Genomic DNA, 117,577 nt, shown 5'->3' with positions numbered 1-117,577 from the left:
ATAGCTTTGTAATAGAGCTCGAAGTCTGGAATTGTGATGCCACCAACTTTGGTTTTCTTTTTCAATATTCTTTTGGCTATTCGGGGTCTTTTCTGGTCCCACACAAATTTTAGGATTATCTGTTCCAACTCTGTGAAAAATGTTGATGGTATTTTGATAGGGATTGCACTGAATGTCTAGGTTGCTCTGGGTAGCATAGACATGTTAACAATATTTGTTCTTCCAATCCATGAGCATGGAATGTTTTTCCATTTCTTTGTGTCTTCCTCAATTTCTTTCATAAGTGTTCTTAAGGTGAAGGCACCTCTTTGGTTAGGTATCTTGTGGTTTTTGGTGCAACTATAAATGGGATTGATTCCTTAATTTCTCCTTCTTCTGTCTCATTGTTAGTGTATAGAAATGCAACTGATTTCTGTCATTTCCTGCCACATTGCTGAATTCCTATGAGTTCTGGCAATTTTGGGGTAGAGTCTTTTGGGTTTTCCACATAAAGTAGGATGTCATCTGAAAAAATGCTCCACATCGCTTGGCATCAGGGAAATACAAATCAAAACCACAATGAGATACCACCTCACACCAATCAGAATGGCTAAAATTAGCAAGACAGGAAACAACAAATGTTGGCAAGGATGCGGAGAAAGGGAAACCTTCTTACACTGTTGGCGGGAATGCAAGCTGGTACAGCCACTCTGGGAAACAGTATGGAGGTGCCTCAAGAAGTTAAAATAGAATGACCCAGCAGTTGCACTATTGGGTATTTACCCTGAAGATACAAATATAGTGATCCGAAGGGGCACCTGCACCCCATTGTTCATAGCAGCAATGTCCACAATAGCCAAACTACGGAAAGAGCCAAGATGTCCATCGACAGATGAATGGATAAAGAAGAGGTGGTATATAGGGGCGCCTGGGTGGCTCAGTTGTTAAGCATCTGCCTTCGGCTCAGGTCGTGATCCAGAAGCCCTAGGATTGAGCCCCGCATCGGGCTCCCTGCTCTGCAGGAAGCCTGCTTCTCCCTCTTCTACTCCCCCTGCTTGTGTACCCTCTCTCGCTGTGTCTCTCTCGGTCAAATAAATAAATAAAATCTTAAAAAAAAAGAGGTGGTATATATATACAATGGAATATTACTCAGCCATCAGAAAGGGTGAATACTTACCATATACATCGACATGGATGGAACTGGAGGGTATCATGCTGAGTGAAATAAGTCAATCAGAGAAAGACAGTTATCATATGGTTTCACTTTATGTGGAACATAAGAAGCAGGGCAGAGGACCATAGGGGAAGGGAGGGAAAACAAAATGGGAAATCATCAGAGAGGGAGAAAAAACCATGAGAGACTCTTAACCATAGGAAACAAACTGAGGTTGCTGGGGGGCAGGGCATGGGTGTGGGGATGGGGTAATTGGGTGATGGGCATTAAGGAGGACATGTGATGTGATGAGCACTGGGTGTTATACGAAACTGATAAATTGTTGAATACTACATCTGAATCTAATGATGTACTATAAGTTGGCTAATTGAATTTAAATAAAAAAATAGAGCTAATATCTGTTCCAAATACATTCTATGAGGCCAGGATTACCCTGCTACCAAAACCAAAGACACACAAAAAAAGGAAACTATAGGCCAATATCCCTGATGAACACAGATGCAAAATTCCTCAACAAAATGTTAGCAAACTGCATTCAACAATACATTAAAAGGATCACTGGGGTCAAGTGAGATTTATCTCAGGGATGCAAGGATAGTTCAGTATGCTCAAATCAATCAATGTGACATACCACTTCAACAAAATGAAAGATAAAAATCATATGGTCATCTCAACAGATGCTGAAAAAGAATTTGATAAAATTCAACATCCATTCATGTCAAAAACTCAACAAAGTGGTTGGAGGGAACATACCTCAATATAATAAAGGTCATATATGAAAGATCCACAGCTAACATCATACTCAATGCTGAAAAACTGAGAGAGCTTTCCTCTAAGATCAGGAATAAGACAAGGATGTCCACTTTCACCTCTTTTATTCAACATAGTACTGGAAGTCCTAGTCATAGTAATCAGACTAGAAAGAAAGAAAAATAAGAGGCATCTATATTGGTAAAGAAGTTAAACTCACTATTTGCTGATAACATAGTACTATACGTAGAGAATCCTAAAAACTTCACCCAAAACTACTAGAAGTAATAAATGAATTCAGTAAAGTTCCAGGATACAAAGTTAATACCCAAAAATCTATAGCATTTCTATATGCTAACAACAAAGTAGCAGAAAGAGAAATTAAGAAAATAGTTCCCTTTACAACTGCACCAAAAAGAATAAAATAACCTGGGAATAAACTTAACCTAGGAGGTGAAAGACCTATATTCTGAAAACTATAAAACTTGCATGAAATTGAAGATGACACGAACAAATGGAAAGATATTCCATGCTTGTGGATTGGAAGAATTAATAGTTAAAATATACCTACTACTCAAAGCAATCTAGAGATTCAATGCATTCCCTATCAAAATACCAAGAACTATAACAAATAATCCTAAAATTTGTACAGAATCACAGAAGACCCCAAATAACCAAAGCCATCTTGAGAAAGATGAACAAAGGTAGAAGTATCACACTCCCAGATTTTAAGATATACTACAAAGTTGTAGTTATCAAAACAATATGGTACTGGCACAAAAAAAGACTTATGTATCAATGGAACAGAACAGAGAGCCCAGAAATAAATACATGCTTATGTGGCCAATTAATTTATAATAAATGAGGCAAGACTATACAATGGGGTAAAGACCATCTCTTCAATAATGGTATTGGGGAACACTGGACACCTACATGCAAGAATGAAAGTGGACCACTTTCTTACACCACACACAAAAATAAACTCAAAATGGATTAAAGACCTAAATGTGAGACCTGAAACTATAAAAGTCCTAGAAGAGAACACAGGCAGTAATCTCTCAGATATCAGATGTAGCAACATTTTTTCCAGATATGTCTCCTAAGGCAAGAGCAAAAATAAATTACTGGGACTGCATCAAAATAAAAAACTTTTGCACAGGGAAGGAAACCATCAACAAAATAAAAAGGCAACCTATTAAATGGGAGAAGATATTTTCAAATGATCTATCCAATAACAGGTCAATATTTAAAATATACAAAGAACTTATACAACTCAACACCAAAAAAAAATCTGATTAAAAACTGGGCAGTCAATTATCATATGGTTTCACTTATTTGTGGAACATGAGGAATAGCAGAGAGGACATTAGGAGAAGGAAGGGAAAAATGAAGGGGGGAAATCGGAGGGGGAGACGAACCATCAGAGACTATGGACTCCGAGAAACAAACTGAGGGTTTTAGAGGGGAGGGGCCTAGGGGGGATGGGTTAGCCCGGTGATGGGTATTCAGGAGGGCACGTACTGCATGGAGCACTGGGTGTTATACGAAAACAATGGATCGTGGATCACTACATCAAAAACTAATGATGTATGGTGACTAACATAAAATAATAAAACAAAATTTTAAAAAATGGGCAGAAGCCCTGAATAGACATTTTTCCAAAGAAGACATCCAGATGGCCCAACAGATACATGAAAAGATGCTCAACATCACTCATCATCAGGGAGATGCAAATCAAAACCACAATAAGGTATCACCTTATACCTGTCAGAATGGCTAAAATAAAAAGGATAAGAAATGACAAGTGCTGGCAAAGATGTTGAGAAAAAGGAACCCTTGTGCACTGTTGATGGAAATGCAAATTGGTGCAGCCACTGTGGAAAACAGTATGGAGGTTCCTCAAAAAATTAAAAGAGAAAAATGATATGATCCAACAATTCCACTACTGGGTATTTTCTCAAAGAAAATGAAAACACTGCTTTGAAATTTGTAGCATTATTTACAATAGCCATGATATGGAAGTAACCTAAGTGCCCATCGATAGATAAATGGGTAAGGAAGATGTGATATGTACACACACACACACACACACACACACACACACACACACACACATACACACACACACAGGAATATTATGTAGCCATACAAAAGGGTGAGATTGTGTCATTTGGGACAGCACAGATGGACCTAGAAGGTATTGTGCTAAGTGAAGTAAGTCAGTATGAGAAAGACAAATATGACTTCAATCATATGTGGAATCTAAAAAACAAATAAGTGAATAAACAAACAAAAAGCAGAACCAGACCTATAAATACAGATGGTTGCCAGAGGAGAGGGGGAAGGAGGGTTGGGCAAAAATAGGTGAAGGGGGGGTGCCTGGGCGGTTCAGTGGTTAAGTGTCTGCCTTCAGCTCAGGTCATGATCCCAGGGTCCTGGGATCGAGCCCCGCATCGGGCTCCTTGCTCAGCAGGGAACCTGCTTCTGCCTCTGCCCCTCTCCCCAGTTCATGCACTCTCTCTCTCTCATTCTCTCAAATAAACAAATAAAAAACCTTTAAAAAAATTGGTGAAGGGGAGTGGGAGATTCCCCTGGAATGTTATGGAATGAATAAGTTATGGGAATAAAAGGTATAACATGGGGAATATAGTCGATGCAATTGTAATAGCGCTCTATGGGGACAGATGGTCGCTACACTTGTGGTGAGCACAGCATAATGTATAAACTTGTCAAATCACTATGCTGCACACCTGCAACTCATGTAACATTGTCAACTATACTCAAATTTAAAACAATTTTAATTAAATAAAAAGTAAAATTTCTACAAATGATTTGGCACTTCAAAAAGTGGAGCCTAACTCTTTTTTGAGTTGCAGATTGACGTAACGAGTCACTCCTGATGAAGAGAATAAAGTGTAAGTGATGGCTTGTGACTTCCAAGCTTTGGTTGTAAGAGATCTTGCAGTTCCTGCCTTGTCTCACTCTCCTGGGTCTGAGAGAAGCCAGCGGCCATATTGTAAGCAGCCCTGAGGAAAGGTGGTGAGGAACTAAGACCTCTTGCCAATGGCCATGTCGGTGAACCACCTCAGACGTGGCACCTCCAGCCTCAGCCAAGCTCCAAACTCTACTTCAGCCCCAGCTGACATCTTGACTGCAACTCATGAGAGACCTAAGCCCAGCCATGTAGCTTGGCTGCTCCTAAATTCTTAACAGACAGTAACTTGTTTTAAGCCACCTATAGGGACTGGGGCAATTTGCTATGCATCGGTAGATAACTAATACAGCCCTTGAGCCTAATCATGTCTGGGGAACTTTGAGAACCTGACAACAGCAAACATACTACTTAGTGTCTCTTACGGCCATAGTTCTGCGCTAGCACGAGGTGGTGGTGGAGGTGTCACCTGAGAAAAATACTGCCCTTTTTTTTTGGATCCTAACCGCCAATTTGGAGAGACAGAAAGATACAGAATCAGCTTGAATAGTAACTACTGACTATTGACCCTCTGGCTTTAGCAACATTATCTCCTGACAGCGATACTTACAAAGTTACATAACCTAGATGCCAACTGAGGTCCCTTTACTTTCAGCCCTGGATAAGATGGCCAGAATCCTCCTTCTGCTTCCTCCTGAAGACAGTGTCCTCCCCAAGATTTCTGTGAATTGTGGGAGGTTAAAGGGCAAGGTTCACATTTTTATGGTCTCTCTCACTTATTTTCCCCTGTCATATTTCAGTTCATAGATGATCTCACTCTTGCATTTCTGACTTGGGTTATGCTACAATGCAAGGTAGAGAGAGTGCATTTAATGCACCTAGACAGTGCCTGGCACTCAGCAGGTGCTCAATATTTCCCAAAGTTCTGGGGAAGCAGATCGACACCGACAGCAAGTGCCACCTCTGTACTGTGACAAGCAAACATAGAACTCGATTCTTCCTTTGACTTCCTCAAAACCAAGTGGGTAGCATATCTTACTGAAGATCTTAGAAAGACAGAGAGGAGTTTACATTATAGAAACCCAAAACACTTTTAAACAGAATAGATATTCCTTTGTTTTATAAATCTTTTGTATCATCCACATCATAGAGTTTAGGAATCTCCCTCTTAACCGTCTCTGGTTTCCACATCTACTCCACATATCTGTTAATTTCTAATGCAGATCAGATTATCTCTCTTAGTCTCCTTCTTACTCATCAAGCTCTCAGGACCTACTTACATCTCAAAGGGCTTATCCAAGGTGGAGATTTCAATACTCCTCTTTCAGTAAGTGACAGAATAAGCAGAAAGTTTGAACAACACAGTTAAACTTAACACAGTTAATGTATAGAACAGTGCCCCAAAGCAACTTCAAATTACTCATTCTTTTCAAGTGCACATGGAATATTTACCCAAATTGATCATGTACTGGGCCAAAAAAACAAAATTCAACAAATGTCAAAGTATTGAATTAATACAGAATATATTCTCTGATGACAATGAAAGTAAGCTAGAAACAAAAAGATAATGAGAAATCCTTAAATATTGGAAAGAGAATAATAAATTTCTAAGTAACCCATGGGTCAAAGAAGAGCTCACAATGGAAAATATTTTGAACTAAATAGTAGTGAAAATATGGCATATCAAGAGATACAGGTAACTTAAATAGACCATTGACCCTCTATTGAGCCAAATGTTTTACCAAAATTATTTCCTATTAATGAGCATCATCCAATCCATACAGATAAAACTGTATCTGTCGCTATCTATATCCATGTACCTATCTATCTAACCTCTCATCTTCATCTATTGTTCTGTTCTCTGGAGAGCCCAGACTAATACAATATCAAAACTGAAAAGAATGTTAAATGAAAGTAAAATTATAGGCCAATCTCTATCATGGGCATGGATGCAAAATTCCTAATTTTGCAAAACCAAATCCAGCATTTTATAAAAAGATAATATGTTATAACTAAGTTAGGTTTATTCCAGGGAAGCAGTCTCAGTTTAACATTTGAAAGTCAACCAATATAATTCTCCACCTCCGCAATATATGCAAAGATATATCGAAGAAAGCATTTGATAGAACTTGATACCCATTCATTATTTTTTTAAAGATTTTATGTATTTGAGAAACAGAGAGTGCAAGCAGGGGGAGGAGCAGAGGGGGAGGGAGAAGGAGGGGAAAGAATCCCAAACAGACTCCACACTGAGCGTGGAGCCCCACATGGGGCTTGATCCCATGACCCTGGGATAATGATCTGAGATGAAGCCAAGAGTTGGACGCCCAACTGAGCCACCTAGGCATCCCCCATTCATTATGTTTTAGAAAACATCTTAGCAATCTGGGAATAAAAAGAAAACTTAATAAAGTAGATGTACAAAATCTTACAGTGAACATGACAACAGTGAACTACTGAAATTTTTTTTCTTGAGATCAGGCATGGCTTTTTTGATGAGATCAATGAATGCCTGCTATGACTACTTCAGTTGTACTAGAGGTCCTACCCAGTGCAATAGGGCTAGAGAAACAAAAGATATAAGAATTGGAAAAGAAAAAATAAAATTGTCATTATTTCAGACCACATGATTGCTTATGTAAGAAAATCCATCAGAATCTACAGATAAACTTTTAGAATTACTGGAAGCAGAAATCAAATGGAAAACACCCATGTTAGGAGAAACTGGAAATAAGTCAGCACTCAAAAGAACTGCAAGCCTGCTTCAAGTCATTCTAAGTCCTTGCTCCTTAAAGTATGGAACCATGGACCATCAGCACTGTACTAGGGTTCTCCAGAGAGACAGAACCAATAGGATGGAGATTGGATAGATAGCTAGATAGCTAGCTAGCTACAGATATATCCATCTATATAAATGGATTTATTATATGAAATCTGCTCATTCAATTACAGAGGCTGAGAAGTCCTATAATCTACTGTCTGCAAGCTAGAGACCCAGAGGAGCTGGTGGTATAATTCAGTCTGAGTCTGAAGGCCTGAACCAGGAAACCCAATGATATACATTCCAGTCTGGGTTTGAAGGCCTGAGAACCAGAAGTGCTGAAGGCAGGAGAAGATCTACGTCCTAGCTCAAGCAACTGGGCAGGAAGAAAGAAAGGGTGAATTCCCCCTTCCTCCACCTTTTGTTTTACTCAAGCCCTCACTAGACTGGATGATGTCAACCCATACTGAGGAGGCAAATATACTTTACTGAGTCCACAGATCTAAGTGTTAATCTCATCTAGACACACCCTTGTAGAAATACCCAGAAATGATGTTTAATCTGAGCATCCCATGGCCCGTCAAGTTGACACATAAAATTAACCATCACAAGTACTGACATCGCTGGGGGGGGGGGGCGGTGCTTGTTAAAAACATGGGAGTCTCAAGGTTTGCCCCAGTTCCACTGAATCAAAATTTGCACTTTAACAAGATCCACAAGTTATGTCAGTTTGAGAAGCCCTGATCTTGATGGACCAAAAAAATCTCAAGCCCTGAACTGAGGTTGAGATGATTCTGGATGGCTGATGCCCGTAGACACCTGGTAAAATAAGTAAATACAATACAATACAATAAAATGAATATAAATAATGAATAAATAATGAATAACATGAATATGAATAATCCTCTTAGGAGGGAGATAACAGATCTCAAATGATTTCTACAAATAATTTTCATACACAATGTCCACTACACAACCAAAGATGACTGAGCACAATAGGAGATAAGACACCATAAACCATGATCAGCAGAAACAATAGAAACAGACACACTGAGGCTTCAGTATGGATTTATCAGATATAGACTATAAAAAATTATGCTCACTGGGCTCAAGGACATAAAAGCCATGCTTGAACATTCTGACAGGGAATGAAAACTATAAAAAGTGACGTGGCAGTTTTGAAAAAAAGAAAAATTCTAGAATTCCCAAAAATACTATAACTAAAATTAAGAGTTCAGTGAAATGTTTTTTTAAAAAAAGATTTTATTTATGTATTTGAGAGAGAGAGAGTGTGCAGGGGGATGGGAAGAGGGAAAGGGAGAAAAAGAATTTCAAGCAGATTTGATACTGAGCAGGGAGCTCCATGCGGGGCTTGACCCTGAGATCATGACCTAAAATGAAACCAGGAGTCAGAAGTTTAACTGAGCCACCTAGGTGCCCTCAGTGAAATGTTTTAATACCAGAATAGAAAAATAGCAGAACTGGAAGACAGGTGAGAAGAAACTCAGATCCAGAGATGGAAGTCTCCCAGGAAATAGAGATAAGGGGAAAATTCAAATGCATAAGTTTTATTTTTGCAAAGACACTATCTTTTGTCTACATATAAAGAAAAAGATATTTAATAATCTCTTTACACCTTTACAGTAGTGTGCTTCAAAGTAGTGTGCTTTATGCAAGTCTAAGGATACACCTTTCATTAGTTTTAACAGAAAGTACACGGAGCATTGGTATTATGTAATCCCCCTTAACCTGATGGTTATTATGCTATCGCAAGTTTAGTAATTCAGAGTGCCTCGAACCATGTGGTATGGCACATGCTTGCGGTTGCTGAATCCTGAGGTAAAATAAAGGCCTTGTTGTTTGGGTGGGCTGAGGGTGTGGCTGACCACAATTTCTCTGACTGCTGGGCCCTCTGAGCAGACCCGCTGGCCTGCCTTGGAGTAGGAGGCTTAGGCCTGTGGTAGATTGGGGGAAGGGAGCTCAAGGGGACTGCTCTGGAGACTTTGAGAAGGTGGCTAAACTTAATAAGTTTAATAAGATTAATAAGCTGGCGACCCAGCAAAATACAACATGCTCTTTGCTCTCCTTATTTTTAGGGGTTCTGAGGAAATCTATGGATTAGAGGATGTCTGGGTGGCTCAGTTGGTTAAGCGACTGCCTTTGGCTCAGGTCATGATCCTGGGGTCTCAGGATCTAGTCCCGCATTGGGCTCCCTGCTCAGCAGGGAGTCTGCTTCTCCTTCTGACCCTCCCTCCTCTCTCATGTGCTCTCTCTCTCATTCTCTCTCAAATAAATAAAATCTTAAAAAAAAAATCTATGGATTAGAAATTAAATCAATTCTATGGAAATTTGGGGTTCCTGTTAATGATAACACCAGAGTTCATATTCTATAATTGGATACCGGATGACTGGGAGTCATTCCTAATGACTAATTAGGGGACCTAATTCCTCAATTTTTTTTTTAACAGAAAGTACACGGAGACCTAATTCCTCCTCAATTTTAGCTTACTTTGTAGAGAAGGAAAAGTGTAGAGATTCCTCATGTTTGCACTGCTTCCTGGCAGAGTAAGATACTATATAAACATTTTTTTTTTCCATAACAGAAACTTTCTAACAATATCCTTGTAAACATTTTCTAACATTTCTGGCAGTTTTCCATTTAGATTTATTTTTTCCCCTTAAAAAATTTAGCTAGCTAGCAATATGTTGAATCTGGCTTTTGTTTTCTTTCTTTTTTTCCAGATTCCTTTTAAATTTAAGATGAGAATTCACTTGTTTCTTGAGTATGCCTCTAGGGGAGCAGGTATTATGGACTGCGTATGCCCCAAAATCTGTACATTGAAATCCTCCCTAAGGTGATGGCATTAGGAGGTAGAGCCTTTGAGAGGAAATTAGGTCACAAGGGTGGAGCTGTCATGAATAGGATTAGCACCCTTGTAAAGAAGAGACTCAAGAGCTTTCTCTCTCTCTCTCTCTCTCTCTCTTTCTCTGCTCTTCACTATGTGATGATACAGGGAGGAGACAGCCATCTAACAAACCAGGAAAAGGGCTCTCACCAGATACTGGATCTGCTGGCCCCTTGATCTTGTACTTCCCCGTCTTCAGAACTGTGAGAAATATTTGTTGTTTAAGCCACCCAGTCTATGGGTCATTGGTTATAGCAGCCCAAATTGACTAGGAGAACAGGTCTGATAATCCAGTGACTCAACCTGCGGTGGGGGTGGTTGGTAAAGAGAGGAAGGGAGTCCAGTGGGGAAAAATGGAAACATCCCAATCTCTGTCCCTACTTTACAGTGGACACACTCATAATAGCTGATGTCTCCTCTGTTCTGGAGACCAGGCTCTCCTTTCTTCTCTCTTTGCTCTCCAACCAAATTTTCACTTAGTGGAATTTGGCAATTCAAGAGTGGTATTCTCTTGCCTCCCGTTTCTTATTTGCTTTTTTAATTCCAGTACACTTTTTAGATGATCAGATGGATTCTGGGAACAATGGAAAAGACAAAAAAAAAAAAAAAAAAGGAAAAGGAAAAGTGCTTATCTGCTGCGGAGTAGAAATTTATCTTACTTTAATACAATTGGGTCAGTAGCTGGTTTCATTCCTGTGCATTTGGGAAGCATCTGATTACTTTAGTTATAGCTTCCTATGAGCTAATAATTCCATCTCTTACTCTCTTTTTCTCACTCTCAGACTACCTAATCTCTATTACGGAGCTCTAGAAGAATTAATGCTTTGAGCTGCCCTCAGGATGTGAACAGCAAGTAGGAGCAGTAACATAGCTGTTACTTCAGAATAAAGACATTGAAGAAGACTCTAGAACAGGAAACAGTCAAACACTGGTAAATAACCAGATACGCTTAATAAGCTGTAATTCTTCCCTGTGCTCAGTTTTTAGGCAGAAGAGGCAAATCGTAAGAGAATATGCCCATTTCAGAATCCTGGAATTCACAGTCACAGGGCTGGAGGGGACTCCCGGGACCAGGTAAATCAGCTCTCATTCTTTATGGGAGAAAATGGAATTCAGAGGCACTAGGTGACTGATAGAAGGATACAGCTAGATAATAGAAAAGCCAGAAAAAGAATACAGTTTTCTTGACTCCCTGGCCCAGCATTCCATCTTCCTCATAATCCTGCCCCTTATTAAATTTGTTGGGGGAAAACGTTTCTAGGGAGTATCATGAAGATCCGATAGATAGTCCAAACCTCTATCCTATAAAGCTGATGTTCCAAATTGAGTTATGTCTGCCTGTCTTACACACGTCTCAAATACACAGATGGCGCCCTAGTCCTGGATTCACCACCCTGCTAGGGCAGAGCTGATCTCCCCACCCACTGCTTGCCTTTCCGCCCAGGCACTAATGCAGGGCCTACATCTCCGGGGCAGATTTCTTTCCCAGCCACCCCCTGTCCTCATTTGTCTCCTCCACTTTGTCAGACCCAGTGTCAGCAGCCCTGTGGAAGTTCTACTTCCTCCATCTCGTGAGGTTCCTTGACCAGAGGGAACCCATGTCCACTGACTGGCTAACTTTGTCACCAATGGATTACCTAGCCGGCTGGCTGTTAAGAGTTCATCCCACTTTCTCTTACTTTCCCTCTCTCTTCTGCCCCTCCAACATCACTCCTGCCTGAAGAAGGCAGGATTTTGCCTCTGCTGGAGGCTGGGGGATAGAGACTCAAGAGCCCTCTTGTGGCTAAGGACATTAGCTCCCTCTACCCATTGCTAGGCTCCTTCTTTGAGGTCAGGGTCTACCACTGCCCTTGCTTCTGTTCCAGTGACTTATTTGAAGGATCAGGCCAGTGCTCTTCAAACATTTTGATGTGTACAGCTGTATTATTTAAAATTTAAACACTGAGCAATGCAGTGTGTACTCTCAGTGTATCTATTTATAACTTACATATATGCACTCCTATAAATCCATATATCAAATATAAGTAAAGCTTAATTTACCTCCAATATTTTGGGGTAAAAAGAAATATACATAGAAGTTGTAATAGTTTCTCCTTGCACTTCCTCCCTCACCCGCCACTCCCCAGAAATGCTGAAGTAGGCAGTGGATGGAGACACAAATGGGGTATGTGGGCATTCAGTAACAGTAATAATTGCTGCCCCTTTTGGAGGACTTCCTGTGTGCCAGGCATGGTACAAGCCTTTCGTCAAAATGTTCCATGGAATTTTTGCAGGAGCACCATGTGGTTGGCATTACTGATTCTCATTTTATTGTTGAGGAAACGGAGGCTTACAGATGCTGAGCTCTGCTCGTGGTTGCCACTAGCAAGAGGCAGGGCAGAGTCCAAGCTTGGTCTCTCTGATTTGAACCATGTTGTAGTCTCTATACCCTGCTGCTTCAGGGATCAACAGCAGACAGCTGCCGAGTGCTTCCTGGGGATGGGCTCTGTGCTGAGCTCTGGACAGACCCAGGCAACAGGACACAGACGCCACCTTCCTAAAGCTGTTGCCCTCCTGGGTGGGCTCTGACATCCTGCACACTCCCTTAGATCTGACAGAAAAGGGTTTGATAAGGTGGAGCATATTTTATGAGGTTTAAAGAAATCACTACATGGAGTTGGCTGGGGGCATTTTTTTTAAACCTTAAAATATATAATTATGCAGCATTATAAAACATTTGTAATTCTATTGGCGTTGTGTCTTGGAATCTTATTATCATTTGTAGTGTTGTTTCAGGGGGAAAATGCATTTGAAGTTTCAAACACTCAACTTATGAAGTAACTTTTCACAATCTTTTCAAAGATCTTGGATTTCCTGAACAGCTTACTAAGGCAAGAAAGTTATTATGGCATTTTGGAAAGATTTTCAACAAGAAGCATTGATGGCATTTTCAGATACAGTACCATGTTTTTGAATATTCTGGCTAACTGATTTTATTATTTCAAAATACTCTAAGGTGAGTATAATCATAGAAGAAGAAAAGAAATCATTGTTCCAAATTCCTTTATGAAATAAATAACATGAAGCCTGATGGTATATTCTTTGCTTAGCTGGAGTTTGCATTAGTATACCTTACTTACAGAGCCTTGGACCTTATCAAAATAAATATCTAGACGTTGAATGTATTTCTCTTAATCTCCACTACTGTCACCCGATGGCAAGTGACTGCATCCTTAAGTAGTAATGGCAAATGTCACCAAAATTAATCCTTAGTAAATGCCTGTGTTCAGAGACTGTACTTGTTCTTTTATCAACTATTGACAAAACATGTTGCTTTGCAGTCTACAAGTCCTTTTCCATCTACAATCTCTTTTTGAGTCTCACAATCGTCTAATGTGGATTACCTATTATTATATAATAAACTATGTCTCATGATTTTGCAGGTTAGAAATTTGGGCAGAATTTGGCTGGGTAATCGTTCTATGTGGCACTGACTGGGGTCACTTGCTGGCATGTGGATGGTGGCTGGGCTGGACTGGGGAGTCCAAGTTGGTTTTACCATGTGACTGTGTCCTGATGAGGACAGCCGGAAGGCTAGATTTAGCTGAGCCCCTTAGCTGTGTTCTCTATGTTGTTGGGTAGCTGGACTTTATATATGGTGGCTCAGGGCTCCCAAAGTAAGTACTCCAGGAGATAGAACATGAAAGCTCCCAGAAGAGTAAGGCCTAGGCTCAGAAATTAAACAATGTTACTTCTGGCGCATCCTATTCACTATTCCAAGATGGTGAACCAGGACTCTACCTCTCAATTGGAGAGGTGTCAAAAAGTGTGTGGCCATCTTTAACCTGCCACAGCTAGATTTCAGGAGGCCTTATTTGCATTCTCTAGCTGAGGAAAACAATACTCGGGCTAATTCAGTTGACCTGCCCAGAATAGCACATTTAGTAACTGCTGATTCTAAGACTGGCATACATATATTGCAGGACACATCACTGGACTCAAGTAAATATTTTCTGAGGGGCATAATATGCAAACACTGCTTCTTTTTTTGCTCCTCCTCTTTTAAAAGTCATCAGACATGTCCAGGGTATCCGAGGCCCAGATGGGCCTTCTGTGTCTGCTTCTGATGGCACATGTCCCAGGTGCCTCTCTTCTCCCATTTGACCTTTTCCTTTCTGAGGCAGGAATGAGGTGAGGGGCAAGGGGTAAAGGTGGAAGACCTTCTGTGGGAACTGGATAATTGCTCTGTAAGAACTGGATATTGTAGTTGTGCCAGATGATGCCCTTAGTGTACGCTGCTGGATTAACATTACTCTAAGTTCTGAGCCAGCAAGGGCTTAACCCGTGGAAGAAGCGCCATTTATTTGAGATTAATGGGGGTGGAAAACTAGGGAGGAAATAAATAGCTGGGGCAAGAAATGTGCATGAGCCATTTTGTTGATCCATATGCATGAGGCCTTTGGAATCTGGTTTGAAATCGAGACTTTATTCCACAAAAGCCAGAGCATGGGTCACAGCAGTCTTCCTGTACAGTACAAATGGCTTTTTGCAAAGCACCTCTCAGTCCATGACATTTGCTCTATTGCTCAGATTTGGTCACAGGAAACTCTGGGGTTATCTCTGGGAGAAGGCACTTTGTCTTTACTAATAAGTTACGCTTCCACTTGCCTTTATGTTGAAATTTCAAAAGATGCTTCTTTTCTCATCCACTGAAGCAATGGCTTTTTTTTTCGTTTTTCTTTTATAGTACAGCCTATTGCTATAATTTATAATATTTATAATATATCTTAACCATATCATACATTATTTTATTTATAATATAATTGTATTGCTACAATAGCCTCTTGCTACTATAGCCCATTGCTATAATAACCTTTAGATTTAAATTTATGCACCAAGGTTTTGCAAATACCTTGTCTCTTCTCTTTCAAAGTGCTGGGACTGGTTTTATTTACAGCATATAAGCCTGCCTCATTTTTCACCCAAACAGCAAAAGCACTGAAGAAATCTACAAGACCACCCTGGAAATCTACATCATATGTGAGTAGGGAAAAAATCCCCTTCGGAGTGCTTCTGAAAGTAACCATGCTGCACAGCACATCACTTATGCAGAGCCAGGACTTCAAAGCGACAGCAAAATTAAAGTTCAATCAAAGCGTCATTCACTCAGAACATTTTTGCTTTGTGGATATCAAGTACCACATGTACTTGCAGTGGCTAGAATTTCCATAAAAGGAACAACAGGGGTGCTAGATTGTATTACCTGAAAGTGATGGTAGCTGTTATCACAAAGGGGAAAAAAATTAAGGCAGAGGAAAGATGATAGGAGTAGAGTGTGCTGAAAATGAAAGGCAGGGTGCTTGAGCACAACGGGGGGATGTTAGTGGGACCAAGAGCTGTGCCCATCTGATGTGTCCCTTTATTATCTCCTTTATTCGCAACGTTTGAGGTTTGGGAAATTTCTGTGATTTCTGAAGTGCTACCTAGCCTTCCTCTCTGACAAGGAAAGCCAGTGTGGCTCAGTTCAATGCACTGGTATCCAAAATGGGATCTTCCACTCCTGGAGCTGCATACGACAATTATCTGGTGGAAGGAAAAATATTAATTAGATTTGCTATTTTATTCCATCATATTTTAGTGCTTCAAATGTCTGCCTTGGGGTTATGCTGATGGCAAAGCTGTTGAAAGCCAGGTCCGTCAGAGGCTGCATCGACATCCCCTGGGAACCTGTTAAAAGTACAAATTCTTGGGTCCCATCTCAAACCTACAGGATGTCTGGTGCTCTGGGGATGGGGCCTGATGAGCTGTGCCGGAATAAGCTCAGCGGGTGATGCTGGTACCCTCTAAGGTGTGAAGAGCAAACTGGTTTCTAATGTATAGATTTATAAATAAATACATAGGGGAGACACACTCAGATGCTTTTCCTGCTGGGATGTGCAAACACAAATGTTTGAAGATGCTCTGTGGTGGAAATGTGTTCATTCAAGAACCACAAAGATCCTTGTCGCTTTTCTTCTACTTTGCTAATTGACCCTGAGTCAAGGAGGGTCAGTTAGCCTCTTTTACTTCCTGGGTGAGCTTAAGCAGGTTCCTTAATTACTCCGGAGAATGAGAATAAAGGGAGATGTCACTCTCCCGCGGGACTGTTATGAGCATTACTTGAGCTTGTGTACACCAGAAGCACGTGGTGAGCCCTGAGCATAGAACAGAGGCTCACTTCCTCTTTCCCCGTATAGCTGTGGACCCCACAGCACAGCAGGTTACGCTCTTCTGCCTCCTAGGGTAGATCTCTCCGTCCCCAGCCCATCAGTGTATGTGTGGAAGCCAAAAAAATCTCTTACATCTACAGACTACAGCCTGGTATATTACACTTTGGGAAGCCTGCACAATAAAGACGGGGGGAGAAGGCAGCAAATGAGTTTATTTGACATATTGACCTTCCAAGAGTTGCTTATAATCTTCCGTTGAATTTCAAGCCACAAAGAATAGCAGTGTTGGTGATGCAGAGGTAGATGGTAGCAGTTCAACGTCACACTGTTGTGAGGGACACTTGGTAAAACCACATCACTGATGATCATGATAGAGCCGGTAGCCTGTGCCTCCAGCTGCACCAGCAGCAGCCCAGCAGCCAGACGCAGCTGAATGTGTCCACGGCAGCCTGGGAAAAGTGCTGGCCAACGCTTTTCCCTAGGACACCTGGAAGTACTCCCAACCTCCAGTGTCCATAGGAATCACCTGGAGAGCTTGTGCCATTGGTACATTTCTGGGCCTCACCCCCAGAGATTTTTAGTCTACGGTATGGAGTGGGCCTAGGACCCTGTATTGTGAACAAGCTTCCCAGGTGCTAACACTGCAAGTGGTTCATGCAAAAGAGAATTTATATGCCCTGAATCACACATGTTTTCAAGCTGATAAGCACTTTTCGAGCTCATTTGGTGTAAGACTTCTTAACCTTTTTCCCTTCGTAAGAACCAACATGATTGCCATTAAGATAAATGCATGACGCTTTCTTACTAATATATTCACACCGGACAGAACCACAAACGTTGGTAAGGACTAACTATTAGCAGCAGTAATTCCCTGCAGACCGAGGCACTGAAAAGACTGTGTTTTACTCAATTCCCTACTGTTGAATTAAACACTGCCTCAAAAAGAAAACTCATCAAAATATAAGGAAGCGAGAATAGGTGTTAATATAGGGATGACCTTGAATCCACTCATGGTTCTAAAATAATTCATTAGGAATCCTGAGTACTTACTTAGTAACAAATACAAATCACCACTGAGGCACACCACCTTGGCAGAGCCTGTGGTTGTCCCCTGATGTTTCTTTTCCTCTGGCCTCTGTAAGAACCTTCAAATTTTAGCTGGGCACATGGACACCCAGAAAAAAAAGACTACATTTCCCAGCCTCTCTTGCAGCTACAATGATCATTGTAGGGGTTAGAGACAAGTTCTTGGGGACAGGATATAAAAGGAAGTGGTGTGTGAGGCTTCAGACAAGGTCCTGAAAGGGGGTCATGGCCTTTCCTCCCTTCTATGGCTGAAATGTGGAGATGAAAGCTAAAGCAGCCATCTTGGATGATGTTGCAGAAAGTATATGTTGGGGATGGCAAGGGAAAGAACCAAGTAGGAGAAGCCTGGGTCCCTGAAGATGCTGGGGCTGTCATGAGATCCTTGGGCTGTCTATTTACATGTAGAGAGTTTTACTTCTATCTTACTTAAACCATTGTTATTTCTGGCTTTTTGTCATATGTTGTGACTCCAAGGTTGACAGCCCCTAATCTGGCCAACCCTCTTGGTTTTCAGATGAGGACAAGAAGCCTGGAGAAGTGAGTGGCTCAGCTAAAATTACAGAGCTAGTGAGGCACAGACCTGGGAATGAAATCTAGGTCTCTTGGGTTCTGGATCAATGCCCTTTTTTTACCACCCCAGGCTTTCTCAAAGTCACTGTTAGAAGCCATGCCTAGAATTGAGATCAGAGTTCGGCTATTGAACCGAGATGAGTGACTAAACACATGTGCCTACCTATCTCTTGTCCAAAGTCTTGCTGTAAAGTCAGAGAAAACATTTTTAAAAGGGTAAGTCCAGAGTAGTGTGGGAATACAAGAGATGGTACTATTAGCAGATCAAAGATTTGAGCGTTCCTGGAAGGAAAGCAGAGGAGTCCACCTTCTGTCTCAATCTGCTCAGGCTGCTATAACAAAATACCATAGACCGGTGGCTTCGAGCAACAGATATTTATTTCTCACAATTCTGGAGGTTTGGAAGTCCAAGATCAAAGTACAGGCAAATTTGGTTCCTGGTGAGAGCCCTCTCCCTAGCTTATAGACAGCTGCCTTCTCACTATGTTCTCACATGGTGGAGAAACAAGCTCTGGTGTCTCTTTCTCTTTTGTAAGGACACTAATCCCATCATGGGGGCTCCATCCTCATGACCTCCTCTAAACCTAATTATTTTCCAAAAGCCCTATCTCCAAATGCATTGTGGGTTAGGGCCTCAGCATATGAATTTTAGAGGGACATAAACATTCAGTCCCTAACAATTCCCCATGCTAGAACTAAACTCAGGGAGATTTGAAAAAATGTTATATCCATAAAACAAGGGGAGAAAACCCTTCGCTAATGGGTTATTAAATAGCACATAGCTGACAACTGAATTATTGAGTTGGAAGATGAACCCAAGAGGTTGGGTTAGAACTCAAAATGAAAATAGCTAAAGAGGGAAAAGAGTTAAGACGCATGGTGGATAGATCTAGAAGTTTATGCATTTGTGTAGAAGTGAATAATGAAGAGACTAGAGGGGAAGAAATAAAGAAATAGTAGAAGAAGAAAAATTTCCAGGGCTGAAAGAAGAGGAATCTTCTGACTGCACATATCCTCTAAATCCTGAATAGGATGAAGGAGACTAAATCCACATCAAGAGACACCCTGGCAACATTTCAGAAATCACAGTCCTTGTTGCTACAGGATCTAGACACACTTCAAATTGCTTAAGACTGTGGGATTGTTACTGCTTCAGTAACCTAACTCCTGAAATAACTCTCCTATACTCTGTTCTCAAGGTGTATAGAACAAGCAGCCAATGGATGTGTCTTGATTGAAGTGCCTCAAGAGGAAAATGCCCAGAAACACTATAAATTTAGATTCTAGGGAGAGTATCACATAAAACAGAATGCAAAATAACAGTAAGGGAGATAAACAATTATTCATAGAAGAAAATAACAATTTTATATCTGTGCCTGCTGTTGAAATCCTACAAAAAGAACACCAAGGAAACCTGCTGCTTATAAAGCTGAGTTTATTGAAAATTGCTGAGCAAGGGAAAACATGACCTGACAGTCTCGGTAGGGTCTCCAAAGAGGGAAGTTAGGGAAGGATACTTATAGAGTGTGTAGGACTGGAGTTAGGTCAGAATTGACAGAATTTGTAAATTTGGCAGGTTGCTGGAACGTCCGTGGTCTTTGGAACACATAAATCCATGTGATGTTACTGTGACTATAGTCTTATCTTGAAATATATGGATCTGAATGAGCTAGTGTTAAAATGATTTGAGTTTAGATAGTTTATATTGCATAGTATGGTTTGGTACTTCTGAAAATCAAAGTACAGGTTTTTTGATTTTTTGTTTATATGTTTGTTGTTGCAAATTGTGGTTACCATTCCTTTCCTCACCTTAGTATCTAGGCTACTGCCTGGATGGGCACTCAATGTTGAATGAATTAGTAAATTAACTATTAGAGAAGAATCCAGAACAAAGGTAAAGGTCTTAAATGTCTACGTGCAAAAGCATATGGCAATGCTTAATAAAAATGCAGATTCCTGGGGCTACCCCCCAGATAATTTGATTCAGTAGGTCTGGATTTTGGGTGAGGTGATTCTGATGCAATTGGTCTACAGCTTTCACTTTTGAGAAACTAGTGTAGTGGCACGGGGACAGACAAAGTGGGCTTGAGATGTTAACAAGTACAAGGAAGTAAGACCTACAGGTACCTCTGAGACTTGGTCAGATAGGATGGATAAGTGAACTAAGGTAATCAAGAGCTATGTCCCCCTCAAAACAAGCCAGCCGATAGAAAAGGGAGCAGAATGAATCTGTGCAGCTATAAGAACACGCCTACCTACCAATCCACGCATCTCCATGTGATACACAGTGGCAAGCGTTTAGCTGAGTATTAAGGGGAAATCAAAGTAGATTACTGGGGGAAAAAAAAAAAAGAAATGGTATTGCTATGGTAGAGCATTTTAGATTACAGTGTCTTAACAGATATGTTACTAGGTTATTTCTTATTAATAATAAAAGGCCTAAATTTGAATGTGTTATTATGGTTTTTTATTGAGGTAAATTAAGATCAAATTAACCGTTTTAGAGTGAACAACTCAGCGGCAGTTGGTACATTCACAATGTTGTGCAACCACCACCTCCCTCTAATTCCAAAACATTTTCATCATCCCACAGTTAAAACTCTTTCCCATTAAGCAGTTACTTGCCCCTGTCTCCTACCCCCAGCTCCTGGCAACTGCTGATCTACTCTGTCTCTATAGACTTACCTATTCTGGATGTTTCACATAAAATGGAATCATACAATATGTGACCTTTTGTGTATGGCTTCTTTCATGTAGCACATGTCTCCCAAGTTTCCAAGGTTCATCCACGTTGTAGCACGTATCAGTACTTCATTCCTATTATTAGCTATTAATATTCATTCCTATTATTAGTTATAAGCTAATAATACTCCATTGTATGCATATGCCACAGTTTATTCATCCATCCATGAACATTTGGGTTATTTCCACCTTTTGGCTATAATAAATAGTGCTGCTATTCATGTGCATGTATTTGTTTGAGTAGCTCTTTTCAGTTGTTTTGGGTATATATACCTAAGAGCAGATTTGCTGGGTCATATGGTGATTCTGTTTACCTTTTGAGGAACTGCCAAACTATTTTTCCCAGTGCCTGAAACATTTTACATCCCCACCAGAAATGGACAAGTGTTCCTGTTTCTCCACATCCTTGCCAACACTTAGTATTTTTGTGGGGTTTTTTAAATTTTTAAATTATAGCTATTTTAGTGGGTGTAAAGTGCTATCTCATTGTGACTTTTATTTGCCTAATGACTACTTTTTTTGTTTGTTGGTTGGTTATTTGTATATCTTCTTTGGAGAAATGTCTAGTCAAGTCCTTTGCCCATTTTAAAATTTGGTTGTCTTTTTTTTTTTTTTTTTTGCCTTACTGTTCATTCTGTCAACAGTATTTATTGTGAACCTAGTGAATGTGGTACATTTGGGTACAATGCAGAGTTACAAACCCAGTAGAAAATATGTCCTTTTCTCCCCTTAGGTCTCAATGGTATCAGTTAAAAAAAAAATCTGAATATAGTTGACATGGTTGTCTTTTTGTTATTGAGTTGTAAAAGCTCCTTATATATTCGGGATCCCAGGCCTTTATCGGACATATGATTTGAAAATACTTTCTCCCATTCTGCAGGTTGTCCTATGTTTTTAAAAAAATAAATTGAATAGATCCAAAATTATCTTTATACTAACATTAGTTTCACTCCCTTTCATTCTGATATACTTTCTTGAGTGGAAGACTTAGTTAGGACTGTGTACCTATATGCAAACCTATGGTCTATGTTACCTCGCTCCTAATCTTAATGTCTGTGGGAACAAATTGCTCATGGGAACATATTTTTCAGGAGTATCAAGGCAGAAGAAAGATTGAGAATCACTTTCCTAGGCCAGGTGTCCAGGTTCAAGAACAGGATGATGTATTCCTGTTTCCTATGTACCAAAAACTGGTATAAGGTATAAAACAATATTAGGAAGGACACCAACTAACCTAACATATATAGAAAGTCTCACAGCCACACTGACTTTGCTGTTCATACATATGATTGGGATTTTCCTGCCTCAGGGCTTTTGCACTTGCTGTTTCCGCTGCCTCGAGCACTCTTTCTCCAAATATCCACATGGCTTATACCTTCATCTCCTTTAGGTCTCTGCTCATATGTAACCTTCTTTGTAAAGCCTTCAACAATACTCTAGTTACAACTGCAGCCCCCACCCACCCTCTGAAACACCCTATCCCCCGTTCTGCTTTATAATTTGCTTTAGCAACACTGAAAATATCATATATTTATTTATATATTTGTTTGTTTTCCTTATCTCCCAATAGACATAAGCTCCACGAGGGCATGGACTTTTGTTTAACATTGAGATATAATTCACATACCACACAATTTATCTACTTAAAGTATACAGTTTAATGGATTTTTTAATAATCAGATTTGTCTAACCATCATCACAATTTTAGAATATTTTCATTCCCTCCTCCCCCCAAAATACATTCCCATTAGCAGTCACTCTCCTTCTTGCCACCCCCCATAGGCAATAATTAATTGACTTTTTGTCTCTATAAAGTTGCCTATTCTAGACATTCCATATAATTGGAATCGTACAATGTATGGTCTTTTGTAACTGGCTTCTTTTGCTTAGCATGTTTTCCAAGGTCAATGTTGTAGCATCTATCAGTATGTCATTCCTTTTCGTTGCTAAGTAATATAAAAATAGATATACACATTTTATCTATCCATTCATCAGTTAATGGATGTGAATAATGCTGCTATCAACATTTGTGTATAATTTTTTTGTGTGTATATGTTTTCATATCTCTTGGGTATACAGCTAGGAGAGGAATTACTGGGTCTGGGTCATATTAACAACTCTATGTTTAACCTTTAAAGAACTGCCAAACTATTTTCCAAACAGCTGTACAGTTTTACATTCTTACTGGCAATGTATGAGGGTTCCAATTTCTTCAACACTTGTTCTCCAACACTTTTGCTGAGACTTGTTATTATCTGCCTTTTCCATTATATTCACCCTACTAGATGTTAAGTGTCTTTCATTGAGGTTTTGATCTGCATTTCCCTAATAGCTAAGATATTGAGCAACTTTTCATGTTCTTCTTGGACATTTGTATATCTTCCTTGGAGAAATGTTTAACAGATCTTTTGCCCATTTTTTGATTGGGTTATGTATCTCTTTTTTTTGTTTGTTTGTTTTTATTTAAATTCCAGTTAGTTAACATACAGTGTAATATTAGTTTCAGGTGTACAATATAGTGATTCAACAATTCCATACATCACCCAGTGCTCCTCACAAGTGCACTCCTTAATCCCCATCACCTAGTTCACCCTTCCCTCCACCCACCTCCCCTCTGCTAACCATCAGTTTGTTCACTATAGCTAAGAATCTGTTTCTTGGTTTGCCTCCCTCTTTCTTTTCCCTTTGCTCATTTGTTTCTTAAATTCCCCATATGAGTGAAATCATATGGTATTTGTCTTTCTCTGACTTATTTCAGTTAGCATAATACTCTCTAGCTCCACCCATGTTGTTACAAATGGCAAGATTTCATTCTTTTTGTGGTTGAGTAATATTCCATTATATATATATATATATATACCACATCTCCTTTCTCCATTCATCAGTGGATGGACACTTCAGCTGTTTCCATAATTTGGATATTGTAGGTAATGCTGCTTTGAATTAGTATTTTTGTATTCTTTGGCTAAATACCTAGGAATGCAATTGCTGGATAATAGTAGTTCACATCTAGAAAGAAATTGCTACAGCTGATGTCAAAGAGGTTTCTGCCTCTGTTCTCTAGGCTTTTTATGGTTTCCTGTCTCACATGTAGGTCTTTAATCTATTTTGAATTCATTTTTGTGTTTGGTGAAAGTAAGTGGTCTAGCTTCATTCTTTTGCATGTTGCTATCCAGTTTTCCCAACACTATTCGTTGAAGAGGTTGTCTTTTTTCCCATTGGACATTCTTTCCTGCTTTGTTGACGATTAGTTGACCATAGAGTTGTGCGTTCATTTCTGGGCTCTCTATTCTGTCCCATTGATCTACGTGTCTGTTTCTGTGCCAGTACCATACTGTTTGGTCACTACAGCTCTGTAATATAACCTAAAGCCTGGAAATGTGATGCCTCCAGCTTTGCTTTTCTTTTTCAAGGTTGCTTTGGCTATTGGGCATCTCTTGTGGTCCCATACAAACTTTAAGATTGTTTGTTCTAGCTCTGTGAAAAATACTGTTGGTATTTTGATAAGGAGTGCATTAAATGTGTAGACTGCTTTGGATAATATAGACTTTTTTTAAAGATTTTATTTATTTATTTGACAGAGAGACACAGCGAGAGAGGGAACACAAGCAGGGGGAGTGGGAGAGGGAGAAGGAGGCTTCCCGCGGAGCAGGGAGCCGGATGCGGGGCTTGATCCCAGGACCCTGGGACCATGACCTGAGCCAAAGGCAGATGCTTAACGACTGAGCCACCCAGGCGCCCCGGAGAGTATAGACATTTTAACAATAATTGTTCTTCCAATCCATGAGCATGGAATGTTTTTCCACTTCTTTGTCATCTTCAATTTCTTTCATCAATGTTTTATAGTTTTCCGAGTACAGGTACCTTTTTAAAGGTGTGAGAGTTCTTTATGTTGTTTAGATACAAGTCCCTTACTAGATAAATGATTTGCAAATATTTTCTTCCATTCTGTGGATTGTCTTTTTACTTTCATGATGGTGTCCTTAGTAGGAAAAAGTGTTTAGTTTTGATAAAGTCCAATTTATCTGTATTTTTCTTTTGTTGCTTGTGCTGTTGGTGTCATATCTAAGAAAGCATGGTCTAATCCAAAGTCACAAAGATTTATGCCTATGTTTTCTTATAAGAGTTCTATAGTTTTGGGGCACCAAAACTGGGTGGCTCAGTTGGTTAAGCATCTGCCTTTGGCTCAGGTCATGGTCCTGGGGTCCTGGTCTCAAGCCCCACCCCAGGCTCCCTCTCAGTGAGGAGCCTTCTTCTCCCTCTCCCCGGCCCCTGCTCATGCTCTCTCTTGCTATCTCTCTCTCTCAAATAAATAAAATATTTTAAAAAAAAGAGTTCTGTAGTTTTATCTCTTACATTTAGGTCCATGATTCATTTTGAGTTCATTACTATATATGATGTGAGGGAGCAGTACAAGTTTATCCTTTTGCCTGTGGACATCCAGTTGTCTCATACCATTGTTGAAAAGATTATCCTTTTTCCATTGAATTGTCTTGGTACCCTTACTGAAGATTACTTAAACATAAATGTTCATAATTTTAATTTATACACTCTCAATTCTATTCTATTGATCTGTCTATCATTATGCCAGTACCACACCGTCCTGACTACTGTAGCTTTGTGTTAGGTTTTGAAATTGGGAAGTGAGTCATCCAACCTTATTCGTATTTTCAAGATTGTTTTGGCTATTTGGGGTTCCTTGAATTGCCAAAGATGAATTTTTATCTGTTTTGTTAATTGTAGCATCCCCAGAGTTTAGCACAGTGCTTGATACACAGTAAATGCTAAACAGGTACTATTTGAACAAATAAATAAATTCTCATAAAATTACAACAATAATGATTACAAAGTAGACATCTCTAAAAAATACCCTGCTTAGCATTCCTTCCCTCCATTCTTTGGGAAAGAACACTCATACTGTCTTGGAAAACTGCCGCTTACTAACTTCACGTTGTTCTTTCGGGGCTTCATACCATAGTATCCCAATACCCCCTTGCCCCAGAAGACAGTATATGATTCAGAGCTGGCCAATTCCATTCAGTCTCCTGCCATACTGATAGGCTTTGACGATCATGTGAGTCAGGCCCTGACAATTAGAGTTCTCTCCTGAGATCACACGTTTTAAGGAGTGACCCCCCCCTCAACTGTAAGAGAGTGCATCCTGCCAAATTGGGAAACATGCAAAACAACAAACAAAACCACCACCATAATAAAGACAGGTCAAAACAGATGGGAGTGGCAACAAGACAGAGTTAGGGAGAGCATCCTGCTGAGTTCTAGTTTCTGAATACAGTGGACCCTGAAGCTATACTATCTCAGTTGAGCTTAACGGGGTTCTCAGCTGCACAAAATGCAACTACTCTGGTTAACTTATGCAGACAAGGAATTCAGTGGGAGAGCATTGGGACGCTCACAGAATGCATGGGAAGTTTGAAAAACCTAGCTGAAGCAAGAGCCAAGTAGGGTAGAGCATGATCCAGATCCTGCCACAGAAGTTGTGTGCTTAGGATGCCAGAGCCTTCCTGTTTGTGCTAGACTCTGCTACCCCTGAACTCTTTGTTCTGCCCCTGGACTCAACCTTGCTGCAGTCAAGAAACTATCTCTAATTCATCTTTGTACCTCTGCACCATTCTCTCTCTCTCTCTCTTTTTTTCCCCAAGTAGGCTCCACACTGGGCATGGAGCCCAACACAGGGCTTAAATTCACAACCCTGAGATCAAGACCTGAACTGAGATCAAGAGTTGAATGCTTCACCAACTGAGCCTCCCAGGCGCCCCTGCACCATTCTCTGAAGAGGTAAAGTCTTGGGCAGGAGCATTTTCTTATGTGGCCCTGGGTCAGCCACCAGGGCCCCCCTTCTCAATGCCAGGACCAGCATTCAATAAATAAATTTGCTTCTATTATTACATTTGCTTTGCCTTTTTTTGATTATAGGAGCCAAAAAATCCCCCCTCTCCCTTTTTGGCCTAAGCTACATTGGCTGAATTTCTGTCATTTACAACAAAAGAAATCTGATTCAAGGAAGCAAAAATAATAGTAACAGCCACAATGATTTATGGTATTTTAGCAGGTCCTGAGATAAATGCTTTACAACCTGTATTAGTTTCCGATGGCTGCTGTAACAAAATGCCATAAATGTAGTGGTTTAAAACACACATATTTAGGGACGCCTGGGTGGCTCAGTCAGTTAAGTGTCTACCTTCGGCTCCGGTCATGATCCAGGGTCCAGGGATCGAGCCCCGCATCGGGCTCCCCACTCAGCAGGAAGTCTGCTTCTCCCTCTGTCCTCCCTGCCCCCCAACCCCCCATGCGCTCTCTTTCTCACTCAAATAAATAAATAAAATCTTTAAAAAAAACACACATATTTATTGCAGTTCTTGAATCAGAAGTACAAATGAATCTCATGAGGCTATAAAGTCAAGGTGTTGTTAGGGCTGTGTTCCTTCTGGAAGGAATTAATTTCCTTGCCTTTTCTAGCTTCTAGAAGATGCCAGCATTCCTTGGCCCTTGCCAGTAACTTCTTCACTCGGACCCCATCACATGTCCTTCTCTGACGCTGACCCTCCTGTCTCCCTCTTTCGCTTATAAGGACCCTTGTGATTACACAGGGCCCACTGGGAGAATCCAGGATAATCTCTCCATCTCAAAATTCTTAGTCATATCTACCAAGTCCCTTTTGCCGTGTTAAGGAACACATTCACAAGTTCCACAGATTAGGGCATGGACATGTTTGGGGCACCACTGTTCTGTCTACCACACATGTATCATCCGTTGAGTCCTCACAACACTCCTGTGAGGAAAGTGGTGCTATTGTGCTCATTTTAAAAATAAAGAACTCTTGCACAGAGAGTTCGGACAATGTGTCCTGTGTTCAGCAGAAGAGGCCATGTTCAAGCCTCGGCTGCTTTTCCAAAATCTGGTGTGTTACTCTTTTGCAACCCTACCACCTGGCTCTTTGATAGACTTGCTGGTTTGGGAGTCTTGGTGAAGAAAATACAGATAGGATCTGATGGATGCATCATCTTTGTGTTTCCCTTCTAAACTGATGAATTGTGAAAAGAATGGCAGAGTCTCTTGAAACCCTTGGATCTTGAGATACACGTGAAGAAAAGCAACCTAATTCTATGAATCCTATTTCCAAACACTGGCTTATTCAGCAGCCTCCATAGGACAGCCTGCATCTCAAGCCAGTAGAGCTTGACTTATTAAAAGGGGACATGAGTCCCAAAAAACCCTCAAATACCAGCTTCTCTAACAAAACTAAGAGCAACAGTGGCATGAGATATAGTATGAAGCTGAAATACTTCAGGTCCTGGAGTTAGAGGGGAAGGATATACCCAAAAGAGTGATGGTCCTTAATTTGGGAATAATATAAAGATCAATGAAGAAAGTAGACTGTTTTCGGCTGACAAAACCACAGAGGACCTCAAGTAGCCTGACACCCCTAGACTGGGCCTTAGTAGATATTAAGCACAGGGTGAAAACCATCTTTTTTTTTTTTTTTTTTTAAAGATTTCATTTATTTATTTGACAGAGAGAGAGAGCACAGGTAGGCAGAGCAGCAGGCAGAGGGAGAGAGAGAAGCAGACTCCCCGCCAAGCAGGGAGCCCGATGTGGGGCTCGATCCCAGGACCCTGGGATCATGACCCAAGCCGAAGGCAGCCACTTAACCGACCGAGCCACCCAGGCACTCCGGGTGAAAACCATCTTTAATATTCAGCTCTAGACTTTCAGATCTGGAAAACGCTTTACCTTAAAGGTAGCCCACTAGCACTCAGCATGCAGTGAGAGAATAAAAGCTGCTGACTTTTCCTTATGAAATCATTCCCGGGGTGCCTGGGTGGCTCAGACGGTTAAGCTTCTGCCTTCGGCTCAGGTCATGATCCCAGGGTCCTGGGATCGAGTCCCGCATCGGGCTCCCTGCTCAGTGGGGAGAGCCTGCTTCTCCCTCTGCCTCTCTCTCTCTATCTCTTATGAATAAATAAATAAAATCTTAAAAAAACAAAAAAGAAATCAGTCCCATCAGCTCTCCACAGCCAAATTCTAAACAAACCAGAGCCATTTATTAACATAAGCATAAGCTGGAGTCTGCATATGCTCAGCGCCAGTAGAAACCATGGGTGAACTGGTAGAGATGAGAGACGTACAGAAAAGCTACTCTGTACTCCAATATTCACACCTCATCCAGGCCCAGTGGACAAAATGACTGCTGGTAGAGAGTTAATCAAGTCTTGATTCATGGAATGTTTACTGAGTTCCCGTTACATGCTGGAGACAATACTAGATCATCAAAGACAGAGTTCCGGCTCTGAAGGTGAGGTGGCCTGACAGAGTAGAGGTTTCTTGCATGGAGGGATGGGGCCCGGCAGAGGGAGGAGGCCCCATGGACTTGCGAGGAAGGAGAGCTGGGCCAGCTTTGCTCTGTGAGCCAGGACTCTCCAGTTGCAAGTGACAGAAACTAATTTTGAACTACAAATAGGAAATGTAATGTCATGAGAGCAATCCTCTGGGAAGGCAGATCAGCCAAGCCTGAGAAGTGCCTGGAACTAGGGACTAGATAGCCATCATGACAAGGCCACTGCATGGGCTCTTTCTGGTGTCTGAAAAGCTCTTCCTTCCTACTCAGTTTATTACTACTCATTATTCATGTGTCTCCAGTCACCTCCTCAGGGGAGCCTCCCCTCTTTCCACTCATTTCCCTGACTGAATCACACCCAGGGTCCCGGCTGGTTGATTTGAGACTATGGGGCAAATTAGAAAAAGATGACCCTTTTGGGTGGACAGTGCCAGTGTGTGAAGAACAAGGTGCCCCTTCCTCTGAGCAGACACAGCTTCACATCAAGCCCATGGATCGGTGAGCAGACTGTAAGTGGTACTCCAGCCCCTCTGTCCCCTTGGCTGTGCTCCTTTGCGCAGTGCGTAAACTGTACAAAGTAGCTGAGTTAGCTCCCCTGTTGTATGCTCTCAAAAACTGTGTACCTTTTCTCCTTACTACTTGTCAAAATAGCAATTTTACTTTGCTTGCATGATTATTTAAGGATTGCCACCTCTGCAAGCTCACAAGCCCCACGAGGGCAGCAATTGGGTCTGTTTTTGCTCAACGTGTTATTCCTAGAGCCCAGCAGTGTCTGGCACATGGAAGGCCCTTGATAATGGTTATTTCATGAATAGATCAATGAGCAAGCAAGAGATCACGTGCTCACTGGGAGTGGGAGGCACCCTGATTGGCTATCAAAACTCCATCTGATGAATGGTGGGGTGAGCAGTTCCCCCCAAAGAAGCAGGGCCCTTCCTAGCAAAAGAGAGGAAGGCCAGGCAGGAAAATGTCCAAGCGGCCCAACCCAGCCATTGACTTGCCATGGGCCTTGTCTGACCAGACTCTTCTGTGTCTTTGTCTCCTCACAGGTGAGATGAGGGAATGTGCCCAGCTCACCCCTCAGACTGTCCTGCCCAAACATTCTATTCCCTTTTGTTCTGGTTCTGTTCTCTCCTGCCAAGTTCCGGTCTAGCGCTGCAGGTGTTAAGTGGAAAAAAGACATGACTGTGGGCAACCTCAGTCAAGGAAGGGCTTAATGGAGGTGAGCCCGAAGCTGAGTCGCAAGGGGTGGGGAGGAGCCATCATGGAGACGGGGAGGAGGACAGACTTAAGGGTGGGAGGCTGGCTGGGGGACGTACGTTGTTGGTGTGGAGCCCTGTGTTTGTTAGGAGTCTTTTATTTCAAGTGTAAATATCTTTGCAAGGGGTACTATGTTGACACATGTATATTTCCCCTGGATCAGCTTATCGGAGAACAGCAAGCCAGTCATGCACAAGGAGCTGAGGGAATGAGACATTGGACGGGTAAGTTCTGATCATCAAAACCGGTCCCAGGTACAAGCATCTCTGGGGTGCGTGAAGCAGGCTGATGGTGCGGGGATCTATACTCTGCGTGCGTGCTGTGGGGAGCCGGGTGTCGTTTTGCTCCCATAGTGGCAGTGACTCAGAGGCTGGGGAGAAAGAAGTGTCTCCATTTTCTAACCCAAAAATGGCAAGAGGAATTGAGAATTTCACCCTTCCTGCGACCACTGAGTACCACAACCTCTCAGCACCAGTCTGGTCTCCTTCCGATTCTCAGGCAATCCCTCTGTCTTTCCTCCGGGATATTGTTTAAACTCGTTTCAATCTTGCTCTTATTAGGGAGCAGAGAGGTTTGCCTTCACTCACTGGGGATGAACCTTGTCCTGAAAATAGCATGGGTCTGTCCAGGAGGGCCGGCCACCAGGCACCACGACTGGAGCCCTGGGATCCTGGAAGGGGAGCTGGAAAAGGGGGAGGAGGGGGCAAGTGGCAGAGTTTTGACCCACATGCAATGGCAACCCTTTAAAGCTGAATTGCCTGTAACAATACTCTGCTACTTTGAGCCCCATGGAGCCCAATATGGGGCTTGAACCCACGACCCTGAGATCAAGACCTGACCTGAGATCAAAAGACGGATGCTTAACCAACTGAGCCACCCAGGCACCCCTGAGCACTACTCTTACATACGCCAACAGGTAGTTCTGTTGCCAGATCCCCAAATCGTTTCAACAAGGAAGAGAATAAAGTTCCATACCCTGGAGTTGGGGAAACTGTGTTTCATGTTGCCACAAATGATGGGCAGAGTGAACACGGGACCTTTGCCCTGTCCCCCTAGAGTTATGTTAGGTGTGACTGCCTACAGGTGCAAGAAAAATAGGTATATAGTCTCCATAATAAAGGATTTGGAATGTGTGTTGGGGGGGTGCAGAGGGTGGGCAAATAGCCCTTTGTACAATGCCAAACAAAGAAGTGATATAGCAAAGTGATGAAAAAAATACAGATCTGAAGCCAGGTTGCCTGGGTTTATTTAATTCTCCCAGTTTTGCCATTTACTAGCTGTGTGACTTTGGGGAAGTTACTTTCTCTGTGCCTCAGTCACCTCACCTGTAAAATGAGTTTAACTAAAGTTTCTATCTCTTGGGATTGTTGAGAGGATTAAATGAGTCGATACGAACACTAGAATGGTGCCTGGTGCCAAGTGAGTGGTACTTAAGTGTCTGCCAATACAGTATTTATATCCCCTAGTCTATTATCTGTGAATTGGAAATGTTTCCCAAAGCTACAGTTATATAAAATTTGAATGGAGGTTTAGAACAGATGAAGGTTGTAGTGAGAGAGCTTTGAAGCCAGAAGAAGTGACTGTGAGGCAGAGGGATGAAGAATGAAATGAAAGCAGTTGCAGGGGCTCAAGGTCAGACTTGCCCAGTAAACTGACCAGACCATGGGGGCGGGGCAGAGCAGCGGGGCAGCCTGAGCCCAGTGGGAGCTGATCAGGGCCTGGGGTCAGGGGTGAGAGGATGAAACGATCAGATGAGAGGGAAGGCAAAGGGTGACTGTGGGCAGGGGAGGACCCAGAGTCTGGGTGTGGGTGGCTGCAGAAAAAGCAGCTTTGACTGCAACCCAGTTTGGAACCGGAGGTGAGCGAAATTTGGAAACAGAAGCTTATTTTTGGCCTCTCCTCTCCAAAGAGCACTGCTTCGCTCTTGCTCTTTGTCCGATAGTCCAATACCTCCATACTGCCTTGAAAATGCTGCCCCCCAGAGCCAAGCCTTCCCTCCTCTCTACTGCTCCACCGCCTGGAACCGCTCACCTCACCCACCAGTTCCCATTATTTGAGCACAGGGGCAGACGACAGTCAGACTGGGGAGGAGGGTGTGGAACTCCTCTCTCACCAACAAATTACCGAGAGCCACTGACTAGTCCCTCAATGTCTGCATTTTAAAAGGGAAGTACTTGTAAACGCAAATGAATGTCTCATCTAGGAATTCTTAATATAGGGGCTGATGGGGTGGACATAGGTAGATTTCAGGCCTTTGACAGGGAGTCATCATTTTCAATGTTTCTTAAACGGGTCCTGTGACTCCCAAAATGTTAAGGGTATTTGCTTTAACCTACTTTGGTGAAGGAAGTATAACAAACTAAAGTGTAAGCATTCAGGTTAGTTGGAAGGCAATACTTTTCCAATTGGGTAAATCAGTGATTTGTGTGTGTGTGTGTGTGTGTGTGTGTGTGTGTGTGTGTGTGTGTGTGTGCGCGCGCGCGCCTGCACGCATGTATGTGCACGCCTCCAAATTCTTTCCTTTTTCTATTTTGGAACCATAGATATTTTTCTGAACTACTTGGATTCATTACTTTCTTCCCACAACATGGCTTCTGTGGTGACTTCAACTGGGGGGGTTCAGGTGTGTCAGGAGGCTTGTGGTAGCCGAGGCAGACGGAACCAGGTTGTAGGAGCTGGAATCTGCTTAGTCACCGGCTTCTGGCATCCTACATCCCCTTCCTTTCTAGAACAGGAAGTTCTTACTTCCATGACATGTTATCACCAAGGAAGTGAGCATATATTTTCCTCAGCTCCTGTTCTCCTCCTCCCTCCCCCACTTCCTACTGCTGCCTGCCGGCTCCATCCACTCTCCCAGAATGCTTCACTTTGCCATAATGAGATGCTCGGTTGTGCAGCCACCCGACGTCTGGAGATGGATGGGGCCTCCGGTATGCCCTGAGAGGGATGTTAAACAGACATTGTATTCCTGGAAGCAGGCTAGAAAAGGCGAGGAGAAATGAAGAGCCTGACCGCACGCAGACGCCACTGTACAAGGAAAATGGTTATTCTTTCTGCCCATACCCTGCTAGCTGGAGTAACTGAAGCAATGGTGTATTTATGAAAGTCACTCTACACGTCATGCATTGTTTAGATTCGATTGGAAAATTATACCTTCTGAGATCGAATTTAATGCCACATCATTAGGACTTGATTAGCTCCATGCGAATAAGGTGAAATTCAGAAAAGAACATGTGGTAATGAACACAGTTTTATTCAAATACTTTGTTAAATCCCTAGGCAGGTGTGATTTCCAAAAAATAAAAGGCCCTGGGTAAAAAAAAAAAAGAAAAGAAAAGTGCCAGTTTAAGTATGCTGGAGAAAAAGATTAGCACACACACAAAAAAGAAAGAAATTGAAATTGAAATTGAAACACTGATATCAAATCCCAGCAGAATTGGAAAATTCTTAGCTTTTCTGAGAGATCCCTAAAATGGCAGCTTCATAAAGAAGGAAACCCGGATTTTCTAGATAACTTAAAAACACAGACTCATTTTTACTTGAAATAGCCCCAAGCATAAAAATTAGCCAACTGTACTTCACAAGATTGCATGAAGTTCACAAGGAAATATGTGAAAGCATCACATAATTGGTGCTCGTGCATTTATTCCTGCTTCTCTCTCCCACTTTTATAAATGCTTGTACATATTTTATCATATTTATCCCTTGAAGATATTATTCCCATGTTTGTAGATGGAGGAATGAAGGCCCAGACAAGTTTAATGCCTGCTTAAGTAGGAGGGTCTGCATCTTATTCCAGGCTGGCCCAAGGGTAATACCTGAAGACACTTTGCCTCTGGTATAGTAGATTAAAAATCTGTGGCACTCAGGGAAGGGTAATATTACTTCAAAGGACAAGAAAGAGAAATTAGTCGCTATGGGAACACAATATGTGCTTCTATTTATGTAGAATCCCCTGTAGTTTACTACAATCTGTTTAATTGTTTAAGAATTTCTTATGTACATCTGAACTTCCAGTAGTAATCAATTTCCATTAAGCTAGTTTTCAGAGAGTTTGAATGACACAGCGTTGATACTGGGTACTCATTTTTTTTCTTTATTGTGTAAAGTCTCACATTTCAGTTTCAAACTATGCTAATTTCACATTGGTGGCATGTCTTGGTGAAGAATGCTTTTGTCCCTAACTCACTGTTCACTGTAAACTCTAGAAAGGAGAAAGGAAGCCAAGTTAATAAGACATAGTGACTGTGGAGTCAGGGACCAGCTTAGAGGAAAAGAAGGATTTGTGATGACAAGCTGGCTGTGAGGGGGAAGGGTTGATTCAAGAATATGATGAGTACTGCAGCTAATAGGTATGGAGCCAGGTATTTTTATGTGCTTTACTGATACTTACTCATTCACTTATTTCTCACAACGTACCTAGAAGGTAGTTCCTATTATTTTCACTATTTTGCAGATGAGGAAACCAAGACACACAGAGATGTGAAATAATTTGTCTTCGGTGATGGATTGACTTCTTAAACCAATGGGTTTTTAATCCAAGCCATCTGGATTAAGCCTATGTTCTGCTTCAGAAAAAAAAGTCAAAAGTGCTGCCATGGCTAAAAATGCCCAGTGTAGAGTTGGTTCCAGAAAGTTCCATCTCTTATGGTCTCTCTCTCTCTTTTTTTTTTTTTTTTGTGGGAGTTACATTATTGCCCCAACAGAGGTTGATGAAAAAAAAAAAAAGGAAGACCTTTTAATGTACATTATAAACGCACATGACAGGATATCAATTCTACAAAGTAACCTGGAGTGATTAGAAAGAGGTCACTTTCTTGTGTGTCATTTTCAGTGTTCTAACCTCTAGCATAAGAGGGGCAGGGGAAAAGGAAGCGGATGAAAGAAAAAGTGTAGTGAACAAGATATATGGCAAACGATGCCATCTTTTCAGCTTTTTAATCATAACCAGTTTGAGGAGAGACTGTCCCTGTTGGTGAGAATGGAGGAAAATGTCTACTTCTGCGCTTTTTCCATTAACCTAGTAATTGGGGCATGACTATGTACAGGTATTGAAAAACAAAACCTACATTTTTATTACCTATGAGCATTTGGTAAGTGGCTATTGCAAAACTGTTCTATGTATATATGTGAAAAGCACCATAAGTTAAGGTGGCATTCTTATGAAATTCAAAGCTTAAGAGCTGAAACTGTTTCCCAGTAGCACAGGCCTCAATAGTTAAAAGGTTCATTCCAGAAGGCTGAAGAGGCTGCCTCCACCCACTGATCTATCAGAGTAGGGAACGCATTATATTCAGCAGAGCCTCATTAGATACTCTAGATAAATAATCTCATTAATAATATACTATGAAGTCAATAGTTGCTATTGAAATAAGGTCAAAAAGGATAAAATAGATAAGGATGGAGTAACCTGGAAATCATCTTTCAGACTTGTATTTTTCATAATATATATCTACCAAGGCAGCCTGAGTGTCTACATACTCAATTCTAGAAAGAGGCCAGGTTTCACCATCTTTTAAAAACAGATTCACCTCCATATATCATTGTATCCTTCTGAGTAAACCTCTCAGGTATGGAGGGCGTACATTAACCTGATTAAGAAGAGAGGGAACATTATAACACAGGGAGTTTGACCACGTAGGGACACGATTCCTTATTAGCTAGGTGGCAAGATACTGAACGGTTTCAACCTCAGTTAACTTACCTGTAAATTGGGGATAATATTAGTACCCTCCTTGGAGTGTTGTGAGGTTAAGTGGAATACTTTAACAAGCAAAGCACTGTAAGAGTAACGCCTACCACATGGGAAGCAACAACAAAAAGTCGTCATTTGGATTAGCAAACTGTCAGTTGGTTATGAGTTTGAAGAAATAAACTATCCTGACCTCTACTGATATATTTACTTTTTTTGGTTTGTTTGTTTCCATGTAATCCCATCTAGCCTGTCTTTTGATAACTAGAGGAGTTCTACATACTCTTTCACTGCAATCTGAGGCTGAATTAATTCCTCCCTGACATGAGTTCTTTCCGATTCTCTTCCAATTTTATCAGGGGCATATTTATCTATTTGTCTAAGCAGGCCCAAGTTTATTTCAGTCTTAGGACTATGCCATTCTCCACTCTGTAGCCCCATCCCCAACACCTGCAGAAAAGCACGCTATGGTGGGATGTGTGGAATTTGGGGAAAAGTTTTACTCTACCAACACAGTCCCAAGACACTAATTTCCCCCCCAAGGATCTGAATATAAAGGCACAGAAGTGTAACATTATTACCTCAGTAAACATCCCCACGGAGATCAAGTTATTTGGAGATGGTACCATTTAGAAAAAAGTTAAATGTTCTATTACATATTGAAAAAATTTCCTGTTGAATTTCATAAAAAAGAAGGCAGTGTTCCAGCTATGAAGTACAGAATTTGTATTAGATGGCTGTAACAACTCTCAAATGGCAAGGAAGAGTACTTTCCCCATCTTTGGAGTTTGAAGCTTTGATACTGGTACAGGAGGAAAGACCTGGTCTAGGAGTTGAAAAACCTGAGTGTAGTTATGGCTGTGTTATTACTAGTTGAGTAACTTGGATTAGACATTTAACTCCATTGGACCTCAACTCTCATATTCTTAAAATGAGGAAGTTGGATTTTCCCAAGGCTTCTCCCAGATCTAAAATTTCACATTATAGTCAACATTCAGTTCACTTTAAGGAACAATTAAGGAGTGCCTATTATTTGAAAGCACTGTACTAGATGCTAGGGACATAAAGATAAATACAAGAAAATTCCTGCCCTCAAAGGTTTATAGTCTTGTGGATTATTAAAATGATGGGGTGATATCTGCAGAATGTTATATATATAAAATATTATGATTTGTGTAAGTTCTATGTAATTTATTACTTCCTAGATAATGATAGGCTGAAAACGTAGACGGGATAAAGAATGCAGGAGCTGCTCTTCAGTTTCGAGTAAGGAGGGACTTTCTTAGAATTAGATCCGCCCAACAAGGAATGGCCTATTTCAGAGTCCAGAGGTACTTACCCATCTCTGTGAGGCCCAGCTGACAGACCTGTCAGGTTAAAGGTCACCAATATGGACGAGAATCTTGAAACCTAAAGTGGATAAATTCAGGTCAATTCTGAGATTCTATGATTAGGCGAAGTGATTCATAAATATTTGAATGATAGAAACACGATAGATATAAAATTATAAGGAAGTAATTTACCCATGAGACATTAGGGATTAAGAGGGATGGAGTATACTACAACAGGAGTGGTGTAAGAGGAACTGGTTTGATCCTGTTCTTTCAAAATATACTGGTTTTGGCGTGACATTTATCCCCTGACTTGAAACGTAAATTTCAGAACCCTGAAACTCAAAAGCCTTGGCTGAAGAAATCTAAAACCAAATGACCAATGTTTTGTGACCAATTGTTTGTGGTGTAATCCTGTTCCTTGAGGGGGTGTGTAATGCTCTTCGCTGTAGGTTGGGGTAGGGCCTTGGAATACAGGTAAGTGGTGTAGGTGTCCTGTGATTGGGGTAGGAGGGGGCTATCCTCCCTAAATATCTCAAAATATTATTCTGCTACGTTATGGTTAAGTGTGATGAGTTGGTTGGAAAGCGTTGAAAAAAGTGGCTGCAACTCGTGAAAATGGTGCGAATTCCTGCCTTAGGAAACTCAAGGTCCTAAGAATTCACTTAAATTAACACCCTCTTTTTCAAGTAACAGCCAAATGAGGCCCTCTTAGCGTCAGGGCCCTAATTTCCTGTATCCTGTGTGGGGCGTATGTGTGTATGACGGACAATGCCTGTAGCACTCGAAGCCTTTAGGACAGCCCACTTTTGACCAAGGGGATAGAAGTGTGGTGATTCTGAAAGAGATGAACGTTTCGAAAACGGAGAGAGGATGTAATTGTTGTACAAGAAATGGGAATTTGTTCCTCACCCGAGGGTTTGCTGGAAACGAGGACACGGCGATTCTTTATCCAGTTTCCTGTAGTAGGGAACACCTAGCAAGAGAAGTCCCAGTCCAAGTTCGGCGCGGACTGGGCTCCTGCTGAGAGCCGCTCTGAGGCATGCGAGACAAGTGGGAGACCCAAGTAGGGGGGGACTCCCCTACTCCTTGTAGTGGGACACAACTGCCCCAACGGTGCTTTCCCTTCTCGGCTCTTCGCGGAACACCACGCGTGCTTTGTTTCAGAAGCCGACCCATCTTTCTCGGTTGGTCTGCAGCTCCACCAATCCCGCCCGCGACGGGGCGGGGCTTCAGGGTCAAGGTGGACCAATTCCCCAGCCTCGCCCCTACACGCGCTCTCGGACCCCCGGGGATGAGTGACAGCAGCTGGGTCCAACCTGCTGCTCTGGACCGTGGCCTCCGCCAGGGGCGTTACGGGGACGAGGCGCCGGGCCAATCGCATTGGACTTCGGGGGGCGGGGCCTCTTTGCCAGCTCCAGACCGGCGCCCTCCGCACTCCTTTTGTCAAATGAGAGACGCGGAGGGGCGGTCCCTCAAACCGAGGTTCAGCCAATGGTTGGAGCCGAGGTGGGCGGGCCGGGTGTGCTGGCTGCTGGTCCTCAGCTCCGAGCCGAGGTGCGGCGAGCCGGTGGGGGGACCGCGAGGCGAGCGCGGGAGCCTGGGCGGCGAGTGGGGTGTGAGCTGCCCGAAAATGCACTCGGATGCCGCCGCTGTCAGTGAGTAACAGAGCGAGCGGGCCGGGGCCGGGCGGTTGCCAACACTCTCCACTCAGTTCCCGCAGTCCCCGCCCCCCGCCTCCTGTCCCGAAACGCGCCGGGAGCCCCTGCCCGGGAGCCACCCCTTCCCCTCCCGGGGCCGGGGCGGGCGGTGACGCTGCGGGTGGCGCGGGGGCGGGCGTGGGGGGGGGGAAGGGGCTGGCCTGCCGGGGGAGGGCGGAGGTGAGGGGGGTGGGGACTGGCTCCTTTTCAGTGTTGGGGGCAGGGGGGGCGGGACGTGCGATGAAGGGCTGGGACCGGAGTGCCTGGGGTGAATGGAGGTGGAGGCGGCGGCGGGCGCTAGCGGGCAGGGCCGGGGGTGGCACCGGCGCGGGCAGAAAGAGAGGGAGCGAGCGAGCGGGGCGCAGGGGTGAGGATTTCCTAGGGGCTGAGCGGTGCGGGCGGCTCCGTGAGAAAGGCGGGTGAGTGCGAGGGGAGCGCGGGGGCGGGGACAATGGGAAGAAGGGCTGGATGGCGGGGGTGGGGGGGGAACAATGCGGTGGGGGAATGGGGGTAGCGGCCGAGTGGGGCAGGAGGGCGGGCACGGAGATGAGGGCTGATGTAACGGGAGAGCGAGGTGGTGGGAGGGATTGGGGTGTGATGGGATAGTTGGGGAGTCCGGCGGGCGGGAGAGGCATAGGAAGGGTGGTGGGGTAACTGGGAGTGGTGAGAGGGGGCAGACGTTGGGGTAATAGGATTGAGCAGGTGTTGGGAAGAGAGGGTAATTGGGAGTGAGGAGGAGAAGGAGGGGAGGGTTTGGGGTGACAGGATGGGGGCAGGGGTAGAGGAGGTGCGGTGGGGGTGTAGAGCTAGTTGGGAGGAAAGGGGGGGTTGGGAGGGGCCAGGGCAGGGGGAGGACTGTCAAGTCCAGATTCGGTCCGCGCGGGGCTCGGCGGGGGGGAAGGTGTCAGACTATGTTTTCTGGGAGGTGTTCTCTCCCCACGATCAAGACAGGGTCCGTGGAAGGGGGAGACCTGAGCTTCGGGGTGCGGGGAGTGGAGGGGGCGGGGCTGAGGTGGAGGGGGCGGGGAGGTGCCCTGAGGTTGGCGCTGGCCGCGGTTCCCCCAGAGCGGCGGGAAGCGAGGTCAGCGCTGGCGCGGGCTCCGGCTGCGGGACTGGGAGGCGGGGCCGGGGTGCGGGCTGCGGGTTTTCCGCGGCGGGATCCGGAGGGGTCGGGCCCTGGAGACCGGGTGGGGGGTTTTGCGCAGGGGAGGTGTTGGGGTCCCAGGCAGTCCGTGGGATTGGCAGTCTGTGACGCAGTTGTCTAATTTCTGGTCGTCAGGTGTGGACGCTGGTGCCTAGGGACCCGCTTCCCTGCAGGGAGGGCCGGGCCAGAGGCCCCGCATAAGCGCTCGCGGGGCGCGACCTCTGCCAAGCTTGCGGGAAGGACGCTTTAGGGGTTTCCTTTAGGGTCTGGCTCCAGTGGCCGGGTGTGAAGGGGAAAGGCGGTCGCGCGGAATTCTGGGACTTGTAGTCCGCGCCGCGCGGGGCCGCGGTTGGGTTGGGTGCACGTGGGTAACTGTGGAAACGAGTCCCAGAATGCAGCGCGCCCCTCCGAGCCTCCCGGCTCTGCTAACTCGTGCTTTATTCCCAGCGGACCATAGCGTGCTCTTGGGAGCCTCTCTCGTCCCCTGGGACTGGAGCGATTCACTGGACCTTCTCCCTGTGTCAGCGGGAGGGGGAGAACCAAGCCAAACGCAGTCCTTTCACACTTGGGTTCTTGATTCCTGAGTTGATTACTTCCCCGTGCATTTGGTGGCCTTATTTGTAGAGTAAATGCTTAGTCTTTTACCATCTAGCACGTAGGCTTGGAGAAACATTCAAGATGCAGCACAGTCTAAAGCAGAATTTAGGATACTGTATTTATTGTGGCATCCAGTGTATGTAAACAGTAGGTTAAAAGATTTCGTCTTAGGTAAATCTGGGAATGTAGTGGAGACCCATGTAACCCTTGTGAAGATAACATGGATTATGTGTTTGTATTTCCTGGGCTGTTTGAACTGCCCAAAGATAGGACTTTTTGAAAGATGGTCTTGAAATGAATTGAATGATGGAGGTGGCTTAATGGAATTTAGGGTGGAACTGTGCCCATTCATAAAGCCAGCATGAAGATGAGCAAAGGGAATATAGGATGTTTTCAGTTTTCAAGGGAACGTGGGAAGCAAATGAGGCTAGCAGAACGTAAACTCAGTGGAGGACCTTAAGAGGTTTTTGTTTTTAGCTGGGGCTGTAATTCTTTGCTCTTTGCCTCTTTTATATTAGAGACCATCCTCTCAGTCTGTAGATGCCCCAAACACCATATCCTTTGTCAGTTCCCATTACCATTTATATACTGAATTTGTACATTGCAGAATCTGTTGTGTAGAGGGCTATAAGATTAGCTCAGAGATAACACTATTTTTATATGATACATAAGGTATTATGAAACTATTGGTCGCATAGTCACTGGAAGAATGTTATAATGACCCTAATGATAAAATTTTACCAAAAAGTCATAAAATTTGGAAACCTTTTAGTATAGTTACAAATATACTGAACTTGATTAAATGATTAGTGATTAAATTGTGGCCGAAAAATTGAGCGATGTATGGTTTTTTCAGGAAAAGATTTCTGTCCATCTTATGTTTTACTTAATCTTATTGATGAAATATTCAGGAAGCCCTTTGTGATATGTAAATATGTAATATGGACATGTTTTTAAAAATATGCACTTAATGCTGGAATTTGTTCATATAAAACGTAAAGTGTCCAAGGTTGAAAACAAGAGTTATAATTGTCTTCAAGATAGTGTTTTAAAGAAAATATTAGGCCAGTAATTTCTTTCCCTTTTTATTTTTGTTACATCCCAAAGGGTAGGTACCTTTTACATGCACACAGTCCCCCTCTCCTCCAGCCCCTTTAGAAACCCTAGGTTTCTAAACATGATCAGCTTCTACTTTATGCTGTGGATTTTAGGGTCCTCTTTGATTTTTGCCTTTGGGGACATCCCTTATTTTCATGTGAGCTTAGCTATGCATTTAAACATGTTTCTTATACTTTACCCAGAATTTTTTCTCTGTTTTATATTGGGAAGGATTTTTAGGTTATCTTGTTTATAACATTGCCAGAAAAGAAAGTCTCCCTCATTTTCTCCATCTTAGAGGACTTCTATACATTTACTGTTTCCTTCCTTTGTTCCTGCCTCCAAGCAGTGCCCCTCTCAGTACTTGATCATGCTTTTTCAAATAATTATTTATCATTACATTCCTTTCTGTTTTTATCTGTAGCTGCTCCCAGCAGCTCTTATAGCTTACTGCTTTTTTCCTGACTAATAATACATGTTTGCATTTTCTCATCTCAAGAATAATCTTGTTAACTCGGCAGAATAAAAGTCAGTCTGTCAGAAACTGACCTCATGATTTGACTGTGTTGTATCCATTATTGGCAAGTAACAATACACAACTAAAAATGGCATAAATAATAGAGTTTATATATTGTCCAGTAGCAAGAAGTGTAGAGAATAGATGGTTGTAAGGGTGGTACGGTGTCTGAATGATGTGCTTGAAGACTTTAGGCTCTTTCCATCCTTTTATTCCTCTATTTTTAGTATTTGGCTTATGGAAAGCCTCAGGCTCATTGCTTCGTGTTGGCAATGTGGTTGCTGTGGCCCCAGACATCATGCCTGTGTGAGACAGGGAAGGAAGGAAGGATATTTTCTTACAACTCCCTCTTAGCAGAGAGAGGAGTCTTCTGGAAGGTCACCTTGGAGACTTCCCCTTCAGTTTCATTGGGTAGAACTGATTTCTTGGCACTGCTACTTGTAAGGAAGGTTGAAAAAGTGGAAGTCTGGCATTTTTCAGCTGCTTTTGTGAGATGTGGCCTTTGCTAGGGTAGAGGAGCAGTGAGGAGAATGCTCTGGGTTGGCAGCCTACAGGTTATATCCCTGAGCCAGCTACTTTGTCCAGCTATCTCTGGCTTGGTCTCAATCTTTTCTTAATCTGTTGATTTATTTTCTGCCTCATTTAAAAATAATTAAAGGTGACTTACTAAGTACAGATAAAAGCCTGTGAAGAGAAGGAAAATAGGGTCGCCGGGGTGGCTCAGTCGGTTAAGCGTCCAACTTGATTTTGGCTCAGGTCATGATCTTGGGGTCATGAGATCAAGCCCAGGGTCAGGCTCCACACTCAGTGTGGAGTCTACTTGGGATTCTCTCTCTCCCTCTCCTCTCTCCCTCTCTAATAAATAAATTTTAAAAAGAGAAGGAAAATAAAGTTTAGATTCACAGGCTGCACGTAAATGCTTGCCGTATGTTAGAAATAGGCCAAATATTTGGCTCTGAGCTTCCTAGTGGTCAAAACAAGACTAATTTTACTCATTTAGTGAATGAAGCCGCAGTTCATTTAATAACCCAAGGTGGAAGCTAAGACATTTCTCATCCTCTCTTTCCCTGGCTGGTGGTAAGAGCGGGACTGCATTTCCTCCCGTGCCTTACTACCTCTTGCCATCGCCCTAGGGCTCACCCATCTTTCTCACGTTGTTGTTGTTGTTGTTGTTGTTGTTGTTGTTGTTGTTAATCCACAGTAATCCTTTTGCTAGTCTCAGCCTCCTCTCATTTTGTCCTCTTCATCACTAGTTAAATCATCTTTGTCCTTAGGATTGCCCTACACAAAACCTCGAGGGCTCCTGTTTGCTTAATGAAATCGACTCCTCAGAACCTGGGGTTGAATCAGCCTTATGCATGGAAGCTCAGAACCCGCCCCCCCCCCCCCCAACTGCAGCTTCCTTGGGAAAACACTTTTAATGAGGCATTTTCAATTTAGGAAGGTAGGCTTGTAGTTTTTGAAACTAATATACTGAGTACAACACTACTATATGAAAAGGACTCTCCTACTTCTGGGGAACTGTTCTTTACTGGGTTCCTGTTCCCTCTCAGGCAGAGTCACCCTTTTCCTCCATTGAATCTTCGAAGTAGGGTTTACTTCTGTTCTCAGTTCTATCTAATATAACAATAGCTGCTCGTTTCCTTATTTGTCCCCTCCCCAATTAGATTATTATCCCCTTGAGATCTGGGACTGTTTAGTATCCATTTTATCATCCAGGATGGCGCTTTGTCTAGGTCTCCAAATATGTATTGAATTGCACTTAAATGGTCAACTGTTAAATAGTGAATTATCTGGAAAATTGTAATTCTTCCTCCTGCTATTTAGCATGCTTCTGAGTCGTTTTTCATTATCTTCGGATTTTTCTTCGGGGAATACAAACTTTCACTTATTCATTCTGTCTTTTTTGACAAAGTCAGCCATAAGCAAACCAATTTAAATAATATTTCTTTTTAAATATGTGCAGATACCAGTTTTGAAGAATGTGGCATAGAGAAATTCTGAAGGAGAAAGTAAAATGCTGGTGATGTACTAAGGGGCCAGGAGTCTGTATGAAAATCCGTGCTTCCATTTCAGATCTGGTGTGTAAGTCTTGTAGAGATAAGGCAAAGCAGGACTTGACAGGTCTGATATTATCCCTCTTTTTGTTTTATGACCAGATTCCGGTCCTTAGAGTTTATTTCATGTTAACTGTACATTGAGATTACTGGAAGGCTTTCTTCATTTAGAAAATGTACTTTGCTAGTTGGAGGTGAATTTTCTGATTATCTGAGATTGATACGGATATCTTTCTGTAGTTGGTCATCTTGAATTAGTGTTAATAGCTTTTCATAGCTTGTTCTTTTTTCTTATTCTGAGATTCAGGTTAGGAGAAGTACCTCTTGAGAATTATTCTTCTAAGCAGAACATACGTTTAAAAAATATGCTTTAAGTAGAAAAAGATACTGAAATGCATTTTAAATAGAATCATGTATTTTAGCGATCATTGCATTACCATTTCGGATCTAAGGACTTTTTTTTCCTCTTGTGTTCTTTATTCTAGCAAACAAAGTATTTGTTACTCCAGATTTGAATTATTATTTTTTTTTAATTAGAAAACACTTTTAATGAGGCATTTTCAATTTAGGAATGTAGGCTTGTAGTTTTTGAAACTAACATACTGAGTACAACACTACTACATGAAAAGGACTCCTACCCTCCCCAAATAGCATTACTCTGGATATGATTCCTTTTAGTTTCCTCTTTGAGGATTTTTTTTCTTGTAAATATTTTTTTGAAAGCCTTTTATTACTTGCCTGTATCACTAGTATTCCCAGAGATGGCGTGTCATCCATTTGTGTTTATGATGGGAATCGTTAGTCTTCAAGGGCCCTGGCTCTTTCTCTGATTGGAACATTCCTACCTTTGCCGGCCAAGCTGCTCAGACACGCCCACCCGAGTGTGAATCTGAGGCTGGAGGCAAGTGTTGGAAAGAAGCTGTGAGTGCCTGGAGGCCATTTGGAGAGAATGGGCAGTTGGGGCAGGACAGTGGGGGGCAGCTGCAGGCTGTGGTCCCAGGGGCCAGGCCAGTTCTGGCTGTGTCTGTGTGCTCTGCTGTGTGCCCTTAAGTTGTGTGACTTGGTTTTCTGGATTTCCTAGACGTTCTATGAATTATCCAGTGGCCCTTTAGAAAAAGAAATCACTATCCTGTTATATTAGCTAGTTGGTTTCTGATGTTCAAAACTAAGAATTCTGACAAATTCAACATCCATACCTGTCACTGGTCAGTACGTGGCAGAGGCCCTTGTGGAGAAGACCAGTGATGTGCCCTTCTACCCTGACTGGACTCTGTTCAGGGTCCTAGAGTTCTGGTCTGAGGTTACCCAAAGGACGGAAGAAGCACACAGTCAATGTCCATTGTGGGTGCTCCTTTTGCCAGTGGCCAGGCAGGCTCTGAGCCACACATCAGCCACCCTGCTGGATCTCATTATACAGAGCTCTTCACTGTCTTTTTCTAATCACCTCTTTGCCCTTAAAAAAAAAGAGAGAGAGAGAGACAGGTGTGATGCTCAGGAGCTAATGCCTAGCTTCTAGTGTGTCTTTTTGGATCTAATTTGGGAGTGTTAGCATGGAAATATTCTTTGTGCCTTTTTTGGGTAGAATATTTAGTTAAAATTACTGATAGTCTTTATTGCTTTTTAGTATTTATTGAGTATCATACACATAAGATTATCCCTGTTTTAAGTGTCAGCTTGATGATAAATTTTGATAAATATCTATACTGGTATAACCACTACTAAAATTAAGCTATAGAACACTGTCATGACCCCCAAAAGTTCCCGTGTGCCCCCTTGCAGTCTGTACTTCTCCACCTCCTACCACAATTTTTGGCTTTTAATATATGTCATCGTAAGCCACCTCCATGTTAGTTGATGATCTGTCATTTTGCTGTTCATGGGGATATTACAGTACTAAGAGGTGTGATAAATCTCCTCCTCTTTTTCCTGAACTATTAAGTACAAAGAAAAACTATCGGTGCTGTATAAATTATAAATCTGATAATGCTTTACCATATGGAACTGTCTAGAGTGAAATGACTTGTTCTTTTGAAGTTTCCCAGTGGATGGCTGTTCTTTATGGCCCAAAGACATAGACTGCTATGATTTCCTCCAGGGATATGATGATGTTTTTTATTTGTTTATTTTTTTTTATTTTTTTAAAAATTTTTTGATGATGTCTTTTAATTGTTGTCTGGGTCAGGTTGGGAGACAGATAATAGTTAAGTATGGGCCCAGGAGTCAGATTGCCTAGATTCAGATCCTTGCTCTGTTATGTCTTAGCTGTGTGACCGTGGGTAAGTCACTCATCAGCTCCTCTGCGTGCACTCCAGAGTCCTCACGCATAAGACATACCTACTGCAGAGTATGGAGTTGTTCAGTCAACGGTGTTTATTGAGCATCCTCCAGGTACCAGGCCCTGTTCTTCATCTCTTGTGAAGTTCTCAGTCTAGCATAGGGGAGAGAGCCTATACGCAGGTAAATCATATAGTGTGTCGGATGGTTGTAAGTTCTGTAAAGAATAAAGCAAGGGGTGGGGTACACAGGTGTGGAGCAAGGAGGGGAGAGGAGTGAAGGATGTAGTTTTTATTTTTTATTTTTTTAAGATTTTTATTTATTTGACAGAGAGAGACACAGCGGGAGAGGGAACACAAGCAGGGGGAGTGGGAGAGGGGGAAGCAGGCCTCCTGCAGAGCAGGGAACCCGATGTGGGGCTCGATCCATCACCATCCGAGCCAAAGGCAGACGCTTAAGTACTGAGCCACCCAGGCGCCCCGATGTTGTAGTTTCAATAGCAGGGTCAGGTTTTAAGTTAAGACCTGATGGGAGTGAGGGGCATTCCAGGCAGCGGGAAGATGATGCAGCGGTTCTGAGGGGGAGCAGGCCTGTGATAGGAGTCCCAAAGAGGCTGGTGTGCTTGGAGTGGAGTGGGGAGCTGGGCAGAGAGAAAGAAGTAGGAGGCAAGATCAGAGCGATCCCAAGGACTGAATGAGGAAAAAAACACAGAAGTGCTTGGCTCTCTTCTGTTTTTGTTGCTGATGATTGCTGTGTAATGACTCTGTCCTCATTAGGCTTTAAAAGGAGACCCTTGAGAGGAAGAGAGGTTATCAGAAAGAACCAAATGAGGCCTTCCCTCACTTAGTCATTCACCAAACGTGCGAGGGTTTCTTGTTGCCAGGCATTGCTGTAACCCACGTGACTGGGGGGGGGGGTTGGTTCCCTGTGTCTAAAGAGCTTCCAGTGGGTTTAGTGGTGCAGACAGAGAAGTAATGGACAGCTGAAGTATGCACGATGGCAGCTAGGTTAGTTGGATGCCCAGAGTGCTTTGGAAATGCATGGGAAGTCATAAAAATTAGACTTCATGGAAGGGTTAGCATTTATCATGTGGGTTTCGCTTTTGAAGTTTTCCCCTGTGAAGAACAAGATTTGTGTGTGCCTGGGGGGTGAGGTGGGAGGGTGCTTTGCCAGAGGAGGGGACAGCATGGGTGAAAGTACTGAGAACTGGGGCGGTAGAAAGGGGGTTTGGTAGGCCAGAGTGAAGGGGGATAAGGTGGAGGGTGGGCAGGAGTCCTGTGGTGAAGGGCTGACCAGAGGGACCAGGGAGAGTTTATGAGTAGGAAGGAAAGGAGAGGAGGAAAGCAAGAAGTCAGGAAAGGTGCCGCGCAGGGAGTGAGGAGGAACAAGGGGGGGAGGGGCTGACACGTGTTTGGTGATTATTCTTGGGCTGTTCCAGCTGCTTTGGCTGCATTAATGCATTCAGCCCTCATAACAACCCTCTGAAGCAGGCTGTGTACTGTTATTATCCCCATTTTACAGATGAAGAAGTTGAGGTGTGGAAAGGTTAAGGAATCTTCTCGAGGTCACACAGCTTCTAAGTGGTGAATTGAGATTCTAACTTGGGCATTCTGACTCCAGGGTCTAGGTGCCCCACCACTGCCACTGGAAATAATACTCAACATTCTGTTTCTGCCTTTGGTTTAATCCTTATGGCAGCCCTGCAGGTATGATGGAGTTCCCTCTTTTGTCTTCGGCCTATGAATGATGATGGCAGAGCCAGCTGATCAGATCATCTCCATGTTGCTTTTGGTTCTTTTGTTCTTGGAATGGGCCCCAACAGCATCAGGATGTAGGAGGAATTCCTTCTTCCCCATCCTTCCTCTCCCCTCGTTTTTGCCATCTTCCTCTCAATGACAGTAGGCATTTAAAAACCGATTCTAATTGGGGACCTGATCATGGCAAAGAAAAGTATTGCACATACCTTTTCTTAACTCACTAATGACAGTCATTTTAGTTTTCTTAGGTCTTAATTTTAAACAGACTTGTGTTAATTACTTCTTAAATACACTTTTTATATTATTTTTAAATATAGGAGATAACCTGACAACATTTCAGAAAAGCTAGAAAACGTAAAACTTACCTTTTAGGGGTGCCTGGGTGGCACAGTTGGTTAAGCGTCTGGCTCTTGGTTTTGGCTCCAGTGGTGATCTCAGGATTCTGAGATCGAACCCCGCATTGAGCTCTGTGCTCAGCAGGAGTCTGCTTAAGATTTTCTTTCCCTCTCCCTCTGCCACTCTCCCCAGTTGGCGTGCTCTCTCTCTCTCAAATAAATAAATTAATCTTAACAACCCCCCCCAACAAACCCCTTACCTTTTAGTAGCGCTACTGACATGTTTTTGTGTAACATCTTTGAAATTATTCTTTTTTTTCTGTAGAGATTAAGTCTTTTTTCCCTTTAATATCCCTTTCTACAAATGCCATTCCCCAAAATTAGACCACAGATTACTTGTTCTTAATTAAATAGGAAGTTGGAAAGGATAGTTGTACATTCAAGTCCAGGCAACTGTCTGTCGATGTCATACTTTTAAAGACCTGTCACCTTGTCATCCCTTCTACCTTGTCTTTACTTCTTGATCTTCTAGGTTCAGGGTGTCTTAGTCTCTTCTGTGTTCTAATAATAACAGGGAGGAAAGCAATGAACCTTTTGGGCGTATAGTATGGGCCTACACTGTGCTAAGTGCTTGGTAGGCACCGTCGTTTCATCTTCGCAGTAGCCTTGGGAAGGGGGGCCCATTAGTCCAACTGTACAGATGAGGACACCGAGGCACAGTGAGGCTGGGTAACAGGCAGGGTCACTCAGCTAGACTGTCACAGAGCTGAGACTAACTCAGGTCTTTCTGATGCCAGAGCATCAGAACTCTTGTAACATTAGTGAGATTAAAGGACGATTTTCACTCTGAACTATCGAGTGGATCTGTGTTCTTCAGTGGGTGAGGCGGGGCAAAGGGAGTGAATCTAGGGCCCCTTGTAGCTTGGCACACTTGGAGTGCAGCCACACGGGGTGTCCTGAAGTGGCCGACTCCTTTGAGATGGCACCAGTAGGCAAAGGCCGGGGAGTGGATGACGGTGCTAGGTGACACGCCGCCTCTCTGGGACGGATGGCTTCTCCTCGCAGCCTCTTTTATGGGTCCTGTGAGAGTCAGAAGGAGAAAGCCAGCAGCGGTATGCGTGGACTGCTTTAATTTGGGATCTTGTGTTCAGTGAAAACGCTGAGTCACCTACGATGACCTGCTTCCCACTGCTTATCGAGGTTCCCCTTCCCGGGCTTCACCTTTTGGCTTTTGTGCCTTGTAAGTGGCGAATATTTATTGATCAGGAGAATGATGTTAATATCTTCCCACTGCTACTTTGTTTCCTCTCATTTTCACCTGGCTTTTCAGTTTTATAATCTTTTCCCTGGATCTTGATCTTTTTTTTTTTTTCACGTGCTGTTGGGGTACCAGTGAATGAGTTAGATTCTGGTCTGTTGTGTGCTGAGCTTGTTTCATTAGTGGATTGACTGCCAGCAGGTTGGGGACTGAGTGTCTAGCCCCGAGAGTGGGGCTAGAACTCCCTTCTCTGGCTGCATATTAGAATCATCTGGGCTACTGAGAAATCAGTGACCCCACTCCCATCTGGATGGCGACCCTGGCCTATTTTTTCAAGCTTCCCAGGTGACTCTGATGTGCAGCTGCTGGATTAGTTTTAAGAGGCTTAATTAGCAGGGTTTGGTTTGGACTGTGGGGAAGAGGGCGCTGGGCAGATAGCAGATCATTCCTGCTCATTCTGTGGCATCCCAGCCAGCACCCAGGTAGTGCTTACCTCGTGCCAGGTACTATTCTAAGCCCATCACATCATTGACTCCTTCAGTCCTTGCAGTATCCCTATGAGGCAGGCGCTGTTACCCATTTTATAAAGAAATTCCTATTTCTAGCACAGAAGGGGCATGTCGTATGAAGCTGACCCACAAACCTAGCACACAAACTTAGAGAAATAAAATAAATCTAAAGCTCGTGGGGGGTGGAGGTGCTGCTTTTGATAGGGAGTCAGGAGAGACCTCTCTGATGAGGTGACATTTGAATAGATAGTGAAGTCAGCTGCTAGGCTTTGTGAACACCAGAAGTCATTGACGCAGAGAGCATACTAAATGCAAAGGCCCTGAGGTAGGAGTTCACGTGAGTCTTCAAGGACGAGAGTGACTGGAATGGAGTGAGCAAGGATAATGGAATGAGATGACTTAGGTCAGATCATGTAGGGCCTTGTAAGGACTTGTTGAAGACTTGGGTTTTTTTTTTTTTTCTTTTATGCTGCAGTAACAAATCTAAAATCTTGTTGACTGAAATCAAACATTGCTACATGTTCTTTACAGGTTGGTAGGGGTCTCCTCTTGACTTCATTGGCATTCTCATTCTGTCTGTCTGAAACCCACAGGAAAGAGGGCTCCTGTTTATAGAAGGAAGGAGACAAGGCAAGCCTAAAGAATACATTTCAACTACCATACACCCTTGACTTTGACAACAATTTTTTTCTTTTTTCTTATCACTGAGTAAAATTGACATTTCAGGAGAATGGGCCATATAACCTGTAGCTCTTAGAGCCTCTAAGCATTCCATATTGAACCCCAGTTTGAGAACCTGAGCACTGCTCTGCAAGATCATGTTCTGGTCTGTCCGAGAAACATTCAGGATGAATGCTGATTTTGATGACCTTTAATTTTTGTCTGATTTTTGTCTCACTTCTTTGTCAATAACATGGTCATTCTGCCCCTCCCCTCCTCAAGAGCCTTTACTGCTTTTGTTCATCATTTTCATTGTCATCAAGAAGCATTTATTAAGTACTTATCTGTGCATGGTGCTGCATTAAAACCTTTATACCCGAGAGCATTGCTCACTGATGGGCCAACTCGAGTTTAGCTAATAATAAAATATTTTTAGGGACGCTTGGGTGGCTCAGTCGGTTAGGCGTCTGACTCTTGGTTTTGACTCAGGTCATGATCTCAAGGTCCTGGGATGGAGCCCTGTGTCAGGCTTGTCCCTCTCCCTCTTCTCCGCCCCCTGCGAGTGTGCATGTGCTCTTTTTCTCTAAGATAAAAAAAATCTTTAAAAAAATAATAAAATACTTTTATCGATCGTTAGTGCTCAGAAGAAAGAAGTGTACTTGAAATCAAAATAACATTGGTGGTGTTGGTGGTATTTTCTCTGCACATCTCTTCCCTTTAAATAAAGGTGGTAGGGACGCCTGGGTAGTGCAGTTGATTGAGTGACTCTTGCTTTCGGCTGAGGTCATGATCTCAGGGTCCTGGGATCGAGCCTCCTGTGGAGCTCAGTGTGGAGTCTGCTCAAGTTTCTCTCTCCATTTCCTTCCTCCCCCGCCCCGCCCTAAAGTAAATAAATAAATAAATCTTAAAAGGTCGGTATGTTGTTTTAGATTTAGCCAGTTTTAGTAACTTTTAAGAAAATGTTACTCTAAGTTTGTTGATTATTAACAACTTTGAGTGGGAAAGGGTGTTGCTTTTTTCCTTTTATGGAGCGTGAAGATCCGTTTTTGCTCTGATTAGAAATAAGCTAGAATGGAGGAATGGGCTTTGGATTGGGAATTAGAGGGTGTGAATCGTTCCCAGCTTGGCCACAGCCAGCTGTGTGATCCTGCCTGAGCCAGGAAAGGGAGAATTGGACAAATGGACATGAAACGTTGAACTCCTCTGTGTCGTCTCCTGAATGGCAGTCATAGTGGCTTTTCCTTATAGGGTAATCACATTTTATATAGAGGTTAGTTCTGAGTCCATATGTAAGGTCAGAATCACCTGTATTAAAAACATCCCTTGGGGATACTTTGGGAAGGTGCCCCACTGGAGGTTGCCTCAGATGAGTCCAGCACAGCCGGTCCTTCCCTCCAGCCCTGGAACAGATCTCTGGCTCTTCAGTGGGGCACCAGTTGAAACAGCTGGCTTGCATTTAGGGACCATGTTTTATGGAAAATACATTTTTAAATACTAGACCCATCCAGTGTTGTGAGATGCACAAAATGTGATTGGCGTGGGGAAACAGACTCACCAAGCGGCTGTCGGATTTGTGGCTCTTTCAGTAGAATGGAGGGCCGTTATGGGACAACTGAAATTTCTTTTGTTCTCTCTTCCTCCTTTCCTTTTTTTTTTTTTTTTTGGCCAAGTGTATCAGGTTGAATTTGGGTGAGTTAAATGTGGATATTGTGCAGCCCCACTGTACTCAGCATTGCTCCCCTCCACTGGTACTGCCCCTGTCTCACACCAGGCCCTAATCCTTCCTCGCTTCAGTCACTTCAGTAGTCTTCATGAGAGGCCATTCTGAAGCCAGACCACCCCGATCCGTGGCACACATTTGCTGCCCAGTGATCCTTCTAAAAAAATTCCCAATTTAAACACTGTGCAGCACCTGGACTCACAGCAGTACTCCTCAAAGTTCTCTACCAACATTCTGCTATCGCAGAGGTTCAGTGACTTAAGTACTCACAGGATCCCAGCAGCATAACTCTGTATGGTGAAGCCGCTGTGAAGTGCCATACTCGTGTTTTTGTGTTCGTATAACACTGTTTCAGGTGAATTACTATTGAGTAGAATTGATGCTGCTTGAATGTGCCATGTTTGTTTGATTTGCATACCCCCGAGTGGCCCAGTTGGAGATACAAGTCATTAAGAGATTAAACTGGTAAGCAGGGTTCACAGATTCTTTATGTTCTGACCTTGGCCTTCCTTACGAGTTTCCTCTTTTACCATGCTACTTCTCACATTTGAAGATCTAATGGTGTGGATGCATTTGAAATGCCCTGAACATACTGAAATTAAGGTTTGGTGCCTTTGATCTGCATTCATTCATCAAGTATTTATTGAGTGCCTATTAGGTGCCAGGTATCCTTTTAGGTACTAGGGATACAGTAGTGGACAAGACCAAGTCCTGGCTTCCATGAAGCTTACACTTTAATGGGAGAAGAAGATGACAAATCTGTGATATAAAGAAAAGAAAAAGGAAAGGAAAGCATGGGAAAGTGATAAAGATCAAAGAAGGGGTCCTATTTGTTGGTCTGGCGAGGTTGTGTAAGAAGGCACCTGGTGGTGCAATCTGGTGAAATGTGAGAGCAAACCATGTTATTATCAGAGAGAAGGCAGCTCAAGGCAAAGCATGTGTAAAGGCCCTGAGGTAGGAGTGTGCTTGGAATATTCACAGAATAGCAGGAAGCTCACTGTGGCTGAGGAGAATAAGCCAGAGGAGGATGGGTAGGAGATGAGATTGGAGAGATGGGTGGAGGCAGAGAGCATGCAGGGCCCTGAACCCCAGATAAGGGATTTTCTTTTGCCTTGAATGCCTTCCCCTTCCATCTGTAACTTTTGGGTGAGGTTGGAATTAACTTTAATCTGTTCCACATGCTAGCTAGATGCCCCTCTATTTACTGAATGATTCGCTCTTCCTCATTGATTTGAAATGGCATTTTATCATATATTAATTACATGTCTGTTTACACAGATGTACATGTTGATCAACACTCTTCCATTGGCTTATCTTCTTGCATATGTACCATTCTCTTGTAATTATTGTACCTTTATACCAAGCATTGGCAAATTATGGCCCCACGGGCCAAATTCGGCCTACTACTTAGACTTTATAAATAAAGTTTTATTGGAACACAGCTACCCTCATTTGTTTATGTATTGTTTATGGCCACCTTGAGCTCTAATGGCACCAGTAGTTGCAGAAGCGATGGCATGGCCCACAAAGCTAAAAATGTTTACGATCTGGCCCTCTACAAAGAATTTACCAACCTCTGCTTTATATTATGTATTGCTGATAGGGCACGTTTTTCCTCATTCTTCTTTTTCAACAATTTCTTGGCAAGGCCAACATGTTTGTTCTTTCAGATGAACTTTAGAATCAATCTGCCTGACTCCCTTCCTTTTCTCCACCTCTTTCGGGGTGGAGATCTGAGAGGCAGGAAGAATAGGAATTTGATTGCATTTAATTTGTAGTTTAGTGCAAAGGGGAAGTGATTGCTTTACAATACTGAGTCTTTCCATTCCAGCGGTGTAATATCTCTGATATCTCTACATTTACGTCTTTCAGTAAACTTTTATTGTTTTTTCATTTGTATGTTACATATTTGTTTATTCCTGTATGTATTATTGCTTTTTGTTGCTATTACAATTGAGATCATCTCCCAGCTGTATTTTACAAGTGACTATGGTATGAGGGAAAGGATTTGATTTTTAAGAGTTTAAATTGTTTCTGACCTTCTTCTGGAAATTAACTCCTATTAGGACTGTTAATTTTTAAATTTGATTCTTTTGGTTGATGGTCATTGTCTGTACTTATATAATTGTTTTGTTCCTAATGTTTATGTCTGTTTATATTGTGCAACTCTAGACCTAGGGTAGTTTGGGGACATGGACTTTGGCCCCCCCACCCCGTCATTCATTTTTTTTTTTATCATATGTAGGTCACAGCAAACGATAATTACAAAACAACAAACAAAAACCCAGGAAACTTTATGCCCAGTCAACGTTTGTTGATCGTTTTAAGAATACCCAGAAGATTATTTAGGCATGCTGTTTATTAAGCGGGCTATGCCTCTTTGCAGAGCCAGTTTTTGCTTTTAATACAGGATAATAGGGTTTGCATGTCACACAGGAGAGTGAAACCCAGTCAGTGGTTTACTGTGGAGTCACTTGATCATGGAATAAAGGTGACTTAACCTAGCATTTATTCTTTGGAATTGAAATATGAGCAGAAGGAAATTTTTATGAATCAGTTAGTGTTTTCCTAAATATGTTCTCTGTAAGGCATTTGATCTTTACCCTTAACATCTATTCCTTAAGGATGTGAAATCTATTTTAGATTTCAAGATCTGTTACTTGCCCTGAGCACTAAACAGATGAACCATAAATTCAATATATGTTAACCTTTGTGGATTTATCTTTTAAGGCCATTTTTTTCTTTTTTTCTCTGAATTTGTCTCTCCTTAGCTGCTTCTTACCTTGGCGAAGCTAAAGAGAAATTATTCGCGTTGCTGGTTTCCTTTTCCTTTTGGTGAAGAAATGATGAGATGGTGATGATAGTGGATGTGGAAATGGAGAATTCCTGACTTTATTGTGTGATTTGCGAAATAAACCTTGTTATCCGTGTTGCCTGTGAAGTGAAAGTTCATATGTAGAACCTGGTCTTAGATGCTCTTGTCTTTTTTTTCTACTATGTTGAGATTATCTTTGACCGTCATCGTGAACATTGGTTGGTGGTATTTGAATATAGAAATGCCATCATAGGCTGTAAAGATGTATCAGGCCACATGCCTCAATCACAGAAGGAGCCCCAACTTCAGAGTTTTTGTTTTGGGGCTTGACTTGGACCTATGGAAATTAGAGACCATTTTAGATGGAAGTGTGATAATGGAAAATAATATAAGCGAATGTAGTGATAATTGGTCTCTTTTATTGGACACTTAATATGGACCAGGCATTATAATGGATGTCTGCCACATCTAGGAATTGTAATCTCATTTTATAGATGAGAACATTGAGATTTAGGTTAAATAACTGGTAGACCTGAGATTCAAATCAGCTTTCAGTCTCCACAGAGAGGTTGTAAATTGAAGTGGCATTTTGGCTGTGATTTTTGTACAGAACTGTGTGTGTGTGTGTGTGTGTGTGTGTGTGTGTGTAGAAGGATTTAGAAATTGTAATTCATGTAGATTCTTTTTTTAAGGGGGGGGGCAGAGGGAGAGGGTGAGAGAGAATCTTAAGCAGGTTTCACACTCAGCCTGATGCCAGGCTTGATCTCATAACCCTGAGACCATGACCTGAGTTGAAATCAAAATCAAATGCTTAACCAACTGAGCCACCCAGGCGCCCCTCATTTAGATTCTTTTATGTGAATTTTGACAGTTGAATTAACATCAGAGTGGTGAAAAAGTGTACCATGGTTGGGGGGGGCATCTGGAAACCTCCGTGCTTGAATAATCTTTAGCAAGCCCCTTTTTCTGTCCCTCCCTCCATGTGGCCTCAGTGAAGAGAGAATCTGGATCCTTAAATTTTTTCAGTTTTTTTTTGGGGGGGGGGAGACCCAGGAGTTTATTTCAGGATTTAATTTAGAGATGATGATGGAATGTATCATTTGTCTTCCAATTTTGAAATTGAGAGAGTATGAAAAGGGGAGGTTATGGTGTGGTGGTAAATGTGGGTCACGGGGGCTGCGTGTGTTCAAGCTTCCCCAAAGCGTCTTGTGGATCAGGAGAGTACTGTTGCGCCTAGCTTTAGAGACCCCATCAATGTTTATTAAATAGACACGTAAGTAAATAGACGCACACACATATGTACACATACTCCAAATTCTTTCCTAAACCTTCTCAGTGCAACTGCTAATTAAGATGGAAAATCAGGATTCTGGGCCACATTATGTCATCATTTATTTACCTTAAGTATGGCTAAACCATTCAGATGCTAAACAAGTAACACTTGTCTCTAGTCAAAGCCCATTTAGAGTCTGAGGCCCTGCTCTGGTTGTCTCTCAGCCAAAAAATCTGGTTAGTTGGGCAGTTCTCAGTGGCTGTGAGCGGAGCGTCTGACCATGGCTGCCACCAGGTGGGTCGGAGCCGTACACGTGTGTGTGTGTGTGTGTGTGTGTGTGTGCGCGCGCGCGCGCGAGTGTGGCCTGCTGCCCCTGACAGTGACCTGTGAATGCCAGAGGCTCTGCTGCCTGCCAGCCCAGAACTGGATTCCTGGCACAATTTCGAAAAGAAAGTAAAGCTTTCTAAATACTGGCAGGGCAGTCAGCTTGCTTTCCAGACTCAGAGCGGCAGCCGAGAGTCCAGCCCAGCACAACTTGTACTGTAGCGTCTGCTCTTTGGTCTCTTTGCACCTAATACATGTCCCAAGGAAACTATTCCAGTGAAAGGGGATTTTTTTCCTCTTTTATCAGAATGGCCTAACTTGGGGGAGTTACAGTATCTTTTCAAGGTTACTTTCAAACTAACCTTTGTGATGGTAAAGGAACTAGTGTAAATCTTGATATTTTGTGAAAATACTTTGATGTTTATTCAAATATAAAATTATTTATAGAATTTTAACTTATATTTATGTAGCCTAATACGTATGCAAGCCATAAGAAACATTTGAAATTAGAGATTCAAAAGCCTAATAGTTGAAAGTTTTATGTTGTGTGGGATTCCAAGATGTATGTATGATTTAGCGGGTAATCCTGAAATTATTAGAGATGATGGGGGATAACGTTCTTTGATTTGGACAGATTTATGAGCATGATTTCTGCTTCTGTGTTCCAGGGTTTGTGGCATTTTTTAATATTGCAACGCAAGTAACTATAGGCTCCATCACTGGGCTCTGGGCTCATGGACTCAGCTTGCAGTGTAGTCCTTTGATTTGTCTGCTTGATGGGAGGGGAGGGACTTAAGTTCCATTTTTGCTCTCTTTTTGTATAAGAGCCAACAAAATAAATATATTACAAGAAATGCCAAATGGTTGAGATGCTTTTCTATTCTTTTCTTGCCAGGAGCTTGATTTGATACTGTATTAGTAATTCTGGGGAAGGGAAAGAGAAAGAGAAAGTGAACATGTTTCTTTTGAGATCTTTCTTCTATTTGTGTGACTTGTTTAATTTGCTAACATTATTGACATTTTTCTCTTACATTCAGGTTCATTGCTGGTAGGATTTTACAACTACTGAGGGATTTTTATTTTACCTTACAGTTCACATGAAAATTTCATGAACTTAAACATTCGGTTGGGAATTTAACTTTATAGCCAGACTTCATTTCTAAGAGATAGGTCAGTAGTTGCATGTTGTATTTTACTTAATAAGTATCAAATTAATGGAGAATACTATTCAGTGGTATCAAAACATTTGTTTTTCTTCACTTCCGAGTTTTCTCCTTTTACACTGTTTTGGCAGCTTGGGAAATAAATGACACTGAATTTTCTTTTTCTTTTAAAGACTTCCAACTGAACTCTCATCTCTCAACACTGGCAAATATTCATAAGATCTACCACACCCTTAATAAGCTAGTAAGTCAACCTTTTAAAGACGAAACTACCAGCTGTTTAAAGTAGTTGTTTTAAGTGTATTTGGTAAAAATTTAGATTACAGATATTAAGATATCAGCTGTTTATGAAAATGTTTATGAATTTTCAAACTTGCCGTATGGTGTGTGATTTCTTGGTAATAATGAACATATTTCTTGCAGAATCTAACAGAAGACGTTGGCCAAGACGATCACCCAACAGGTATCTGTAAATGCTTGCACTACTTAAATTTAAATAAACTTTGTAATATAAAGTTATAAAAGAGAAATACTAGCTGAGAATGATCTGTGTTGTAATACACTAACAAGTTGTTACTTGGTTGAGGGTGTTTTTCAGGGTGTATGAAGGAAGCCGTGTTCTAGCTCCTTCCCAGTGTCCTATCTCTGTTGGTGGGCCTCTGGTTTATGTCAGAGTACTTCAGTCCCTTTAAAGGGGCTGGGACCTCCCTAGTGGTTTCATGGTACCGTTTCTTTACTGAAGTATTTTAGTTCATACTAAAAACTTACTACAGTAATGCAGTTTGAAGAGTACTCCACAAATGCTTGTTGAGTTGAGATGAAAAATAATTTGATAGATGGGTGGGGTGTTAGATGTATGTGTTGTATAAGTCTTGAGGATTTATGAATTGGAAAATTGAAACAATTATTATAAACAGTTCTCTAGTCCTGTGGTTCTTAAACTTTAGCTAGCTTGTAATCCTCTAGGGAGGGCTTGTTAAAACAGATTGCTAGTCTCCACCCCCAGAGTTTCTGATTCTGTAGACTTGGGCTGGGGCCCCAGAGTTTGCATTTCTCACAAGCTCTCAGATGATGCTGATGCAGCTGGTCATGCGATCACACTTTGAGAACCACTTCTCTAAACTGTTGATAATCCCAAAGTTCAGAAACTTTTACTTGATCTGTGGTTACTATATCTCCCAGCAAAAATTATTAAAATACAAAGTTTTTTGAAAATTACCACAGTAATATGGGAACACATGCTTGTTGGTGAATTTTGAATAGTACAAAAGTGAACGGAGTACAAAGTGGCAGTCCTCTTTATTCGTCTCCCAATCCAGCCTTCCCCCAGGACGCTGTGTAATGTTTATTCTTTCAGACATTTTTATGCATGCATATACTTTTATAGTACTTTTAAAAATTTAGCATCTGTAAGATCATAATGTACATATTATACAGCATCTTTCTTTTTCTCATTGAATGGTATATCTTGGAGGTTTGGGGGTTTAGAACTCTCCCACCTTCTCCAGATTGGTTCAGAATCAATTGAAAATTAGACACAAGATGGAGATTGAAGTAACGGTTTGTTGGAAAACACAGCTTGGATGTATAGATAGAATGCAGAGGCTTTTCTGTATTTCATCTGAATTAGCCTGACGCGCAGTCGCCACCACAACTAGGTAAGCACAGGCCAGCACGCCTCCTGTCCCCCCTCCAACCCACCCGTTACGACCGCAGAGGAGTCTGAGCTTCTGCTGCTAGGCCAATCTGAAAGGGAGTCAGAAGGGGCTGGGCCCTTCTCAGCTCTTTCTCCCTGGACCACTAATGAGATCAGACACTCCTTCCAGGACAAGGAGTGAGAGAAGTGGGGGGCGTGGGGGATGTCAAGGCAGAGTCTGTGCCAGGAGTGTTCTAGAAGGCGAGGCCACAGAGGCTCCCTTCCCCCGATCTTTCTGTGTCAGTAAATCAACTCAAGGGCAATCAAAAGCAATTTGCTTAATACATTTTGAAAACAATGTATGCACATGGTTTTAAAAGAAATACAGAAAATGTAAAAAATAAAAAATGAAAGTTTCTGTTCCGTTTTATTACCCCCAGCTTTCATCCCCCACTAGTACTCCACATTTGACTCTCCAGAGGTAACTCTTATATTCTTATGTTTGTTTCCTTAATGATGATGATATTTTCCCCCCAAAACAGTATATATTTGTATGTGCCTCTTGTGTTTGTCACTCAGTATATCTTGATCTTTTTATAGTAGCACATTTATTAAAGCATCTGCTTTATATTTTTTGTCTCTGCATTTTTAAAGTTCATGGATATATCATAATGTGCTTCTGCAGTCTCCTGTTGATAGACATTTAAGTCTGTTTGACTCTGCTGCTACCAGTATGCTGAAATAAAATTTTCAGGGCCAGTTTTAATAGTCAGAAGTAAAGCACATTTCTCTCCAATTCTGAGCCAATATGTTGGTGGGCTCTGAGGATTTGTAAACTTAAGAGTTAGTGTAATTTTGATTTAAAACTGAATTTTGTGTTGGCACAGCCTTGAGGTTGTCTCTTCTTTAGCTGAGGTAATAAGACCTCTTGAGTTCTGAATCTTGTACATTATGTAGTTAACTTTGAACTTTAGATTTAAATGAATATTGTTACTATAGTAATTTTATGTCTAAATATTTAACCCAAATGTGGCAATTTAATAACTGGAAGCTGTAATTAAGAAAATGAAAGTGGAAAATGTATTTGGCCTCATGCCTCCTCTCTCACCCTTGGGGACAGTGGACATGTGTGATGTTTGGTATGTAACGTGCTGGTGCAATGCCTGGTACCTCATACATGCCTGTCAGTGTCAATTAGCATTAGTAATTTCTTAGAACAGTCCATTTCATTAACATTTCCCCATTTGGTTGTAGCATCACTTGTGATTACCATACCTGACAGAGTATGCTTTAAAAATTAAACAACATAAAATCTGTTATGTTTGGAAATCTGAGAACATTAATCACCATAATGCTGCTTTGAATCTTTTGAAGCCCAACGGTAGTCTCAGCAACATCTGTAAGAAACTGTATGTGGAAGAGCCAAACCTAAGTGCAAGAGAGGCTGCTGTGTCCCTTCTAACACTTTTCTTTGGTGCTTTCAGTCTTCCTCCCACCAAGAAAAGAAAAAGAGAGAGACAGAGTTAATCTTGGACAAGTAGCCCCAAATCCAAATTATAGGGAATGAATAAAAAAAGTCAAAGGGAGAGGACAAAAAACAATGAGTAAGAAAAAGATGATAGATGTCAGAAGTCAGTATTTAGAGAGAAAGGCACGGAAAAATTTTTTTGTCTTAAATAGTAGGATAAAAATTTCACATTTAGATACTAATAGTTTCACTCAAACAAGCAAGTAGTTCAATGATCTGTTCAAGGAAATGAAAGAAAATATTAGGTACTGGAAAGGTGCTTTGAAATGTGATCTGTTTATCAACCCGAAATCACTATGTCTTTGTGACATTGTTCAGTGAATAGTGAGCTGAAACAGCTATATAAAAAGTACTGAAGTGGCAGAATGAGCCATGTAAAATGTTATTAAGTGAAACAAGGGTATGTTACAACAAACTCAGTAAAATGAAAAATCAGACAGAGATTTTTGTATTAGAACATGCACTTGGGTGCCTGGGCGGCTCAGTCATTAAGCGTCTGCCTTCAGCTCAGGTCATGATCCCAGGGTCCTGGGATCGAGCCCCACATCCGGCTCCCTGCTCAGGGGAGAGCCTGCTTCTCCCTCTCCCACTCCCCCTGCTTGTGTTCCCTCTCTCGCTGTGTCTCTCTCTCTGTCAAATAAATAAATAAAATCTTAAAAAAAAAAAAAAGAACATGCACTTACACTAAGTTAGGAAAGGTCAGACAGATTCTCTAATTTTATGGACCTCTTGAGGCCCCAAAACAAAAAGATTAAAAAAGAAAAGGCAGTGGAGCATCTTAGATACTTAGATACTGTTTATTAAGAATAACAGGTTTAGTTAAATTATCATCAAAACAACAAGCTGGATAGTCATTAAAGGGCCTTTGGTCTGATCCCCACTCAAGTTGCTCTTTGAAATAGATTTTGTGGGACCAAATATTAAAATAAATAAGCTGAAAGATGTTGGCAGTATTTCTAATTGTTTAATGTGGGAAGACTTCATTGACTACCTGATTTATTTGAAAATATAGGCAGCGAATAGAATATTTCATTTGTTCTCTTTAGCATCTTAGATCACTTTAGATCCACAGTTCTTTTAACACTAAATCAAAAAGAAATGAACCTGAACTCAAGTTATAACCCTTGGGTAAAAAAATATAGCAATTTTTATTGCCTTCTTAAGGACTATATATAAATACACACACACACACACACACACACACACACACACACACACACACACACACACACACCACCCCCACGCCCACCCCCAGCATCAGGGTAGATTTCAGACCGATTGTCCACCTACTATAGAAATATTGAGACCGAACACCAGAACATCAAGATAATATTAAGGGGTGTGAGTTATAGTTTGGGATTGCTAGTTGGGATTCTTCTCCTCCTCTTCCTCTTTATTATTATTATCAAAAGGTTTTTCTTCTTTCATATGTATCTGCCAAATATTTCTCATGATGTAAGATGAATCTTTAAAATCTTTTTCATCACTGCTTTTTCTTGGGTGATTGGCAAAGAATGAAAACTTGCAGCTCTCTGATCATTTCACATGAATTTGGGGTTTCCTAAAGTTCATCTATTGGAAGTTGCTTTTTTTTCTTAAGTAATCATTGACCTAGGAACTTTCCGGTGCTCAACTTTATCGGCCAATTTTCTCATCTGTAGAATTGGGATGGTAGTTAATACCTCTCAGATTTGTGAGGATAACTTTGGAAGTGCTTCAGCGTTATACTTTATAAACTATCAGCCTTAACATTTTGCCTTGATCTGTAATGTCAGATTGATTGTACTTAAGTAGATACTTTTAGGGGGTTAAAATAGTCCATTCTTTGAAGTAGATAACATTTCATAACATTTTCATAAGTTTTATTAGTTTAAAGATAAAAGTTTAGTTGAAGTAGATTAATTGATATAAATTCTGAGTCACTAAAACCTAAATTTAATGATACAAATAAATACAAATTTGTAAAACATTCATTTAAATGAGTGTAATTTTTATTATAAAAAGACATCACAGAGTTATTTTAAGAAGCAAACAGTGTCAAATATTTTTGTTTAAAAAAATCCTACTTGCCAGGAGACTTAAAGTCGAGTGCTTATTTTACTGACAAACAGGAAAAAAAATCTGAAATGATATACTATCTATTCATTGGTATTTTAAATATCTGGAAAGGTATTAAGGAAGTGTATTGACTTTTTAAGTAGAATTTGATTTACACATGTTTTAGGAACACATTTATTTCACAAATATTTATTGAGAGTGTTCTGTAGGATTCTCAGTAATGTATGTATCTTATTATTACTGTACTAAGATGCTCTATTAATTGCTGTGTATGCACAGGTGAACCAAGTGGGGCCTTGCAAACCAATGTGTACTTTTGCACATGCACTTAAAAACCCTAGTTGTTGCTCTTGCTCAGGTAGGATCCCTGGAGCTATGTTGGGGAGAAGGGGAATGGGTTTGGGGCACACAAGCCTTGGATTGTGTGCTCTCTGTGTATTTTGCTGATTTGGTTCATGTTGGCAAAGTATTATAAGTAACCTTGTTTTCCTCAGCATTAAAAAATTGCTTTTCATGTAGCCTGAAACTTTTCACTGTCATTATGGGTTCTAGGGTTCTACCTCTGGAGCTGTACTGTGTAGTCCTTTGTATCTTCACTGGGGGCTGAGTTTGACACATCTTTCCTCTGAGGCGGGGTGAAAGGGTCAGTAAGCCCATGAGTGCCTGAAGTCCAGTGGGCACCGGGAAGGTGAGCAGACACCATTTCCTTGTGAAAGGTGGCCCCATCATAGCCACCTGCTTATGCCGACCATCAGAGTAGAGAGATCTAAGCAAAAGCCATGGTTCTTAGCTAGAAGATAAAAGGTTTATTTTTATTTATTTATTTATTTATTTTTTACAGATTTTATTTATTTATTTGACAGAGAGAGACACAGCGAGAAGGGAACACAAGCAGGGGGAGTGGGAGAGGGAGAAGCAGGCCTCCCGCCGAGCAGGGAGCCCGATGCAGGGCTCGATCCCAGGACCCTGAGATCATGAGCTGAAGGCAAACGCTTAACGACTGAGCCACCCAGGCGCCCCTAGAAGATAAAAATTTTAAATAAATAAAAGAGTAAAATGCCAAATTGGGGCTCAAATAATGAGTGCATTTTACACAAACACAAGAAAAAGTGATTTGTGAAACTTTTCATAGAAAACATTCATCAATAAGGAAGAGAATAAGAGAAAGTTGAAAAAGTTAACTTACAATGTTTGTATGTTTACCAAAAATGTGATACTCTTGATAACTAGGACTCAGTGAAAGCTAGACGTTATACCAGTTTGTCTATGAGGAAGCAGATAGGAGAGGAGCTAGTGGATTAACCTATATTGGTGAAGACATTATTTTAAACAGTGTGCATTGTTCCATGGGCTGAGGCACTATAGTGCATTTTCTTCCATGTTCTGCAGACACTGGTGTAAGAGAGAGTTTATTGCCATGTGAGATGCTCAGAACCAAGCCATGACCAGTACTGGAAGGAAATGACTTTTTTTTTTTTTTAAGAGAGGGAGAGTGAGCAGGGTAGAAGGGGGCAGGGAGGGCCACGGGGAGAGGGAGAGAGGGAATCTTCAGCAGGCTCCATGCCCAGCGCGGAGCCCAATGCGGGGCTCTCTCTCACAACCCTGAGGTCATGACCTGAACTGAAATCAAGAGTCTGATGCTTAACCAACTGTGTCATCCAGGTACCCTGACTTTTCTTTATACATAGACATCCAAGGAGGGGAAAGTGAGCTTTGACGTTTAAGACAGACCACTCGTCCTTCCTTCCTTCCTTTCTTTTTTTAAATTGTAGTTGACATACAATGTTGTATTAGTTTCAGGTGTACAACATACTGATTTGACAATTCTGTACGTTACACGTTACACGGTGCTCACCAGGGTGAGTGTAGTTACCATCTCTCTTCATACAAAGTTATTACAATATTATCAACTGTGTTCTCTATGCTGTACTTTGTTTGCATCCCTGTGACTTATTTATAAGTGGAAGTTTGTACCTCTTGATCTCATCACCTATATAGCCCATCCCCCTGGCCCACCTCCCCTCTGGCAGCCACCAGTTTGTTCTTTGTATTTATGAGTCTGTTTCTGTTTGTTTTTCTCATTTGTTTTGTTTTTTAGATTCTACATATGTAAGTGAAATCATATGGTATTTGTCTTTTTCTGAAATACTGTCTAGGTCATCCATGTTGTTGCAAATGGCAAGACTTCATTATTTTTTTATGGCTGAATAATATTCCATTGTGTGTGTGTGTGTGCGATGGACACTTAAGTTCTTTCCATATCTGGGCTGTTGTAAATAATGCTGCAACAAACATAGGAGTCCATATATTCTTTTCAAGTTAGTGGGGGTTTTTTCCCTTGGGTATAGACCCAGCAGTGGAATTGCTGGATCACAGGGTATTTCTATTTTCAGTTTTTTGAGGGGCCTCCATATTGTTTTCCAGAGTAGCTGCACCGGTTTGCCTTCACCAACAGTGCACGAGGGTTCCCTTAGCTCCATCTCCTCGCCACCACTTGCTATTTCTTGGACACACTGTTATTTCTGAGCAGTGTGGCAAGCTTTCCAGCTAGGCAGGACAGACTTTTACATTCTGCAACCCCCACCCCAAAGCATTCATGGACAAGAATAAATCTTTTTTTTTCTTCAAAAGCTTGGGTCACTGTGAAATTCTTTGGCCCTTTTTGTGTGCTTTAGTGTTGTTTATAAACAGGACCATTTTATAGGGAAGATGGGGTGTGTGTGGTGGTGGGCAGCACTTTCTCCACCTTTCTCTTCCAGTTACTGCTGCTGTTGTGGGGGAGAGAGATACGGTGTGCCTTGTGTCTCCAAAAAACTCTCTGCTTCCATCCTTGGAAGGACAGGATCTGGTAGGGACCTGGAGAAGGGTGGCCAAGGGTTGTCTTTTTAGCCCTGTTTGGGGTCTGCTTCTGTGCTATAGGAGGAGACAGGATCCTTGCGCTCATGCATCGTTCAGTACCTGGCCCTGGGCAGCCGCCTCAGAGTAGGTTTCTAGAAAGAGCTGTCCACGTGCACTATGTTGGCTCCCTCACCCACATCCCTCCGCAGCCCGTTGCAGCCTGGCCTCCACCCTCGCCGCACCCCTGCTGTGGGCCTTCATTGCTCAGTCTGGTGGGTGCCTTTGCTCCTTCCCTGAGCTGACCTCGCGGTGCACTTGACCACACCTCCAAACGCTCTCTTCTCCTTTGGCTTGTAGAACATGACACTCTCCTAGTTTTTCTCCCTGCCCAGCTCTTTCTCAGCCCTTTTTACACATCCACCCTCGCCGGGGGCTCTGTCCTGAGTTCTCTGCTTCTCAGTCTCTGCCTTGACGGCCTCAGGCGACAGTAAATAGTGTCTGAGCGCTGGGGCTTTGCTGCCGAGCTGCTTGGCTTCCATCATCCACTTCACCTACTGCTTTCTGGCTGTTACTTAATCTCTCTTCTTCAGTTTCTTCATCTGTAAAAATGGGGATGCTAGCAATAACCTACAGCGCAGGGTCACTGGGAGCACTCGGAGTGCTGAGGTCCAGCCTGAGCACTGTCTGCATACCTCCATTCCAGCAGTTAGAACGTGTTTCTATTTATACCCCCAGCATCTATCTACACACAGTGCTTGGCACCTAAGCACTGATGGAGTAGTTGTTTTTCTTCATAAAAATCCTGAGAGGGAGGTATCACAGTTCTTACTCTTTAAAAGATGAACCGGAATAGGTCAGCGATTGACCAAGCCACATAGTTAGGTGAAGAGCTAAAAATTATTCATCGAGTGCAGATCATTTAAACACCAGCACCCTTAAGCTCTCTCTTGTCCTCTGACTCAGGGCCTTCTACCAAGGGACTAGTGGAAGGAGGAGAGACATGGGGGTCCAGAATTCACCCCTAAACACTTTTGGGACCTTGGAAAATCACTTGGATGTCCGAGCTTTGGTTTTTCCCATCTGTCAAGCAGAGATCATGATCTCTGCCCTGCCTGACATTCGGGGTTATTATGGGACCCAAATGGCATATCTGGTAACACCTGTGCCAGGATGGACACATTTTAATTATCTTATAATTGTTTTGTAATTTGTGATGGTTTTAGACAGTCTGAAGCAAGACTGTCTGGATTTGAATTCCAGTTTTGCCACTTAACCTCTCCCTGCCCCCATTCTCTCAGCGGCATAGGCAGTAATGAGGATTTTCTTTTCATAAGGCAGGTAGGAGGTGAACAAGTGAAGGCATCGTGTAAATGTTAAGAACAGGGCCTGGCTCACAGTGAGGTCCCTGTACGTGTTCCGTGTTGGGATCGTCTGTTAGTATATTTTAATATCTTTAACCAAATGAAAGTTTGCTTCTGAAAATTCTGACCGAAAGTGGCAGAAACAGACTAAAAATTATTATGGAAATTTTGCTCAAGATCCTGTCAGCCTTCTGTCCAAAAAAATCTAAATCCTGTTCTTCTAAGATCAGATATCCCTTGAAGCTTAAGAGTATTGGGACTGATGTGCTTGTTTGTATTTTAGATTCAAGGTTACTGGTTGATCTGGCCTTGCCTAATGAAATACACAAATGAGATAGCGCAGTTCCTTTTGAAGGAACACTGACATATAAAAGAGACTGAAGCTTTGATGATTTACGTTAGTGTTTTTGGAGAGTAAATGGAAATCGTGGTAACTTCTGTTTCTAATGTGGTTTTGGGGGTAGGGGGGTATTAACTTACTTGTGTCATTGCAAGGTTTATTTCTTGACTATAACATTTTCCCAAAGAAGAGCTAATAACCTTTTTTTTCACCTTATAACATTTACAGATAACATCTAAACCATTTACAGTATAAGCCACGACTGTTCTCAATTTGGCGGGTGGCGTTCTCTGGGAATGTTAGGATGTGGCTAAACGTGCTGTTGTACCCTGTGACTCTTTGTCCCTAGGAAGCCTGCGGTCTTGCAGCTCTTCAGACTGCTTTAGTAAAGTGATGCCGCCGAGGAAAAAGAGGAGACCTGCCTCCGGAGATGACTTATCCGCCAAGAAAAGTAGACACGATGGGTATGTCGCAGAGACAATAGATCAGACTCAGTGACGTGTATCAAAGAGGCACGCTTTCAAAGTGTAATTATCTTGTGATACTTACTTTACGTGTGGGTTTATAAAACAAAGACAGATTAGGTAAGTCGAGTTCTTAGAAATTGAAGTTTTGTCTTAGTCGACTTTTTGTTTTAGTGGATCTTAGTTGATCCACCAAAACTGGTGTAGAGTTTCTTTCTTTCCTTTTAAGGGCTTGCCATCTGTGCCTGTTGAGGACCACAGGATTTGTATGTATCTGTCTTCTAAGGGGTCTCACTCACCAAACACAACCACAGGAAGCCGCAGTTGCTTTTGCAGCGGCCCTGGGCCGAGTGGCCTGAGGGTGCCGTGGGGCCTGGACACTCTGAGCCTGCCTGGAGTGGTGGCCGAGCAGAGGTTGAGTCTCAGATGAGTGAGGATTTGTTAGAAATCATGAAAAAGAAGACTCTGCAAACCACTTCTCTTTCAGACAAGTGAACTGCTTAATTGGGTAACTCGAAAAGTCGTTAGACTTGTTTATTTTAGGCATCTTTAATTCTTTCACCTCGATTTTCATGTGTCTTTTTTACTTTGCTCTTTTTGTTTTTTAACAACGAACAAACATCGTAATTTCCTTCTTTTCTGCCTTTTTTCCATTTTCCTCCATTCTGGCTCTGTAGGTTACTTCACTCACGGGCCTGAATATTCACATCTATAAATCAAGGGGATTAGATGAGTTGTTTCTGTTTTTTCCTTGCCGTGACACTTAATATGCTCCAACTCGGTGGAAGGATAGAGAGATGGACTCTGAAAATGTGAAAATGCTATCACTCTTCTCTACCAGATGAGCAGAAAATGTGATCTGTGAGAAGATAGCAGTGACTGAGAAGACAATCACCAGCAATGTTTAGACCAGTGATTTTCAGCTTTGGGAAGCCAGGTCACTTGGTCACTTCTTTGGTGGTGTCACCGTTCTTGTCATGGAACTGTTAAATGCTAATAATCACATAGCAGTTTGTGACTATATGTGGAGCACTTGTTACTTCTCACCACAGTCTGGGATAACTCCGAATGAGAAAACTGTGTAAAAACTGGTGGCTGCCTTGCAGGAGGGGGTGAGATCCTCTTGCCAATAGCATTTCATTGGCCACCCAAGGGATAGGGGTCTGTAGCTTTAGATGAGTTTCATTCTTTGTCTTTTTTAAAAAACAACTTTATTTACATACCACAGCTTTCATCCACATTAAGCATACAATTTAGTGATTTTTACTAAGTAGTTAAGAGTTACACAACCGTCACTACAAACCAGTTTCAGAAGACCTCTACCACCCCAGTGAGATCCCTGATGCCCATTCACAGTCCGCTCCCCTGTTCCCACCCCCAGACCCCCACAACCCCCTATCCAGCTTCCGTCTACAGATTGGCCTTTTCTGGGCATTTCCTGTGAGTGGTGTTTTTGTGTCAAGCTTCTTTCACTTAGCATGATGTTTATGAGGTTCATCCACGTAATAGCATGTATCGGTATCTTTTTTTATTTACTGAATGGTATTCAGTTGTCCTTTTTTATGTAGAGCACTTTGAGGCACTTCGTTACAGGCCAATGAACCTGTTGCTTTTCCCCCCTTTCTTGAAGTGGAGTATCGGAACTTTACAGTGTCCTGTGTAGGTCTCCATGTTGTTGACCAGTTACAGCCTGTGAGCTGAGAATGTCTCGGCCCAGGATTGGAAGCTATATGTTTGAACCCTTGGCCAGTCCCACCTTTGTTTCTGGGTAGTGTGGCTACCTCTTATAGAAGAAATACAAAACTGGTGGGGTTGCAGTTTTGGTCTCTGAATACCCTATAGCCATGCTCAGTATTAAAACCCAGAATCTCTAGTCAGGGGTATATGCAGATATTCTGGTGAATGTCTAGGTCATGAATAAATACTAAAATGTAATTATGTATGATTTTTGTAATATATAATATAGAAATTAAAACTGCATTCATAAGTGTTTACATGTATATATGCATACACATACCTGTTTAGGCAATTTATGTATAAATGAGGGAAAGAAAAAGTATATACTCATAATTTTTCTATTGAAATGACTACTTTAAAGATCCTGCCTTCTCTCCCCTCCCCAGATAGGGAACATCTTGGTTCTTAGCCCCCCCGGTCATCATAAAATACAGAATTCCTGCAAAGAGTCACACTCTTGCAGGAGGAGACTGCCGTGCTTCCTGACTCGGTTGTGCAGCTTGTTCTGGGTGTTTCCACACCAGCGGGGCACAACAGGAAAGGGCCAGAAGCCAGGCTCCTCTACTTCTCTCTCCTGAGGCTTTTCTCCCTGGACGCTTGGACATAATTTGATGTTTTTTATTTGCTTAATGTTCCCTTGACGTGTCCAATACTGGCAGGTTCTTCCTTAGACTGTGGTTCTGTGCCCACCCTGACTTGTAAGACATGAAAGTCAGGAGAATTGGATGCAGAGCCAGGAGTGAGTTCTAGGGTCTTCGCTGGAAGGAAACACCTTAGCCATTTCTGGCTGTGTCTCACTGTATCACTCTGTAGTTCGTTCTGGCTAGTGAGGTAGAAGGGGGGATATTAAATCAGTCCTTACTGATTACATGTTAATGAGAGTAAAACGTGTGTATCAGGTATTTACCATTTAATTCTGTTTTGGGTAAAACTGTAGTTATAAAAGCTGAAGCTTCCAAATGCAGGAAGTAAAATGTTTAAAATATACTGGAAATACTGATTGAAGAGATGTCTGGTTTGGGTAAAAGAAGAAAAACTGTCTGCTACTTAACAGAAACTCCGCATCTTTAAATAATTTCAGACTCCTTTTTCAATTTCTAGCATGTATAGGAAATATGATTCAACCAGAATAAAGACTGAAGAAGAAGCCTTTTCAAGTAAGAGATGCTTAGAGTGGTTCTACGAATATGCAGGTAGGTCCTCATTTAGATGATCTGAGACCGTCCCTTATGAAAATAAGGACTACCTTAGGGAAGATTAAAGAATTTTAAAATGTGTACTTTTCTAATGTGGTTTGTGTGCCGTCTCTTCCCGTTTGAGGGAGGGAACATAGTTGAAACAAATCACCAAATGTCCTATTTATAGCCAGCAGCTAAGCCAAAGAATTCAGAACACTAGAAGGGAACTGAAAAGATGAATGCACTTGGGAGAAATACTCAGGATTGCTAGGAAACCTATTTAGAATGCTGGTAGTGGGTGACTCTTTGGATTGGACATCAAAGTTAAAATAGGCTTTGCTGCTTTGAACCCTTATGTGCAATGGAATTTCTTATATTAAGTGTCTATTCTGAAAGATGATTTGGCAGAAAATGTTTGTTTTGTCATTTAAAATGTCTTAAATTCAGTCCTATTTTTGCAGCTTACAATAGCTGGTTGGATAATAGACTGCAATCCAGGGTTGTTCGTCACTGTGCGGTATAAAAAGAAAAGGAGTGTTTCCAGACAAGTTTGAGCTGCAGGCTCTTCTACCCCTCTTCTTTGCTGTGTTTCTGGCGCTCTCATAGCCTCTACATTTGATGATTTCAGCCATTTTCAAACTGATTTTCTTGTCCTCTGTCTCTGCTCCCACCTAGGTTTCATGGGCCTCCTGTGGTCTTACTTAACAAACAAAACAGATCAGACAAAGTCATTCCCTAACACTCCGCTCCAGGCTCGCCTCCTGCTGAAAAAAACTCCCTGCTCCCTCCGGGTTGAAAGAGAACTGACAGGCTCACCGCTGCCCCTCCACCTGGAGTGTTTTCTCGCCGCTTTGCCATCAGACAGTTCTTGCTGTACATCTTCAAGGCCCCTTCATTAGCTTACTCCCACAGGACATTTTCCTACCTGGCTCGCATGCCCTTGTATTAGGTGTCCAAACGGGGGTTCCTCCTGTGGTCTGATCTTGCCATTCCCTCCCCCTTCCCCCGCCCCCCCAACCAATCCCCTACCTCACCCTATTCGTTTTCTGCTAAGAGCCTTGCCCCTTTGGCCACAGAAGTTGTTCCAAGGGCTGGCAGGTAACTCAGGCCAGGCCCATCAAATAAAATTCCCCTGGGATTTTCAGATTGCTGCTAGGAGAAGAGCATCTTTCTCTTCTGGTGGTAGACTTGAAAGGATGTGATCCTGATTCCTGTAGGTCTTTGGATTTTTGTGAGCTACTCCAGTATCTTTCTAGTGAATTAATTCTTCTTCATTACTTGAACTAGTTTGAGTTGGATCTTGTTTGCAGGACAGCAGCCTTAGTACAAATACTTACATAGGGGCGCCTGGGTGGCTCAGTCGTTAAGCGTCTGCCTTTGGCTCAGGTCATGATCCCAGGGTCCTGGGATCGAGCCCCACATCGGGCTCCCTGCTCGGCGGGAAGCCTGCTTCTCCCTCTCCCACTCCCTCTGCTTGTGTTCCCTCTCTTGCTGTCTCTCTCTCTGTGTCAAATAAATAAATAAAACTTAAAAAAAACTTACATAGTATTAGAATGTATGTGTTTCCATGTTAAATCACAAGAAAATGAATCTCTCAAAGACGTTTTGTATTCCTAGAAAAAGTGATTGGCACTTTGCCAGGTGTTCGATACATGGGTGCTGAATGAATGGTTTTCTCATATTTGTATCACTTTGTGAAGGTTTTTGCTTTCTTATCTTGGTTCACATTGATTTTTATGAAGTGCGTTATGAAAAGGAAGTTTTAAACAGACAAAAAGTACACTTAATTCTACCATTGGAGCACAGCTATTTTGATTTGTGTTTGTGTGTCTTCCTTTATAAGCAGACATCATTTTTCCCTGGTATGGCCACGTTTCTGTGTCCTTTAAAAAGAGAGCAGGCTACAGTTTTCCATCTTGTTTGCTTTTCTCTGGCTCAGGAAGGTGACATTTGGGATAAAGATTAAGCCACATTCTTGAGGTTCCTTGAGATCCCTGCCAGGTGGTTCCTTGCAGTTCATCCCTGCAAAAAGGTTTTGTGGGTGTGGCTATCCCTGTTTTTACCCCCACCCCCATTTTGTCTTCTTTTCCTGTGTTAGTAGGGGAAATGGCTTGAAATTGGGAATAATTAGGAGCTCCAGCTGATACCTGCTTTCACTTCTAATAGCCCAAGCACATGAATAAAAGCTGTAGATTATTACTGAAGAAAAGCAAATGGTGAGATGACCCCGGGCGACTGTCAGGTTGTGCTGTGGGATGAGTCTGCTGGGGCAGGCTGTGAGGCGGGGGTGCTAGCTAGCAAGAGGAAGGCTTTACGGTGCTGATACCCCCTGTGGTGAGTTCTGTTACCTTAGGGAAGAGCTAGCTGGCCTGGGCTGACACCCTGCACTTTAATCCGAGGTGGGTGGAGGGGCGGATGGAGGGTAGGATGGAGGGGCGGGAGGGCCCTGGTGGTGCAGTTGTCTCACATGGGTGCCCCTTCCCTTCTTCCCAGAGTTCTCCGTTCCACTCCTTACCCTGTCCTCCACTGCCCGTGGCTCCTGCAGCCTGAGCCCTGCTCGTCCCCGTTTCTCCCGGGCCAGTTAGCGCCAGCGCTCCTTTACACATTCTAGGGTGCAGCCTCTCCCCTTTTCAATCCTGATCAACTCCATTTCTGGTTCTTAGAGATTTAATAAATGAAACCTGCTCCACCGGGGGCTCTTCTTCCGGGTCTCTGTGGCTGCTAGAAGTTTGCTCCCTTTTTTTACTTTGGATTTGAGTTCTTGGTGACTTGAGAAAGGAAGGTTGGGGGAGTGTTGTTTAGTCCTCCATCTGAAACTGGAGTCCCATTTCTTTTCATTAGGATGAAAATAACCAGTTTTACAGAAGCAATTTACCTAATTTCCACTTTCTGAAGTATATCTAAGAATAAGGAATTAAGCCAAACACGTGCCAACGTTGATGTCAGAGTTACAGGGAAACTCACATAGATGTAGATCATAGACGTTCTCCCGAGTCCTGACTGACTGTGGGCCCTTAGTTTCTGTTTGGGATTAAGTTCTATGACAGGATCGTGTTTTGGTTTTCCAAAATGAGATTAAGGACCAGGAGCAGATGCTAAGTGACCAAGTGGTCTGTCAGCAAGGGAACTGAGGCTAAGGACGACGCAGGGGACAGTGTGGCCTCGTTTGCCTCAGGGATGCAACGTGGTGGCCTTATGGAAGCTTTCCCTTGAGGGCCTGGGGCCATGATGAAAAATGTATTTATGAGGGGCCCCTGCTTAAGGTGGCGGGGGGAAAGTGGGAGGACTACTGTTTTTTAGATGATTGTCAGTGTATCTGCCTTCCAAATGTATCTCCACTAGCTTGTCACCAGAGCATTCCACAGCTCGGGATTTTAGATACAACTTTTTAAAAATTCTCTCCTTCGTGCTTCACTTCTGACCCACTTTGTGTTAGCCAGTTACATACTCAGAATTAAGAATTCTCAGTTTTTAATGTTAGAATTAAGATGGCTAAATTCTATGAGTGAGTTGATAAATTTAGCGTAAATACAATCTTAACGCCAACGAACAATGTGATTACAACTAAATTTAAATGTGTGCACGAGAAAGATCATGCCAAAAAGAGAAAAGTTGTTTTAAATAGCAGAATTATGGGTATCTTTTAAATAATGTTGATTAGCAAGCTACATTTTACTATTTTTAGGATAGAATACTACTTTTGGCAGTCATGCCACTGTAAGTCATAGGGTTAAAAACTTGCTCTTTAAAAACAACAAATGCAAGTGTATATCGCTAACATGACAATGGCACTGCACGGAATCTGGAAGAAAGGAAAAACCCTGGAGAACTTAACATGACTGCTGCATGGTATACCTCAGCAAACCTCCTTTGAGGGCTTGCTGTGTGCCAGGCTCTAGGGTGCACTCAGCTCATTTTCTAGGGTAGCCAGCAGACAGACCGAGAAGCATCGTCTTTAGGATGAATGCTGGCAGAGAGCCGTGTCGGTGGCCAGGCTGGAGGGACGGACATTGGGGGGAAAGGGGGGAGGTCAGCCGGGACACCAAGGCCCCGTGCACAGGCCCGGGGAAGTCAGGTGCCTTGCAAGACTCAAGGATAGATAACAGCAGAAGAGCTTTTTTAAATCAGGAGGAATTGGAAACCAAAGACAGGAATTTTAAAAGAATTATAAAATAACTTTTTCTTTCACATCTGCAACCACCTCCCAAGGGGTCCTCTCAGTAGATACCACAAAAAAGGCATCTGTTCCTAAAAACAAAACCTCTTAGCAAAATAGGAATAGGTGGATATTTCCTCATGAGAAGAATTCTTGGATCTCGTAGCCGGAATCTTTACAGTAGTAGAACCATGGAAAGAATGGTGACCCATACACGTGCTCCCGTGCTGTGGGGTAATGGCAGATGGGCCCACGAGCAGAGCGCGTGGGCGGGCACTCGCCCAGGGAGACCAGCAGGCACATGCAGGGACAAAAGTGAGGTGCAGGATTTATAGGCCTAGTATGAACCCTTGTGTGTAAACAAACTTAAAAGTGATTTCATTGTGTATTTGCACATACCTGAGTACAAGCATAAAGGTCTGAGAAGATATATGCTGGACTGGTAAGGAAAGGGTGAAAACACCCTTTTCTTTTTAGTCCATTTTGTCCTGACTTTGTCCATTGGAGTATTTTCCCGTGTGGTTGTATTCATGTGTCATTTGTAGAATAGACACGTGACTGCACGTGTGTGGGTATATGTGCCGTCAGAGCCAAAGCTAGCGGCCTATCAGATGGTAAATGCTAGATGTATTTTCATTTGAGTGAAAACTGAGGTAAGGCTGCTTACCCTTGTGATGCTTATTTGCCATTGTTTTGGAAATGATGAGCCAGGGCTGTTAGACAAGACATAGAAAGAATGGAGAATAAATAACTGGAAAGGAGGCAAAAATGAACATTGGTTGGAGATGAAATGATCAGATTCTCCCTGGAAAGCCACAGAGAATTTCATGGATGAACAGAAACAGCAAATAAACATGTACTTATTCCATGGATGTAGAATTCTATAAATGACTTATTTGGGGAAGGATATTTAAAGGAATATTTAATAAATGATTGTCTCTGAGGAGTGGGGAAGGGTTGGAGGGGAAACTTGCTTTCTAACTTTTTTTCACTTTCGCTTTTAAATGAAATTTTGTATCATGTTTATATATTAATGTAGCAAAAAAACTGGATTAAAAATGCCATAATCTTTTATTTGGATAATAGCTTTTATTATTGTCTTAATATTTAAGTATTATATAAAGATTTCCTTAAATTTTTGTTTGAACAATATCTTTTCCCCTAATAATCAAGATAAGAAAATTAGGAATACATAGAAAAACTTATAAAATAAAAGGAGAATAAAGAAAGTCCCAGAAAAGGGTAACAGATTTGAATATATGAAACAAAACATCTTGTAACAAAAAGGCACATTTGTGATTAAAAGGAAAATAACAGCATGCAGAAAAAATATTTGCCGTGGCCACATTGCAAGGGGAAAGTCCTAAATTTGACTTCAGGGGAGCCAGGGCTTTGAAGCAGAGAAAGGACATAAGACTTTCCAACAAGCCCTCTAGGTGATTTTAAATATTCATCTTTTGAGGACAGCCACCTTACACATTTATTGTGGTTTATTATTATTTTTTTAAGTAATCTCTACGTTCAACGTGGCACTTGGACTCAACTGCAAGATCAAGAGTCACGTGCTCCACCGACCGACCGTGCCTACCAGGCACCTCTGTTTATCATTATTTTATATTGAAATTACTCCTGGGGTGCCTGGCTGGCTTGGTCAGTTAAGCGTGCAACTCTTGATCTCGGGTTGTGAGTTCAAGTCCCATGTTGGGTGTAGAGATTACTTAAAAAAAAAAAAAAAGAAAAGAATTATTCCTATGCCCTGTCTCCCTTCTTGGAGGGGAGGGACCATGTTTTCTTAATCGTTAGCAACGACCACAGTGCATAGGTCCACAGTATGTCAAGTAAATGTTACCTGGATGAAACAGACCTAAGCAGATGGTGGATTCTGCAGGACTTGGTAGATCTAGAGCTGTGCAAAGATTAGAGTGACTCCTGTATTCCGGTATTCATTCATTCATTTAATAAACTTTCTAAAAGCAACTGCTCCATGCCAGGTGGAATGCTGAGGTTCCACTAGAAATACAATAGCTCTTACTTTGGAGGAATTCAGAGGGAAAGACAGAGGAGCTGGGACTTAACGCAGATGTACCCCATGTGAGAAAACCACTCCTGGCATTGTTGGGGGGTCTCAGAGGACTGCCCCTCCCAGCCTTTGTAGGTGGGGGTGGGGAGGAGTGGAGGACTCCCTGTCTGGTGTCAGTCTTCAAGACTGAAAACGAGTTGGCCAGTTAACATGGGGAAGGGAGAGGAAGATGGGCTGAGGCCACAAAGAACAGTCTGGTGTTGGGTGTGTGTCAGGACCTGTGTGCAGAGCAAAGCACAGGTAAGTGTTTCTGGGGCTTTTATTCATTGAGTACTGCTTATTGATTCATTTATTTTCACGAAACTTGATTTGAAGGTGGAGAGGTTGGAGGCCGAAGAGGAAGGGAGGCTCTAGTTCATAGAGAACCTTACTCGATATGCCAGACTTTGCACTTCATCTTCAGGGAGTGGGGAGCCACTGAAGGACATGATGCCAGCATGGGATTTGTGTCTGGGATGGCTCCTTTAGGTGGCCATGTGCAGGATGGGTCACAGGTTACGGGGCTGTGGAATTCAGGAGCTCCTGAGGAGACTGCTGTGGTCATCAGCGTGAGAGAATGATGCCTGAACAGGCCAGCACAGGATAGGTACAATTAAGAAATATTTGGAAGGAAAAACTGGGATTGCACCTGCTAGTTGACCAGATGTGGAGAGTGTAGGAGAAGGGAAGAGTCCAGGAGGACTCCCAGGCTTCTGTTTCCTGGTGGGGCCACCAGTTGAGACAGACTATGGGAGGATAAGCAGGCGTGGCATGGAGAGATGATCCACTCAGTGAGGTGGTGGCTCGGGGCAGAAGAATTTAGCTGTGGCCGTTCAACAGGAGGTGGGGTAGCCAGGCGGTGACGTGGTAGACAGTCCCAAGGTAAGAGGGAAAGTGTGGGCCCGAGAGCTCAAGCACCGATGAGACTGCGTTGGCAGAGGGTATAGAATGGACTAGAAGAGGTTTCAAGATGGAACTCCTCACACCAAATTTAACAAGTCGGGAGAAAGCAAAGGAACACATTAAGAAGCCAAAAGGGAAGTAGGAGTAAAACCAGATGAGAGAGGGTACTTCCAGAAGCTGTGGGAGGAGGCAAATTTTGTGAAGAAGGAACTTCAAAGTTTCAGATTATCACAGAGGGGTCAGATAAAATAAAAACCAGCTGACTGTTAGATTTGGCAGCGAAGGTGTTATGGTGACCTTGGAAAGAAGAGTTTCAATAGAGAGAGGAGCAGAAACCAAATTGCAGTGGTTGAAGAGTGAATGGGAGATAAAGGAAGGATGGAACATGTAGGCAGTTCTTTCAGGAGGAAACAGAGCTGAAGCCAGAGTGGGAAGAAAGAGGCTTTATTGCCTTGTCAACAGAAAGACTACTTGCTTTTTTCCTATGTAAGAGAAGCAATTATGTTATTTCCCAGTTAATTTTGTAAAGAATATTATGTGGTTCTCTGCTAGGTTTCCAGAGATTATTGTATGTATTGAAATTATTACCAAAATAAGATAGAGCTGTAAGCTACTTTAAAGAGCAGGAGTTGAACTCAGGTAGCCTTATCTTTAGACACAAATTATGTGTAGCCTGTGTCCGTAGGTTGAAAGGCATGGCAATAAATTGACTTAAATGATTGTGCAGAGCCAAATCCTTTAAAAAGTAACGGAAATTCCAGAATATTTTCTAGTTTATACTTGGTGATTTCTTTTCTCAGAAAGGATTATGACCCGTAAGTGTTACTTGATTTTAGTTTACTTTAAAAATATTTTAACGGTATAATACTACTATAGGAGTAATAGCGTACATGGTAAGATTTAATTTATATAAGGTTGCATTTCATCGCAGGTACTGATGATGTTGTAGGTCCTGAAGGCATGGAGAAATTTTGTGAAGACATTGGGGTCGAACCTGAAAATGTAAGTCTAACCTATTAAGTTGGGCAAATCAGTTGACTATTTTTCTTAACTCTTTTGTCCCTTGACAAATAAAGCAACAGTAAAGAAGTAATGGTGTGTTAGTTTTGTGAGGCAATCTGAGTAATAAGTTCCAATTCTAATTTGATTTCTAAGCAAAAATTTTTGTTGTAATTGGTATGGTGTAACCAGTCATTTTTTTTCTCTTGTTTACGTTCTTGTAAATAAAAGGCATGGTAATAAAGTAATTAAACTAGATGTTTAAAAAGTGGTGTGGGCATGTGTACCTCCACTGAGAGATCAGCTGGGAGACTGAGTCACAGTCTGTTCTCTATTTGTCCCCCTCTATAGTTAGTCCAGCCTAATGCAGAGTTTGTCCGGATCTTTGAATAATTAATTGTTCATAAGGGTTTTGAGTAGGTTGTAATTATCAAGAATTTTTCATAGCTCTTTCACTTCTGATTGAATTTAACACAGGGGTTGCTTTTTAGTATATAAAGGCCCTAAGTATTTCCTTAAAAACATTTAATCAGAAGTTATTTTATATGCTTAATGATTTTTTCCTAATTCTTATCATGTTGAATATTTTTTCCTGTTCCTACATCATTTCTCTTACACTAAAATGAAAAATGATGCTCGTGCAAGTGCCTTGGCTCATTAACTATGCAGTTTAATATTGCATTAGCCTCCAATTTAACAAATATGTCTTCGATCCTAAATGAATTTATGATCTAGAAGAGATCTCAAGAGCTCATCCCCCTCATTCACTCTTCTTGGCAAGATAGCTGGTGCCCATGTATATATCATGCTCTTAAAGACAACTAGAAATTAAGACTTCACACTATTTTCTTAAAACTTTTCTTTACCCTTAATATTTCTATGCTTCTGTCCTCCCCCTTACTCACCCCAGCACTACATTTTCTAAAGAGCCTTTAGCTCATTATATGGATTTCTGTCTTGTATTTTTTATTTTAATGTGATCTAGTTCAGGTATCTTAATAAATTATTCAGCTTGCTATATAGGTTTAGGGACAACTGGGCCAATAGTATTTGCCTGATGTGGTCCATAGACTAGTCATAGACAGAAAAAAGAACATTTCACTGGCTTTATGAAGGAAGTTTCCTGATGGCAGCTGGGCCAAGGTTGGCAGAGTGTTTTCTGGACTGAATGGTAAGAAGGGTGAGAGTGAGTTGAGCCTGAGAGCGGACCTAAAGGTTTTACCCAGAGCATAGTCGTCAGTCTAGATCGGAGGGAACCAGCGGGGGCCAGCAGGGCCCGGAAGGGAGGAGATCAGGAGGCCAGGGTCAGGCTGCCAGTGTGAGAGGCACTCCGGGAGCATTTACTCTCAGGGGGAGGGAAAGGCCTGTTGGTGGGGGGCAGGGAGTGCTGGTGTGGATTCTAGTTCTTCAAATACCAGTACTCAGTAACGGAGAGCTGCTGTTATCCTTTTGGGGAGCAGTGATGAGGCCTTTAGTGCTCGGTTTCTCTAGGAAAAGAAATAGTCTTGAAGTGTTGAATCACACTGAAGTCCAGGAGACCAAATTCAGAATATTATTCTAAAGTATTTATTACTGTACTTCATTTCTAAGATGCCACTAACAGAAGTTGTATTTTATATCATCACTAAGAAAGAAAAAACATTGCTAAGTAAACTGATATGCATCAATTGTGAATGCATCCCAGTATCAGAAGTGTTAACATTTGAAAAATAAGCAGTAAATTCTTTTTTAAAGGCTTGTCTGCACTGTTGACTTAGTACTTTAAAACACTTTAAAGATAGGCTTTAAAGCCCTCACCTTGCCTGAAGACTTAGAGCTTATGAAATTGAAGCAGGCTTGTAAAATTCAAATCTGCTGTCATTTACTAAGGCAACAGCAAAATCCTTTAAGTAATTAGCATCCTGATTAGCTATGGTAAGAAAGGTCCATTTTGTGTAAAGAAATACTCATTGCAAATATCAACTTGGCTTTTTAGCCACATTTCTTGCGTACTTGTGTGTGTGTGTGTGTGTGTGTGTGTGTGTGTGTGTGTGTTTCTGTGTCCTAACCATTGTTTTAACTTAACAAGTATTTATGTGGAACTTTAAGTCTTTCTGATAGAGGATTGAGTATAGATTTTTTTTTTTTAGATATTGTTTGAGAACATACCAAGTTTGAATTAGAAAATGTGGGTTATTCCACCTAGGTAAATTGATATGTATGCCAGAGTGAGAATTCCAAGAAAAGCTGAGGGATGAGGAGAAATCCACTAATGTGTAAATATTTGGAAGAACATATCTTTCTGGGAAGTTTTTCTGAGTAGCCCCCTGGTCTCTTAAGTTAAAGTTTTTTAACCTATTAAGGGATGATATTTTGTGATGATGTGTATGATATGTAGAAACATTGGTTTACTAATCAGTGCTAGTTAATCTACCTAGTAATCTAGATTTTTTAATCTAAAAAACCTAGTGACTTTAAAAATCGATATGTACTGATTTGAGATTTGATGAAAGGGCTTAGAGACTCAGTGGGTTCTCATGGATAATCATTTCCAAGGTGGAAAACCATAAAGTCAGCATGAAGAGAAAGCTTTTCATTAATCTTGCAGTTATAAATTAGACAAAGCTGGACGTTTTTAGTCTATAAACTACCTTGTTGGCAAACAAAAGGACAGACTTTCTGAATCTCCCTCATACCATTGTTCTGGAGTACTTAATGTGTGTGTTGGCTCTCAGGGGCTAATTAAATCATCTCAAGTGATTTCTAATTGACTGCTTGCCTTATTTTTTCATGTTCTATCATCCTCTTACCACCATCACCATCTGATCCAGTGGGGCCACGTGGATGGTGGATTAATGTTTGGGGAAGTTCTAGTAGTTGAAGCCTTCATGTCCTGTGTAAAGAAATAAAATTAACTGCCAGATGTGGACTATGCTAGTCCCTGGCCAATTTCTGCAGAAACATCTATTTTCTTCCCATTGTTTTTATTGTTGTTGTTGTTACAACAAATGGAGATGTAGCCATTCAGCAGTGTTTATGCGATCCCCAGTTCAGGACTTGGGTGTCCCTTAGGTATGGACAACTGTCCAGAGATAACCAGCCCACACACAGAGTGGTGGGATGGTCCTAGCAAAGCCCTGCCCCTCTTTACCTGTCTAGGGCTGGCCTACTTTCTTTTTTAGCTATTCCCCATTTTATCTTGGGTCTCTGAGGTAGACGAGATGGGAAGGCTTCCTCTTCTTGCCCAGTCACGAATGGGTGGACTCAGCTCTGTCCCTCTGTGGAGTCCTGGACAATTTGAAGCTGGATGTACCTTTGAAATGTAATTTTGTCTTTATACCTTCAAGCATTTATTAAATTCACCATCAGGATCTCTGGGCCATCTTTTCCCTAAAGCAGCTAAGTGATAAGCAGTGCCGGAAACTAGAGTTGTCACAGTTCCTGATGCTTCCAGAGTTTCCGAAGACTCCCTCGAAGCCAGAGTGGTGCCCCACTGAGAAGTGATGGAGCTGGGCCACTCAGCCTGTGCTCAGTCCAGGCACAGCGCTTTTTAAGTAGAATTTTGGGCCACTTTCAAATAGTTTTCCTCCAGTGTATACAGTTAAATTCACAAACATTAATGTGTTTGTGATACAACGCCATTATTATCTATGACCTACCACCGACCTTTTTATTTTTTTTAGCCCTCTGCTCTGCACCTGCTCTGTTCACTTAATAAACCTTGGAGATTGTTCCCCGTTTCTGCTGATAGCTCTACTTCATTTGTCTTAATGGTGGCATAGTATTTCTTTGTGTGGAGAGCATTCAGCAAGGAAATATTTAATTAGGCCCTTATTGACAGATGTTTGGTTCTCAGTCTTTTGCTACTGTAAATAAGACTGCCGGAATATTATTGAATAATACCATCTTTATGTACATGTGTGGTGTATCTATAAGATAACTTTCTGTAAGTGGAATTGCTGTGTTGATAACTGGTTTTAATTTTGGTGAATATTGCAAAATTGCCCTCTGGAGAGGTTAACGGCTTTACATTTCCACCATCATGCATCACAAGAGTTCATGTTCCTCCAAGCCTTTGTCAACAGACTAATTATCAAACTTTTTAGATGTTTTCCAAACTAGAACTCATTTTTGAAGTTACCCTGTTCATATTTCAGTGACTAAACTACCATGAACAGAAGCATTTGGAAAGTTGTTGATATGTTTTAATTACTGAGATCTGTCATTCTGATTTGATTGGCCTTTCTGATTTTTTGTTTGTTTGTTTTTATACAGGTAGTTATGCTTGTCCTAGCTTGGAAATTGGATGCACAAAACATGGGTTATTTTACTCTACAGGAATGGTTAAAAGGAATGACTTCTCTACAGTAAGTCCTGAGGCTGTCCTGGGCCAGGGGTTTGTGGGGAGGCATCCACGCACTGCCCAGCTGGCTGCTTCCTCCCTGGGATGTCAGGGAGCCCGGGCTGGGTGACTGGAGGAAGCCAAGTGATCTGGCAGACTTCACCTGTGGCCATAGGTGTAAAGACCAAATCCCATTTTTATGGTGAAGAGAGGACATTATGCATACATTTTAGCAATTAAAATGTTTATATAATATATATTGTTTATTTTAGTATTCTTCTAGAGCATATCTACCCAATAGAAATAGACCAGCCTTTTCTCATAGATGTGAGCCACATATGTAATTTTAAACTTTCTAACAGTCACATTAAAAAAAGTTAAACAGGTAAAATTAATTTTAATGTATTTTATTTAACTCCAGATATCCAAAATGTTGTTATTCCAACATATAATCAGTATTTTAAGAATTAACAAGCTTTTCTTTTTCTCATTATATCTTCAAACTCTGGTATATGTTTTACATTTCTGATCCACCTCAGTTTGTATTAACTTTGTCTGAAGTGCTTGGTAGCCACGTGCATCTAGTGACTACCATATTAGCACAGGCTTAGAGCTTAAAAAGCAAAGGCATATTAGCATCTGGTTTACAGGTAGGGAGAAAAAGTTGACTGAAGTTTAACTTAGAAATGAAAATATTTGATAGCTTCTATTTTATATATTCTGATTTTAGCTTTGGGCAAAATTGGAACTTCATTACTCTAGTGATTAAAAAGTAATAATAGCAATTCTGTTTGTGTTACTTGAGCCAGAATAAGAAAAAAACCCAGTGGTTTTATGAGTTCACTTTGCACGCATGTGTGTGCATGTGTGTGTGTGGGGGGGTGCACACACTAAGTTTCATTCAAGAAAACAGTTGTTACTCTATTATTGGGCATTGAAGGATACAGTTGGGATGGGTGATAAATATTTCAGTGGTACTGGAAGATGAAGTGCTGATTCTTAACATGGTAACTTTGATCTAAAATACTCGGAAGGACTCTTTTTTCACTTTAACTTGGAATAATAGACTTTGATATTTACTGGATTGAAATTGGAGTGGAAATGGTTTTTAACAATTTGGAATTTGCCAGCTTACTAGTATTGTCCGTTTGTTATTGATAAAAATGCTTTCTTTGTCCCTGGCCGTAGTAGTTGGTTATGCACTTCACTGCTCGTTCATTTGAGCCCATTTGAGGCTGCCGGGTGAGGAAGACCGATCAGGCTTTGTCCTGCACATTTTACCAATGAGGAAACTGAGGCTTAGGGATACATGATGTATCGAAGTAAGTGGCAGAAAAGGGAAGAAAATCCCAGACTTCTGATTCTTTAAGTCATGTTCTTCCTCTAGCAGCTGTTATCTGATGGCAGATGAGTTTTGGGTAAAAGTCAAGTCACCCTTTTACAAGTACACTTTCCTGACAGCATGCTTTAGAATTTTAGGGTTAAGTCCTCGGAAATCTCTTTAAAAATTGTGTTTGTGGGGCGCCTGGGTGGCTCAGTTGGTTAAGCTGCCTCTGGCTCAGGTCATGATCCTCGAGTCCCGGGATCGAGTCCCACATCGGGCTCCCTGCTCGGCAGGGAGTCTGCTTCTCCCTCTGACCCTCTTCCCTCTCGTGCTCGCTCTCTCTCATTCTCTCTCTCAAATAAATAAATAAAATCTTAAAATAAATAAATAAATAAATAAAAATTGTGTTTGTGGTGTTGGGTGCATGTCCTTGACAATTTCAAGTCTGCTCAGTCTGCTCACTCTCCTCGTTTCCCTCACGGCCTTCCTGTGCTGCCCTCTGAACACAGCGCAGGGTGGCTGCTCTTTTTTAAGGGTCCTTGTCATGATGAATGCATGGCCACATCAAGATTTTATTTCAAGGTTTCAGAGAAGCCACCATCAATATTTTTCAGGCACATTTTCATTTGTCTTCAGAGGGGGAGGGTATAATACCCATTTTTATGTCATTCTGGATTCTTTTTTACATTTGCCTTTACCAAAGAATGTTACACAATGCCAGGCCTTTCCCATATGAGGGCCACACTGCCTGGGAAGCGTGCAGTTCCCTGGAAGAGGTCTGTGTATGTTCAGGAGGTCCTGGGGGGATTGCAGGGACCCTGCCGGTTCTTTTTTTTTTTTTTTTTAAAGATTTTATTTATTTATTTGAGAGAGAGAGAAAGAGAGATAGCACGAGAGGGAAGAGGGTCAGAGGGAGAAGCAAACTCCTTGCTGAGCAGGGAGCCCGATGTGGGACTCGATGCCGGGACTCCAGGATCATGACCTGAGCTGAAGGCAGTCGCTTAACCAACTGAGCCACCCAGGCGCCCCAACCCTGCCGGTTCTTTATTGGGAACCCCACTTAACGCTTGGTGTGACGCGCTTGGTGGCAGATGGGTTCCCGTAGGAGACGGCCACTTGGTCCTTGCAATTCAGGGTGAAATGACAAGCCACCCACTCTAAGGACATTGAGGAGCCTCCTTTCTTTTTTTGGTATGAAACTCTGAGATGGCTTTCCCCATCACTGAGGAAGAGATAATTACTCAGAATAACCTTTAAGTTTCTTTATAGTTCAGAATAGTCCAATGTCAAGTTGTAAGAATCTCCACTCCCCCTCCCTTGGGCCTCCCTAGATGCATGATTTGTTCAGCAAGTGTTTGAATGGCCGTGACGTGCCAAGCACAGTGTTCTACATCCTGGTGAAACAAAATCCATGAACAAGACAGTCCGTTCAGGTCAGGGGTTCGGAAGCAAAGTGCAGGCAGAAGATCCAAAAGTAATAAGGCCACTTCTCTTTAGGCTTCTTGAATTGATAAAATAAGTGCTGTGTTTGTAAGGTATGCATGCCCAGTAAACAAGAATAAGAATGCTTAGAAGCTAATCACTAATATGCTGGGAAGATGGAAAGTGGTCCCTCTTCTGAATTACCTATTTTGGATTTTTTCTTCTTTTTTTGCTCTCTTTTGGTTTTATTAAACCTGTCCAGTGAAGTGTTTTGAACTCACACTGGAATTAAAGTGTATATGACAATACCTGTATTTATCATATATTAGTATATTTGAGTAAAATGCAAAGTGTAAAAAAATGGTTACTGTACAGTGGGAGTGTGCCAGAAACAGAAAGCCCGTGGGTTTTGGAGCCAGAGGTTTGAAGCCGCTCCGCCACTCCCTGGGTGTCTCTGGCAGCGCCTCGCCAACCGGGAAGGGGAGATGATGCACTGTGGTCACACCTGGGCTCTCAGCCCCGCTGGGGCCAGTGTTCTGTGAGCACCGGAAGGAATGACGGCAGTCGGGGGGCACACTCCTTTCCAAGCTCTGCAGATCATTCTCAGCCAGGAGAAGGCACCGCTCATTTCAGTTGACTGTTCTGTTATTTATCGCCTTGTTCCAGCACGTGGGCTTAGGCTTACTTCTGATGAATTAAGTTTATAGGGATGTTTACGCTACACAGAACAAAAGTGTGTTAGAGATGTAGCCAACTTTGCATAGAAGTTAGAAGGTGCATAGAAGTTGATGGGCTAGAAACATACCTTTGGCTAAGTGAAGGGGTGAAGGCCTTTCCCCCGGTAATGGAGAACTACTTTTCGTTTTAGAACCTTTGAGGTTTATTGTCCTGCTTCCTGGTGCTTCTGAATCTGTTACAGGAGCAAAACTCATATAAGAAATGACCCCGCGGGGCGCCTGGGTGGTTCAGATGGTTAAGCTTCTGCCTTTGGCTCAGGTCATGATCCCAGGGTCCTGGGATCGAGTTCCGCATCAGGCTCCCTGCTCCCTGGGAGCCTGCTTCTCCCTCTGCCCCTCTCTCTCTCTCTCTCTCTCTCTGTCTCTGTCTCTCATGAATAAATAAATAAAATCTTTAAAAAAAAAAAAAAGAAAGAAAGAAATGACCCCATGATAGGTTCACATTTTGTTTTGGGGAGAGGATGCCTCTGAGCGAAGTGGCACGGTCTGCCCTTCTCAGGCCGATATGAGTCTTCTCACATGTGCTACACCGAAAAGCAGGGACGGGCTGAAGATGTGGCTGCTTTCTGGAAAGTCTCAGGCTGGTTGCTTTAACTCCCCAAGCCAGTTTCTTCACAGGCCCTGTTAGAAGGCAATCCCTCTGCACTTGCTCTTGTGGAGTGACCACTAGATGGCAGTCTGTGGTTCGGATGGGGTGACTCAGCGGCCTGTTCCCTGATGGGGGTGGGTGCAGAGGCTCTGTGGGGCAGGGCCCCTTTTAAAGCAGATTAAACTCTTTATTGATATTAGCTCTAACCTATGTCACTGTCTTCAGTACATCTATGAAGGGAAAGTTTTACTTTGGGTATTTTATGCTTTACACTCCAGACAGGAGCGCTGATCGTCTTTCAAACAGGACACCTCTGTCCAGGGTGGTGCTGGACTCCCAGGCATGCTGCTGAACTTCGTTCACGTTTGGCCTTGCGATTCTACCTGAGGACTCACAGCTCCTTCCTTTTCTTGCAGCTGCTACAAGTGTAGCAGCACTTGTCGAAATGAGTGGTCCCTGCCCTCGAGTCTGTTGGGACAAGCATCTGTTCTTCTTCCTCTCATTGGGCAGGAGTTAGCCAGATCACCTGCTGCTATCAGGCCAACTTCCTGTGGTTTTGGTCCTTCACCTTCCCTTCCAGTAAAGAGCAGAGACCTTGGCCTTAAATGTTTTGGGGTTAGCTGGTTTCTCTCCTCTTTGACCCTCCCCCATATTATTAATAAAATATTATTAGTTACGTATATATACAATAAAAAAATCAAATCATACAGTAGATGCAAAGTTAGCCCTGCTCCCCTCCAGCCTCCGAGACTCCCACTTACACTTCCTTGGATGTCCTTTTAGCCTCTGTTTACCCCACATTTGGGGTCTGGCACTAGATCTCTAACAGGCTATCAGCATCTTTTTTTTTTTCTTCCCCCACCTTTCTCCACGGAGATCCAGAGTGAGCTTTCCAAGGTGCAAAGCCCAAGGATTGTGGTCTCTCCCATGGTAGGGGGTGACTTCAGTTGTTTCTAGGATTCAATTAAAAAAAAAAAAAAACAGTATGGACCACAAAACCCTTTATGGCCTGGCCCAACCTCCCTTTCACTTCCCCTCTTCATCTACCCTGTCTAGTCACAATGGTTTCCTTTTCATCTTTGAACTTGGCATGCCCCCTTCTGCCATGGGGCCTTTGCACCTGCTGTTCGTTTTATCTGGAAAACCCTCTCTTCTAAAAATATCTAGTGTCTGCTTTTAGCTGTCAGCAAACATTTCAGGCCCTTAAAGAAGCCTTTTCTGCCTTCTAAAATAGTCTAATTGTTATCTTTTTGTACTTTTCAAACATCAGGAAGAAATAGAGGATATTCTAAATTGTTGTAGATTGGCAGAAATGAAACATTTACTCTGGTTTTTGACTTTCAGATATTTTATTATCTCAGTAGATTATGGGAACTGTTTTGTAGTTAGCTACAAAAAAGAAACCTTCACAAATTTATTGCTAAAAATAGATCAGTGTGCTCTAGTATGAACCATATTTTAGTTTATAAGGTATATAAAATATTTACATTGATATTATTTACAATATGTATTATACTTAGTGGTAGTAGGTAAAAGCTCTACAGAGGAATACAAGGAAGCACATCCAGCTTTGAAAAGGTTAATATTGCTGATGGAAATGGTGACTCTTGGTTCTCATTTTTAAGGGCTAGATATTAGGAACAGAAAAATCAGTTTGTAAAAATAGCCAATTAGTCTACTTCCTTAGGAAAAATAAACAGCGTGTCACTTACCTGTAAAAATGGGTTTTTATCACCAAAGCTCCCTGGAGAAATAGCTGATTTCAGGTCTAGGGTGGAGAAAGTACAAAGTGATCTGGGATGTCTTGTGCCAGAAGCAAGGACGTGCTCAAAGACTTGACGGGGACATGTCAGAAGGACAGTGGCACCAGCTTGAAGGGGCTGCTGCCCAAATGAGGACAATTTGTGCATCACAAAGAACAAAGGCAATAAAAGATGCTAACACTGAATAAAAGCAAAAATCCTTAAGTCCAGAAAAGAGGAAAGGTGGTGAATAGAACTTCTGTTTATGGAAGAACTCCAGCCAGTAGGGGCACAGCCTGAGAGAGTCAGAAAAATCACCATTTTATGTCTTCAGATGTAAAGTCGATTCGAGCAGGTATCACCAGTGGATGCTGAGACCACCAGGTGAAAGGTTGTTGAGGAGCAGGATTCACAGTCTCAAGATAGCATCCCATAAATTATATACCATTTCAGAGGAGGGCAAGTACCTGTTAGTGGAGAATCTGGGGGATGTTACTTTAATTGAATGAACCAGTTTAGTATCACTCATAGTGGGACAGACCGACACGGTAAGCCTCCTCGTGGGTTGCAGAGAGAAGGACATCATGAGTAGTGTTCTTAGCGTAAGTAGCCAGCTTGAGTATAATCATAGGGCAATTATCTGACAAATTGGGATTCTGCAAAACAACTTTTTTCAAAAGTGACATTGTCAAGAAAGAGGGGAAAAAAGGAAGGACACCCTTCTAGAGACTAAGGAGATAGACAGCTAAAAGCAATACATGAGCCTTGATTGGATCCTGGATCAAGAAAAAGCATCTATAAAGAAACTCAGGGGAACAATTGGGAGTTTCGTATGTGGGCTATATATTCGCTAAGAAAGCTTACACTGGTGAAATATTAAGAGTGATGATGGTATTTCAACGTCTAGGAGGGGCGCCTGGGGGGCTCAGTCGTTGAGCGTCTGCCTTCGGCTCAGGTCATGATCCCAGGGTCCTGGGATCGAGCCCCGCATCGGGCTCCCTGCTCTGCGGGAGGCCTGCTTCTCCCTCTCCCGCTCCCCCTGCTTGTGTTCCCGCTCTCTCTGTGTCTCTCTCTGCCAAATAAATGGATAAAATCTTTAAAAAAATAAATAAATAAATGTCTAGGAGTGAAGTGTCATAACGTTGGCAAGTTGCTTTCAAATGGTACAGAAAAAAGTGCATGTATGTGAGAGAGCACAAATAAGACAGACAGTATTGGTTACGACCCCAGGGATGGATATGTGGGTGCTTAGTTACTATTCTTTCCATTTTTCTGTACATTTGAAATTTTTTTAAATAAAAAATGTAGGGAAAAATAGATCAGCATGAATGTGTTCCAACTCAGGGTTTTATTCTGTCTTTTGGTATTATGTTTTATATTACTGCCCCAATTAAGAAAAAAACTCAGATTATAATTTGCCTTTATTCTGTTTCTCTAGATGTGATACAACAGAAAAACTCAGAAATACTTTGGATTACTTAAGATCATTATTAAATGATTCTACAAACTTTAAACTTATTTACAGATATGCATTTGACTTTGCACGGGTGAGTTCTCTGGAGCCTATCCAGATGTTTCCCTCTCCTCCCTCCCCTCCCCCTTTCTTTTTATTGCCTTTGAGGTTTGTTTTTACATGCTGCAAGCAAAAAATTTGAGTAAGTTACTCCCAGGGTGCTAGTTAGAATTTCTTTCTACAGGTACTCTTTCTAAACTGATTCTGGGCAAAAAAGGTAGTAGGTTAGCAAAAAGCTGTGGTGGCAGACCTTTAAAAGCTCTTGCAGTTGGCTTAGAAGTCATTTATAAATGGGCATGTAATAGATACTTTTTTAAATGTCTTTTAGATAGGCTTGGAAAAGCTTTTCATTCTCATGAAACAACAAATCTTCACTCATTGAATTATTGGAATAAACTACTCAGATCTAATCCAGTTTCACTTTGGGTGCTGTGTTGTATTTGGAAATCATTTGAACTTCAAACCCAAGCGAATTTCAGTGAACATGATTCAAACATAATTTCTAGTCATCGTTTTGAAAAGTGAGCATCTTGTCACATAGCGAGGCCCGTCTAAGTGTGTGACTGGTTCTACTGGAGTGAACAAAGTCTTATTTTTTCAGCCTACTCACCATAGGTGGTGAATTCTGAGGCTCCAGTTGGCATTGTATTCATTCACACACAATCCACAGCCCATGCAGTTATACTCTACTCAAGAATGGTGTTGTGTTTTCTGTTAGGCTTCTGTGTTTGGTGGATTCAGGTGACAAGGCTTTCTTGATTGATTGTGTTTTAAAGCAGAGAGTTCGGGGAGAGAGAACTCTTTTTTTTTTTTTTTTTTTTTTTTAACCACCATGCTGATCTTTTCCATTTTTTACATGCTTTGGCTCTGGTAGTTGAGCACCAAAGGTTTACTTGATGGTGAATTCTGGTACATTTGCAATAACACATTAGTAGTTCTCTGTGGTGTCCTCATTTGTGAATTTTTGCATTTTCATAAACTTCGAGTAAAATCACAACACATGAAAGTTTACAGACATTAGAAATGATAATGGTGAAACTCAGATACAGTGTTCTTCTAAATGGCATTTGTATATAGATAGGAGTTATTTGCCAGATGCTTTTAGAATAGATACATAGTTTCTAGGATTGAATATTTTATTATGTGAGACTGGTTTCCTCCCATAGTCAGCTGTTTCTTACTGTATGGGTGAAGTTTGTTTAGAAGCATTATAGCTTCTCACCAAAATAAGCCCTGTTTTCTAGCTTTTCTGTTTGGGGGTTAGAGTTTGCCACAACTTTAGCTCCAGGTTCCGTTTTACTCCCCTCCCCGGCTTGCCCCATCCGTGGTGCATCAGCGTGGCCCGTCTCAGAAGGGCCCCTTTGCTTGCCTCTTTCTTGGTATTTCCACCATAGCCTTGCCGATCGAAGCCCTGGTTACTCTGGGCCTGCTCTGCCACAGTCATCTTGTTTCCACATTCTGTCACTTCTCGTCCAGCGTCACATCAGCAGGGTGTCCCGCATCTGCCTTCGGCCCCAGGGTCACTGGGCCACCTCCTGGCTCAGCAGAGCCTTCAGTCCCTGGTGCCTTCGTGGTACGTGGTGTTTCACCATGTGTTTGGTGCGGCTGTTCCCTCCCCCCTCCCCCCGCCACTCTGCGTGACAAGCAGGGGCAGGATCAGTCTACTTCACAAAGGAGGAGAGTGGGCCGCAGAGGGGTAGAGACATTGCACCATGGTCACGCTGTTCATCAGCAGTAGATCCAGAACTCAAACCCAGGTTCTGGCCCCAGTTCCAGGCCGCGGGTCACTCTGGGCTTCCTTTCTCACAGGATGCCTGTGTTGTGGTGAAGTCCAGTCAACTGTTCCCTGAACCTGCCGCCTGCCTTTTTTGGCCTTTCTGCTTTCTGCCTTTATGACGAAAGGCATGCCAGACCTCTGCCTGGAGCCCTGTTTGCGCTCCCACGGCTTTCTCCCGTGTCAGGCTTCTGGGCCCAGCCACCCGCTTCCATTCGGCCACAGCCCAGGTCTCCAGCCCTCCCGTCCTGGAGGGGGTCGGGCGCCTTCCCTGCGTGGCCCTGCTGCCTCCTCTCACGTGGCTGTGGGGTTTGGGCACGGGCCTTCATTGCTCTGACAGAGCAAAGGATTATGTATTTTCTCTCTGTGCATCCCCGATAACAGCCAGCAGAGAGCTCTTTGCTTTTACTGAGCAATTACCAATGAATTAATAAGCCCTTGTATGTAAGATGAGTAACTACCACCCATGTATAATCATTGCCAAATAGATTCAGTTCAGCTAAAATATGCTCTAAGATGGTTTTGTTATTGAACCCTTTGGTTTGGTTTGGTTTGCTTAGCTGTATCCCACAAGTTTTGAGATATTGTACGTGTTTTCATCATTTGCATTCAATTCAAAATATTTTCCATTTTCCCTTGTGATTTCTTCTTTGACCCATTGGTTAGTTAGAAATGTACTGTTGGTGTTATTTTCCAAGTATTTAGGGCTTTCCAGGTAATCCTCCCATTGATACCTAGTTTAATTCTGTTGTGGTCAGAGAACATACCCTGTGTCATTTCAGTTCGCTTACATGTATGGAGACTTGATCTATGGTCCCGAATATGATCTGCTGTGATGAATGTTTTTTTTGTGTAAAACACGTGAAAAGAATGAGTATTCTGCTGCTGTTTGGTGAAGTGTTTTATGACTGTCAATTAGGTCATGTTGGTTGATAGCGTTGTTCAGGTCTTCTGTATCTCTCCCAATGTCTGCCTTCTAGGTTCTGTCCATTACTGAGAGGAATGTTGAATTCTCCAGCTATATTCCTCCTGTCATTTCTATCATGTATTCTGAAGTGCAGATATTAGGTTTGGATACAGTTCAGATTGTTACATCCTTCTAAAGAATTGACCCTTTAGCATCATGAAATGTCTCTTTATCTCTGGTAATATTCCTTGTTCTGAAATTTACTTTGATACAAATATAGGCACTCCTGCTTTCTTTTGATTAAAGTCTGCATGATTTGTCTTTTTCCACCCTTTTACTTTAAACCCGTTCGCGTCTTTATATTTAAAGTGGGTTTCTTATAGGTAGGATATAGTTTCCTATAGATAACATAGAGACAGTCTGACTGACAATATCTGTCTTGAGATGCTTAAACCATGTACATTTAATGTAATTATCGGTATGGTTAAATTTACATCTCCTGTAGTATCTCCTATTTGTCTCATCTGTTTTGTTCCTTTTTCCCTTTTGTCATGACTTCCTTGGATTGAGGTATTTTTTTTTAAACGATGCCATTTTAATCATTCCATTCCACTATTGCCTTAATAGCTGCCTCTCTGTCTCATTTTTCTTGCGGTTGCTCTAGGCTTTACATACACATCTTTAAATTTTCACAATCTACAAATAATATTGTACCACTTCATGTATAATGCAAGAACCTTTACGACAGTAGACTTTCATTTTGCGTTCCCATACTCTGCTGCTGCTATGGTACATTTTACTTACACATGGACTGCAAATCTCACAGTATATTGTCTTAGTCTATTCAGGCTGTTGTAACAGATGCCAGAGACTAAGCTGCTTATAAGTAACAGAAGTCTGTCTTGCAGTCCAGGATCAAGGTGTCAGCAGGTTAGGTCTCTGGTGATTGCCTGAAGCCTGATCCTACGATGGTTCTCTGCTGTAACCTCATGTGGCAGAAGGGAGGAGAGAGCTCTCTGGGGTCTCCTTTTATAAGGGCGCTAATCTGCAGCCTCATGACCTAACCCCCTCCTAAAGGCCGCACCTCCTAATACCCATCACCATGGGGGGTAGGATTTCAACATACGAATTCAGGGGGCACCACAGACATCAGACCATAGCATACATTGTTATCATTTTTTCTTTAACTAGTCAAAAATATCTTTTATAAACCACTTTTGTGCTCTTTATTTCTTTTGCGTAGATCCACATTTCTTCCTGGTATCGTTTGCCTTCTGCCAAAAAAATTCCCTTTAACATTTCTCATAGTATAGATTTTCTGGTAATGAGTTCTCTAAGCTTTTAATTTGCCTTCAATTTAGAAGGTGGTTCTCTGGATAAAAGATTATAGATTGACTATTACTATTCTTTCTTTAATGATCTCTTTCCCTTGTCTTCTGTCTCACATAGTTTCGGATGATAAGTCTGATGTTCATTTTTCCTTTGAACATAGTGTCTTGTTTTCTAACCGCTTTTATTCTTTTTCGCTCCTTTTGGGCAAGTTGATTATGATGTGCCTTGCTATAATTTTCCTTATGTTTATTCTGGTTAGGGTTTGTTCAGTTTTTTGAATGTGTGGACTTACAGGTTGTATTAAGTTGGGAAATTTGTCAGCTGTTATTTCTCCAGTATTTTTGCTGTGTTCTCTCTTACTGTCTTTCTGGGACTGCAGTTGTATCTATGTTAGGTGCTTGGTATTGGCCCACAAGCCGGTGATTCCATGTTCAGTTTTGGGGTCCCCCCTTACCCTTTGTAATATTTCTCACTATGTCTGCCGGTATTAATCTTTTCTTCTGCAGTGTCTAATTCTGCTGTTAACCCTAGCCAGTATTTTTTTCATTTTAGGTACTGTATTTTTCAGCTGTAGCAGTTCCATTTGAGCCTTTTTTGTATCCATTTCTCTCCTCGTTATGTGACAGTGTCTTCTTCTGCATTCTTGAACATCTAGAACATGTTTATAACGGGTGTTTTAACAACTTTGTCTTCTGGTACCATCACATCTGTCATTTTTGGGTCTCTTTCTATTCCTTAATTTTTATCTTGCTTGTGGGTCATATTTTACAGGTTCTTTGCATTCCTAGTTTTTGTATTTTTGTTTTTTGATCGGATGCTGGATGTTGTTGGTTCCTGGGTTTTGTTGTATGCCTTTAAATAAGGTTCAATTTAAACATTTTCCTAGTGTATAGTTATAGTTACTTGGAACCAGATTGATCCTTTGAAAGGACTGGGCTGGAGCAGCCTTCAGTTTTGGGATGATTCAGCACCACTGGTAAGACTCTTTTGAGGATTCTACCTAAGGCCATGTATATTACGTCTTTCTACTGTAGCCAATGGGAACACAGGGTCTTCCCCAGCCCTGTAAGAGGTCTGGGAATTTCTGCTAACTCCTTTGCAGTGAGTGGTGCCCTCCCTGGACTCCGTCTCCTCTCACACTTAACACAGATAAGTCCTTGGCCAATGACTAGGGAGTCACTTTGTGGATTTCCAGATATCTCTCTGTGTAGCTCCCCCCTTGCTGGTATTTTGTCCCACAAATTATAGTCACCTTTGCCTCCTTGAACTACAGCCTCTGTCCTTTCCAACTCAGCAAGACCACAGGGCTCGCTTTGGGTTCTCCCCCCTTGTGCTCTGGCCTGGAACCTGCCTCCGAACAACGAGCTGAGATCACCCTAGGGCTTCTGTCCTGTCTCCTTTTTCTCAGCAGTCATGGTCCTGTGTTGCCTGTTGTCTAGTGTGTGACAGCCATCATTTCAGATAATTGGTCCAGTTTTCTGGTTTTTCAAAGGGGAAATCTGATTTCTCTAACTCCATCTGGGTTGGCAGCAGAACTCTATTTCCTCTTTTTTCCCCTCTAATACTTATTTTTTCCCTACTAAAAAAAGGACTCCTAGAGGTAACAACATATAATTAACACAGCAGACCTTTTAAAATCAAACTTTTAATAGAAATTAAGCTTTCTTACAGTTTTAACATCCTAAATATTCCCTACTGTAAATAACAGTAGCATATGTTAAATACTTTCAATTACATTTTAATATATAAGGAGAGAAGTTATGATACAGTACCAGAAAATGATAAGGTGACCTCTTTGACATCTCTCCACCAAGATTATATAGCTCTATATGTGGGTGTGGTTGTTTTTTCCCTCACTTTCAGGACTTGTAGCCAATTAAAAATAGTGGTTGGCTATAAAGTTATATTATTTTTCTCCTAATTTCATTCTGACTTGAACTTATTTATAGTCTTATGGATCAGTCCGAGAATTGTGAAACTTTAGAGCTGAAAGAAGCCATAGGAGACCACTTGGTCCGGTGTTGTCATTATGCAGCTGATGAGACCGAGAGCCAGAGAGGAGGGGACAGCGCGAGGGCAACGTGGAGCTCTCGCAGAGCCGCACTGCCTTCCCCACCTTGAAACCGTCACCATCTTGTGGGGTCTTGGTAGAGGAAGACAGTGGGACACACATTTAGCGGCGGAAATGGCCAGTTCTTTAATACAAGTGGGAATTTATGCAGAAAGGTTTTTTCCCCCAGTGTAATATATTATCATATAAACAAGTAGGGTTGTATGGACTCATTTAAAATAAAACAGCCATTTTTTTCCCTTCATTCCTTTTTTGAAAAGGACCTAGCGAGAATAAGATTAGACAAATGGAATGAAACTACAGTAATTTTTGTTGATCTGGGAATAGTTATTAAATACGTTAGGTTTGATGTTTCTCCATTCTGTGTGGCGGAGGCGGGTAGCGTGCTGAGGTCACAGAGCCAGTGGACTCTCGGGAGTTTTGAGGAGGACAGAAGTCGGGCTGAGGAGGGCACTGCGGAGGGGCGCGGGGAGGAGGCTGTGGCCGTGGGGGGCGCCTAGAGTGCCTGGGAGGGAGGGAAAGGGGAGGCGGGAGGAGCCACCTGCTGGAGAGCAGGGAGGCCTTCCCGGTGAGGCCAGTTCTCTGGCGGGAGTCCTTGCCCTCACAGCCCTCGAAGTCCAGCTTGAAGAAGTTGTCACGGAGGGTTCCATGGAGGCAGGAGAGCCCACGCTCGTCTTCTGGGAGGTTGCTGCCCCGGGGTGTGCTCCCCGCGGGCAGCGGGCCCCAGCGCCTCTGGGCTGGCTCCCGAGGAGGTGCCTCGGGACAATGGCAGAGGGCACACGGCCTAAAGCTCCTGTGTCTTCCTCTAAGTGAAACAGCCACTGAGTCATTTCCATGCAAACCAGAAACGACGATGAGTGTTCTTCGTAGAATCTGCTAAGGAAAATTTTCCAGACCTTGTTCAGCAGCTTATGTTGGCAGAGAATTGGGCCTGACTCTAACCTGTTAGAGTCTGTTGCCATCATTGGAGCCACTTCGGCTTCTCACGTGGGTCAGTCTCTCACCACTTAAGCGACAGAATTGTCTAGTTTCCCTCTCCACACGCCCCCCCCCCAACCCAACACACACGCACCTTCCCTCCACTTTGTTTCTCCTGTTTTCTTTGTGAATTAGGAAGAAAAACAGAAGGTGGTCCTGGGCCAGGACAAAAGTAGGAAGAATGGGTAGTCGGCTAACCCCAGGTTCGTTACCCTGAACATCTTGTCCATTTTATCTTTAAGATTACTCTTTGGTTGTTGGGTCACACACGTTTGCTGAGCAGCTCTTTGTAAAGTTAATTGGACTTCTATGCCTCTGAGTATTTCGGCTTCTCTCCCCTCATTCCTTCTCAGGGAAGTCCTGTGGGACTCACTGAAGAGCTCAGGCTTGGGCTTGACTACCTGGTTCAAGTCCCAGCTCTACCACTTGATGACTGTCATTTAGCTTCCCGTGCCTCAGTTTCCTTATCTGTAAAGTGGGGGTTATAATAATGCCTGTCCTGACAGAATTGTTGTATTAAAAGAGTTTAAGTACAAGGCACCTTAAACAATTCTTGGTGCAGATGAAGTTTCTCCATAAAAGTTACCCATAGAATTAGGAGTAGTTGAATTATTCTACACTGACATTATTTAAGTTGTCTGCAAACCTCAAGTTTCAAATAATGACTTGTTTTCCAAGAGTAGTGCTTACAGTAATAGAATCTGTGCCAAATAAAATGACAAGGAAAGACTGCCTGTTGGCAGATTTTTTCTTTTATTTTAAAGGAAGTGTCAATAGTTTAGCTTAATTAAATAATTGCCTTGCAAACATTGTTATCTATAAATGAATGCTGAGTAAGTTCTAAGAGCAAAATTGTTTCATTTTTCCCAATGGGAGGGCACTCTTGGGTTTTTTGACTTTTTGCTTGTTTTTAAAGTTTTAAAAACTGACTCCCACTCAAAAAACTGATTTATTGTATTTTCAGTTTTATAAACTGAACCATATTAGAATTCGAGTTCTTTAGCGCAATCTTTACCTTGCATTTGTTTTCTTAGGTAGCTGTGTTAAGGAGGACTGCATTTTCTCTTTATTTTTTATAATCCCTGTGGTGTCAAGTAAGAATTGCAGGATGTGTATCATAGATCTTCAGTTTAGGCCTTTTGACTTCATATACCCACTTCTGGCTTGGCCATTTATGTTTGTGAATTGTGGTTACATATATTGTTTCTTGAGTTCGTGTAGTCTCTCTTAAAAATATTAGGAATTTTTTGAAGGTTTTCTTCTTAGAATTTTAATAATTCAGGGTTCCTCTTTTCACATACAAGTTTTAAGCTATTAACACTGTGAAAATTGGAAACAGATCATCTGGAATGGTTGGGGACCTCTGATACAACATATCTGGATACCTATGTGTTGAAAGATTCATTTTGTAATACCATATTTACATATTTAAATTGCTTTGTTTCTGTTATTGTTAAGTCATTTGAGCCATTTAAGAAAAAAAATGCTTAATTATCACATTTTACAAGAAGACTTATACGGGAACGGTCTTACATAAACAAAGGTATTTTATATAGATAGGTAGTTAGATATTAGAACTTTAGATCAGACCTTACTAAAGCTTCATCCCTTCCTGCATTAGCTGGTGTTAGACTTTAGCTTGAGGAATGCATTTATTCCATATACAACACATCACTTCCTCAGATCTTCAGAGTACATTCCTTTGGTTTTACTAAGAGGCCTGATTCATCTGTAACTGCTCTTTTCAAATCTGTGTTTAGGGAAGACAGCAAGGGAGAATCTAGTTGTGTATTGCAGGGAGTTAGTATGTCTTTGGTGTATAGAACCTGTTCAGTTCTTACTATTACTTGAAAAATAAAATTGTTTTTTAAGTTGTTATCCTAGAAAATGAAAGTGCGTGAAATACATACCTCCACATCTTGGGTCAGGTCAGGGGTAGGCAGGAAGGGAAGTTTCATTTCTTCTCCTTTAATCTTGATGGGCTTTCGGGGGGTGCGGATTGACTCTTGACAGTCTGCCTCAAGGGACTTTCTGCTTAGATTCCGACCTAGAGATGCAGAAATCGGTCCTTTGCTCCCTGCTCCCCCAGGAGCAGGGCTCGTAGGGCCGGTGTTGACAGTGTACTGTTCAGTTTCTTTCAAGGGGCTCCTGTATGCCTTTGCTGTACTCCTTGAATTTGTTAAGGTGATTTTTTTTTTTTTTTTTTAACTGCCCATGATGTTGATGGCTGCCTCAGGGCATCCTCGAAGATTCATTTCACTTTTGATTGGGAACCCTTTTGCAGAGCCTGCCATTAGGATCATTGTCCTAGAACTCCCTGCGCGTGTCTCCGATTTCGCTGTTTAGGAGATGTGTGCCGTGGGGGCTCCCAACTGTGCTGTTCCCAGGAATTCTGAGCGCTTCCGGGCACGGTCCTTGGCACTTAGTCCTCTCCCCGCACCGGCAATATTGGTTACCCGCGAGATGGCACTGTTGAGACCGTGAGTGCATCCGTAATGTCTTTCTCTTATTTGCTAGGCAGAAGATGGTGTTAGTGATTGCGAGCTGCCGGCTAGCACCCTTGCAGAGCAGGAGTCAGTGAGTGCGGTTCAGCTTCCGGTCCTGTGAGTCTGATGCCTTCCCTCCATGTTTTGGCATCACTGCCAAACACATGCATTGAAATCCTTCATGACCATCAGTTTGTCGGATGATTATATTGTTGCAGAGTCTGTCCAGGTCTTCTGTATCTTTTTTTTTTGTCACCTTAGTGTATGTCCATTGTGATGGGGACAGAGGCGTTGAGGTTGGAAGAAGGCACAACTGTAGTCAAGGCAAGACTAGCGACGTCAGGTGTAGTGAATGAGCACAAACTCGTCAGAGGGAAAGCTTTTGCAGGATGCCAGTGGCGTCAGCCCTGTGCTCCATGAGCGGTTGTTCAACCGGTACACTTCGGGCCCAGTCCTGCGGTGCCGCGTGTGTTTTCAACAGTTTGCTCGTTATTTAATTGATTTATTTCTTTGTGGGTTGCTTTCGAGCGTAGTGTGCTGTTGCCGTGTACCACACCTACGTTACAGGGTAAGAGGAAGTTTTCCCTTTGCTTGCACGGTGCATCACAGAAGTCTGAGCCCCTGAAATGCAGCAGACCAATGAGGTGGTTGGCAAAAGGTGGGCAATCTCGGGAGCACCTTCTCTACTGCCCTCCACTCCCTGGGAGTGAGTCCTGCGGCCCCGAGCAAGACCATATGCGTGGCCAGGAGACAGGCAGAGAAGGCCGTGGACAGGAGGTCCCACCTGTTTGCACTGAGCTGTGGACTCGGGCCCCCCACCACCATCAGACTCGGTTGTGTGGCCTGTAACGGAGCAGGGTGACGGGGAGCCATCTGACCTGGTCTGTTGGTGCACGGTCGTTAACGGTTTACGACTGGGACCAAAAGACAGACCTGTTGCACATCTTCCTGTATCTGCATCTGCTTTTGTTTGCTGTTGTTGAGTGAGGCCCTCACATTTGCTGTATTGTTCAAGTCCTTCACTTTTAAATCCAGTGTCATGGCCAGAAATTCTGTGTGTACTAAAGAGCACTTCAGCGTTAGAGGCCTTGAGGTCACAGTTAATTTGATCGGAAGGTACGTGTGGCTGCATACGTGGCTGACTGTGGTGGTCACAGCATCATCCCTTAATTTGACGAACGTGGAGATTCCACCCCAAGTGGTGGAATAGCCAGGCACTCTCTCCCTTTGTCGAAAAGTACCTTTGCACATTTCCACTGTAGTTAAAATACCACGAGGAGGCTAGCCTTGGATTTGTGAGGTTACTGCTTATGGTCCCAGGTCCTCTGCCCCTTCACCTAGAAATAGCCTGCTTGTCGTTCTGGAGTGGAAACTTGCATGAAAGGTGAGAAGGAGAAAGTAGAATCCTTAATTGCAAATATAAGTGAATTTGAACTTAATCTGCCCATATTCAGGTTTATGTAGTATTGCTTTTCTGGTTTCCTTATAAAATGTTGTCTTTCACTTGGCTACTAGTCAGGGGTGTTCTGCTAAGAGATTCCACATCTAATAAATCCAAGGTAAGGAGGACTGCAGTAGGTTAGACTGTTTTCCCCTCAGTGGGTGGATGAGTTTATCCTCTCAGAATCTCCAGAGCCCCAGCATTTATTAGGAGTTGAATTTAATTCCAACATTTTTAGGTTCAAGAAAAACACTTACTATTGAAATAAAATTGTTGGAAAAAATGATTTTTCTTAAGGAAACCTGATTCTTAAGCATGGAAATTGAAATCTTTAAATTCCATTTAGTTAAGTTACAGGCTTTGGGGTCAATAATGATGGTTTGGATAATTATCATAAATGTCACAGCAGGTGACTGAGTTGTAGATTTTTCTTTATCCCATGAAATAATCATAGATACATGACTGCATAACTAATCGATTTTGCATTAGGGCGATCACTCAGTTGACGTGAATCTTTCCCATGGTAAATTGATACAGCACCGAACCGATTAAGCCCTCCATTGTGTCTGACCGCCTCCCCTCCCCCCACCTCAGGCTTGGTTCAGGGTTTTTACTTTTACGGTGTATGATAAATGAGCTGTTTACTAATTTTGTGTTGAAGTGAAATAGAAATTTGGATTATTGGAATTTATTATTTGGGGGCATCTGGCTCATCCTTGTTTTTGTTTGTTAAACAGGAAAAGGACCAGCGCAGCCTAGACATAAACACTGCCAAGTGCATGTTGGGACTGTTATTAGGAAAAATCTGGCCCCTTTTTCCAGTTTTTCACCAGTTCTTAGAGGTACCAAATTGTTATTTTATGGAATGTATGTTTGCTTGCTTAGAACTACCAAGTATACTTTATTTAACCATTTCACATAATTTTCTGTTTGTTGTACTTTCCTGCCTGTAGGAGTGATGGTGACGTAATCGCTGTCCATGAGCAGTCCCCCGTTTTCTCTGGGTGTGTCTGGGTGGGGGTGGTGTATGTGCCGCATCACTTCCCGGTGCGGGTGCATCCCAGACAGCCACAGCTCTGTCCTTTCCGCTCTCTTGCCCCACTGGAAAAACGTGACCTCCGTTAGGGTTTCCTGCTCTGTATAACAGTAGTAAAACAAGATTCACTTTTTTTTGTGGCTGTAGGTGAATTTCCGCTTTTATGAAGCAAGGGTTAAAAAACAGCCATCTACCTTATTAAAAGAAGTTTGTCCTGTGTTGTTATCTACTCTTATCCCCAAGAATGTGGGCACCTAGGTAAATCCAAGTGTTAGGCACACCTGCAGCCTCCCCCTCAGTTTCTATTTTATGTTTGCGTTAGAAAAAAATCCAGCGCTTGACTCCACTGTGGTTTGTTTGCTGTAAGTATTAATGATCAAACGTTTTGAGCTGCCAGTTATCAGGAGCTCGTTTTGATGCCGTGTGGTACTGTAGGAGACCTGGAAGTATCTGAGATGTAAGTGTGAGCTACTGGGGTTGTCAGAGATGGCATCCTTCTTGCCCTGCAGACCCAAACCCCTTAAAAAGTGCCCTTTGCCTAAAAGGATGAGTGAGGGTCCTGGGTCTTTGAGACAAAGCTTGGGCCCTACCCTGACTCCAGCTTCACTCTTGTCATAATCTTTCTTAGAATTCACTTTATGCAGTGGTCCAGAAAAACTTCTAGCTGATCTGATTCTTTGAGGACTGTTATTAAAAATTGCTTTTAACGTTACTAACCAGGACTCCTCAAGACGGGTCTAAAAACTAGTTTTACTTATAAGAAGCGTTTGTTGACGTGACAGTCCATGTCTACAAATGATCTGTTCTCACTTCTCTGGCCATCCCGTGAAATGTTAGCTTTGTTTGGAAAACGAGTAGAAATAGGTCCTTGTTCTCAGAGTGGAGCAGAATTTGAGCCCAGGTGCGAGGAGTTTTTTAGCTGAAAGACCTTGCCACAAGCAAGTCTGACTTTGCACGATTCCAGGAGCATCTTCAACTGTTTCCATGACTGATGTTTGCTTTGAGTTGCCTCGAAAGTTAAACTTGTAGTCTGTGCTTTGTTCTCTTTTACATTAGTTTGCTTTTTTCTTTTCAAAGGACACAGGAGCCTTTCATTTGAGCTTCTCTTGTGTTTGCGTCCTCAAAACCATGGGCTCAGCTCTCTCTGCTTTTTACGTACTCGTATTGTTTCCCAGTGTTCCTGATTTTTAGTGGGTAGGATTTAAAAACTGTTGAATCTGGGCTTTATTTTTCAGTCTTTATACAGGAATTGTGTACTTTAAAAAAAATACCTGTGGCATATTTCTTGTCTGAGAGGAATAGGAAAAGTACTTCATGGGTCTTCTAATCTATTACTTTTATGATCAATATGATTAGAACAGTAACTTTCTTCAACGGCTAGAGCACCTAGTTCTGAGACCGCTGGTAGCCCTTAGTAAGTTCCTGGAGAGTAACTCCCTGTTGTGTGTACTTGACAGTGAGCATGCTGATCAGGGCAGGGATTATTAATGGGAGCTACTCTATTTAGCACCTGCTTTCTGCCAAGCACTGATTGAAGTACTTTACATAAATTACCTCTTTTAATTCTTGCAGGATCTTTATGAAATAGGTTAATTATCTCTCTCTCTCTCTCTCTTTTTTTTTTTAATAAAAGGGCTTTTGCAGTCTAGAAATTTCACTTCTAGGGATAAAAATCATGTTTCTTTGATGTGCTTGTCATTTTGTGTTGAGCCCTCATAATATTTTTCTAATGGAAATTGTCATCTTAAGTTCTACTCTTGCTCTCTCTCATCCTTCTCCTAGATTGGTGCTTAACATACCTCAAATGGAAAGAGTTAACCTTCATGAGCTTTATTAAGTTGATTCATACAGCAGTTGAAACCGTGCGATTTGTTAATTGTGTCAGTAATTCATATTACTTTTCCCTCCATCAGCAATCAAAATATAAAGTTATTAACAAAGACCAGTGGTGCAATGTGCTAGAGTTTAGCAGGACAATTAACCTTGACCTCAGCAACTACGACGAAGATGGAGCATGTGAGTACTGGGCGTTGGGTGTTCTCCCACGCACACCCCAGCCGCCCTGCCCCAGCCCCGCCCCACTCCGCCCCCTCCGCCCCAGCCCCCCCCCCCCCCCCCCCGCCTGACACCGTCCATCCGCACACCATCCTCACTGGCATGAGCGTTATAACCACTTTATTTTCTCTCTCTCTGCAGGGCCAGTTTTGTTGGACGAGTTTGTGGAGTGGTATAAAGACAAACAGATGTCCTAGGACTTTATGCATAGCAGCGAGAGAGTCACTGTTACCACAGATATGTCAACCATTAGCCATAAATTGCTGTTTGTATCGAAGCGCATGCTGCTTTTCTTGCACTGTCTCCCTTTTGCAGGGACGTTGTGGTGTTTGCTGTTGAATGGGCCAGCTCTGCTTGCTGTGTAGCATTGTTCTCTTGGAAGGCTGCTTCGCAGTTTGTATTTACACTACAGATTGGTGAATTTGCCAACGTCCTCACTGTGATGATGTGTATATTGCTGTTTAAATTTTGTATATGTGTATAAAAAGAAAAAGCTTCACCTAGAGATTATTTCTGCAAAACTGTATTGTAAAAATAATTTTTGTGGCATATTTCTAGTCCCTTTTTTCAAATGAACCAATTATACTTTATTTGGTCTCCAACGTAGCATTTCAGAACACGAGAGAACAACTGTTACCATAAGCGAATGTTGCCAGAATTAACCTCATTGTTTTTAAGAGGCCAACTTTTGGAAGGAGGTGGGAATCAGAACTTTTCAGAGGCATTTGCCAAATATAATTTGGTTTACTTAAATAGGAGTGTTTTTAAATGATGAAAGGTACAATTATTTGAACATCCGGACATGTACCATGCCACAAATCATTTCCACCACGCAAGGTGTAGGTTTTTATTCTCTGATGTTAAAGCCGTAGTAGTTTGAATATAGGTACAAATGAACAAATTAAAGTTGCACCTTTTTTAAATGAGTTTGAAACTCTCGTAAACTTCCTTTACTGTTTTTTTTTTTTTTTCCCTTTTGCCTTCTCCTGGTCAGTGTTGGGTCTGCTGATGCTTCCCGTGCCATTCTAAGTAACATTGATTTTTGCCTCCTCTGTGGAAACCTAATGGTTCGCTGGCAATTTGTAACCGCAGAGCACTTTTAGTTGTGGTTTGGATTTTTAGTTAAGCTTTTGTGGTGTCTAATCTTCTAGTTTTTTGGAAAAAGAACTATACTATAAGTGAGAGGTGTTTTGTTTTGTTTTGTTTTCTTTCTTTCATGCTAGGCTTTTCCTGGCAGAATGTCCATTGCAGGCAGTGGACACGAAACCACCAGCACTGAGCTCACTTTGTCACACAGTAGGACCTTTCCTGGAGGGGCCACTCGTCATTCATTACCTGAGTAATTTGTACAGAAAGGTGATAGCCATTATTTATGTGGATGAGGAAACAAGAGTAAACAGGACGGTATTTTTAGGTTTGTATTTTATGTCTTTTTTTTTTTTTCCCTTGCCTTACCCTTCTTGAGGAAATGTATAGATAACATGTTTTCCCCTCAACTATCTGGTGCTATTGAATGACTAATTTAATCCCTAAAGTTTTGTGAAAACATAAAGTCTAATGATTTAAACCGAGTAAAAAGCTAATGGTGCATTTGAGCAGGTGAATGCCACAGGTTTGAGCAAGATCCATGATGGAATAATGATTGGAAGAGGTTTGGGTTATTGCAAAATCTGGCCAAAAAATCTTTTGGACTAAGTGTGAACCTTTAAATGGCATTAAATGAGTAAAGCACACAGACAATGCTACTCCTGACCACTATTTCACAGTTTCTTTGCAAACAGTGTTCAGATTTTCATATTATTTTTTCCCTAACTGAACCACCAAAGACAGAAATTTTGTATGTATATACGGTGTGTGTGCATATACAAAATCATGATGTGGTAGAATGAAATCACTTCCTTTTTCTACCAAACAGAAAGGTTTGGTTTGCTGTGAAATAAACCAGAAGTGTGAAAAACTCTGTAGTGATTAAGCAGACTTAATCATTCCTTGCTTAGGAATGGTAGACTCGCCTCTACCTTACAACTTCATACCAGTTTGCACAAGTTAATATCCGAAGAGAATAGAAGATGTTGATGGCAAGCACAACTCTTGGGACCGATGTGTTGCAAGGGGTTCCATCCCAACAGGTGCCTGGTATTCCAGTGGCGGTGGGCCAGAGGCAGGTGTGAGTTTGTGAAGAACTTGATTCGTTTTCAGAAGTATCCCATAAAGTTAAAAAAGAAAAAAATCACACTTTAAAGGCAACAGTTCTTAGATTCGCTCAACTATAGTTTTGTTTAAACAAATATAAATCATAGATGAAATTATTTTAAAAGTTATGGTTAGGAACTGGAGAATGTTTTGAAACACTAAGCACAGTTAATCGTAACATAAAGGGATTGTTACGGGGAGATGTTACATCTCAACCACAGTGAACATTTTGATGATAAGGGGAAAAACCCAAGGGAAACCTATTCGTGACCTAGAGTATGGAAAGTGAGTATTCCAAAGTGATGATGATCTTGTATATTTGGAAGACTCCAAATACTTTTTGAGCTCCCTGGAAAAATAAACCTCCGTGACTGTGGAGTGCTTGCCCTTGGTTCTTGATTTTATGCAGTTATTTTTAGGGAGAGGAAAAGGGGCCAAACGAGTAATAAGATACTTTTCTCTTAACCATGTCCCTCAGTTACATAAAATTGAGCAGTCACCAGACACCTACTGGCTAATGTTAAAGAAATGCGGGTGCCTTCCTCTGGCTTTTCTTTCTTACCTGTCTGCACCCTTTGCCTTCCCACTGTGTCTTGAACTACACATTGCAACACGGTGTCGTCATGGAGTACAACATTTCGGTGTTTACTGGCAGGTCAGGAATTTCGTGATTTGATTTGCCATAAACACCCACTTGTAACGTTACATGCAGCTGTCTCGAAGCATGAACTCCGAATTAAGTTTTTACAAATCTGACTAGACAAACCTCTAGCTTCTCCTGTAACAACACACATCTGTTGCCTCTCCGTCTCCATTTTAATAGTGCTTTTGAAGTTTATACAGAAAGCTTTCCAAGTTAGTTTGTGCCCTTGGTTTTTATTCTTAAAACTGCTAAAATACCTCTGTAAGCCTTATCTTTTATTCTTTCATATGTTGTATAATAAATGTATAGAAGTCATTGACCAGCTAAATGTTGGGTGTCTGTAAATGAGACCAAAATGTGGGTTGCTTTTTATCATAAGCTCTTTTCCCCTGGGGGTTACTGTTAAATGGACAGCAGCCAACCTGTAACTGTGAACGCTTCCTGTCGTCAGTAGCTGCATTCCACCCATAGACATGTGCAAGTCCCGTGACTCCGGCTTAACTAAAACACTGTTATGCCACCTAACTGAGTGCAGCAAACTGGTTTTAGGTTTTAATGGAATTGATGTAAAGTGATATCCCATAAATAAAAAGTATTTGTGTTTGGTTTCAGAACTGATTTGTGAATTCTTTCTTCTCTTCTTGGGATTTTGCTTCAAAAACCACTTAAGGTAGTTTTAAAGTATTTTCTCTTTTACTTTTTTGTCCCCCCCCCCCACCAAACTCTCTATATTGGGGAATTTCAAAGCTACAGAAAAAAAAAAAGCAAGAATAATATAATGAACTTCAACCCATCCATGTACCTGTCACCTAGATTTTCTGCTTGTCAACATTTTGCCACCTTTTCTGTGCCACTCTGAGTGCGCGCGTGTGTGTGTGCATACGTACACTTCTCTCTGTGGATGCGCTTTTTTCCTGAACTGAAAGTAAATTACATTATGACGCTTCATACCTAGTATTTCGAAACAAAGACTTTTTTTTTAAAGTATTGATGTTTTTGTGGGTTTTTTTAAATATTTATTCATGAGAGACAGAAAGAGAGAGAGGCGGAGGCAGAGGGAGAAAAGCAGGCTCCCCACTGAGCAGGGAGCCCGAGGTGGGACTCGATCCCAGGACCTTGGGATCATGACCTGAGCCGAAGGCAGACGCTTAACCATCTGAGCCACCCAGGCGCCTTTTTTTTTTTTTTTTTAGAGAGAGAGAGAGCACAAGAGGGGGGAAGGTCAGAGGGAGAAGCAGACTCCCCGCCGAGCAGGGAGCCCGATGTGGGACTCGATCCCGGGACTCCAGGATCATGACCTGAGCCGAAGGCAGTCGCTTAACCAACTGAGCCACCCAGGTGCCCGAAACAAAGACATTTTTATAACCACAATACAGTGCTCACACTCAAGAAATTTAACATTGATACAATTCTATAATCTAATATACAGTCTAGGTTAAAATCTCTCTGTGCCAATATTAGCCTTAATAACAATTTTATTCATAATCCGGGAAAGGCACTGTACCTAGCTGTCCTGCCTCTTTAGTCTCTCTCAATCTGGAACAGGTCCAGATATAGTACAAACACCCCTCAGCCAGACAGTGAGTTAAAAATATATACAACCATATGCTGTGTATTTCTAAAATACTGCGCTAACAATTGAGCACTTGCAATGTGCCAGAGCCAGGCAGAAATGCCCATTTTTACTGCCTCCAGCATCATCCAGTTAGTCTCTAGCATGTATCAGCCCTGGTTACCACTCTGAAATTGTCTTACATATCAGCTCGCTGATGGCAGGATCTCTGGCACAGAGTAGGTGCTCAGAAAATGCATGTGGAAGGAAGCAAGTCACAAGTTCGTGCTGGGCAGAGAATTGGCAGGACCCGAGAAACCTCACATAAAGATTAGAGAACCCACAAGGACCGATCCAGACTTTAAGACTCCCAGACGCTTGAAAGCAAGGCAGGAGGCAGAAGACAAGATTCCTAAAACAATCTCCAGGTACCCAGTTTAAATTGGTGATGTAGATGGGCTTTCCACTATAATTTGGACCGAAGCTGGGATCAACTCAAGAAAATACTCTTGCAGGAGGCAGAAGACAAGATTCCTAAAACAATCTCCAGGTACCCAGTTTAAATTGGTGATGTAGATGGGCTTTCCACTATAATTTGGACCGAAGCTGGGATCAACTCAAGAAAATACTCTTGCAGAAGCCTACAAAGATGGTAGGTGGAGATAAAGAAAAAGCTTAATTCTATATGGATGGCAAGCAATGAGAGATGGCCAGTGGTAGGACAGGGGACCCAACCTGGGCTACAGCAAACAGCAGGAATTCATTCACGAGGCATTTCATCCAGCGCTACAAAACACACACACACACACACACACACACACACACACACACCAGCTTGAGGCAGGACATGCTCTCCACGGTGCAGTGTGCACCACGTCATCCTGTATGACTCGCTTGAACGTTATAACTTCATGTGAAGAATAACTTCCAGGCAGGAGATGAGAGAAAAGCTTCTGTGATCCCTTCAGAAAAGAATTGCCTGTGAAACTTGGTTACGGCTAGAAAGGGGAAAAACCTAACGTGAGGAAATAATACATGAGCTTTCTGGCCCTGTCTACTAACCTAAGCTCGTAGGGCAGAAGGTAATCCAAAATAGAGCACGTTCACCACTTTTGGCACATTCAACAGAAAATAGTTTGGTTTATTTTCCACCAGAATTTGTTCCTAACAGTTATCTTCAATTGCCATAACAAAAAATAAAACCATCCCGTGTGTATAAGTAAGTACTTGCTTAGAAATTATAGTAAGTAGGGTATGCTGAGAATAATAATTGGAAACTGAAAAACATAAATTGTCTATAGTAATTAAATGGAAATTTTTTAAAACATCATTTAAAATGTAATCTCTTCTGAAGAAATGTATTCAGTCTTTCGGAAAAAATTCCTTTGCAATCACTCTGAAGCATGTGGGTTGTGAAGAACCAGGGCAATAAGAAAGTAAGCTGAGGGAGGGGTTTTTTTTGTTATTTGTTTTTTGTTTTTCACCTCTGGCACTTTCTAGCAGAGACATCTCAGAATTGCCTAAATTTGAATATCTGAAATTCAAACTAGTGTTCTCTAGAGATCTTGGGATAAATGTGATGATGAGGAGAGCTGCAGCCGTACTCACAACCAGTGAACTAGCTCACCACCAAGTTGTGGCCGAATTTCCATAGTATGTGAAAAGCCACTGCATTTCGGGGCGCCTGAGTAGCTCAGTCGGTTAAGCGTTCAACTCTCGATCTTGGCTCGGGTCATGATCTCAGGGTCATGAGATTGAGCCCCATAGCGGGCTCCGTCTTGGGCTTGGAGCCTGCTTAAAATTCTCTCCCTCTGCCCCTCCTCACTTCTCTCTCTCTCTCTCTCTCCCTCTCTAAAAAAAAGCCACTCCATCTTGTGTCTACTTGCTTATTATTTATTTTGGCTTCATTACCCATGGGGGCTGCTACCGACACCTTCTTGAGAGTGGGACTTGGACAAGAGTTACGAGCCCATCACAGATAATCCCAACAGAATAATACATGCCTTTTAGCACCCTATTCTGCATGTCTCAGAGTGCTCATAAATGCTGCAGATTCTTATTCCTCCTTTATTCCTCCCATCGAGGTTGATTTTCAAATCTGCAGTGTGATCATTGTGTCAACAGACTTCAGTTGTATGTTAGGCCCAACTCTTATGTGAAATTGGGAACACAGGCATTAAAATTTACAAGTGTGCAGAGTGGGGACTGGGGTAAAAAGAAAATCAACAGCTTGAAAAAAATTTGGAAGGACCTCTGGGCATCGGGGTCTTGTGCCCATTGGCTGTAAGTGGCATGAGCCACTGATAAGTGGTAGACCAGAAAGACAGTCAGTTGGTGCCAAGAGTTCCTTTGGAGAGTAGGGCATTATAGGGATAGATGGGGACTCGGCATGGGACAACTTTCAGGGACATCTAGCGGTGTACACAAGGATGGCACATAGGGGCAACAGAGAGGTTGGGCTTTTCAGGACGAGGGAGTTTGTGGTTGTCATCAAGAGATAGCAATATAATTGATGAAAAGATGCCAACAGAAGAAATCTCTCATGAAAAAGGATATGGAATGTACTGAGGCAGCTACATCAAGCATGTTCCTTGGTGGAGGACCGGCTTCCCAGATCCCCAAAGTTCACTCTGGGGATGTCCAACTATAGTTGAAAACTCCCACACAGTGTGAGGCTTCTAGCAAGTGAGAGATGCCCCCTTTTCCCTCTCCCGGAGGGTGGACCCCTCTGCCATCCTCTGGAGACCAGATGGAAGTAATGGGTGCAGAGCACCCCAGCCAGCTCCCCACAGGAGGGAGACCGGAGGTCAGTCTTCCAGGAGCATCCTTCCCCAGACCCAGCCACTAGGCATTTTCATATAAGGGAGGACACCCATGGGAGGAAGACCCCCAAGGCTCTGCAAGGGGAGTGGGAAGCCGAGGTCCTGGGAGGCAAGAAGGGCCAGACAGTGTGGCAGAGAGATTTAGGGGAGGAAAACCTCCAGGGGGAGCGATGAAGCAAGCAGGGCCGCGGTGTGGACAGTGCTCGGAAAACAGGGAGTTCGCCTACTGACAGGTTCCGAGACCCCAGTCTCAGGTGCAGGGAGAGCTTGCGGGCTAGCAGAGACCATGGGCTCTCCCCACTTGCTCAGAATCGATCCAGCCTCCATACAGCATGTTTTTCTGTGCCATCTGTCAAAATCTTTGCAGCTAAGCAGTCGCATGACTTATGTCTGCCCCCTGCCCCACCGCCACCCTCCCTGTGAAAAGAGTAAGTTGCTAGAAGGCACCTGCAACCATCTCCCTCTTGCTCCAGCGTGGAAATTGGGGACATAAAGGTGCAGGCTTTTATGGGTCCTTGAAGCCAAGGGCTTTTTGAATTCTGACCACAATGAGATGACACTGCGGGTGACAGACCCATGACAGTGAACAAGAAAAGAAATCAGACTTTCTGGTTCAACACAGTCATCTCGGCTACTTTATACACTCATGTCATGTGTGTACTCGTGCATTTTGTTTTGAGAGTTGATTGCCAGCAAGCCGTAATGGATTCAAGGGATGTGGACAGGAAGGCCAGTTGGTGGCTTACTGGCATTATTTAGCTCCTTTCAGAAGAGAAGGTGGCCAGTGAGGTAGTGTGTTTTACACTGGTCTCCTGAGACACCTTTCAACAATCATGGGAAGTATACAGAAGAAATTGAGGTTCAGAACGTTTACGTAACTTGTGCTAAGTCACATGGCTGGAAGGTGGGAGAGTGAGGGGATGTCTCCACCCCCGGCAGTTTGGTAGGGGGCCACGTGGTATAGAGAAAAGGTTGCAGCGAGGAGGGGTGAGGCGTGTAAGCCCTATGTGTGCTGCTTGGGCCTCTGATGAACTTACTGGTGCCCCTTTTCTGCTAATTTGATCGAGTTCTGGGGAAACATGGACTTCGGGGATTGGCCGATTTTTTGGAAGTGGGAATGTATGGGTTGGTTGCACTTCAGCCATGGAGTTGAGGTCACTGGACTAAGAATATTGCTGATTGGCCAACTCAGAAGTGTGGGGCTGGCTTTCAAAGGCATCACAGGGTTGGTTCCCCAGGTAGCCAGCCCTATCCTCAGGTTACCTAGGGACTTTCTAAAAGTCACCTCATTAACATCACAAAGAGCATCCTAATTCTCTCATCACTTAGGGAATTTCTAAGGGATTTAGGAACTGTGCCAGGATCTGGGACCAAGACCAAATATATATTTCTTACCATCAATCACAATATCATACATAGGTACTGATGATACAAAGCTATCGTTGATCAATGACGTTACTATGGCCAATGAACCTGTTGCTTTTCCCTCCTTTCTTGAAGTGGAGTATCGGAACTTTTCATCCTCAAGATAAAGGGGAGAAAGGAGATGGTGGTGGAATGAGGGACTGGAGGAAGCAGGAGTAAGGACCCTACAGCCAAGTGGAGGTTGAGGGCAAGGGACCGGTTTTCCCCTGAGACAAGAGGGGAGATGTCTGTAAATGAGTAGGAGGTAGTTGAGAGGTCTTACCTTATGGCCTTGGTTTTCTCAGGGACTGATTCAACGATTTCTACTGAGAGAAGGGAGAGGTAGGAGGTTCAAGGAGAGAGAGAGAAGTGTGGAAGAGCCCCTGAGGGGAATGAGAAAAGATGATGAAAGAATAAATTTCATTGTCCCAAGAGAAATAAAAATAAGACTAGGCTGTGTAGCTGTGGCATAGCAAGAAGTTGTGGTTCCAGGACGTCAACATTAGGTCTAGATGACATGGCTGACAGGCTCCAGCCCCCCGCCAAAATTGGGATAAAAGACAGCAGGCCTTGGGCTTTGGGCTCCTCTGACCCGGGAAACTCCTCTCTCTTTCCAGACTGCAGAGACCACCCATCTCTGGAGATGCCTTTTGAACAATAAGGGAAACCCAGTGAAGCCACGTCCAGTGGCTTGAACTATCAAGTATGCTTGAATGCTTACATACACTTTGCATCGTTTTCTGGGTGAAGAGATGGTGAAACAAAGTGGAAGTTTCCATAGTTGAGTTGAGACGCCATTCCTACTAGTCTTCAAATCCAGACCAGGCTGTGGTCAGCCCTGTCCCTGTAAATGGTTAACAGACTTGGGCAGAATGACCTCATGTGTAAGAAAGTAGCAGAGAAAGACTAAGTTCCTAAGTTACTGGAGTGGTGCCATCCAGCCAGTGGCTTTCTGTGGCTTTCGAGCTGCAGGCACAATGGATGATGACATTTGTGTGATGATTCTGGGATACTGGAGTGGGTTATCTAGTGGATTAAAAGCAAAAATGGGACAAGGGAGCACATTGTGTCTGAGTTGCAATATGAGGAATATCAGACTGCTCCCTACTAATTTGGAACATCAGAGGAGGTCAAAGTTTTCCAAGAATACAGTAAGCCCTACATAGAGTGAGCTGCTAAGGTAGAAGGACAATTTATGACCACTTAGGTAAAGAGGACTCACGCAGTAGTGCTCTAATTTCTTCCTGTGGGCCCTCTCCAGGGCTAGATTCCCACCTGACAGACAGGAGATCTTGAAGGATGTTCTGGGGGATGGAAGTGTAGGAGACCAAGGGTCTAACTAGGCAGGAGGTAATCACTCCGGTGGGGAGCAATCTAGAAATGGAACTGATGGTGAGTGGGAGGAAGCTGAAGAATGGATCTGGGTGGGCCTTACTCCAGGACTCTGACATCATTGGCATGGCAACACATTCAAGAAATAGACAAAGAAGTAGAAGTTGACTTTCCCCATCATTTTCCAAACGCTGTACTCCCCAAACCCTAGTTTTGGAGACTAGGTGGAATAATTCCATAGACCTAGGTGGTCCTACTAGCAGGCCCATCAGAAGATGGGAGCCTATACCTCAATGTGATAGTCAAATAGAGGGGTTGGAAAACATATTCTGAAGGTTCCCTCAATATGAGAAATCAAGTGATAGCTGGGTAACTCCTGTCGCTTTCCAAATGTATCTCCTATTTGATGAGAGAGCTAAATGACACCTCACGTAAGAGCCAGAGAGTCCTTGAGAAGCCTGGCCATTGGTGTTTGTGATTGTAGGAGACCAGCCAGAGTGCTCTGTGGACATATTAGGAAACAAAGGGAGAGTTGATAGTTTTTTTCTTACGTAAAGACCCATGTCCTGGTGGTGGATAGGGGTCCACTCAACGTCTCACTTTATCCCAACTGTCCCATTAGCTTAACCCTTGTCATTACCCATATGCCAGGCAAAGTGGAAGAAATCGCAACCCTCATCAAAAACAAAAGTGATGGCTGGAGTAAAGGAGGACATGTATATCACACTAGATAACCCTTTTCCACCTTCAGGAGTTCCTTATGCTGAACTTGGGGTCTCTTTGAGGCAATGGGGCAAGAGCAAAGAATGTGCCATAATGGCCTATGTTTTCAGAAAACTTGAGAAAAACCATCAGGTGCAACAATTAATGTAAAAGTTAGCTATAAAATCTTCCATAATATGGAGGGACCAAAGGCCCTGGGAAATAAGACCAATTCTCATTCTAAGTTGGTGACATTCTTGGGGAAGTCTGTGGATAGCATATGAGGTTTGCTTCCTACAGTGGCTGTCTTGGACAACCTCCTCATAAGGATAGCTTAAAAAGTTAGGCAAAATATTTTTAGAATCTGTGTGAACATTTTTGTCGGGCAAAGATCTAGAAGAAGAAAGAAGCCAAGAGAGATGAGCTAGTAGTATTTGAGGCCACGTGTTCCCTTCAGGAAATAGTCCATTTTGAAAGTGAAAGCAGAGACTGAGGGGCTCAGAAAATCTTTTGAAGGTCTCACTGGGATGGGGTGACAAAATCTGAGTTTAGAGTCTGCCAAGGAGGATGGGCTCTGGTAAACCCCCAGACTTATGGTTGGGACTCTGAGAAGCTAGAAGGGTTTACAAGTAAGGATGAGCTAGAAATAGACCAGTACTCACAGGACTAAAGCTCAGCTCCAAATCAGTTCAAGCCCTGATGTGATTGTGGTGAATGCGCTGAGTCTAACTGCCTGACAGAACCAGAAGTAAGTTCTCTCTGGAGAAAAATATGTCATCCATGGGTTATACACATATGAAGTAAAACTCCATTCACTCATGAAGAAAGGAATTCAAATTTAAAACAGTGAGATGTAATGTATCTTCAGTAAAGCTAATAGATGAAGAAAATAACACAAAATTTAATAATGTTGACGTGAATGCTTTCAGACTATACTAGATAGGATGATCTTTGGTTTCTGCTGAGGATACTTTTTTAGGGGGGATGGACAGAGGAAGAGAGAGAGATAATATCTT

General features: G+C 42.3%; 1 protein-coding gene across 3 annotated transcripts; it reads left to right on the top strand.

The window, feature by feature from the left end:
* Nucleotides 1–39,275: 39,275 nt before the first annotated feature.
* On the top strand, nucleotides 39,276–109,363 carry DCUN1D4 (defective in cullin neddylation 1 domain containing 4). Of its 3 annotated transcripts, XR_003608720.2 has the most exons (12): nucleotides 39,276–39,385; nucleotides 59,102–59,172; nucleotides 59,352–59,391; nucleotides 69,039–69,153; nucleotides 71,992–72,083; nucleotides 80,118–80,188; nucleotides 84,440–84,531; nucleotides 91,759–91,867; nucleotides 103,560–103,664; nucleotides 105,772–105,874; nucleotides 106,055–107,327; nucleotides 107,911–109,363. XR_003608720.2 is itself a non-coding variant. In XM_028100722.2 (11 exons), the coding sequence occupies exons 1-11, from the start codon at nucleotides 39,361–39,363 to the stop codon at nucleotides 106,108–106,110; spliced, it is 879 nt and encodes a 292-aa protein (XP_027956523.1). In that variant the 5' UTR covers nucleotides 39,276–39,360; the 3' UTR covers nucleotides 106,111–109,363. The 3 variants fall into 3 exon arrangements, 2 of the variants coding, with proteins under 2 accessions (XP_027956523.1, XP_027956524.1); XM_028100722.2 differs by having other exon boundaries at nucleotides 106,055–109,363; XM_028100723.2 differs by lacking the exon at nucleotides 103,560–103,664 and having other exon boundaries at nucleotides 106,055–109,363.
* Nucleotides 109,364–117,577: the final 8,214 nt, after the last annotated feature.

The sequence above is a fragment of the Eumetopias jubatus genome, unplaced genomic scaffold, assembly GCF_037043125.1.
Source record: "Eumetopias jubatus isolate StellerSeaLion01/CBP00866 unplaced genomic scaffold, mEumJub1_p1.0 scaffold_2, whole genome shotgun sequence".
Lineage (NCBI taxonomy): Eukaryota > Metazoa > Chordata > Mammalia > Carnivora > Otariidae > Eumetopias > Eumetopias jubatus.
Note: the sequence above shows the minus strand (reverse complement) of the source record. Positions and strands in the feature narration are given on the sequence as shown.

What these genes read in the sequence shown, in the direction of transcription:
- DCUN1D4 (XM_028100722.2), top strand. Translation starts at nt 39,361, where the DNA reads ATGCACTCGGATGCCGCCGCTGTCA. An exon ending in CTCGGATGCCGCCGCTGTCA is followed by an intron (nt 39,386 to 59,101) that starts GTGAGTAACAGA and finishes TTTCTTTTAAAG; the next exon opens with ACTTCCAACTGAACTCTCAT. An exon ending in CTACGACGAAGATGGAGCAT is followed by an intron (nt 105,875 to 106,054) that starts GTGAGTACTGGG and finishes CTCTCTCTGCAG; the next exon opens with GGCCAGTTTTGTTGGACGAG.